General features: G+C 38.5%; 2 long non-coding RNA genes across 2 annotated transcripts; both read right to left on the reverse strand.

Moving 5' to 3' along the window:
- Positions 1–2,286: 2,286 nt before the first annotated feature.
- Positions 2,287–114,797, reverse strand: LOC129525837 (uncharacterized). The gene is made up of 6 exons (XR_010129380.1): positions 114,666–114,797; positions 86,906–86,960; positions 42,464–42,624; positions 14,337–14,382; positions 6,178–6,353; positions 2,287–4,837 (listed from the first exon to the last, which is right to left on the reverse strand). It is a non-coding gene; the product is annotated as an uncharacterized lncRNA (long non-coding RNA).
- Positions 114,798–117,660: 2,863 nt separating this feature from the next.
- LOC134756523 (uncharacterized) lies at positions 117,661–120,656 on the reverse strand. The gene is made up of 3 exons (XR_010129260.1): positions 120,581–120,656; positions 120,362–120,439; positions 117,661–117,789 (listed from the first exon to the last, which is right to left on the reverse strand). It is a non-coding gene; the product is annotated as an uncharacterized lncRNA (long non-coding RNA).
- Positions 120,657–144,179: the final 23,523 nt, after the last annotated feature.

Raw genomic sequence — 144,179 nt, forward strand, 5'->3', positions numbered from 1 at the left:
TAGAACCCAGGCACTGCTCATATGTACAATAGCTTCATTCCTTTTTCATTCTTTTTCTCTCCTTCCTTTACTTACCCCAGCATCTATTGATGTTCTGGAAATACCTTTATTTTTAAGAGAGAAACGATGAGTTTTGGTATTGGGAGACAGTGCTCCACAAATATTTTCATGTTTCCTCATGGTCAGAGCTTTATGAACAAACAACACTGAACAAAGAACATTTGATTGAATATCAAACGTGTTAGTCCATTTGGGCTGCTATAAGAAAGTACCATAGACTGGGTAGCTTACAAACAATAGAAATTTATTTCTCACAGTTCTGTGGGCTGAGTCCAAGATCAAGGCGCCAGCATATTCAGTGTCTGGTTAGGGCATCTGCTTTCTGGTTCATAGATGGTGCCTTCTCACTGTGTCCTCACATGGTGGCAGGGTAAAAAAGCTCCTTCAGGTCCTTTTATAAAGACTCTAACCCCATTCATGAGGCTTCCACCTTCATCCTCTAATCACCTCCCAAAGGCCCCACTTTCTAATACTGTCACTTTAGGATTAGGATTTCAGCGCATGAATTTTGAGGATACACACATATTTGGACCATAGTATGAAACCTAAAGATAGACACCTCAGGATTTCTCTGTCCCTGAAACCGTTTGTTTACAGTCTAGGGTGGCAAAATAAAAACCCTCCCCTCTTCTCCACAAAAATAATTTTTTTTCCATTCAAGAGTAAAGTATTTCTTTCTTCCTCTTTCCAGAAGAAAACATGGATGGATGTCCCATAAACTTCCAAACTTTATAACTTCAGGGTTCCTCTTCTCCTGTAGAGCCAACGCCACTGCACATGCAGTGACATCAAGCCCTCATTGTGTTGCTTTGTGAGAACGTGGCATGCAAAACTTGGTCAGATATAAAGTTATATATATAACACACCTCACATATGTGTGCATGCACACACACACATAAATATATATACACAAACATATATACATATTGTGGCAGGCTAACTTTTTAGCTTGCAAATTCGGTAATATCTCTGATCTTTCGCAGTTTGGACTTAGCATTTTCAGTGTACTTGCTTGGAGGAAAGAGGAATAGGTAGCGTGAACTAGTGTGGTTATGTTTTCTATTCAGATACTTTGAGGTCAGAGGTCACACACCAAACTAAACCGCCCAAAGGAAGCATTGTGAGACATTGGGCACATGTAGGGCAGTGTCTTCCAGGCTCAGGTTCAGGCAATACATTTATCATTGAGCAGCAAAGGATGATATTCTCCTGATTTCTGCACAAAAGCCAGACCATTCTGGTTTCTCAAAACAGAATAATTGTGGCACATTTGAATATAGCATGTTTGAAAAAGCTGTTTTTTTCCAGCCTTTTACAGAAAGACCAGGGTTGTATAAAGACTAGGGGTCCTGCCTGCTGCTTGCAAATTTCTGGCAGCCCTGACTTCCCTGGCTTCTGACCTGCCATTTGTCCATGAATTTTCTCTCACTCCTGAGTCCCTCTCGGTGATTACTGCCTTTGGATTTTGGTTCCCTTTGACTTTACTTCTCCTGGGGCTATGGATTCTTTAGTGTTCTCTCCTTGGCTTTAAGTACTGCATTCTACCACTACCTCCATTCCAATGCTACACCCTACTTCCACCCCATGCAGAGTGCAGTGCCCTGGGCCTTGGCCTGTCTAGTAGGAGGCACCAGACAGAAATTACTAAGTGAGATTGTGTGTCTGGCTAGCAGTGCCTTGCTAGGTGACCAAGGCCAAGTCACTTACCTATCTGAGGTTCAATTGTCTCATTTATTTAGTCCAGCCTCAGGAACTGGATTAAACAATCAATAAAGAGGCCATTGTTATGTCTCAGACAAATGATGATGGGTTTGCCAAAACAAATGCAGCTACGGTCACTTCAATACACAACAAACCAAGCTGCATCATGAGCTATTAGACTCTCACTTACACTGGGAAAGAGGGAGATTCCAGGAGAGTGAAGAAGAAAAATAAGAGCAGAGAGAGGAGTTAAGTGCACCAAGAAAGAACATCAATGTTTCAAACCACATCTTGAGCTGTCCATTTTTTCTCAATAGTTTCCCTTAGGCCAATCACCAACTTGCCTTGGGAAGTGAATTGGCTCCATGGCAACAAGAAAAATGATACCTGAGGAAAATTTTGCAAAGCTAAACCCAAGAGAAACAATGCCAAGCAAACACTAAATATTTTCAAAAGCATTTTATTCTGCCCATGGTAATTTCCTGAGTATATATTGCAAGATCAATGCCCTCTATGACTCCTCTGAATACCCTCCTCACTGTGTTCCATTGTAGAAGGATCTTAAGTCATACAGACCCCAAAACTCTGTTCTACAGAACATCAACATCTACAAAAACAGGTTAGTATATAATTCCATGGGTGGGGAAAGGATTATGTGATAATAGATGCTGAAAAACGCTAAAGTTTTTGGGATTCACAATGCACCTTAGCCCGCTAAAGAATCTGAAAAGACATTCAGGGAAAAACTTGTATAACTTATCTGGGTTCCGTATATGCTACTAGATCCCTAGAACTCTTCCATTTCACAGGAACATATATTTTGAGAAATTTTATTGTGGATGCTATATTAATTTTCTAGGGTTGCTTTAACAAATTAGCAACAATTGGGTCGCTCAAAACAACAGATATTTATTCTGTCACAGTTCCAGAGGCCAGAAGTCTCAAACCAAGGTGTTGGCAAGTGCACACTCCTTCCAAACACTAGGAAGGAATCCATTCCTTGCTTCTTCCAGCTTCTGATGGCCCCAGGGACTCCTTGGCTTGTGGCTGCACCATTCAAACTTCTGCCTACATGGTCACATTGCATCCTCCTCTTCTGTTTCTCTCCACTTATCAGAATACATGCGATTGCATCTAGGTCCCTCTCAGACAATCCAGGATAAGCTCGTTGTCTCCATATCCATTTAAGGTCATATTTCTTCTTAACACATAAGGTTATATTCACAGGTTCCAGGAATTAGGGTGCAGACATATGTTTTCAGTGACCACCATTTAACACACTACACATGTTAATTGATAAACATCAAAGTGATAACTTCAACTTGATTCAATTTAATTCTACTCAGCCATCATCTGATGAGCCTATAGTATGTGCCAAGCACTGTCTTAGGCCAGATCATAAAATGATTCAAAGCCTAATTATCACCCATAAGCAATTTACATCCCAATAGAGGAAATGGACATGACAGTGAACTAATACCATGCAGAGTGATAGGTGCTTATAAAGTTATAATCAAAGCAGAACTGAGGAAGGGATTACTTCTTCCTAGGGAAGTAGGGAGAGCTTTCCAGAGGAGGAGATCATTCCGTTGAGATTTAAAGAATGAGTGACAGTTCCCCAGGCAGAGCACCAAGGGAATTTCAGGTGGAGGAAACACCATGGTCAAACATACAGATCATGGTGATAGAAGAAACTTGTGAAGATAAAATGAAAAAATGCATGCAAAGCTACTAGCACAATACTTGGCACTCAGCAACGTTACCTGTTTTTCCTAAACTAAAGAGGGTAGAAGCAGGAGATGAGGCCGAAGCAGGCATCAGACTGCTCTAAATTTAGTTTGGTGTATTTGTGTCTTTATGTGTATCCATATGAACATGGATAGGGCCATAGAGAGGAACTTAGAGAAGGTTCCATGAGAATGGGGTGTAGAAAATTATGCATGCAAATAGAAATAAAAACCAGTAAACTTCAGCCAATAGACATTTTGGAAGAAAAAGAATGGATTTAGTCAATAGCTAGATGGTTGGTTGACTGAATTTATTCATTAAAGCAAACAAACACACACGCACAATAGTTAGTCTGCAGATACTTCCACAGTCATTGGGGAGCAGTTGCATCACTTACATGGGACTTAATTTTTTTGGTCATGCCTCAGTACATGCTCTCAAAAGCCTCATGGAGCAGCGCTATGCCCAGTGTTGAGAGCCTGGCACTCAAATGGCACTTTAGAATGTTGTTTCTAGTAATAGTCTCCACCTTGATGAATGGCCTTATTTTAATGCCATTGGTATGTTGGCTGGGATGGAACTGGAGCTGGGTCTGCCAACTTCTGTTGCCAGTGAGACGTTTCTCACCTGGTAACCATCATTTGCAAGGGCCTGGAGTTCATGAAGCTAAATTTTGATAGAAACAACTGAGTTTTCCCATGAGTCCTTGGGTGACCTTTTAGGTCTCAGCTCAAATTTCATTTCCTCAGAGGTCTCCATTCCATCTAAAATAGCCCCACTCTGAGTCCAGTTTATCTTTACTACTGCACTCTGTGCTTTACCCAAACTACACCTATCACAGTCTATAATATCCGGTTCATTCATGTTTTCATGTGTTTATTTTTACTTTCTCATCTACTAGAATGTAAATTCTGAGGCCAGTACCTCCTCTGTCTTGTTCAACTTTATAGTCCCTACACATAGAATAGGACCTGGCATAGTTGTTGGTCAATAAATATTTCTCAAATAAATGCGTGAATGAAGACTGGAATCAGGGAATAATTAAACCGAAAAGGGGTCAGAATGGATGCTATAGGAAATAAAAGGTAATGAAATATTCCCTTTTAGGAATTGGATCAACCACTTCAGAATAAGTAACATAACACAGAAAAAAATTAGATGTAAATGGTCACTCATAGAATGGTCTCTCACTTGAACTTTTTGAAGGAGTTCCCACAATAACTTTACCTTTGACATTTAACAATTGTCCATATTCTGTTTGTGAGGAATGTTTTGTACAGGGAAGAGCCAGACTGGATCTCTCAAAATCTGATCTTCATGATGCAAACAAACTTCTGGGGGCATTTTTCTAAAAAATAAAAGAAAGAGTTCATCTTACTTGCAAAAAAATGATAGAGATTAAACAGTATTGCTTGACTCCCATAAATAAATGCAAATCATACTTACTGAAACTGAAAAAGAGTAAGTTCTAAATTGATTATTTAGCTAAGATATTAGGAAGCAGTGAGTATTTCAAAACATGTCCCAAGTTTCTGACGTAGAGGAATTAGCCTCTAGGAGCCTGACATTTTATGAGTGACTGCGTTAACCTAAGTGATAATTGAAGATCATGGAGCTGCATAGAAGGAGAAGAAAAATAAATGGCACAACTTGCCCTAAGGAAAGTAATTTATTCCAAGAACAATTCTAGAAGATTATACTCAAAATATGCTGTGGCTATCCCAAACATGAGATGGTAGATAATTATAGGCAGTAAAGATTAACCAAAAATAAAGTCATACAAGATGGACGTCATTTCTACTTTTATGACAGTTGCTTGTATCTCTCCTCATATTGTGACTTTAAGCCTCTGAACTTGACCCTGTCTTCTGGGATTATGCCTAAAGATTGGGTCCTTGGCCAAGCAAGGCAGGCTTGAGACAATTACACCAGGAGGTCAAGCTTCTTTCATAGGAATTTAGCAAGGCTTTTAACCACTTCTCATGAATAGTTTTAGGCAAAATTAAGGCATGTAGGCTGTTGGATTCATTTCTTTGAATAAATCCACTCAGCAAAATATTAAGTAATATATTAGGTGTCAAAACATTGGAGAGATCTGTACTACAGAACCTCAGCTTTCTGAACTTGACCCCCTTCTATCCAGTATGTTTAATGAACATATAAATGAAGACACAGACAGCATGTGTACCAATCTTGCAGACACCAGAAAACTAGAGTACCTTCTCAGGTATTAATCAGCATTCAAAAAACTGGCAGAAGGGTCAAAACTGAACAATTCAATGCTTCAGTTTAAGGGAAACGTTTAACTGCAGGTTAAATAGAACAGATCTGACTAAGCAACAGTTCTTGGGGAAAAAAGACAAAGAGTTTAGTTACCTGCAAATTCCATATGAACTAGAAGCAACGGGGTTTGTAGAATAAAGCATGCATTCACAACCATCCAGCCCTGTAATTTCAAAGCTAAATAAGACCAAGCCTGGCTTAATTAATATTTTTGAGTGAACGAACAAAGGAACAATTTAATAAATGAGATAACTAAAAAGTAATTTTAAGGTTTTACTAGGCAAAACTGGTCAAAGAGTTTTATCAAGTATTTCTTCACAATTGTAGCTGTAAATATTCGATAGGTTGCTTTATAAAGTAGTAAACTCCACAAAGTTGGCCTTATAAAAGTAAATGGTGCCCTACCTTACAAAGAAGCTTTGAATTGCACGAGGGAATTGGGCCGGATGACTTCCAATGCTCTCTCCATCTTAGGATTCTCTTGAAATACTTTTCACCGAGAGATGGTAGAGATGACATCCACAAAAGAAGGGATTTCTTTTTCCAGACCAGAACGGAATCTGGTGAGCACTCTTCTTCACCTTAGGACAAAAAGAAAGGGAGAGAGAGAGAGAAAAATAAAATAGGGGTTAAGTTACAATGACCTAGATAAAATCCTAGCTCTTCCACCATAGAATTGTAAACTTTGAACCTGTTAGTTATCTCTCTAAGTAAGTCCAGGTCTTCTCGTCTATAAATTGGGAATAATATTATTCCCTAGACAAGATGGTGTCCTGGCAGAAGAGGATAAAGAATATAGCATCTAGCATTAACTAAATGTGCAACGGCTAGTGTTCAAGGTGAAATCTATGTGTTCAAGCATAGGTCATGGCTGAGTGAGTCCCTGGGGGCAGTTATTTGTCTCTTGTCCTGCCCTTCTGGAAAAAAATGCATCAAATTGCATTTATTTTGTATGTTGTACATCCTATTACAGATATTTCTTTCTAAGATTGGCTTAGCTTTTCTCATTTGCCACCTATAAAGGCCTTGATCTTTAAAACATAAACACACACAAAGAGACCGAGAGAAAGAGACAGGTAGAGAGAGAGAGAGAGAGAGAGAGAGATTTTTTGAAACCCTGAAGTTAATTTTATTTTGGAAATAGATGTGCTCACCAAGTCAAGCCAGTCACAGATAAGCATTTCCCTCAATCATTTACAATTAAAATTTCCTCAAAACTAAGATTCAGACTATATTTGCAAGGTTGCAAAGATACGGTTTCTCTTGGGCACACAGATTTTGCAACTCAGCAAGCTTTAGAGGAATACCTGAAAGTTAATCACACCTTGGATATACTTTTGCATTTCCTTTGCATGAGCATTACATTTTGAAAAACAAGAATCAGCATGTTTGCTAGGTAAAATACAAAATGTTTTTAAAATATAGTTTCTGTTAAACATCTCACAAGTCCTTCTGAGATCATTTTCAGAGTGATGAACTCCTCTTAAGACAGAAATATAGTAAGTTGTCTCCAGAAGAAAATAACTAAATTTCATGTACATTGACACAGAGAGCCACAGAGGGGAAGATAAACAATATCGCTATCATGCTAAGCAACTGCGTGGATCAACACTCCCTTCAACTCTCCTCTCATTACTGAGAGACTGTTTTTGCTGTGAAAGTGCACACCGTTCTGAAATTCCAGGTAAATGGAATCAGCTGTCATGGCAGAAACAAAGGACAAGGAAATTGACGTTTGTTGGCACTGTGCAAAGCACTGTGTTTTCTAATTTAATCCTCAGGACAAATCTATGAGGTAAGTTGCATTGGCCTCATTGTAAAGATAAGTTATTTGAGGGCTGCTGAGGTTAAGTGACTTTTTCAAACCAGGCTGACTTTTCAACTCACTGTGACTTTTCTTACTCACTGTGGTGAATAAGCATAAGAAAATATTCATCCTTAGATTCATTACTGATTTTTTTTCCTGCTGTTGAAATAATTATTTTACTTTGCATCGAACATCTTTGAGTCTATTGTCAGGTATTTCTCATCCACATTTTTATTTTAAAATCAGGGCTAATGCAATTCCATTCCTAGATATTTACTCAAAGAATTGAAAACAGATACTCAAATAACTAAATGTAACTCATGCTCACAGCAGCACAATTCACGATTGCCAAAAGGTAGAAACAGCCTTAATGTTCATCAACAGATGAATAGATAAACCGACTGTGGGACATATATATATTCTGTTGTGTATATATCTACAAAATAGAATAATATTCAGCCATGAAAAGAAATGAAGTACTGATAACATGCTACGATATGGCTATATCTACAAAACATGTTGAATGAAAGAAGCGAAACACAAAACATCACGTATTGTATGATTCCATGTATGTGAAATGCTGTATCCAGAATTGATAAATCTATAGAAACAGAATGCAGATTGACAGTGGTCAGGGCTGTGGAGGAAGGGGTAACAAGAAAAAATGCTTGATGGGTAATGGACTTTACTTTGGGGTGATGGAAATGTTTTGGAACTAGATAGAAGTAGGTGATGGTTACACTGAGTTGTCCACCTTAAAATGATTGATTTTATGTTTTATAAATTTCATCTCAGTGAAATTTAAATCAATTATAAATTGATCTTTTAAAGTCAGAACTAATGACCTTTCATCCAAGATTGCTGCTGAGGGCTCTTCTGTTTTTTCTTTTCCAGATGGAGTCTTGCTCTGTCGCCCACGCTGGAGTGCAGGAGCGATCTCGGCTCACTGCAAACTCCGCCTCCGGGGTTCAGGCGATTCTCCTGCCTCAGGCTCCCTAGCAGCTGGGATTCCAGGTGTGCGGCACAGCGCCCGGCTAATTTTTGTATTTTTAGTAGAGATAGAATTTCGCCACGTTGGCCAGCCTGGTATTGAACCCCTGACCACAGGTGATCCATCCGCTCAGCCTCCCAAAGTGCTGAGATTACAGGAGTGAACCACCGCGCCCAGCAGCTGAGGGCATTTTCTTTGCTGAGGAAAGTAATAGTGATGATCAGATCTGTAATTTTCCTGTATTAAATGCCTAGAACTCTACAGTCAACAGATGGCGCTCTAGTTCCAATTGTTACAGAAGTTCTCTGCCCATCCCCAAGCAAAGGGTTGTTTTCATCAATGAAAAGAGAATAAACATTGTGCTTTAACTTTTTTACGTAGCTAAAAAAAATAAATAAAGCGTCTTAATTCCTTTCAGAAATTACTTTCAACTCAATTATGAAGTTAATATTAGCGACTTTTAGAACAGAAGTCATACTTGAAAATATTACGCATATCAAAACAGCAGATAGAGTTTTAAAAAGCAAGAGTTTTACAAGCAGATAGACCTGGATTTTAATTTAAACCCTACCATTTGCTCACTGTGCGTCCTTGAGCAATTTGCTGAATCTCTCTGAATCTCAGTTTCCTCTTCTGCAAAATTTTGACAATAATACCTACTTCTGAAGGTAGTTTTGACAATTAGAAATAATGTCACATGCTTTGCAAAACATTTAGTATGTAGTAACTACTCAGAAAGATAGCTATTCTAATTAGTGACAGAGAACATACAAACATACAGGTAGGATTTCTCTGCCTTAGATCATATGTGTTTAAATGAGTTTGAAGCATCAGAGATCTAGTTGTAAATTCTGAGTAAGCTGAAAGTGTTATATGGTTATGCTTTCTCTAAACCAATCATTGAAGTGATGCCATATTAATATGGCTGAAAGTTTGTAATATATTTTTAGGTAGAGAGAAAAAAACAGATTATAAAATGGTAATATAGTGTCGTCCCAATTTTGTTTAAAAACAGTATACATCTAGTAAGATATAAACCAAAATGTTAACGTTAGTTATCACTGGTTTATGAGACTATAGTTTATTTCTATATTTTTAACACTTTTCTGCATTTTTAATATTTTCTATAATAAATATTCATTTTTCATGACAAAAAGAAATGTCATGTAATAATATGAAGTCAAACATATATCAAATATTGATACTGCAGAAGTTTTCTTTTGTGAACCAGTTGAATCCATAGAAGGACCGCTCTCAGAGCTCAAACACAGTGCTCCAGGGTGCTACCTGCTGCTTAGAATTCTCCATAGGAGAAACGAGAAAAAGAAAAACCAAGCCCAGTTATGCTTCTCTGTGCCAGTTTTTCAAGCCAGCATATATAGAAGTATCTAGAAGATATACAAATGATTAGGAAGCAGGAAGTTCAGCCAGCCACATTATTTAGGATCATGTCAAACACATCCCTAAAAATTAAAAAGTAATAATGATTTCAGTATTTCTTATTAATCTTAATTAGTGAGACAAGGCCTTTGTATCAATTCATAACAAATTTAGGAGTATTCGTGAAAAATTTTAAATACAATATATACTTTGACCAGCAACCCCACTTCTTGGACACTGACCTATAGAAAGACACATTTGTGTACCAAGTTTCATGGCCAAGAATTGTACAGGAAAACATTGTAAGAACAAAGATTTCCACTAAAGGGTAAATGATTTTAACATTATGAGACATTTATACTATGTAATGCTATGCATCTGCCAAACAGAATGCTATAGACTTCTACATATGGACATGGAATGATCTCCTACACGTATTAACTCTAAGAAAAATAAGCAAATTCAAGAACTATTTCCCAAAGAAACCCCTTTTATGTTTTAATAAATCTATATGTGTGTATAGATTTGTATATTTATATATGTAAATACATAGAAATATTGAAAAGGTCTAGAAAGATAAATATCCAATTATTAACAATGACTATGTCTAGGAAAGGTAGTTTTTAAAACTTTATATTTTCTGAATTGTTTTAATTCCTTCATACACACACATTTCCATTTATAAACTTGAATTCAGTTGAACTCTTGGCAGGGATGGAAGACATGGTGTCCATCTAGCCACAGAGACATAACTGATAGCTCAGACTGGTAGGAGAATCAATTAGCTCACTCATTCAACAAATATTTATTGAATATTTACAAGATGCCAAGCCTATGCTAGAAACTGTAGGTGCAAAAATGAAAATAGTAAAACATTGTCTCTGTCTTCAAATTTTCCACGAAGGTATACATACCTCATTAAAAAAATCTGGATTTTCACTTGTTCTTTATCTTATAAGTTTTTTATAAAGTTAGTAGAAACAATGGTTTCTTAGTGTTGCAGAAAACGCAGTAATGAATCATTAACAGTGAATCAACAGTGGCTCGAGGAAACATCTTTATGACTTACATCATTAAGATTTGAAGAATTGATTCCGCTCCCACCTCCTAACATATACCCTTCCTCTACCCCTAAGCTCACAGTTGATGCCAAAATCTCTTTATTGTGAGTTACACGGAGACAGGAGCAGTGACGCAAGCTACCTGAAGTCTACTAAATCCACTGTTGCCCTCTCGGTAAACCAGTATGACTGCAGCAACAGGAAGGACCACAAGATGGCAGACTGGAAACGAGTCATGGAGCCTACAGCAGGCGATGAGGTGCTACAGCCAGTGGAATCCCGTAGCCCCGGCGTCTGAAGAGAGACTGGGAAGGGCTTTATAGATCTGTTGAACGGAGGGATCAGAGCGAAGAACAATTTTGGCACCACTCTAGTGCTTGCTCACATCTCTTAGTGTTCTATTTAGTTGTTTTTACCATCTAAAAAACAAACCATGTTCATCTCTTCTTCCCACCCCAAATAGATAGTCATACTCATCAAAATCAATCATAGCTTTCTATTTTAGTATGATTGAGTAGCAGAATTTTTAAATTGGACAGGATCTCCCCAAATTTGAGGATGAGGTGCTTCATGCATAGGGAGGAGGCAGAAAGATAGATAGGGACCTGGTGGGACAAAGAAGCACAAGTCCACATTGTCATTAGGAAAGGCTCTTTTCATGGTGTATGGGGACTAGGGTTGAGAAATTATTTTCAGGAAGTTGTGTGAGTAAGGCCAAAACTGTAATTTTCCAGACTTTATACCTGTGCATGCAGAGAAACATAGGTAAAGATGTTGAGTAATGTGAAAGTGTACATTGGTGCTGCTGTTCTTATTTAAGCAGATAAAGTATCTACATAACCTATGACCCAGCCATTTCATTCCTGGGCATATATCTCAAATAAATCCTCACAGGCTTGTAAGCATATATGCACAAAGATGACAGTGTGGTTTGTAGTGTCCAGCAACTGGAGGTAACCTGGGTGCTCATAATTGGGAGAGTAGATAAGTAAGTGGTGGCTTACAGATATTTACAGGATCATGCATAAAAGGGCAAATGGCCAAGCAGCACATATTTTGACCTGCCAACACGGTGTTGACCAGGATGGCTCTTGGAGACAGAAGGAGCAGACATCTGGGACCTCCAATATGGTCCTATCATACTCTGAGACAGTGCACAGCAATCTGGCAGGGCCAACTGTCTGACTCTAGGAAAAGGACATTGAACCTTGAGCTAGGAGGTTTGAAAGCTGTGATTGAGGTGGCATTGGCCTCTTTTGAAAAGCAAAATCCCAACGTGTATTTTGAGAACATTGATAATTTGTTGTCAAGACAACTTGCATAAAAAGTCAGCCAGGCACGGTGGCTAATGCCTGTAATCCTAGCACTTTGGGAGGCTGAGTGGGTGGATTGCCTGAGCTCAGGAGTTCAAGACCAGCGTAGACAACATGGTGTAACCCTATCTCTACTAAAATGCTAAAAAATTGGCCTGGCATGGTGGTGCGGGCCTGCAGTCCCAGCTACTTGGGAGACTGAGGCATGAGAATCACTTGAACCCGGGAGGCGGAGGTTGCAGTGAGCCGAGATCACACCACTGCACTCTAGACTGGGCCACAGAGCAAGACTCTGTCAAAAAGAAAAAAAAGGCAAAAGTAGAATAGTTAATACTGTGTGGTATAGACACAGAGTCAAATTTATTGACCAGAACAGAATAGACATCAGGAAGAGAGTGCACCTGTGAAAGACTAAATGTACAAAAATACAGAAGTCTGACATTGCCAGACATTGATAAAGATTTGAATCAATGGATATTAATACACTTCTGATGGGAACACAAATCAATTTAATCACTTTGGAAAACAGTTTGACACCTTCATATCAAGTTAAATAGTTTACGTGCAAAGACCAAGCAATTCCACTCTTAGGTACCCTAGAAACTAGAAGAATTGTTGGGCATGTATACCAAGAGAAATGAATAAAACATGTATCACAGTATCCTTCGTATCAGTAAAAATTGAAAAGAAAAAAAAAAAACCTTCCAATTTCCAACAACAGGAGAGTGACTAAATGAATTATATTATAGAGTAATTATACAGTGGAATATTACACAACCTAAAAATGAATGAACTAAAGCTACTCACAAGCATAGAAAGACATTTTAGAAACATAATGTGAAATGAAATAAGTCACAGAAGATGACATACAGCATGATACAAATAGAATGTTCAAAATCAAGCAAAAGTATACAATGTTATTGTTGGGGAAACATTAACTAAAAAGAACTAAACTACTTCTAAAAATGTAAGAGAATGACAAGCATAAAATTTAGGAGAGGAGTTAGTTACCTCTTAAAACGGAGGCACAGGCTGGGCTTGGGGACAATCACATTCCTGCAAGGGCTGACTGAGGTAAGATCAGTGATGGAGTCACAGATATGCCTTATATAACTTATGTAAATGTTATTGTGATTTTTATACATTAGTTATTACATTAAGAATGTTAACATATGTATTAAAAGTAAAAAATAAAATCCAGACATTAATGACAGGATGTATTCAGGCATGTTTAGCAGTTCACTTTTCTCCTGTATTTATTTCCTTTAATACTTCCTTAAATGTACAAGGGTTAAACATCATGCTCTTCTGATTCTTTCTCACAGGTATTCTGTCAAAGACGAACAGGGGTAGATTCGGAGAAAAAAAAGGAAAATCAAAGAACTCTTCCAGGTACAATAGGGCCCTGAAGAAACAAGCTTTAATCTGTCACTATGGTAAAGGTGAACTTCAGATAGTAAAGAGAACTTCATTTTCTCTTTACATCACTTTGTCTGATTGAAAAATTCCACATACATATGTTTTAGTCATTCAAACTAGCCCATCAATTTAAGGGTAGGTTATGAGGTCCTGCTATTTGTAAAATTTTAGCTTGCAACAGGATATCTCTGCTAGCCTACAGAGTAGAGCATGGGCAGATTTGTGCATTATTGGTTTGTGTCTGCGGCCCATAATTTAACAAAACTTACTTAAAATTCTGAAGGACTACTGAACAAAATGTGCTTGTCTTTGGATAACAGAAAATTTAAATTCTCATTTTAAGTACTTAGCCTATTGTTTTTTAATGTTTGACACCTTAGACCCTTGTAATTTTGCAAAGACTTGCATACATTTGGATCAAAAGCAATTCGGCTAACTTTTCATTTTGTATAATATCATTCTCAGCCATATTTATTTCTTAAGTCACGTTTTTCCTGAATACCAGACTTCTTTAGTAGACACTGAGGAATGAAAGCATGATATAAAGAACACAGGATTTAGAGTGTAAGGACATGAGTTTAAGTCTGACTTACTAAATGGTTCAAGTTTCTTGGCCTTTCTGGGCTTCAATTTACTCATCTGGAAAATGAAGAAAATAATTGCATTAGTCAAGATTTTTTTCTGTGTGTAATTCAATTCAATTTGTTTGTCAATTCCATTCAAGATCACTTAAAAAACAAATTCAGGAACTTCACATTGCTGGAAGTTCAGTAGTCAATGCAATTAGATCTAGAACGTCATAAGTCTCTTTCCCCATCTCTATTTTCTGCCTCTCTCCAAATACTCACATCTTTATTCAAACAAACTCTCATCATTTGGTGGGAAAAACTACTTCTAATTGACCTAGAGTCACATTCTTCCAGTTCAGCCAATTCAGGAGGATTTTTTTTAAAAAAGGATAATTCTCTCACCCAACATCAGATTGATCTTTTTAATGCTCATTTCTAAGTCAATTACTGCTCCAAGAATGATAGGCTGTTGTAATTGGTCCACCTGAGCTCACATGCTTACCCCTGAGAACAAAGCAGTAGATATACTAATTGACAGACTCACCAGGGCCACTCATTTTGGACGAGAACAGATCCCCACAGCAGGCAGAAGTGATGTAGAGCTGAAACTCAATTTTCCACTACAGTAGTAATTTCTCTAGCTAGAGTGTTACAATGACTGAAAATTTGGGACACAGCACTTTTTATATTGTAGAATACATTACATCTTTGGTTAAGGTGATTTTTTAATTTAAAAAAGTATGAAAATATTCAAAGACAGAACATAAGATCCTATTAAAGTAAGGCATCTGTTCAAAACAAGTCATTTATTGTGTAAGATTAGACAAAAGGCTATATATTTACAAAGCAAATTATATAAAAATGAAGGAAATAAATATTAGTTTTATGTTTAATATAGATTTTTTTGAGAAATGAAAGTCATCATAAAATCTCCAGTGACTTTAAGTGCCCACAATAAACTAAATGTCTCATTTTCTATCAAGAACTAAATGTGCTCAGGGGTGTGAACATGTCATGATTGCTTAGCTTAATGGGTGGGAGGTAAATGCACTCTTAACTAGAGGGAAAATTTTTTCTAAAGATCATTGCAACATTTATAGAACTACACACAATTTTATAAAATTGAATGGTTGGAAGTAACCTGCAAAGTTCATCATCTTTGCTATGGCTTTAGAATGACAATCAAGGAAATATTAATAACTATCTTGAAATAGATTTTTTAAATGTCTTCCAGGGAGACCCTCTCTGGGGAACCTATGTTTCATACAATAAATCAAACTCCATCTTCACCTCTTCCCTTCCAGTTGCCAGGAAATAATTGGATTACACTACAGCTCCCAGGGCAGTGGTTCTCAAACTGGATTATTCATCAGAATCACTTGGGAAACTTCATAAAATATAGACTTCCAGTCCTACTCTAGACATACCGAACCAGGGTCCAGGAATCGGTCTTTTTTAAAAGCCTCCCTAAAGTGTCAGTCTAGAGCTACTTTGATCTATGTGCTGGCTTTGGGGAATCACAGAGTTTAGGACTCTAAATAATAATTATATATATATATATATATATATACACACACACACATATTATTCAAGGGATATATATGCAGGTTTGTTACATGGGTATACTGCATGATGCTGAGGTTTGCGACATGAATTGTCCCATCATCTTGGTAATGAGCCTAGTACCCAATAAGTAGTTTTTCAGTCCATGCCCTGCTCTACCCCTCCCCCTTCTAGTAGTCCCTAGTGTGTATTGTCCTTATCTTTATGTCCACGTGTATTCAGTGTTTAGCTCCACTTATCAAAGAGAACATGTGGTATTTGGTTTTCTGTTCCTCCATTAGTTCACTTAGGATACTGGCCTCCAGCTGCATCCGTGTTGCTGCCAATGACCTGACTTCATTCTTTCTTATGGCTGCATAGTATTCCATGGTGTACACATCCACTTTTTCTTTATCCAGTCCACCATTGATAGGCACGTATATGGATTCTATGTCTTTGCTATTGTGAATAGCATTGTGATAAACACACAAATGCAGGCGTCGTTTTGATAGAATAATTTATTTTCCTTTGGATTTATTCCCTGTAATTGCTTTGAGCACTATGGCCATTTTGAGGATATTGATTCTTCCAATTCATGAGCATGGAATATTTTTCCATTTCTTTGTGTTGTAGGACTAAGGAGGTATTTGATGATGACTCTAAGATGTCATCGTCAAGAGAAATGTATCTCCTATTTTATCAGGTACTGGGAGAGAAACAAGCAAGCTGTTTTTACTTTTCTTGTTTTTTCTTTGAGACAGGATCTCACTGTGTCATCCAGATTGGAGTGCAGTGGTGTGATCACAGCTCACTGCAGCCTCGATCTCCCAAGCTCAAGTGATCCTCCCACCTCAGCCTCATAAGTAGCTGGGACTAAAGGCATGTGCCACCACACCCAGCTATTTTTTTTTAAATTTCTTCAGAAAAACGAAGTCTCACTATATTGCTTAGGCTGGTCTCAAACTCCTGACTTCAAGAAATCCTCCTGCCTCACGCTCCCAAAGTGCTAGGATTACAGGCATGAACCACCACTCCCAGCTATGTTTTAATTTTTGAAGTTCTAACTATATGAAGGAAGTCTGTGACTCTCTCCATTTTCTAATTTTACCTTCAGAATATTGATGTTAATATTATGAATATTGACTATTAAAATATTGATATTGGTATCCAATTCTAAAACCTCTACAGGCAATAAATTTTCTGTTACATGCTCTGGATGTTTGAAAGTGCTACAAAAAGAGATGGAATTATCAAGAAGAGACGAAACAGTAAGTAGACAAGTTCCCCTCATTTCATAATAGAGAGAATTTCCTGAATTTATTAAGAGTGGTTCCATCCTTTCTGAAAAGGTTATCAGTTCACATCCAAATGGGAAACTATCATGAAGTTATTAAGTACATGATGCTGAAGAATTTTAAAGAGATCAAGCCATGTAAAAGGTTTTTTATCCTGCTTTTCTCTGTTTGCAATACATTATAAACATTTTCCATGCAGTTATAATTCTTCATGTATATGTTGGAATGTACATGGTATATATGCATATGCATATACATAATCTATATATAAATGCATCAAAATACTAGCATGTTAGCAATAGTGGGATTAACAATAATTTTAACTTTATTCATTTTTGTGTTTTTCAACCTTTCTACAAAAATATATTAAAGAATTAAAGAAAAATACATGCTTTATAGCTTTTTAAAATAAAGAATAAAAAAAGCCTTTTTTCTCAAGGCTGGTAAAACAAAGCACAGAGTACCTTATACATAGAAAAATAAAGTATGAATCTTTACCTAATAGGGAAAGTTTCCAGGAGAAATTAGGAAGGACCACTTGCTATCTGTTTCTAATTGGAATTTATATGCAGAATCAGCCCCTATATTAATTCTCTTTTAGTAACTTTCTAATATTTCTAATGGGATGTATTACTTTATAAACAAGAAAAACACGATTTTTAAGAACTTGAAATCACAACTTTTGCATTAAAAGGAACTGTTTCACACTGGATTATTCTGTTACTGGAGATGCAACACCGTTACCTCTTGCTCTTACTCTGTTATTGTATCTCTTGGTATGGTTCTTATATTTTGCTTTTTCTTTATTATGGAGTTCCTCATTTTAGAATTTTGGCACAGTTTTACTGTGGTCTGCTCCAGAATGCAAATCTGTGCCCTACATTCAATAGTATCCATTCTCAGCAAAAGCCTAACCAGACAATCTCATAAGAGGATGAATTCCTACCAATCACTTGCGTAGGAGATTAAGAGATAGCACTTACTTCTTTTTCTTTTTCTTTCTTTCTTTCTTTCTTTCTTTCTTTCTTTTTTTTGGGGGGGGGTTGGGGGCGGGGGGACGGAGTCTCGAGTCTTGCTCTGTCGCCCAAGCTGGAGTGCAGTGGCCCGATCTCCACTCACTGCAACCTCCGTCTCCTGGGTTCAAGCAATTTTCCTGCCTCAGCCTCTCGAGTAGCTGGGATTATAGGCACGTGCCACCATGCCCAGCTGATTTTTGTATTTTTAGTAGAGACGGGGTTTCACTATCTTGGCCAGGCTGGTCTTGAACTCCTGACTTCAGGTGATCTGCCTGCCTCAGCCTCCCAAAGTGCTGGGATTACAGGTGTAAGCCACCACACCCGGCCCTAGAGATAGCACTTATTTCTGATAGCCAAGCAACAGCCTTAATATATCTAATCATGGCACTCAATGAGCTAATTGCTTTGAGTTCTACTACTGGAAACACTTCAATATGCAGAGATTCGCTGAGTGCCTCAGGTAAGACATGACTGATGAGAAGTACTTATTACCACATCCAAATGGACGAGATATGGTTTCATCATCATCATCACCACCACCACCACCATCTGTTTTGCACATTGCTACATCTCAAGTGCAAAGAAGAGATACTCAATGATTTCCTGCAAAGACTCACCTGGCAAGTAATATACATTAATATGAACCATCTCCCACCCATCTTCATGAAAGCAATTGATATAATGTTTGACTAACTCTCTTTCTCATATAATTCAAGTACTTGTTCTAACACTTTTAAAGTATCTACTCTGGCACTTATCAGCTAACTGCGGAGGGAAAGGGAGAACAAGAAAAAGATAACCGTGATAGGCAGATTGGGATGCAAGAATAGACCAGGTAGTACATAGTTCAGCTGTTTAGCAAAGGAATTGACTGTCCCAAGTATTAGCAAAAGAATTGATTGGCCCAAGTAAGACTCACCACTGTTGACCCCTTGAGCAGCTGGGAGCATTCACTCCCCTGTTCCTCAGCTCAGTCTCCCGTGCCATGGCAGGGGAGAAGCCCTTCAAGCAGCTTCATAACAAAGAGTCAGTGTTTGCTTTATCTGAGGGCAACATCCTACCACAATTCCCATAATAAATAGACTGCACAAGAGTGAGAAGCAGCTTCCTGTGCTAGATAAAACCAAGTTCCTGATACCTGATCACATCTGCATGAGTAAACTGACAAAGGTTCTTTGCTTGGCCAAACTTTAATCAGGCCTTTGAATCTTCTCCTAGGCCCATCTGTGCACTTCCTTGTAAAATACAGTGTTAGCAAACAGCCCTCTTAAGTCAGCTTAGCAAGACTCTCCCCACCCTCAGTATCTGATCACCTTTGATATCCGATCAGGTTCCTTATCCTCCACCATCCCTCAGGTGATGTTTGATCACCCTGGCCTGTCTTCAGGAAGAATCCTGTAAGGTCGGTTTAGTCAGAATCCCCCTTACCCTGATGTTTCCCCTAGTAACTGTCCATCTGTTACCCCACACCCTGCTCTATGGCTATAAGTTCCCACTTGCCCATGCTGTATTCAGAATTGAACCCAATCTTTCTCTTCGTGTGCAAGATATCTTTGCAGTGGTCCCTGTACCTATTTCAATGGTCCTGATACAGGTTTCCTTCCCATAATTTAACAAGTATTATTGATTTTTTTTTCTTTAACAGAACTCATTAAGACAATTAGAAGGCACTTACAACTCAATGCTAATCCAATCTTCTTCCTGTTGATGAACAAAGTATGGTGGGCATTTTCTCACTGATTTTTGAAGCATATGAATCTAAGAAGGATGGAGATGGATTCCTGTATGTGCTATATGCCTCTCAGGAGATACTTGGAATAAAATAGTCTGTGTAAGGTTAGAAAAATGCATCTATTCTAGAATTTCTGAAACACTTACTAAGGAAAAAAGGAATGTTATCAACAGTTCATCTAATCACAGATCATCCAAACAGAGGTATTCTCACCTAGGAGTTTTAGGAAGTTGTTTTTGTATTTTCAAACAGAGAAAAAGCTCTAAATGAGCACATTCAGCTTTGGATACTATATTATTTAACCTAGGCTATCTTGTTTTCAAATTTTATAAGCTTAAAAATAAAATACTTGACATTCTAAGTCACAAAAAGTATAAAAAAGAAGAATAGAAAGTGATTAATGAGGATTAAGGACATCTGGCATGGCTTTCTGTTGGAGATGAAATTTAAATTGAGTCTCACAAAAAGGGTGAGACTCAGACAAGCAGAAAAAAGAAAGATAAAATTCCATGCCAGGGAATGCAATAAGTAAAACTTTCATATCATAAATTTGCACACTCTATTCAAGAAACTGTAAGAGAAGTATAAGGAGATAAGTTTGGATTCATAGTACTTTGGGAGAATTTTGCTTTAATTTTTTTATTCATGTTTTATGAATATGAAATATTTTAAGCTTATAAAGAAATCCAGGAAGTATAGTATTGATAGTATAACAGGATAACTATAGTCAATAATAACTTAATAGTACATTTTAAATTACAAGGGTATAATTGGATTGTTTGTAACTCAAAGGATAAATGCTTGAGGTGATGAACACCCCATTTCCATGATGCGATTATTACGCATTGCATGCCTGTATCAAAACATCTCATGTACCCCATAAATACATACACCTACTATGTACTCATAATTTTTTTATTATTTAGAATAAAGTTACACAACAGAAAGCTATGTGTCTATCACAGACTTTAAATAGATGTTAAAATTTGTCATCTGTGCCTGGGCTGCACATTTTAGGCTGGAGGCAGGCAGTAGGTTGAAGGGATAACACAACATCACGGGGCCAGCACGAAGTGTTTTCTTAGACTCTGAACTACACTCAGAGATTGGGAGGGAGGGAAAAGAAATGTATAATAATTTCCCCAGTTAATCGTTTTTAACATTGTATCATTCTTAAATACTGATACATAATGGAGATAAGTAAAAGACTGATACAAACTTTTAAGTTAAAATATAAACTATCAAAGAAAACTTTTACATGCTGCATCTACACAAGGACTACATTCCCAGAACCCACACTAGACCCTCCCCGTAGGAATACACCTATTTCTCTCTTTTGCTGTTAAATAGACGTCTGTGAAGAAAATATGAGATGTTCTCTTTCGGGTCATAAGGACTCACTGAAGTAGTACCTGTTATATGGAGCTTGGCATTCTAAATACTAAAATTACACTGTTTGCAACTTAAATTGAGTGTTATCCCATTAGTCCATTAAATAAGAATGGGCAGAAACCATGGAACATTCTGGAGTCTTTCTCTGGAGGCAAGAGAAGATTGCCCCCACTGAGTAATATATAAAAGAATGGCATAAGATAAAAATGTTGCATTTTGATTTTGTCATGACTCATATGTGTTCAATTTAGCAGTTACTTACATGAAGTTTCAAGTGAGCAGTGCTAACCCTAACCTTTGTTGTTCTCCCTCCCGGAGGAGGGCTTAAGTCTCCAGGATGACATGAAGGGCAAGGAGGGAAATCCAGGCAGTGGGCTGCTCAGATTGCTCCATTCCTGGGCTGGCTTACGCATGGCACCAGGCAATCAAGCCTGAGTCTCTTGTCTGCTCTTCTACAGTGTCCTCCAGGCCCTGTTGTCAACCATGCAAAACAGATAATACCACGAGAAAACACAGTCACTGTTATGGACGGAGTGTTTGTGTCTCCACCTCCGCTTCCCCAGACCATATGTTGAAGTCCTCACCTCCAGTGCGATGGTAGCAAAAAAAATGGGGTCTTTGGGAGGTAATTAGGTTTAGTTGAGGTCATGAGGAATTAATGCCCCTATAAAAATAAGAGACATCAGAGCTTCCTCTCTCACCATGTGAGGACACATCAAGAGAACAGCTGTCTGTAAGCCAGGAAGAGGCTTCCTCAGAAATTGAATCAGCCAGTATCTTGATTTGGACCTTCCAGCCTCCAGAATGTGAGAAATCAATGTCTGTTGTTTAAGCCATCCAGTCTAGGGTATTTTGTTATAGCAGCCCAAGCTAAGACAGTCACATCATTTATTAATGATGAAAGAACCCCAGAAGTTATCCAACTCTCACTCTTTGATTTACAGGGATCATAGTGTAACAATTAAGATTATGAGATCTAGTTCAAAGACCCAGCTCTGCTACTTACTCTGTGTCTCAATATCTCCTTTGTAAAATGTATATACTTTGTCACCTAGAGAACTGCTGTGAGAATTGGGTAATACATAGAGTATATTCAGAAGAGTGCTTGACATTATGTTTTCAGTGCTGGTTTTATTATATATTTGTATAAAACCCAAGAACATTCTAGTCTGTATTTCTTGTTTTGTATCCTCACAAATTCCTACCCAGTCTCATCCCCTTGGCAAGCTTATCAATTTACCTACATTCCCTCCCAAATTAGGCATATACTTCCACCTCCCCACATTTCCAAGACCTTGTCATTTGTTGTTGGGGTAGTCTGATGGTCTAAACTACCTTATTTGGTGCCCTTGCTGCCCTTCCCTGGTGATAACTCTAATAGTAATTGATTTTCTACCAAGCATGCATAAAACATATCTAGAAGGTTTACAGCTAAAAATATTAACCTTGTTCTGTGTATTTTCTCTTGCACTAATACCCCCTAGCCAACACTGAAACTGCCAAAAGTTTATTAATGTGAACTGCCAACCTCAGTGCCAGCTGCAGTTTCTCTTCTAAGAGGCATTTTTTCCAGGGCTTTTACCTCTAGGATGATCCAAGCGGGAGAAGAGAGAGAAAGCAGAGGAGCAATTTTAAAAGAACTATACAGAGAGGAGGGCTTAGATGGGTGAGAAACAAGAACCTGCTGCTGTATTATACAAAGAATGAAGAGAATGACTGTCTCGGAGACGGGCTCACACTCATTTCTTGTGGACCTCCTGCCACATAACAATCCTGGATATATAGAAGGGCCCTCACCCCTTAATAGACAAGATCAAAGCAGGGGAAGCCTAATGGGAAAATCTTGCATCCTGATAAAGGTGATACTAAACTGAACTTGTGGGGAACTTCCTTGTGTGAAGGAGATATATATTCAGTTTCTGTGGTCAAGTTTATTGAAAAATGAAAAAAATAACCATCCACTCTATCTTAAAGAAACCTATTTGTGTTGAATTAATTTCTTTGTAAATTTCACTGTTTTTGCCTATTTGGGGGTACAGCAGCACAGCTTCTCTCAGATATTGGATCTTCTTAATTTAAATTCAAACATACTAATTTCATTATATATTGTATATATCATTATTTTGCTCCCAAACAAAGCTACTACATGGGACTGAAAAGAACAGAGAAAAGTCAAGCCTGGTGGTACACACTTTGCAATCATCCATGCAGAACAAATAATTGAAGCCATGAGAATAACTGAAATCTTGGAAAAGAGAGTAAAAGCAGAGAAGAGCAAGTCTTCAAGGGCAAAGTCACAAGAACCCCCAAATGTTCTTGCAGGAGAATGAGAAAGAGGTGCTCTCCTACATGAGAGAGTAATTAACCAAAGATGTAGAGAACAAGAAAGAATTGGAGCTGGGCACAGTGGCTCACGCCTATAATTCCATCCCCTTGGGAGACTGAGGTGGGTGGATCACTTGAGCTCAGGGGTTCAAGGCCAGTCTGGGCAACATGGTGAAACCTCATCTCTGCCAGAAATACAAAAAAAAAAAAAATAGCTGGGCATGGCAGCATGCATCTGTGATCCCAGCTACTTAGGAGGCAGAGGAGGGAGGATAACTTGAGTTTGGGGGAAAGGGGTTGCAGTGAGCCAAGATTGTGCCACTGCACTCCAGCCTGGGCAACAGAGTGAGACCCCATCTCAAAGAAAAAAAAAGAATTGGGAGAAAAATGTCAAGAAATGAGGGCTTGGCCAATCAAGTTGATTGAGGCAAAAAGAAAATGGGAGTTGAGAAAAATCTTCTGGATTTACCTATTGGGAAGCTCTTGTGATCCTCAAAGAAGGAGTTTCAGTGAAGTGCTGGAAGGAGATACTCCATTACAAGAAGCTGAAGAGGGTGAGACTACTCTGGTTCCATGGAATAAAAAGACAGCTGTAGACATAGATCTATGGGCTCTGCTCATAGATCCTGCCTTCCTCATTCATGGGGCTGCAAGTACTATGGTCCTTCACCCAGACTCATTCAGTCCAGCTCCTCTGGTGAGCCATCTCTCACCCAGGAAACAAGCACATTGGGATATTCTGGAAAGGGTTTTGGCATTGGTTGTGGGATTCATCCAAGTATCCAGGATTCCAGCAGCACGTTTGCACTGAGTTGTGGCCTTCTCTCCACCTCCCATCCTTTTGGCTCCCACATTGTTACTAGGCTTCAGCTTTGGATTTTGGATTGGCATTGCTATTTACCCACGGGTAGAAGAACATGCCCTGAATCCTATCACCTCCTGTCTTGGAAACTGGCTCGCTGACTAGCCTTTACATAACCCTCTCCAAGGGTCTGAATTCTGTTTATAAGCCCTAGCGGGGAGTCATGGTCCTAAAGGACTAACTGCACAGAAGGAAGATACTGTGACCCACATGACTTCAGCTTTTATCACCATTTCCTAGAATTTTTTGCCACCTGCCCAAACCACAGGATTGGTCTTAAATGGAGATTAGCTATCATTTCTGTTGCATACAGTGTGTTAATGTAAAAGAGTCCTCTGCCTTCTCCTGACTAACATGATCTATCACCTGTAGCTATACCACTCTGGATGGCCTTCAGTTCCTTGGCTTGTGTTCTAGCTTATGAAATGTCCCTCCCAAGCTTTTCCCTTTATGGAGATAGTTTGAACACTATTCTCTGGCCTTAAACCCCACCCTACTTCCAAGACACATAAAAACATGCACGCGCAAAGGTAAAGACATGTACACACACATACAACCTTCGATTTTAGATTATGCTTTCATTCCTATGGGTCCCATAGCTTGGTAGAGTCATGGATCTCCTAAAACTCCATCATCTAGGTGAAACCCCAACTATAGTCTCCCTAATCCCCCAGGCTGAGTAGACAGAATCAGATATAGCATTAGTTTATATCAACAGGAACCTACTGTCTAGATAAAGGGAAGCAAGAATCTTACTGTAACTGGTACTGGGAAAAGACACAACCAAGCACTGAATTAAATTTGGATAAGTTCATTTTAACTTTGGTGTCAATTCTTACAAAGTTCTAGCAATGAAAAACAAGAAGTCTGACAAACCTAATGTCTTAATTAGAAATAAAGCCAACAAACATAAGAGAAAAGCTCAACATCACTGATCATTAGAGAAATGCAAATCAAAACCACAGTGAGATAACATCACACGCCAGTCAGAATGGCAATTGTTAAAAAGTCAAGAAACAACAGATGCTGGCAAGGCTGTGAAGAAAAAGGAATGCTTTTACATTGTTGGTGGGAATATAAATTAGTTCAACCATTGTGGGAGACAGTGTAGTGATTCCTCAACGATCTAGAAAAAGAAATACCATTTGACCCAGCAATCCCATTACATATATCCCGTTATATATATTATTATATACATTTAAATAATTCTGTTATAAAGAAACATGCATGTATATGTTCATTGCAGCACTATGCACAATAGCAAAGACATGGAATCAACCAAAAGGCCCATGAATGATAGACTGAATAAAGAAAATGTGGTACATATACACTATGGACTACGATGAAGCCATAAAAAAGAACGAGATCATGTCCTTTTCAGGAACATGGATGGAGCTGGAAGCCATTATCCTCAGGAAACTAACACAGGAACAGAAAACTAAACACTGCATGTTCTCACCTGTAAGTGCGATCTGAACAATGAGAACACATGGACACAAGGAGGGGAACAACATACACAGGGGCCTGTAGTGGGGTGGGAGGAGAGAGAGCTTTGGGATAAATAGCTAATGCATGCGGAGCTTAATACCTAGGTGATGGGTTGATAGGTGCAGCAAACCACCATGGCACACGTTTACTTATGTAACAAACCTGCATGTCCCCCAGATGTATCCCAGAACTTAAAACAAAATAAAAAGTTTTTAAAAATAAATAAATATGATGTACATCTATTTTAAAACTAGACCTTTTTTTTAAAAACTGTGGAGTATGGTTGACAAGGAGTGTGGCAGATATACTTCAAAAGCAATCAGAAATACAGTTTCTTAGGATCCGCTGATCTCTAACATTCGTTTTAGGTCTTATAGCCTGAGACCCTGAAAAAATAAGGTTATTCTAATATTATTCAGAAGTTTCCAATTCAAATTTTCCTGTATTGTTTCCTCTTTCCAATAGTTGATGCCTCTGGCAGCACTTCCAAGAATCTCTTTCCTGCATCAGAGAATATCTTTTGAAAGACAGTAAATGACTGAATTAGTGAGATGATGGGTTAATAAGCTGATAGTCTCATATAATTTCTGTGGCAGGTTAAATGTGATGAGGGCTCAATGTTGGATCAAATTTCAATCAGGAATCAAATGAGGGGTAATTTAGCAAAAAAGAAAAAATCACCCTTTTTAGTAACTCTGTAACTAGCACTTTCATTATATTACACATTGTGGTAGGCACAATAATGATCCCGCCCACCCCAAGTGTCCACATCTAATTCCCAGAAGTTGTGAATATGCTATCTCAGATGGCAAAGGGGACTTGCAGATGTGATTAAGTTTATAGACCTTGATATGGGGAAAGTACCCCAGATTATGTATACAGTCCCAATCTAATCATAAAAATCATTTAAGTTGAAGAGTCTTTCCCAGCTGTGTTCAGACAGAGATTGAATAACTGAAGAAAGGTCAGAGAGATGCAACAGTGCTAGCTTTGAAGATGAAGGAAAGGGGCATGAGTCAAGAAATATGGGTACTTTCTAGCAGTTGGAAAAGACAAAGAAACAGCTTTCCCCCTAGACATCATTGAGCAACACAGTCCCACTGATGCTCACTGCTGCCTTGATTTTAGCCCAGTGAGACCTGTGTTGGACTCCTGACCTACTGACACTGTAAGATGATAAATTTCTATTGCTTAATCACTAATTTGTGGTAATGAGTTGTGTGCACAGTAGAAAACTAACACATATATTGAACATATATATTTTTTTTACTTATGGTCCGCTCTCCAATACAAATTCTGCCCAGAGGACTAATACCTTGCAAACTCTGTGTATAAATACCTTTTAAAATTTTACTAACAATTACATGTTTCATTTACATAGTGTTTATCATGTAAGATAGGCAGGCTATGGGTGAATATTCCCATTTAATAGATGAGGAAACTGAGCTTTAGACTGTAAAGTGTCTTGCTCAAAGTTGCAGAATTGATAAGAGAGTGGTTGGGATAGAATGTTGATTCTTGTCTTTTGACTCTTTCAATCTTTTTTCCATAGCACCAACTCTGTCTCTAGCATTATTTCATGTGATCCTCATACCAACAGCAGAAGAAACAGATACAGATGCCATTGTTTTTATTTTATGGATGCAAAATTGTAGAGGAATTAAGTGATCAGTACTGAAACCAGGACAAGAACTCCTTACATTTAACTTGTAATCTAGGGCTCTTTCTGATTTGCACGGCTGCCTATAAACTATGGTGTGTATGCCTAGGTTTAACATATGCAGGATATTTAAAGGAGAGAACATATTGTTTAAATAAAAATAAACTTGACTTAGTATTGACTTAAGTTAGTTAATGTCCTTGAATCTTAGTTTTCTCATTTGTAAAATACAAATAGTATATCAGCTTGACATAATTGTTGAAAGGATTTGTTCAGTTTTCAACAATAATGAGAAAGTTGCATTTAAACACAGCTCCTGGCATATATGAATATGTAAGCACATTGTGTCAGGGTATCACGTCAATTTCATGACAGCTTTATGTTCCTCCTCATAGACAAACAGAATCCACATTTTCAATCTGTCAAAAGTCACTAAATACTGGCTCCAATCAAGCTAATAAATCCAACCACAGAAAGAGATATGGGGAAAACAAGATGTTCCCTTCATTATCATGGATGAATCTGTAGTGGTCCCTTTCCCTTCTTGAGTCCAAAAGGAAAACTTACATGAATGTGAAGGATTTAGTCTTCTGGGCTTCTGATAATTAGAGACACAAGAAAAAGTGAGTTTTAACTTCAGTGAACCTTTCCAAGAGAAATTGCAATCATGTTCAAGTCTGTTCCATTTGTATGGTCTCTATCAAATCAAAGTTAACGGGAACAGAGAGACCCCAACTTGAACAGGGAGCTCCTAAAATGCTAGGAAAATACATTTTCCACAATCATTTAAAAATACAGTACTACTTGACATAACTCTAGAAGAAACTTCTGTGGCTCAGCACAAACCTGCTCTCTTGAGATAAATACAACATTCTATAAGTAAAAGACTCTTTTTAAAAAAAGAAAATGACTAATTAGCAATGGGACTGTAGATTGTGTTTTACTATGATGTAAGTTCTGATTATTTGGGGTCTTTTTGTATTCTCATAATGAAGATTGCTAATACTATCTTATCTAAAGCAATTTTGAAGAAATACATATTTCTTTACCCAAAATAATTCTTCATAGACACTGTCATTTTGGATAATAAAAAGCAGATAAAACATTTTATAAATAACTATTTAAACATTTATTATTTATTACTCTATGATTTTCCTTTGTGATATAAATTAAAGGGAGATTAGGAATCTTTGGAATATTTTAGTTCTTTGAGTATATGGATCATGAAATCCATCTCATGCTTTTTCTTCCCATTAAACATTGAAAACAGGTTATTAAAATAGACACACCGATGATATCTACCAACGACTTCTAAAGTCCTTGTATCCTCATGATATATATTAAATATGTATTCTTATATCCTATTGAGTAATCAGAAAATGTCATCAGTAAACCTGCATAACTGAAATGAATTCAACATAAAAGTAAGGAGTCTCAGAATTAGATAGAAGTGTCAGCTCTCATGGGCTTCTTCGCTTGGGCATCCTAAAAGCTATTTTAATTCAACATTCCCCAAACTGAACTCAACATCCCCTTCTACCCTTCTCCAACCTACTCTTCCTCTAGGTTTTCCATTCTGAATGGCAGCAGCCCCGCCTCCCACCTCTTCACCCTGGTTGTGAGCCTGGTTACTTTTCCCCCTCCCTCCTCACAATCAGAAAATTTCTACATCTTGACAGTCACTCTTTAAATATCCCTTGACTTCAGTCAGAATACCACCACCTAAGTCTATACATCCAACCTCTGTCACGTGGATACCGGAAATGATTTCTTAGCTAATCTCCTGCTCTGCTCTCATTTCTCTCCTCACCATTGACACCTAGTTTCTTAAATATCACTTATGAGACTCCTGTGCTCAAAATTGTTCTTTTGCATCTCACTCCCTATAGGATGAAGACCATACACCTTAGCATGGAGTAAAATATTAGGTTGGTGTAAAAGTAATTGCAGTTTTTGCCATTACTTTCAAGAAAACTTTCATTGCTTAGATCCTCAAAAAAAAAAAAAAACTTACATTTTGCTGGTTGTGCATAAGTGCCCTGAACTTGGCCATTCTGAACTCTTGGAAGTTTGCTTCAAATATGGCATGCCCCTTCACAGCTCGGCACCGGCTCATCTACTGTCCTTACCAACTAAATTAGCTCCCCGCGACTTATCTGCCAATAAACTCCTGCTTGTTCTTTAAAAGGCTCTCTTCAGCTGCCCTTTCCTAATAACCCTGCTTTGCTCCAAGAGGCACTCCTTTCTCTCCCTGTACAGCATCCATTATGCTGACTTTACTTGTTTGTCTCCCTCGTTAAATGATAAGCTCTTTACGGGCTTCTTGTTCATAGTTGCTTTCTGACAAATGAATGGTTCTAGGCTAACATTTTCCCCTGTCAAAGGAGGTAATTTAGCTCCAGAGAGGTTGAGCAAGTTGCCCAAGGCCACATAGCTGAATAACAGACAAGCCATCCAGGCAGACACCACAGGCCTCCAGATGCCAGCCTAGTAATTACTGTCTGCATCCAGATGCTTTCATATTTAGCACAATCATGTCTTACAGCAACAGCTTTCCCTGAGTTTCCTATGTTTACTAGTGAACTATTACTGTTGAATCAACTTTTTTTTTTCACCAATGCCTTGATTTTCTCTTGAGAAACCACCTCTTACATATTCTCAGTGCTGTAATTAAAACAGGGCCGGCTCCATACCCTGACTTCAGAAAAAGGTAAGTGACACAGGGCTGCCCAATGGGAGTGCTATGTCCCCTGAGCGAATCAGAGACAATGAGTGTCAGCCCAGGACTTGAGAAAGAAAAGCTCTGTTTCCACTGGGCTATGAAGCTGAACTGAGAGAATAGACTCAGAAAGAAATCAAAAGAGAGAAACACAGAGTTGAGAGATTTCTGAGGAAATGGTTTGAACACCTCCAGCCAGTCATTTCATATGCCAATATGGGGAAGTTTTGTCATGTGTTGACTTGGCTAAGCTACACTCTATCACTCAGAATCCCCTTTGCTATAAATGTCTGATTAGAGTGGAACACAAAAGACATTTTGCATGGGATTCAGAAGGTGGAAGTGAAGGCAACCACATTGTTTTTATGCCTGAAAGGGCTGGGCAGGGGCACCAGGTTCTGCTGCAGTGCATGTGCTTTGTCAGTTATCTACTGACTTTCCTTTGTTGTTGTGAGTCAACAGCCAGATTTACATCTACTCCACCTTCCCTCAGATTCTCTTACACTTTCACCGGTTCCTGGGCCAAGTGCATGTTTAGCTTGCACTTGGAAAGCATGACACTTGGAAAGATGCACTTGGAAAGATGACAAAGGGTGCCATCTTTCCTTCTGCAGGAAGGAGTTGACGTGGTCTGCAGATGGTAAGACACAAACCAGGTTCCAGTCCATCCTCAGAGGTCAGATAGATAGATAGATAGATAGATAGATAGATAGAGATAGAGATAGAGATATAGATATCCCACTTTCCTGCTAGACAGCTAGCTCTGAAGTCTTCATGCTCCAGCATCAGAAATGAAGACAACAGCTATATGAAAACTCATGAACTAACCAGCTTTCAAAATTGCATAGATCTAATTCTTGTAATAAATCTCTTTGTGTGTGTGTGTGTGTGTGTGTGTGTGTGTGTGTGTGTGTGTGTGTGCATGCGCGCGCGCACAGACGCCTTTGATCGATTGAGCCGTTCTCTGATTGGACCCCAGCTGATACATAATATTATCAAGTGTCTTTTTCATTACATAGTTAATGTTTAAGTCAGTATGGTTTAAGTTTAAATTTAAGCCAGGTGGAATTTGGTTTCTGTCACTTGCCACTAAAAAATGATTAATATGCAGGATTATCCTATTTTGACTAAGCAACTTGATATCCTGAGGGCAAGATCTGCCCTTCGCTTCTCCTTAAATCCCCAGCGTGCAGCAAAATGTCAGATACATAGTAGGCACTCGACAGGCACATGTTCAATGAACTAACTAAAGGCCACAGAATAAAAATATTCTCTAGGGGACCCAGAGTTGAAGCCTCACACAATGTGAATCATGTGGAAGATGAAATGCGAGATGAGAGGAACCCCATGCCTCTGCAGAAAGCCATAAAGATCCTGGGTCTGAGGAGCAGCTGGGCCTCCCACCTGGCCACCTGGAGGAAGGGGCAGCACAGGCCTGACATCTCATGTTCACCACAAGCACAACAGGTGTCCCGGGGCCAGCCAGCCCTCGCACGGAAGCAAACTTCCTGTCACTGCCGACAGGGATTCACTAGATGTACATAACAGAAGTGGCGCAGGAAGGCGTTTTTTCAATAGAAAATTTGAAAGCATATCAGATTCCTAGAAAAGGAAGCTTCTGAGAAGGTGATTTCACAGTAAGAAACCCCATGAATCATTAAAAGGATTTATATCTGAGATAAAACATAAATGTGAATCATTCTTTGTGCTTGTCTAGAACATTTTAAGAGAGCCTAAGGAAGTAAGTGGTTCATGGGAACCACAAAGACAAAAATTTCTCAGCAGAAACCTTCCAAATGGTTTGACTGATATTCAGCATAAGTGAATCAGGCAATGAGCCAATTTATTTCCAAGAAGAAGCCTTCACAGAGAAAAAGATGTGACAAACACCTTGAATATTGAATCAAAATGGCAGAGGGCAGGCTAATCATGACCCCCAAAGATATCCAAGATCTAATCCTGGAACCTGTGAATATTACCTTATATAGAGAAAGCACATTTGAAGATGTGATTAAATTAAGGCTGTTGAGATGGGAATAGTGTCCTGGATTATCCAAGTGGACCCTAAATGCAACCACAAGTGTACTCGTAAGAAGGAAAAAGAGGTAGATTTAACCGTGGAGGAGATAGTGATGTGAAGAAGAAGTCAAGAGAGATTTGAAGATTCTGGCCTTGACAATGAAGTAAGGGGCCATGAGCCAAGAAATGCTATTCTAGAAGGTAGAAAAAATGTAAGAAAAGGGATTCTTCCTAGAGCCTCTGCTGGTGGTGGGATGGATGGGGGTGCATGGTCCTGCCAACACCTTCGTTTTACCCTCTTAAAACCTATGTTGTACTTATACCCTCCCACCCCCGAGAACTGTAAGAGAACAAAGTGTGCTGTTCTAAGTCATCATGTTTGTGATGATTGGCAAAAGCAACCATGGGAACCTCATATTACGGACCAGGCCCCAGAGCCACAGCTTGCTGGATGTAGAAAAGAGGAAACAGTGCTGAACATGGGCCTACTGGAAAGCAGGATGCTGCAAAGACCAAAGACTTACAGAGAAGAGTCCAAACTGGCTCCCCACCCCAAAGGGTACTCTTCTGAGATACAGAATAATCTGCAGCCCTCTATCCCTGCCCCAAAAGAAACCTCTCTTCTCTACATCAAGCATAAGAAAACTGCTTGATGGATTTCCTGGATCCACAACCATCTACTCTCCTAAATTTTTTTCTGGTGACCTTGGTATCTGTCCCATTAACTCGCCCCTTCCTTTCATCTCTATGCTTGGCTCCTTCTAATCGACATTTCACTTAGCTTGAAGGTTTCTTTCCCTGGCTTGACTTTGGCATATTGTCTTTAGGGTTCTAGTGGTTCCATGTCTCATATCCCATTGGCCTGAGCAGCTCTTCTTCCATATTCAACCATGGTTCATGGAATCCCATCTGGAATTATCAGCCCAGCTCACCTTAGTTTTCTATGAAGAAGGTGTAGTGGAACAGAGAAAAGCACTGGCTCTGGAGACAGAGAGAGACAAGATTTTGGAACCTGGCTCCACCTCTTGCTGATATGGATCCTTAGCTTCTTCAAAGGTTATTTTTCTAACCTATAAACTGGAGATAATACTTTCTTCATTGGGTTGCTGGGAAGATTAGAGATAATGTATAGAAATTGAGTATCCTTCTCAACACATATTAAATGCTCAATAAAAACCTGTTATTATAATCATAAATCAAGTGAATGGTTACTATTATACTTTCAGTTGAGAGTGTCTTTGCTGTGACTGTGGTCTCTGCAACACAGCCCCTCCCCTGAATCTACCTCCCCTAAGTGGTAGTCTCCTCTTAGGCAACTTGAGTACAACTCTTTTTTTCCCCCTACTAGGAGAAGACCAAGCTCTGTATCAGTGAATCATAATAGAAGTAAAAATCCAATTTGGTTTCTTGTCTGACCATCTGGGTTTCTAAGAGAACAGAATGTGAAGTCAGACATTCTGGATTCAAATCCTAGTTCTATTTCTACTTTCTAGTTATGGCACCTTGGACACATTATTTATCTTCTCTGTGCTTCAGATATCCCATTGTAAAGTGGAGATAATAATAGTGACCAGCAACATAATAGAAAATTGTGGGAAGCAGTTGAACAGACACTTCAAAAGAGAATACATTCAAATGGCACAAAAAGTAAAGAAAAATACTCACACAATCGATCATCAGTTCAAAACACAATGAAATGCCACTACATACTCAGCAGAATAGCTAAATGAATATGACTAAGTCTTGGTGGAAAAGGGGAACAATTGAGATTCCTCTACACTGCAAATGAGTACACTACCATCCTGAGACCTGGCAGGAGGGTTCATTCTAGACCTGGTCCTACCTCACCTCATAAAGTAAGGAGCCCATGGAGCCAAACGAACATGGCAACTAAGAACCTTCTGTGGACTATAGTCCAAAACCAGGACTCCAGAATGTCCTGTCTGATTGGGTCTCTTCCCTAGGCCGATTTTTTAAAGGCAGACCACGTTGCTGGAATGTGTAAATCTTAGTCCAAGGGGTGGCCAAAGAAGGGTGGCATGGACAGAGCTTTCATATGCATATTGGGCTGGTTGCAATGTAAGACATAAAAAAGAGTGGAAAAGAAGAAAAGCAAGGCTTGCACTGGGGGAGAAGGGATGGCTGTCCCCATGCTATATTGCCACTGAGGATAACTAGCACAATCACCATGAACAATGGTTTGATAGGATCTACTAAAGCTGAACATAAATATACCACATAACCCAACAATCTCACTAGATACATAACCAACAAAAGTAAATATCGCACTTTGGGAGGCCAAGGCAGGCAGATCACTTGAGGTCAGGAGTTCAAGACCAGCCTGGCCAACATGGTAAAACCTTGCCTCTACTAAAAATACAAAAATTAGCTGGGCGTGGTGGTGGGTGCCTGTAATCCCAGCTACTTGGGAGGCTGAGGCAGGAGAATCACTGGAACCCAGAAGGCGGAAGTTGCGGTGAGCCAAGATCATGCCAAGATCTGGGCAACAGAGCAAAGCTCCATCTCAAAAAACTAACTAACTAACTAAATAAATAAATAAATAAATAAATACATTGGTTTTATTCATGTGTAATACACATACACATATATTGTTAAAGAGAGTAGTACCACTATTTATTATAGCCCAAAACTAGAAACAAGCCAAATTTTCTTCAACATTGAAGTGCACAAATAAATTGCAGTATAATTATACAATGGAATACTAACAGCAATGAAAATGACTGAACTGCTACACACAGCAATGTAGATAAGGCTCACAAATATACTATTGAACCTAAGAAGTCAGATATAAATGAAAACATCCCATGTGATTACATTTATATAAAGTCTAAAAACAGGCAAAACTAATCTATGTTGACAGGAGTCAGGATAGTGATTAACTTTAGGGTGGTAGGGGGTGCCTCTAGGGTGCTGACAGTGCTCTATTTCTTGATGTGGGGTACAGTTGCATAAGCATATTCAATTCATAAAAACTCATTGAAATGTACATTTATAATTTATGCTTGGTGTCATGAGACAGAGTAATCATATACTCTAGGAAGAATATATTCAATGGGAAGGGAGCTCAGGGACTCCCACTTCAACTCAGCCTGTGAACCAGCTGCCCTTGGATGTCTACCCAGAATCTACAGGAGAAGGATTTGCACCTTTTCTATGTGCTTCTGTTGTTACGTGTATTCTTTCATAGTGATTGTCAGCTTCCATAGGTGTCTCCCTCAATGTACCACAGGCCACTTGAGGGCAGAGACTGCTTCTTTTATTTCTAACTTCCCCAAGATTAGCATTGTATATGACAAGTGAAAGGTTTTCAATAACTCTGAATCAAAGAATAAATCCCTGACCTGTAAGAAGTACCCATCTCTTTCTCTCCTCATATTTTTTTTTCTTTCTCTCTTCCTCAGCTTTTCCTTCCAGCCAGGGGAACCTCTATTAGACAGCAGCTTTCATGTCTCTTTTGATAAGAACCATTATTAACAGTCTAAACTGAAACAGTGGCCAAGTCCACTTCAAAGTGTACCCAAAGTACATACCATGATTTACTCTCTAATTAGACAAAAGTTTCCATTGAAGAAATTCACTGATTTGTTGCTTAAGCAGCAAGCACCTGCAGTTAATGGGGTCTTTCAGGACGGTGGGTATAGCTTCTAGAGAATCATCCATGTTATGTGAAGTGGAAGATCAACAAATTCAACAGCTGATAACAACACAATGCACTTCACCTGAGGACAAACAACTACAACTAAGGCACTTTACAGGCTGTCATGAATGATCTGCAAAATGCCCCCAACAGGGGAAGGAGGGTCCTGAAATAGGAGCTCAGTATCGGATGAGCACTTGCTTATGGTGCACAAGTACTAGTCTGCAATTCTTTGCACACGGTATATTAAACATTAAGGTATAACTGGCTGAAAATGGCATTAAGCTCTAGAATTTTTTTCTATAGAAATACCCATATGTGCAAAATGATATATGAAAAAAAGTTCATAGAATCATTTGGAATAAGGGAAATTAGAATCAATTGCAATCCTTATTATTAATAGAATGTTCAAATTATGGTACTGCCATTTTATGAAGTAATAAGTAGCTGTTAAAAGAGCATAGGATGCCTCTATATGTATCGGCATGGAATTATATGAAATATCCAGAGAAAATACTGCAGAACTATATGTAATTTCCAATTATATGAAATTTTTAAATACAGAAATATGTTTATAAAATGCATAGAAAAACATCTGGAAAGATATATACCAAAAAGTTGATGGCGGTTATATCAGAGAGAAAGAGTTAGAGAAATGAGAAAGAGAGCCAGGAATGGAAGGAATGACATTTTGCTTTTTCTTATTTATATTTCTGATTTGCTTAAATCTTTTATAATGAGCTTGTACTGCATGATAATGCTTAAAATCTTTAAGGTATTAGATTACTTTAGAAATGAGTTTGAAATAATCTTCATTGCTTACCTTGGATATTTATTCCATCTTCCTATGTACCAACCATTTGACTAACTGTAAAATAGTGATAATAATTACTACTTCACAGTGTGGTAGCAGGAAATGATCTATGTAAAGCTTTCAGCCCAATTTCTGCTACTGATAAAATTTATTTGTACAAGTTGATTATTGCTGTTTGTAATAAAGCATGCCAAAAATCAGTAGTTTAAAACAATGACCATTTATTATTGCTCATGTAACTATAACTTTGCTGGAGGTTGGCTGGTACAAACGGGGTTTATCTGGGCTGCTGTCTTGAGTTTGGCTGTGCTCTACACACCAACATCCTCCTTGGATCAACATGATAATCAGAGCACGTCCTTATGGTGACAGCAGAAGCACAGATAGGGCAAACATGCAAAGTCTATTAAGGAATAGGTTTAGAACTGACACACTGTAATTTCTACTTCATACTATTGGCCAAATATAACACAAGACCTATCTCACAGCAAAAGGATATAGAAATACGCTTCACTAAGAGTGACCAACCATCTCAGATTGCCCAGGACTTGGGGACTTCCAGAATGCAGAAATTTCCATAGTAAAACCAGGAAAGTCCTTGGGTAAATCTGGACTGGTTGGCCACTCAACATGTCTCTCTATTTAGTGAGATGAATTTCAAAGTTACCCAGCAACAAGTATGGAAAGGGATGGGATCAAGACTCAAGGCCAGCGATACAATCCACTACACCTTTAATACTGTCATAATCTCAGCAACTAGAAAAACAGGCAAATAGTAGGTGGTCCAAATTAATTTTGGTAGATTGATTTTAAGTTGGCTGAACAATATCAGATCCCCCTGAACTCTCCATCAACAGAATATTTCCCAGAATAGACTCCTCAAATAAAAGGGTATTAAAGATGTTTCTGTAGTAACAGAGTGTAGCATTAGACAGGTGATTAGGATAGATTATTAAAGAAGCTTAAGACTCTTTCAAACCTAATTCTAACTTCATTTGACAGACAATAAGATCAGTCTCTCCAAGACCAATGAAAATTGTTAATATCAATCTCCTTTCCTTCTAGGGAGAACATTTTGCTTATGACAGACTCTTACCAGGGGCAGGTTGTCTGACTTCTAATCATTTGCTTGTATGTGATCATGAATATTTATTTAGCCCCCTCAGCTTTACTAATCCTTTTCAAACGCAGGGACCCGTCGTGGGTGTTTGTTCCCAGAGGTTAAATCCACAGAGCCAGGGGGAGCTCCACTCTGCCTGTTGTTTCCCTATACCCACTATTCCTCTTCCTATCTAGACTATACATTTCTCCTCTGAAGACAGATCCTTATGGATAAGATCAATGCATAGGCACGAATCAGAAAGATTTCTCTCAATTTACAACCATTTTCTTTATCTGAAATGCATCAAAGAAGAAAGACTATTAAAGCCTGCAAGTGTTAGGGTTTTTAAATTTAAAAAATAATAATAAGGAAAAGCAGGACCTAGACATCCCATAATGGGAATGGACAGCTAAAATATAATACTTTGGGTTCATTTTCATATGAACTTGGATAATAAAACAAAGAAATATTAACATGCAATGAAAACACTCAAATGAGAGAGCCAACCGGGAGATGACTGTCAAAAAAAGTTTGAGGGTTAAAATGGCAGATAGTTTCAAAACTTTCAGGAAAATCAATTAGAGCCTAAGTGACCTCTCGGACAAGTATCTGGACACTAACCACTTTACAAATTCCAATCTAGGTGCGAGTAACAAGTGAATTAAACTGCTTAGAGTTCTATCAATAATCAGGAATGTATAGTTTAGATAGATTACCTTAAATTTTAATCAATAATTTTAAAGGGACCCAGTAATCAGCTTCATTACACTCTACCCAGATGAAGTAAGTGGGGTCAACTAACTAAAATATAAAGGATTTTTCAACTGCTCACCTCTCCTCACAAATGGGTACTCTCCCGACTGACTCTGTGACATTTATACAGCCTGCAATTCTGAACACATCACCTGCTTTAGGAGACCTAGCAGCAACTCCATATGTAGACTTAAGATCTTGTTAAGCACTTGGGCCTGATAGAAACTGACAAAGTCTTTGCCTTGCCTGAGATTCCAGCACAGCTGAGCACCCAGGAGATTCCCAGTTGACAAATAGTGAGGGCAAAGAGCAAGCCGGTCCCCAAGCTGAGCTTCCCCCAGGTCCTTCTTTTGATCCACTGGCTTCCCAGCCCATCTGTTTTCATTCTTAGATTAATTTGATGAGGGAGGTGGTAAAGAAGCACATCATTGCAGATGTCAAACGCATAAGGTAAATAAGAATCCACAGAGTTGCTACCCTCAGCTTTTCTCTAAGTGATCTCAGAGGGCATTAAGATTATAACATTAAACCAGGATACCGAGTTTGGGGGCAGCTTATCAGTTAACCATGACATTCCATGAAAAGCGTGGACCAACCAACATTTTGTTAGAACAGACTGACTAATAAAAAGGGAAGGGATAAGACAAAGTGACACTGTTCCCCTGGCTTTTCAAATTATCCAGGGAATAAAAGAAATTGCAGGGCAAATATCCATCCTGAATTAAAAGCTACTCAGGGGATGAGAAACAAACAAAAATCGATTATGCCATAGAAAGGGTCTCCAGAGGCCTAGAGCAATTTTTTTAAATATGAGCCACTGATTAATGACTTGGGCTACAAGGGAATGCCTAGGGAATTAGAGACTTGTAATTTAATTTCCTTCTGGGAGTAGCAAGTCCAGAAGGAGAGGAAGCCACCTTACTAATTGGTATTAGAAGATTGGGGTTAAAGGAAAAAAGAGGAAATAAAGTTGAGTTCGGGAATCTTATGGAGATGATGGCATGTCAAATACAGTCTTCATAGAGATGAGAGCGATAACTGACAGTTACTGAGTGCTTACTATATGCCAAGAACTTCCAAGTGAATTCTGTTCTGTAGCGCAGGTACTACCACATATTTTATCAATTCTGAAACAAAAACACACATACACACAGATTTTAGACATACATATCATTTTCTATACATCATGTCTTTATCTATATATATTTTTATATAAGATTGATGTCACCTTACAATCACTATGGGCCAAAAGGCAGACATGATGTAATTCTCTTATTGTCTATGAATGTGCAAACTCATATTCCTGTCACTTCAGTTGACTTATGCACATCATTGGCACTGTATATGCCGAGTTTAATTGCTGCTGTTTAAAAATATTTCACACTAAACCAAAGGTTTTTTGACAAGCATAAGATGTGACTTTAAATTTGGTATTAGTAAACTAAATACTTGTTATAAGAAAGAAATTTCATCTTTTTTTCCAAAGCAACAGCCAAATGCTTTATGGGGCACTAAGAAATGAAAGCATCAATAAATAAATGAAGGTGTGCTTCATTTTGTTTCTAGACATATGTAAAATAATTGTCTATTACATGACAAGCAATTCAAGCAAAGGCAGGGATATATGCAAAATAATTGTCTATTTCATGCCAAGCAATGCAAGTGAAGGCAGGAAAAATTGCCAAGTCCCCAGCAATAGATTAATGACATTTCCAAACTCAGAGAGACTGATTTGACTAACTTGTACATGAGCCTGATTTGACTGATTTGTACATCATTAGCAGTGTTATGTTTTGTTTTCTTATTGATACGTAAAATAATGGTGCATCTCCTGTCTGATGGCACTTAGATTCAATAAACTAGGGTATTGCCACATCTTTTTCTTTTCAGATGAGAAAATCAAGACAAAGGTAAGTTACTTGTCCCAAAACCCACAGAAAGTGAACTTTTTAGAGATATTTAGAATTAGTTCAGTCTGATTGCAGAACTTATTATTTTAATCAGTATGAAAAACTACTTTCCAAACATGGAAAGAAGGTTGGCATAATCTTTTGAAAAATTAAGTCAGAGCATGGCATTTCTCTTTCCAATACATTTTCATCTCATGCCGAGTAAAAGTTGAAGTTCTTACAAGGGCTTACTTACTAAGCCTTGCAAGATCTGCAGTTCCCTTCCTGCCTGTTTGCCACTGCCTCTCAACCTCATCTTCTTCTATTCCCCTTCACTCAACTCTACTCCAGTCCTATTGACTACTTGCCTTCCCCACGCCGCGCTAGCAAATTTGCTCCTACTTCAAATATACTCCTACCTCAGGGCCTTTGCATTTGTTATTCTCACCACTGGGAATACTTCCCCATCACGTCTTCACTTGGTCACTTTCTCATTCCTTCATTGTCCGTTCAAATGTCAGAGAGGACCTCCCTGACCTATATAAAAATAGCAGAACTCTTGCTCCATCTCATGCCCTGTCTATTCCCTTTAACATGTTCTATCTTCTCCATAGCATATTACTGTATGAAATATCATATATATGACTTTGTTCATTTTCTTGTTGATTGCAACAATGTAAGTAAGCTTCAGAAGGCAGGACCTTTGTTTTATACATTTCTGTATCTGTGTAGACAGTAGGCATTCGATAAGTAAATGAAGAAAATGAATGGATCTTCCTCTGACAAGGTCATTCCACTGTCTTTCCCTTCTGTTTTATTGTCAGTCCAGAAAATTATGCAAATTGGAATCTATGGATTATTATTGCTTGTAAATCAGTAATGCTCTTTTTCATCCCATTTGAGAGATTTAAAAGGATTGACACTCTTATGATAGAGTGTTTCGAAATGCAGATTTCAGAGCTAGACTACCTGGATTTTAATGCTGGCTCTACCATTTGCCTATGCAATGTCACAAAAGTTACTCAACTCCTCTGAGTCCTCGTTTCCTCATCTGTAAGACTGGGATAATGCTAGTGTAGGACTTACATCTGAGGATTCTTATAAGGATTAAATTAAATAATACAGGGATTATTAGCAAGTGCTAAGTATTAAAATATATATATATTTTTGAGATGGAGTCTCACTCTGTCTCTCAGGATGGAGTGTAGTGGCACCATCTCGGCTCACTGCAACCTCTGCCTCCTGGGTTCAAGCGATTCTCCTGCCTCAACCTCCTGAGTAGCTGGGATTATAGGTGCATGCCACCAAGCCCTGCTAATTTTTTTGTATTTTTAGTAGAGACGGGGTTTCACCGTGCTAGCCCCAGGATGGTCTCGAGTTCCTGACCTCGTGATCTGCCTGCCTTGGCCTCCCAAAGTGCTGGGATTACAGGCATGAGCCACCGCGCCCTGCCAATAAAATAATTATTTTTATTGGCAAATTATTTCCAACTTACCTAATAGGAACCATTAAGAGCAAGATGGTTCTCAATGGGGGAAATTCTTCCTCCAAAGAAGATATTTTCAATGCTAGAGACATTTTGATTATCACAGTTAGGGATGGGGTGCAGGATGTTCCTGTTATCTAGTGGGTAAGAGGACAGGGATGCTGCTAAATATTCTATAATGCACAAGGCGGTCCTCCACAACAAAGCATTGTCAAGCCCAATGTCAATAATGTCATTGATGAGAAATCCAGGGAGAGATTATTTGTTTCAACATACTTCACCCTTCAGTATTCCAGAATACGTAAGACATGTAAAGGGGAAACATTTTTGTAAACCACCTCCACTCCATCTGTCATGTTTTGAAATCAGCTTAAAGATGAAAACCCATGCTTATATTACCCTTCTCCGGAGGCCTGGCCTTAAATCTCTTCATACTATTTTCTTTTATGATTCAACCCAAAAGAGATTCAGATTCAGGTGTTGCTGTCCAGACCTCAGGATTCCCAGGCAATGGTACTTGAAGATTCTCGTGTTGGCCTTTTCAGTTCTGCATCAGACCACTAGAGGGTAGAGAAACACTATCAATCATTCAGCATTTGGGTACCTGACAGTTTTCAGTAATACAAATCTAATAAAATGCTAAATTATTTCTGGCTTATGAAATAAAAACTGCCCAGAACAGCTTTATTAAACACCTCTATATGTACACAGTTTTAGAGGCTGATTCAAGTATTTTACTCTGTCATCACCCTCAAACTCTAAAGTATAGTAGTAATTTAAGTCAATATTATATGTTAAATGGAGGCCTAATAAATGGCCATTGATGATCTTATGACTATTATGATAATATTATGATAATATGTTATGACTATGTTGGTAAAGCTCTTTTTTGATGAAGATTTAATCATGCTGTGAATTAAATCGTATCAAATTGATTTAAATGATTCTCCCCACCAGGAATTAAGCAAAAATTGAGAGTGAATTGAAATCTAAAAATGAACTCCAATATGGAATAAGTAGCATTATTTTGTTGAACCCTGACCCAAATGCAGCCCAAAGTATAAACGCTTATTGTCTTATCAATACTTCATTAGGATGAACCTGAATGACTAAACAAATTACAGCATTATCACCAACTATCTAGATATATCTCAATCCCACACACTCAAGTTTGAAATAGAGGCACTGTATTAGTGTGTTTTCATGCTGCTGATAAAAACATACCTGAGACTGGGCAATTTACAAAAGAAAGAGATTTAATTGACTTACAGTTCCACAGGGCTAGGGAGGCCTCACAATCATGGTGGAAGGCAAAGAGGAGTAAGTCATGTCTTACATGAATGGCAGGAGGCAAAGAGAGAGAGAGAGCTTGTGCAGGGAAACTCCCACCTTTAAAACCATCAGATCTCTTGAGCCTTATTCACTATCAAGAGAAAAGCATGTGAAAGACCTGCTTTTCTCATGATAATGATGATTCAGTGATTCAATTACCTCCCACCAGGTCCTTCCCAAAACATGTGGGAATTTGAGATGAGATTTGGGTGAGGACATAGCCAAACCATATCATTCTGCCCCTGGACCCTCCAAAATCTCATGTCCTCACATCTCTAAACTAATCATGTCTTCCCAACAGTCTCCCTAAGTTTTAATTCATTTCAGCATTAACTAAAAAGTCCACAGTCCAGAGTCTCATCCAAGTCAAGGCAAGTTCCTTCTGCCTATGAGCTTGCAAAATCAAAAGCAAGTTAGTTACTTCCTAGATACAATGGGGATACAGGCATTGGGTAAATACAGCCATTCCAAATGGGAAAAATTGGGCAAAACAAAGGGGCTACAGGCCCCATGCAAGTCTGAAATCCAACATGGCAGTCAAATCTTCTCCAAAATGATCTCCTTTGATTCCATGTCTCACATCCAGGTCGTGCTGATGCAAGAGGTGGGTTCCCATGGTCTTGGGCAGCTCTGCACCTATGGTTTTAAAGGGTAAAGCCTCCCTCCTGGCTGCTTTCATGGGCTGCCATTGAGTGTCTACAGCTTTTCCAGGCACATGATGCAAACTATCAGCAGATCTACCATTCTGGGGTATGGAGGAAAGTGGCCCTCTTCTCACAGCTCTACTAGGCAGTGCCCCAGTGGGGACTCTGGGTGGGGGTGCCCACCCCACATTTCCCTTCTGCATTGTGCTAGCAGAGTTTCTCCATGAGTGCCCTGCCCCTGCAGCAAACTTCTGCCTGGACATCCAGGTGTTTCTGTACATCCTCTGAAACCTAGGTGGAGGTTTCCAAACCTCAATATTTGACTTCTGTGCACCCACAGGCTCAACACCACATGGAAGCTGCCAAGACTTGGGGCTTGCACCCTCTGAAGCCACAGCCTGAGCTGTACCTTGGCCCTATTTAGTCACAGCTGGAGTGGCTGGGACACAGGGCACTGAGTCCCTAGGCTGCACACAGCACAGAAACCCTGGGCCTAGCCCAGAAGACTATTTTTTCTTCCTACACCATTGGGCCTGTGATGGGAGGGGCTGCCATGAAGACATCTGACATGCCTGGAGACATTTTCCTCATTGTTTTGGGGATTAACATTCAGCTCCTTGTTACTTACACAAATTTCTGAAGCTGGCTTGAATTTCTCCTTAGAAAATGGGATTTTCTTTTCTGTCACATTGTCAGGCTGCAAATTTTTGAAACTTTCATGCTCTGTTTACCTTTTAAAACTGAATGCCTTTAGCAGCACCCAAGTCACCTCTTGAATGCTTTGATGCTTAGAAATTTCTTCCATCAAATACCCTAAATCATCTTTCAAATTCAAAGTTCCACAAATCTCTAGGGTAGGGGCAAAATGCCACCAGTCTCTTTGCTAAAATATAACAAGAGTCACTTTTGCTCCAGTTCCCAATGAGTTCATCTCCTTCTGAGACCACCTCAGCCTGGATTTCTTTGTTCATATAATTATCAGCATTTTGGCCAAAGCCACTCAACAAGTCTCTAGGGAGTTCCAAATTTTTCCGCATTTTCCTATCTACTTCTGAGCCCTCCAAACTGTTCCAACCTCTGCATGTTACCCAGTTTCAAAGTCACTTCCACATTTTGGGGTATCTTTTCATCAATGTCCCACTCTACTGGTACCAATTTACTGTATTAATCCACACTCACACTGCTAATAAAGACATACCTGAGACTGGGCAATTTACAAAAGAAAGAGGTTTAATTGACTTACAGTTCCACATGGCTGGGGAGGCCTCACAATCATGGTGACCCACAAGGAGGTGCAAATCATGTCTTACATGGATGGCAGCAGGCAATGAGAGAGAGAGAGCTTGAGCAGGAAAACTCTCATTTTTAAAACCATCAGATCTCATGAACTTACTCACTATCACAAGAACAGCGTGGGAAAGACTCACCCCCATGATTCAATTACCTCCCACCAGGTCTCTCCTGCAACTCATGGGAATTTGAGATGGGATTCTAGTGGGGACACAGCCAAACCATATCAGGCATTAATAAAAAGTTGAAGGAAACTTTGGAGGAAGAAGAGTAAAGAATTAAAGAACAAAGTGGCCAGCTGTTTTCACTTTCAACTAAAAGTTAATAAAATGCAGATACAAATACTACAGAAGAGATTCCTAAGCTTATTCTTGACATACTCCAAGTTATCCATAATTATCTCTAAAGATATTGAAAAATTATATTCAAAAATTATTTTAATTTTCTTTGACTTACACACACATGCACACATAACCACAAATAAACAAAAAGGCTGTGTGAATATTTTGACACAGAGCTGTCAAACTGAATGATGCTGTCAATTAGTAAATGAGAGTAGGAATCAATGACTAAGAAATGTTTAAGCATCACACCAGAAAACATCAGATTTTAGGAGACTGCAAAGAATCGTGATTAACTGTTAAAGTCTGGTATTAGACTATCTGTGTTTGAAAATTGCCTCTACAAGTTAATAATTTTGAAGCTCTGGGAAAATAATTTTACATCTCTTTGTTGTAACTTAAAATAGCATAAATGTCTTAGTATACATAAGTGCATATAGGTATAGCACTTAGCACGGTGCTTGGCACATGTTAACTCTCTATATAAGTGTTTTCTATGAGAATTATAATTTCCTCTAATAGATAAACCAAGAGATAACACATAAATCTTGTCTCTTTTATTGGGCATGCCCTTTCTTTCTAAAGTATCATTAAATCATTTTATTTTTCAAGAAAAGCAACAGACTGAACACGTTGGACTTCATGGAACTTGAGAAATATGAAAAACTTGGCTCAGTTTTTGAGCCATCCCATCACAATGATCACAATAGAGGCAGTTCTCATGCTTTTCTTTTCCTTTTCTTTCCATTCTCCCATATGCCCACTCCATGTTTCTTTAAATGTAAGCAACAGGTGCAACGCGGGAGGGAGTAGAAGTAATCATTCTTTATTCTTTTTCCATTTAACCACCAACACTCAGGCCAGGCATGAGGATAATCATAAGGACAACAGGGAAAAAAGCCTCTTAAAACCATTCTGAGCACCCTTTGGAAAGGTCAAGTGAATTAATGGGAACAAAAGTTTTTCCATTTATCAGGTTCTAGAAAGTTTCACCAGATGATTATGTTTTTGATTTTCTTCTTGTAATGACTGGTTATCATTAACTTGTGATGAGACCAGATGCAAGAGGAAGTGGGGAATCCAAAGACAGAAATAATGAGGGCAAATTCAGAATCAAAATCTTGTCATCATATCAGCCCCGAAACAAACAGTTAATGCTTTGATCTGCTACCATGGAAACAGACCTTTATGTCAGGGTGACATGGGTTCCAGGGGCGTAGAGCACACCTCATTTTGCACTTCATTCAACTTCAATTGATTGCATTTTATTCAGAAAAAAATTCTTATTTTGACAAGTCAGTCTCAAATACTAAAAGGTCCAAAATATCAGATGCTCAATGTATTAAGTCAAAATCCTATTTGTGAAAATCACTAACCCATGTCACAATCAGCGTTATGTCACATCACTGCATTATTTCATGAAAACAGGACTGAGTTGCTCAGAAATGAAAAATTAAAATATGCATGAAACTAAAACTAGGCACTACAAAGTTTGTATTAATATCATTCTCTTTTATCTCCTTGTCTTAAAATCCAGCACGACAGGGTCTCACTAGTTAAAAAATGCCTGTAAATGTTTCTTTACTTCACAGAGCATAATTGTGAAATGAACCCTTGCTTTGCCACTTGTTGTATAACTTTAGCCTAAATCTCAAATTCATTATTCCTCTGTTTTCTCATTTATAAAGTAAGGACAATAATAGTTCCTACCTCATAGGATAATTGTGTTCCTACCTCATAGGATCCTCATGGAATTAAATAAAATAATATACACAAAACTCTTAGTGCCTGGCACATTGCAAGCACTATCTATAAAGATGTTTGCTATAATAAAACCAATTATTTCATTATGATTATTTGATGACAGAAAGTTTGATCTTGCCTTAAGATGCTTAGTTTTTATTTTAATTAATTTGAAAACACCTGCTGGTAGTGTTCTAAGCACTAAAAAAATGGCACTTATTATATGTAGTGGCTAAACAAGGGAACAGAATGCCAAAAGAAGGGAAAAGTTAACTCAAGAGAATTTTCTATTTTCCATCATTTTTGTCTCTTAGGCTGTGTGCAAAACCTTTTGCTACATCCATTCACAGTTCATGACAAGCCCTAATGAATGTATGAATTAATGAATGATGAACAGAACAGTTTTCTGACCAACCAGTAGCCAGAGCCATTCATTCTAATTGTGGGACTGGATTGGAAATTACTTAGCAACCAGTTGAGTAAATGATGGAGAAGACTCTGCAGAGCAGTTTTATGATCATAATCAAGCAAGCGTCATGACAGCCCTTCTCCTCACCATATTTCTTGAGCTCTGTTTATCTGCAAGTCATCAGAATAAATAAGTCCAATTAAGGAAAACAGTGGCACATATTCCCTAGATCGTGGATGCCCAGAAACGTGTGGCCTCAAAGCCCTTGAAAAAATGTCTGACAGAGTCTCTGGCTCATATGAAAACAAATACATCATTACATAATGAAATAAGTATCAGATTGTAAATCTTCACCAGGACATAGAGTTGGTGTCTTGGGCAAGCATATCTAATTTCTGGGTAGGAATGCCAATTGAATAATATTTATTCTTTATGCCACCCTGTTGTTCTGGGTTGGTTCTAACATCTCTATATAATCTTCTAAAAGCTTATAGTCAGAAGGATCTGAAAAGCTGAGTCCAGTCTCCCAGCAGTTTTCCTTATATGTGGTCACAGGCTACAGCATAAACATTTCCAGTGGTAAATTTCAACTCCACAAGAGGCAGTTTATTTACTCCATATACATTTATTAAGCACCTACTAAGTAATATATATTGGGTTTTGTGTTAGGAATACCAAATTAAATAAAATTAAGTCCTTTCAAGGGCATATTATCTACTGGAAGAGAAAAATGTGCATAAAAACAGAATCACATGAGATATTTCTATAGGAGTAAGCACAGAGTTCTATGTCAGTATATAATAATAGAATTGTTCACATTTCTTTCATGTCAGGTACTGTTCTAAAATTCCACATGTATTGACTCTTTCAACCTCATGGCAGTCTTGAAAGTAAATTGAGGTGCTGAAAGGTTAAATCACTTAGAGTCACACAGTAAGTGTTAAGTTTAAGAGAAACATATAACCCATCCTGGGACAATTAAGAAGACTTCCTGGAGGAAGGAAGCAGAATATGAGATGCCATTTCATAGATGAATATGATTCAACTAGATCATATTGGAGGAAGGACATCTTGGGCAGAGGTAAAAATGTGTGTCAGTATCACCCTTAGACCCAGAAGGAGGTCCTCTGCTCTAGGGCTCCTTCAGCCATGGTCTTTCTCATGGTCATGGAATCTATAGGGCCAAGAGGTCATGCCCACACAGCGCCCCAACCCCTTTCATTCTAGATTTTGCTGTGAAAATCAGGACCCCAGAAGTATCCACCGCCCCCCTACCCAAAGACCGCACTTGCCCCAGGCCCCCTTGCAGGATCTTTGAGGGCTTCTTCTCTACATTCATCCTCCAAAGGGTGGGCCCAGATGCTGTGTGCTTGCTGCTAGGGAATGGCTGTTTTTATGGGGTGTGGATGGCACCTGGATGTGCAAGCTGGGATATCTACACACCTATGTGCAAAGCCTTTTGTGGTGCAGGATAGAACAAGAGGTAGGAAGGTAGGAAGGGAAAGCTGTGGGCTGAGTGCTAGGAGCATGCCCCTGTGCTGTCACATTCTGATGTGGAATTCTGGAAAGTCTGAGAATTCAAAAACTAAACCTGGCTTTTCAGGTGGTTATAAAGGTATTTTAGTCAAAGGTGGAGGACACAACATGTTTTATATAACAATGTATCACCTTAATATGTACATTTTAAGAATTTAGAAATATGGCCTGTGGCCTTCATTTATACTCAAGCCTTTGGCCCTTCAGATGTTAGAGGTGGACCTGCTGTGTGTGAGGCATGAAGATCAAAAGCACTACTTGTTTGGAAAACTAAAAGTAGATCAGCAAAGCTTTGGCCTAGAATGTTAAGCAAAGGAAAGGCAGGCAGGGTTCAGAGAAGTGCTTGGCTACCTAATGGTTTGAACTTACCTCTGAGGGCAGAATTAAGCATCATTAAGGATTTTTTAGCTGAAAAGTAAGCCAGCATTGGGTTTAGTGCACTCACATTCCGTGTATCAATCTGCTCTGTTCCCAGAAGAAACACCTGATATTTTTATTCTCTCTTATTCCCTTTGGCTCTATCTAGATGCAGAAAAAAAGAAAGAATGGTGATGTCTGTTATGGCTGTAGGAGTCCAAAGAGCAAAGCATGGCACAGTTGGAAAAGCAAACATCTGGGAGGAAAAAAAAAAAAAAAAGAAAAAGGAAAGCAATTCTGGTGTTCTTATCAGGCCTACTCAGCTGGAAAGAGCCTGAAATCACAGACAGGGAGAAGTCAGGTAGCCAGTCTGGAGCCCAAGGGCCCACAGACATCAAGGACAGAACAAGGGAATGGATCAGAGCTAGATAAGTCATCAAAGGGCTAATAAGGTAGACTTCATGCACAAGAGGTAGGGAGTTTTTGGAACGAGGCTTGCTTTTCATCCAAGCCTTGTGACCCTCTCAGGTGCAGCAGAAAACTCTGTTATTGGTTGACTTCCTAGATCAAGGCCAGTCATGCTGGGCATTTGGGTCTGCAAGATAGGTCTCTCATAGAACAGGCCATGCAAGGCTGCATCTGACTATAATTGACAGACACTGGACAAACAGAATCCTCCTTCAGTAGGTCTCTGTAGTAGATGGTTATCAAATTTTCTTGCCAAAAATAAACTGACTTCTTCATGGGGAATTATCCTTTCACTACTGTATGTCATTCTGGGAAAAACAACATGAGCAAACTCCAACCTCACATCCCACCAACAGGACAGATCTTTGGATTACTGTTTCCATCCCACCTGCAGCCAGTGGGTAGTGATGTGACCTAATCCCAACCTATCAAACGCCTACACTAAGACTTTAAACTGTGAGTTGATGAGGCAAGAATATGAGAACAGTCGGGGTGCAGATTACTTCAGCAGCAGACTCTGGTGTGTCAAGGAACACTGCTGTGATGGTGGCAGAAATGCTGGGGTAGATCTTGACCAGACTGCCCCAGGAGCACGACCTCGGAGGCAGAAGATGCTGCCCACTCTTTTCCCAAGCACAGACCTCCAGCCTCCTGTGAATGCCCTTCATTCTGTCAAGGAATCCCCAAGTGCTCCCATAGAATCAACCGCCTTTCCTTCTATGTCATAAGCAGATCGTGCTTCCATGCCAGCAAGTTAGTTTGAAACCCTGGAGATGACTACTCATAATTATTTATGAAAACACAGATTTTCACATAATCACAGTTTAAACTTGAAAAACAGTGGCTTCTTCATTTTTAGCTAAGTGCATTTAACATAATGCTATATTATGCTTCTACACCCTCTTCTCACATTCCAGGTTGTGCTCAATGTTACAGACCCAGATTGGCTATTAGCTTACTCTGGGACAAGGGTCCCCACAAGAAGGGGAGTTATATTTTTTACTTCCCTGGAGCCCTGTGATTCCTGATACTATGCTGAAGAGCGAGGAGACGCTGACCAGGAAGTCAGATCGCTGAGGCAGAAAGGGAATGCCCTGCCGGCCCTTCTTTCTGTACACGGGAATACTGATCAGCTTGGGCAGAAAGTACCAATGAAGATTGAGAAGTCAATGTATGGGAAGCCTGGTTCTCCCTACTAGCTACTGATCACATTTGGGCAGATAGATTTTTTTTAATTTAAAATGTCATTTTGAAAATTAGAAAAGCATACACACACATATGCAACTAAACAGATGTTCATATTCCTCCTCCTCTTCCTTCTACGGTACTCACAGGAAACACATGTCTGTGTTGTCCTAAGTCCAGTTACTAATTAGCACGTTTCAGTAGCACATTTTACGGAGGATAGAGAGGATTTCAAAGGGATTCCTTCCTTTTAAGTTGAGACAGCTGGCGCTAATTACCAAGCAGGAAAAGAATGTGCAAACAGATCACTGAAAAGCCAGCAGTGAAGCAGAAAGCTGAAGGGGTCTTTCGGTCCTATTGTAGAAACCCCTGCCAGTGGTTGGAAGGGATTCCATATTATCTACATTTTCACCTTACCCCCAGGAAGCAGCTGTCCAGTTTCATCACCCTGCAAGTAGGTGGGAAACACAGTCCAAGAACATGAACTCAAAGGTCATTTCACAGCATGTGTGTAAATTTCACATACATATGGTCAGAGCTCTTGTAGTAAACTATTTCATTCTCAGTCAAAGATGTACAGCAAAATAGAAGCTGAGAATGATCTCCTTTTTAAACCTACCTAGGGTATTATAGATTCAAAGTTTATGTTTGTAATTAAGTGTTGCCATGAAATGAGGGCAATCTAGATACCCTAGATGATGCCTACTAAGGAAAAAAAAATCTTGACTCTCATTCAGTGACAATGCTAATGGAAAGAACACTAGATCAGCAATGAAGAGATTCCTGATACATAATAATTATGACACTTTATGGAAAAAATTGTGAGTTTTTCTGAGCCTGAGAATTTCATCTATAAAATTGGAATAATGGGGCCTACCACATAGAACTGTAGGTGAAAGTTTTAGAATATTATGGAAGTACAATATATATTTAATTTAAATATCCAGGTAAAGGTAAAATTTGTGGCATTCTGGAATGTGATTTCCAGCAAAAGCCAATCAAAATAATTCCAGCCCAGTGGAAGTATGTGAGCACTCTATAGAAGGAATTGATTGTCCTGGGCTCTAAGGCTATGTAGACAAGATAGAAAGCTTGCAAGATGACTAAGTGGATTTTAGGAACTGGCTCCACAATTAAGAAAAGTTATGCCGAAGGTGCAGTAGAGTGCCTAAAGGTAAAGGTTCTGAAATCACACTGCATAGTTTCAAATTCTCCTGTACCACTGCCCACATTTTTGTGACCCTAGGCAAGGCACTTGACCCCAGCTGTAAAATAAGTCTAACAATAATGATACCAACTCATGGATGGCTTCTTTGTGAGGATAAAATAAGATGGAATACATGCACAATGCTTGGCAAATTTTAACTTTCATCTCAAAAAGTATCAGCATTATTGTTACAAAGACAATGTTGGTATTATAATTACAGAGCTGAGTAACAAGTTCTTATACTTCATTATTTTTATTTTAATAATTACTATTAGCTAACATGTATATAGTGCTTACATTGTGCAGCTTTTTCGCATGTTGATTCAATTAATTCTCATAAAAATTCTATGGGGTATGCTAGTGAATGGCAGAAACCTTACTCTTAATAACTATACAAATTAATGTGGGCCGGTGATTGAGGTTTTGGGAAAGTTTAAAAGTGAACTGTTATACTTGCTACACTGGTAGTTTGTGTAGCTGGATTTGAACAGGCAAATATAATGCATGCTTGCTGAGCTGAATGTTCCCCCTACACACCACGAGGACAAATATATTTAGCTGCCTTGGCATTATGAAGTAGTCATGCCTTGACTTATCCAAAGCACTGTCATTTGTTCTTTTTTCTCCTTCATTATTTCTATCTTCAGGAAACCGAAAAAAAATCTGAAAAATAAAAGAAGTGCTCCCTCATTCCAAATATTCTACTTTTAAAGACAAAAATAATAACTCAGAATAATGGCAAGATAAATTTGATGAATCAAATACCAATTGAAAACCCACTTAACACCCACATTCACTGCCTGTGTGAAAAGTTCCAAGTTCTGTCATTTTTAACAAAGCCCAAAGATTTCACTCAGCTCTTTTTATATCAAAGAAAAAGAAATTTCTGAATCACTGTTGAGTGCTTTTTATGAGACACCTAATTTTTAGGAACAGTGCCTAGACCCATGCACACATCAAGGAACTCAACAAAGGCTTGTTGATTGCTTAAGTACTGATGAACAGTGTCTGGTTGATATCAGATACCTCCATAAATGGGAGATGTAGCAGTTTTTATGAGTAGGCTCTTTTGAACCGGGGGAGGCATACAGAGAAGATAATTTGTCAGTGGCTGACAATGATGGCTGCAGATTAAATATAAGCCAGTTGTATGAGATCTGTGAAGAAAACAACTTCATGCTTTAGAAGAGATATAGAAAGCCTCAGGAGTGCCACAAAGAGAAATTGTGACAAACAAGATTATCTAAACAATGTCCTGGGTCATTTAAAGAAGAGAAACCCTTTGCACACTGTAAGGTCTTGTCCCAAAACCTGCTCTTTTCCCCTCGCTGACTCTTTGTCACAGATTCCGGTTCTAGTCATGCCCAACACTAGCGAACCAAGTTACTGCATCCTGCATCTGTGCTCGTATTTATGTTTGGCTTCCTCTCCAACTTTTCTTCCATCGCTAATAATTTGTGTGTGACAATTTTCAGACACCTGAGCAAAAATCATGTGCCAGCTCTTGGCATATAGTTCTTCTGCACTCAATAGACCCTTACACACTGAATGAAATACTATATTCCTCTGAAATTAAAATCTTGCGATCTAATTATTCACCAGGTCTTCCACACTTAGAAATTTTTTCTCATGAAACTGCTTGAGAATAGGATCTATGATTCCCGCATCTTTTCTGTTTCCCAGTGAGCTGCTCTCTGTGCAATATATCACATTAGTAGTTACTCTAATACTGTGCTTAATTGTCTATAACCCTGCCTTCAGCTTGCCCATGCCATTAAGGTGGCTCTGTGAAAGAAGTGTAATTAGTTTTTGGTATCCCTACAAGAAGTTGCAGAACCATTAGTATTGACTCCATCAAAATCTACAGATAACATCTGTTCATATTCTACAGGCAGGTAGAAAGCTGCGTGATCATGGTTAATGCATGAAAGTCCAGTTAACACAGTGGTTACAAGCGTGCTTTAAAAGACCCAACAGCCCATCCTCTGCTACTTTATAATTGGTGAGCTATTAACCTCCATGAGCATGCTTTTAAAGGTCCAACAGCCCATCCTCTGCCACTCTATGGTTGGTGAGCTATTAACCTTGTTAACCTGTTTTCTCTTCTAAAGATGAAAATCATAATTGTATCTATCTCACAGAGTTTTTATGTAGATAAAAAGATAATATAGGTAGTGCAGCACCTGGGACAGGGAAAGCCCTCAATAAATACATACTATTAATATCATGATTAAAATAAGTAACCAATAACTCAAACACATTTTGAAGATGCAATGGACTAGCTAATGATATACAAGTTATCCAGACTTGAGGTTTCGCTTTTACAGATGCATACGTTTATTGAGTATTTAAATTACTTATAATTCATGGTCCTTAATCTTGAAAGCAGTCTGGCATGCAGGTATCATGATAGCTTTATAGTGATTCAGACATGAATTAGAATTGCAGCTTTTCACTTACTTGTTAAATGGCACTGGACAATTTGGCTAATTCCTGGAAGCTTCAATGTCCTTATTCGACACAAGAAAAGAAGGTAATTCCTACTTTGCAAAATGGTGATAATTACATGTATATTCCCTAGCAGTCAATGAATGACAGCTGTCATGATTTTTAGTCCTCTAATCTTCCTAATTATTCCAGGAGACAGACACTATGTAACTGAAAGATAAATCTGTAGCAGAAAGCTACACATAGGACACTATACAGAGCTCTGCCTCTTCACCTCCCTAGTGGCATTCCTTCAGAATTAAGAAAGGAGTGTATCTTTGGGGACAGACTCACGTGGGAGAATTTGAAGCAGGCAATTTGTGGACTCATTTTCTATAGAGTTGGCAGAATGTGGGTTATCATCACAGGATGGGTATTGCCGTGCTTCCTGCAATCTTTGAATTGCCGCACTGTGGGATGGTATTATTATCCTCTCTATGATGGGCTGATTACGAGGTAAAGCTGCATTGGCTGACCACTCTGTCAGGTGTCTGCTCTAATAACTCCAAGCATGATTACTTTTTTAAAAAACAAATAGAGACGTGGAGGAAAAACAAGGAGCCATCAACCAGTAAGCACTTCAAACCACACCACAAAAGACCAGATGTTGCTAGACTGTGTTTTATTTGGACAAGTTCTAATTAATCTTCCCTGAGATCAAGTGAAGGATTTAACCAATACCTAGTCACCCAGGGTAATAAAGTTCATGATTATTTAGCAACATGTGGAACTGCGGAGAGTTCTTTTTCATTTCTCGAGGGAAGGAGTGAGAAGGAAGAAAGAAGGAATATCAAGCTATACAAAGACGAAACTAAAAATTTAAGTAGTTCAATTTTCTTTTCTCCCTATATAACACAGAGAATTGGAGCCATCCCAGTTCCAGTAGTACAAATTGTGTCAAGAACCATGAAAATTTCAGTAGCTATAATTATAACTAGGAAAAACATATAAACATATTTTGAATAGGAGGCTCACATTCTGGTGGTTTAATGAGCAAAAGGCAAACAATAATAATAACAATAACATATTACAGATTGAAATAAGAGCTTTGAGATTTTTTAAACAAGAGAAAGAAAATCACAAAGGAAATGTACCCATTGCAGAAAGAGACACCAAGAAGAGCTGCCATTTAGACTAAGATATGAAGGCTGGAGAGAAGATAGATGTTTCAGGCTGAGGGAAGAGGGTATGAATAGACCTGGGGGAGCTTAGTGTAAGAAAGGGCCTGAGGGAAGAAATCAATAAAGAAGAATGAGTAATAAGGAGAGTGGCAAGATGGGGTGGAAAAATAGTCAAGGCCAACTCATGCAGTGCCTTTGGGTCATGACTCATACTGTTAGTAGAATAAGGAGCCATTGACTAGCTTTTAGAAGGAGAGAGGCAAGATGTGATTTAGACAATCTTGCATATCAGTCAGAGGACAGCTTCTTGAGACAGATTCCTGAGGCTCACATCTTCGCTTAACAGCTACATATTAGCTGGGTGACCCTTTGTTTCCTCATCTGCAAAGAACAATAATAGGACCTATTCCATTGTTTTGAGACTTAAGTGAATTATTTCATGGGAAGCCCATAGAACAGAGGCTAAGACATAGTAAATACTCAATAAAGGTTATTTATATAGATGTAAATATATATAAGCCATATATATTTATGTTCATGTAAATATATATATAATAATTTTAAATAATATATCTAATGATTTTATTTTTTTAAGTTACTGCACTTGCTGCTGTGTGGACAAAGAATTAGCACACAAGAAAAAAGAGGAATCAGGAAAACACATTATTTAGTAAGATAAAATAGAAATGCTAAACGTCTAAAATAGAAAGGTGACAGTGGAGATGGCAGGAAGGAGATGGATCAATATATATATTCTGGCCATGAATAAACTGGACCTTTTGATGCATAGGATATGAGATGAGGAGAAGGGAGATCAGGAATCTTACACCATTCACAATATCCCAAAAGTGGAAACAGCCCAAATGTCCATCAATGGATGAATGAATAAAGAAATGTTGACAGTATATATAAAATGAAATATTATTTGGCTATAAAAAAGAATGAAATACTAATGCATGTTACAACATGGATGAACCTGCAAACATGCTAAGTGAAAGAAGCCAGGGACAAAATATCACATTTTGCATGATTTCATTTATGTAAAATATCCAGAAAAAGTAAATCCATAGAGAAAGAAAATATACTGATGGTTGCCAGGGTCTGGAAGGAGGGGAGGATGAGAACTAACTGCTTAATAAGTATAGAGTTTCCTTTTGGAGTTATGAAAATGTTTTGGAACTAGATAGAGGAACAATACTGTGATTGGATTAATGCCATTGGATTGTTCACTTTAAAATGATTAATTTGGGGCTGGATGCAGGGGCTCATGCATATAATTCCAATGCTATGGGAGGTCAAGGTGGACAAATCACTTGAGGCCAGGAGTTCAAGACCAGCCTCGGCAACATAGTGAAGTCTTGTCTCTACTAAAATATTGAAAAATTAGCTGGGCATGGTGGTACATGGTTGTAGTCCTAGCTACTTGGGAGGCTGAGTCAAGAGGATTCTTTGAACTGAGGAGTTGGAAGTTACAATAAGCTATGATCAAGCCACTGCCTTTCAGCCTGGGAGAAGAGATACAGAAATACATACAAAATAAAATGATCAATTTTATGTAATGTGAATTTCATCTCTATAAAATTCCATAAAAAAGAATGGATCTTAGGTTTTGTCTTGATCAACTGGATGAAAATTTTCTCAAGTCAGATGAGGACAGAGAGTTCAGTGCTCTGTTTTGAGCATTTAAGTATGTGATGTTTATAATTTTTACGAGATGCAAGAAATAAGTTACATATACAAGTTTGGAGCTAAGAGGAGATATCAGAACTCGAAGCATAAATTTTAAAACTGTAAAAGTGGATGATATAAGTATCTAAAGGAGATATGTCTAAAGGAGAAAATGTAGGCAAAAGATTTTATTACTATTATTATACTTTAAGTTCTGGAGTACATGTGTAGAACGTGCAGGTTTGTTACATAGGTATAGAAGTGCCATGGTGGTTTGCTGCACCCATCAATCTGTCATCTACACTGGATATTTCTCCTAATGCTATTCCTCCCCTAGCCCCCACCCCCCAATTTTAAAAAGACCTAAGACAAGCTCTGAGAAATGGCAGCATTTAAGAAAAGAACCCCACAAAAAACATTGATAAGTAGAAGGAAATTAAGAAAATAACCCTGGAAGCCAAGAGGTAAGCATGTTTCAAGCAGGTAGGGTCCCAACTTTGACAAATATTGCTGAGAAGTCAGGTAAGATGAGCAGGGAAGAAGTCCATTGGGTTTGGCAACCTGCAGGTTATTGTAGATTTTAACAAAGAGAATTCCAGTTAGTGAAGATGCAGGAGCACATTGGACTGGGTTGAAAAGTGGAAAGAGGATGGGGAGGAGAGGCAGTTTGTTTGAAGAGCCAGGAATTTTGTGATAAAGGAAAACAAAAAAATATGGCAGGAAACTGTGTATGGTTATGTTAAAGAAAAGTCTTAAAAGATGGGAAATACTACAGCATGATTGTACAATAACAGTGAGATATTACCCCTAAGGGAAAGCAGAAATAATTTTAGGAGCAAAGCCTTTGATAAGCTAAGCAGTAATGGGACCCAGAGCAGAAGTGAAGAAGAAATATCCTTTCTGGGAGGAGGAGGAACACTTCCCACATTGTGGAAGAAGGAGAGTTTGGATGCAGATATACTAAAATGGCAGGTTTTGTGGTGGGAAGATGAGTGAGTTCATTTCCAATGACTTCTATTTTCTCAATGAAGTATGAGTCTGGGTCATCTGTAGGAGGAGGATGTGTGGGAGATCTGAGGAAAAAGGAGTTGATATGGTACAGTCATCTCATAGAAATGAAGAAACTTTATAGGATTCCTGAGCAGTGCTGAGTGCCCGCTTAAGGTTTCTGAATTCTGAATCAGTCATCTTGGCTTTGTAACTTTCCTCAACAAAGTTTCTGCTTGGGTTTGAGCAAAAAATAGGGAAGAGTTGAGCAACTTAGAACAGCCTTTATGATTCACCCCAGACCTATCATATTCCTCTTCCTGCTCACTGGCTACTGGGCATTGAATAAAGTTTAATGGGCCTGTCTGTTAAATATAGAAGGAGAGAAACATCAACATCAAGATATTTTATGCCTGGATAGCTGTCAGTGGCAACAAAGTCATACAAAAATCCCTGGGCCTCAACTCACTCAATGCATCCAGTAGGAAGCACAGTCTTGTAGTCACAGTCACACTTGCACTGCTGATTGGTTGCCATGGAAATTTCCATGCTAAAAAGGCCAAAGTCGTTTCAGGAACTGAAGTATAGCCTCACTAATTTAGTGTGATCTATATCCACATTAAAGGATAAACAATAGAATCAGTGAAAAGAAATGCAGCTGTGTTCCTTTCCAAGTATGCTGTGATCTAACCATGTAAGCCTAAATTGTGCCAAAATAAGTTCTAAATAAGAGGGACTGAAATTAATTACCTTGTAAAGAAAAGTGAGAAAAGACAAATAAAAATTCATAGAGCCTACTGAAATAACAAAAGGAAAATTAGGATAAGAAAAAAGGATGGATTTTCATGGTGCCAGAAAAAGCTTCATATGGATTAAGAAGGAAATTGTAGCAACCAACACTCTGGTTATGGGACTCGATGAATCCTCTGTGTTGTCATCTGAAAGTCCTCCTGTCTTTGTCTTTCCTCACATCATTTAGCCACATGTCCTCCTCTGCTCCTTGCCATCTGGAAACCACTCCGTCTTCTCATCGTGCTTCAGGTGTCAGTTTAAAAAATTCTCCAGGAACATCTTCCCTTACCTCACTCAGTTTTGTTTATGCCCTGCCTTTCATGGAGAGTAATTTCTGAAGACCATTTATTACTATTATCATTAGATTTTGAGAAGTTATTATCTAATATCTGCCTTTCTGCTCAACACCATATTCCCAGTTCTTGGTTTATACCTTGCTCTCAGAGACCAGTATATAACCATGAAAGGAAAAGAAGGGAGGGAAGAAGGGAGACAGAATATAAAAAAGGGAGGAAGAACAACAAGAAGGAAGGGGGGAAGGAAGGAAGCAAGGAAGGAAGGAAGGAAGAAAGGAAGGAAAGAAGGTTTCTTAATCTATAAAAGTTTTCTCTTTTCTTTGAATTCACAGAATATTATTTCTGTACCCGGCATGTAATACTTAAATACTGCTCTGATATCTCTCTTGGATTGTGTAATGTGCAAATATTATACACATAGTGACTACTGAGTAATCAGTTAAATGAAAAAGACTCATACCCTTACAAGTAAGAACCTAAGAGGTCCCATATGCTAGAGTGGCATCAAACATCCCCCTCACACATGATAATAATTTATCATCAATTTTTCAGAGTTTTATCTGAAATAGTCTTGAATGTGTGCCTTTCCGTAGAATAATGTCATCCTTAAATGTCCTCATTGGATGTAAAGGTACCAAGAGATTCCTATTTACTTCTTTATCCTTGTTATTCATCACTTATTGATCATTTTTTAAAATTTCTTTTATTTCAATAGTTTTGGGGGTATGGGTGGTTTTGGTTACATGGATTAGTTTTTAAGTGGTGGTTTCTGAGATTTTAGTGTACCCAGCCAAGCAGTGTACACTGTACCCAACATGTAGGCTTTTACCCCTCACTTCCCTCCCAAGCTTCTCCTCAAGTTCCCAAAGTCCATTCATCATCCTTACATTGCATCATATTTAAACTCTATCAATTTTGAACAACTCATGGCTTTTCAAAGGCCTTTCCTTTCTTTTAACTGCAATATTTTCTTCTCAGGTCAAAATTCTACTCATTACATTCTTCACATTATCCAGGAAGGCTTCTGGTATTTCCACCACTAGCTCTGTTCTACACAATTTATGATATGAGTCCCCAGCTCACTGCAGAACTATGTCTCTTTTGTCTTTGTATTTTCAAGGCTTAGTGCATATGTTGAAATCTAGTAGCTACCCCATGAATGTCTGAAACTCAACTCCTGTTTATTATGAAGCTATAACCATTATGGTTTCATAGATTTCACTCAGTCTTACCAAATATTCTCTCCAATAATTTTCCTGGAGAGAATTGTTGTAATTTATAAGATGGCCACATTGTGAGAGGCATAATACCTACCAGAAATAGACTTTTACATTAAATCATCCTTTCTTTTTGAACTTAGCTTGGTTAAACAAGCCTGTATCAGATATTTTACAAAATTATTCATTCCTGTAATAATGATATTGAAGCATATCATATCAATTTCATCCACAAAAAGGGTTATCAGCTTCTATCATATAATTAAAAATAGTATTAGGTGAACATTTTACAGATAAGAATGCATGCTTTTGGTACAAAGCAAGGTTGATATATTTTATTTCTCATCGTTCTTCTCTTTCTTCCTCACCCGTTCCTCTCACCCTACCATTTTTCTTTCCCTTATTCTTCTCCATTTCTCCTGCATTTCCAACTGCCAGTAACATACAAATCCACTTAAAGCAATCACGGGTATTAGTTTTGCTGACGCCTTTTCTAACATGAGGATTTAGGCAGCAGGAAGTATAGATATCAAATGTGGGCTTGTGTTTCCTGGTTCTAAATTACACCAAATCAGAAAAGAATTGCATTTATAAAACTGAGGGGAAACTTTATTGTTTTTTTAACTGGCAAATTAAAATTGTGTATATTTATGGCATACAACGTCATATTTTGATATATTGTATACACTGAGGAATGGCTAAATCAAGCAAACTTTAGGTTTTAATAACCCCTGTGTCATCTTTAGTGCCAAATGCAAAAGAAAGAGCCATGAAAAGGGGAAGGGAAAAGATAACACCAAGAGGATTTTCTGCTGGGACATTAAAGTAGCATGAAGAAAGAGTAAATTACATTTCACTTGACAGTGACAAACCCACTAAGAAGATGAGGTAAAGGCAAGAAAGAGCCATGGCAATGCCGAATGAAGATCTAGTAGAAGGGCAGGGTGCCCTTCATCTTTTTGGATGGTGCAGTCTGAGCCATTCCTGCAGAGAGCCATCCTCAAGAAAGCTGTCTGTGACTCAGTGACCCAGCCAGAAATGATGTGTGGGCAAAGCAAACAATTACAGTAAAGAAAATGACTACCCAGAATGTGGTAGTGACAGCAGCACTTACTGGCACCTGTAGTCAGAAAAACTTATTCATTCACCTTTTCAAGTGTTGTTTATGAGGCACCTACTCTACACAAATCATAGGCCCTAAATAGCCATTCTCTTCCAGATTCTCATAACCTCATATTTTGAGTGTTCCTAAATGGTCTCCTTGTCTCCAGGCTTGCTCTCTGTTCTAGTCTGTCCTACACACAAGGGCCAGGAAATTCTCCCTCCTACACAAGAGTGGTTATAAGCACAGACTCTGGAATTAGACTTCCTGGGTTCAAATCCTGGCTCCACAGTATATTAGCCCTATGATCTTAGGCAAGTTACCTAAGCTACCCAAGTTAACAAGTTACCATCTGAGCCCCAGTGTATCAGTCAGCTCAGTTTACGTGGCAGAAACAAAAGTCCCCCACATCTTCAAAGTTTAAAAATAAAGCTTTGTTTCTGGCTCATGTTTATGTCCTTCATGGGTCTGAGCCAATGCTTTGCAACCTCCTCATTCTACAACCAAAGTTAAAGTTGCAGCCCCTCTCTGGATCATGCAAGGCAGTGGCAGAGGGAAACAGTGCAGCTCCATTAAAGCTTTTGCTTGGAAATGTCACATCACACTTTCATTCACATTTCATTTGTGAAAACAAAGAGGCAGGACTGAGAGGGAGGGGCAGAAAGAATGCTGACAATATAATCAACTACATCCAGATTCCTCATCTGGAAAATAACTTCCTTACACTTTCCTCCCTGATGCCATACAAACACCCCTATCAAATACAAGTGTTCAGTCCAACAAACCAAAATATAATTTGCCTTATTCTGCTCAATAACTAAGTTAAACATTTCACATATAAATTGGCTCAATGAATATAGAGTTATAGACCTATGAAGGCAAAATAGAGCTTTCTACAAAAAAGTTCTACTTGTAAAATTGAACTAAGACATCCAGCCCTCATTGTTACCCTGACATTAAACAAGTTACCTACAACACAGGAATGATGTGGAGAAAACACGACTTAAGAGCATTCATACTCTCAATGGATATATCCACACATCTTCACAAATCCTCACATTTCCAAATACCTTTATAGCCTATTATCTATTCCATAAAATACAGCAAAGTAGGATGTCATCAAAGCAACTCCATTTGTAAAGATGATGAATAAAAAAGAGCAGTGCCACATAGAAGAATGACAGTCAGTCAGGACATGAATCTGGCTAGACTAACTATCATAACACACAACCCTAAATCTCAGTGATTTAATGCAATAAATTTTTATTTATTGATCTCATCCTAATTCAGTGTGCATTAGTAGTGGCAGGAGGGTGGGGCTAGAAGTTCTGCTCCACATACTCATTCAGGAGCTCAGCCTTCTTCTATCTTGCCATCCCACCATCCTCTATATTCTTGGAGTCCTCTCCTTACAGGTGTGAGATAGGGAAAGAAAGTAGAGGACAGCATTTAGGAGAGTTTTATCACCTAAGCCTGGAAAAGCTATATATCACTTTCTTCATATTTATTGACCACAACTCAGATACAAGCCTGTAACTGAGTACAAAGAAGGCTGGGAAATATAGTCTAGTTATGTGTCAAAAGGAAAGCAGTTTGGGAAACAACTAGTCAATCTGTACCACAGTGACATAGTCTCACTTTCTAGCTAGGTGACTTGATCCACTACACAGCCTTAAGGCCAGGGATTCAAATATGTGAATTTAGAACATCACAAATTACAACATATTCTGTACATTTGGCCTTATGTGCCATGTACCTTTGGGAATGACAAACATCTGTTTGTTTGTTTTGCTATTATAAAGTATTGGTTCTGATACGAATTGCTAAATCATTCTGTGAAAACCGGAGTCTGATCTCTGGAATGTGCTACTTAGTCTGATCACTGAATTAGGCTAATAGGTAAAAGAGAATAGCCATTCAAATGCTAAACACACATGGCATAACACACAGACACAAAGCGCCATTATTCTGTGTTTTGTGCAAACACACAAACTCCTCCCACCAAGGTTGACATAATGAAGAAAAAAAGAAGAGAAAGGATATGTACACAAGGAATTGAACCAAATCAAATGTTTTTGGATATGCTTGACTACCTGCCTTGATAAGGAATAAAATGAATTCACAAGATTTGCCTGCCCTCATAGTCAATAATTGTTAGAAAATTGCCAGGCCCAAGATGGATGACATCATGCAGGGCAAATGAAGATCATTTCTTTCTACATTGATTGGTGCTTGGGTTTTGTTTATACCTCAGCTGCCTGGGCCTTGTTGTAAGTAACCAGATATTGTAGGTTTAAAACAAGCTTTCCATTTGCATCACAGGGCAATGAGTGCAGCCAACAGGAAGCCCAGTGATTCAGATAACTAGTTTTAATTGAAATCAATACCAATGCAAGCAAAGCTGACTGGAATGGGAGCACTATGCTCTGATGCAATCATTTCATGGTCTCTGCCAATGACAACCATTATCAGGAATGAACTGTAACTTCTACAGTGACTCATAACACTTTCCAGGAGGAAAAATAAAAGAGTCTCTGGACCAGTAAAAGTTTTCAATTAGGAAAAAAAAAAAAATTACCTCTTTAGGTCTCTGTTACATTTCAGTTATAGACTCCTGTTCACCAGTTTGAGATTCCATTAAATGAAAAATGGCAATTAGCTATAGTACTTCCTCTTCTGCCAACCCTTCTCCAACCTTTCCCTTCCACTCTAATCACAGATTAGGTCTGGTGAAGAAAGAGAATAATTTTTATAATTAACATGTATCAGACATGTTCCAGGTGGAGAATTATGTTCTAGTCCAGCAGTCAGCAAAATCAGCAAACTCTGTCTACAAAAGGGCCAAATAGTAAATATTTTAGGCTTTGTGGGCCATACAGTCTTGACTGTGACTACTCAGTTCTGCTGATGTAACCAAATGCAGACATAGACAATACATTATGAATGGGTGTCTCTGTGTCCTAATAAAACTTTATTTACAAAACAAACAGCAGGCAGGATTTGGCTTGTAAAACCCTGTTCTTGGCTTTACAGGTGTTATCATTTAATCTTCACTGAGGAGTGTATTCTTATTCTGATTTTTCGTATGAGGAGAATTGATAACTCCAAGACTTCTCTTCTAGTAATGAGTGAAGCCATGTCTATCATCAAAGACATGTCTCACACCAAAGCAGACTATAGTTTACCCATTTTGCCACTCTACTGCCTGGCTGAAGAAGGAGCAAGGAAGCCTGGGAAACAGCAAAAGCTTCAGTGCTGAGCCTGATTATTTACAAATACAACTACTAGTTTAAAGAGTGTCTAACTCTTCCCTCTTGGTGATCCAGTGTTGACTTGACCAAATTTTTCATGATGCAAAGTATGTACAGAGTCAGCTGCCACCTAAAAAAGCATTGGGAGCATGTAAACTCCTAAAATACGTTGGCTTTCCATGACCCCTGGAGCTTCTAATCCACATAAGAGGTCAAAAATTGTGCCATGTTTGAAGAGTGCTTAAGAATTAATTTAGTGTTTCACAAATACTATGCTTATAATATCCCTGTGTTTAATGCCCACCACAAGGACAGGGAATGAATGTGTCTATATTCCTGAAGAGCCTTGCACTGCACCTAACACGTAAGAAATTCTCCAAAAATATTTGTGCCATGCCTTCATGGAATATCAGTGTAACCAAAGTGAGATACTATCTCTGTTCTTCACAAGCTGACACGCTACCGGAAAAGAAAATGTATATATACAAATATTGTAGTCTGCCCTTCATGATTGCTTATAATCATCAAAAGAGAACTAAAAGTGCTATAGTTGTTCAGACGAGAAAAGAGAGTTTAATTACAGGCATATCTTCATAGAAGATGCAGCATCAAAACTGGCTCTTAGAACATGAGTAGGATTAGGTAGATGGAGATGTTGGAGGAAGGGCATCTCAGGCGAAGGAGACATGATAAGCAAATACAGGGATATGGGAAAAGATGGGGCATCTTCATAGAATAGATACTGCTTGGTTTGATTGAGCATTGGGCAAGAGAGTAGGGGTAACGAAAGGCAAGGCTAGAAAAGGAGTTTGGAGAAAGCACATCTTAAATTATCGTAGAAAGATTGTGAGATAAAAACTAATGAAAGAAAATGTATTTTCAAACAAAATATTTCAAAGTTTTCCATTTTCTCCAAAATGCAGAATTATTTTTCTAATATATAAGAAAGTTGGCAGGAAAAAAAGATCCTGAATTTGTAATACAGCAGAAATATTATAGTCATAAGGTAGATGAGATTATATCATACACAATCATCTATAAAGTTATTAAATTTGTTATTTTTTAGTTGTGTGGATTTATATCTATTCTAACTTCATATCATGTCTCAGGAAGTATCATCACCTCATAAGGTAAAAACCAACCTAATTTTTCTCACCATTGTCTTCCTAGAGCCTAGCAAAGTGTCTGATATATGGAAGATACTCAGTAAATGTATAAAGAAGAAATGAGTGAAGTAGTACTGTTCTTCATGTTCATTAAAATGACCATCTTATCTGCTTATTTCTTGGTTTGGGTAAGTATATGTCAGCTATTTGAGAGCCAACTAGGAAAATGACAAGTTAATTTTTATTAAAAGACACAATGATATAATAAACATTAGTTAGATTAAGATTCTTACACTGATTTTCGAGTTGATTCATAAAAGAATCAGATAAACCTGGGTTTTTATTTTAAAATCAGAACCATTAGAATTTAGCCACATTTGAGAGGTCCGTATAGTTATTTCTGATGGTTACAAATAACTTAATACCAAAGGAATCATATACTTAAATCAAAATAATAATGATCTGCCTCCTAATTATTCTTCCCCTTCACCACCATCCCCTATTGTTGTCTGACCTACTCTGTTCCAGGGTTATCTCTCTGAAGTTCAAGTATGATCACGTTTTAGCATTTTGAAAGCCCAGATTAATGGTTCATTTAAAATTTAAATATTTGCAAAAGCTTATTAGTAATATCCTAGTAAGCATAATACAGCAATATATAAGGTAAATTTTGACCTGCAGTTGGGAGGTTTTCATGGGAATTCCTATGTTTGTCTGGATTAGTCTTTGGGGTCTGGCTGGAGGGAAAGCATTCCCTGCATTTCCTGATCACTGAAGCTAAAGCAGGATTTCCTTGCCAAGTAGGCAAAGTGCAATCTTTAGAGACACCCTTGCCTCAGAGTAAGATGATGAAACCCCCAGATGGTGGTTTGCTATTTTCGTATGGCATAGAGAAGTGTACAGTGTTAATAGATAATGAAATTGAAGCATGAGAATGGTCCAGAGTGGTGCAACTTCTGCAATAAATGCAGTGTTTCCATTTTTTTCTTTTTTCTTTTTGTCATTAGCTACTACTGTTTACTTAAGAAAACATTTATGGTTGATAGTGATTATGGTGGTGATGGAATTCATCCCATTGCAATGCAAACATTCAGCTAGCTCCTGAGGTTATTATACTGGCTCTGTTTGAGCAGCGTGGCTTCCAAAGTGGAGGTGGAAATTAAATGGCATTTACATAGCAGAGCTGTACGGATAATTAGTAATTCAACACACAGCCATTCAGGACAAGGCCAACATGAGGAGTCATATAAGCATCATATGATAACCATTTAATGGGCTGTGTGAAATGAGTGGGTGGTCTAGGCTCAGCTCCGACCAGGTACTGGTTCCCACACTTCCAGGCTTAGGAAAAGGTCTAGAGTTCAAATGCATGCAAAGAGTCATGCATACAACTCTTGCTGGCTAGAGTTAGCTATGAAAGCTCCCATTAGGCCTGAGGCCAGAGCTCCTTCTGGATAAATAAAGTCATTCAATGAAGCTGCAAATGTGTGACATTTTAAGTGCACTGACCTAATTAAATTATACCAGTTAGTAAAACTTTTCAACTTGAATAGATTTTCCATTCCTTTGCCATAATATTGTGAAAGGGACTGGGCAGAGACATGCTAATTCTGGGGAAAATTTGGTGTTTGGATACAGGAAGAGCAGAAAGGCCTCATGTTGAAGCCTTAATAATGGGAAAAATAAAAAGTGGCCTTCCATTCATGAGAAATGCTTCAAGTGGCCTCACACCATGGGAAAGCGCCAGTCTACTGGGTGGAGCTCAGACATCTCTAGTTATGAAATTTTCATCTCTCCCTCATCCCCACTGGATTTGTGAGAGTGTCCATCTTCAGTAGTACCAACCCTTTCTGTGAATACAGATCACTCTTCCAAGTTCAGGGCAAACAAGCAGAGAAGAGCAAAAAAAATATGTCATATTATGCTAAGATTTGCTAATAGCATATTTTAACACTAATGAATTGCAGATGTTCAATTCAACAGACAGTTGTCAAAGGCGTATTGTGTTCTATTCTGGAGACCACTAACCTTACATCCCAGGCCCCATCTAAAGAGAGTACAAGCATAGGTCAACACATAGATATACTTTAAAATCTTTAGGGCAGGGGTCAGCAAAGTTTTCTTATAAAAGGCCAAATAGTAAAAACTGCTGCCTTCGTAGGTCATGTTAGTTTCTACTCGCAACTACTCAATTCTGACACTGTCGTGCAAAAACAGCCGTGGATAATACATCAATGAAGGAGTGTGGCTATCTTCCCAGCAAACTTTATTTTAAAAGCAGGCAGCAGGCCTACAGGCTGTAATTTGCTGACTCCCGTCCTAGAACATATAAAGTCACCCAAAATGCAAAGTAAGAGAAAACAGAAGGAAAAGCCAGGGTTTACTGACTATTTTCTTCAAACTATGATCTGATTTCTCTCAGTCATGGCTATGGTGACATGAATTAATCCCCCTAGCCAGATGCAGAAGTAACTTCACTGTCCACGTATTTTATTAATTCATGATTTATGCTTCATCTACTCTCAGCGAAGTAGCTGTCACTGAGAATACACTTGTAAAGGCTTGCCTACTTGATGTGATGGAAGAGACTTCCCCAACCAAGGCAATTCTAAATAGAATTATATGTTACCAATTATAAATTATTTGAAAAGACAAGTTGTCTTCCTCTACTCTTAGTTAAGATGGGCTATACCAAGTTTGAGCAAACAAAACTAGCAAGGAAAGAGGGCTCCTTACGAAATGTCCAAAGCAGATCACAGACCAGCAGAAAAGAACTTTGGGGGATGGAGTATGAGCTAAATTTGGAGTTGGTGTCAAATCATAGCATTATTGATCATTAAAAGAGAGAGAATGGAAGAAAAAAATTGACATTTTCTGAGCAATTACTGTTGCCAAGCATGGTATTAAATACTTTAAAATGAGTTATCCTGGCTGGGTGCCATGGCTCACATCTATAATCCCAGCACTTTGGGAGGCCGAAGTGGGCAGATTGCTTGAGCTCTGGAGTTCACGAGCATCTTGGGCAACATGACAAAACCCTGTCTCTATAAAAAATACAAAAATTAGCCAGGCATGGCGGTGCACACCCGTAGTCACATCTACTGGGGAGGTTGAGGTGGGAGGATCACTTGAGCCCAGGAGGTGGAGGTTGCAGTGAGCCAAGCCAAGATCTTGCCACTGCATTCCAGCCTAAGCAACAGAGAGAGACCCTGTCTCAAAACAAAACACAACAAAACAACAACAACAACAAAAATATATACACACATATAATAAGTTATCAATTTAATCTTTCCCTTTTTATTTCCTGTACAGATATTTATTCTTTTTAAAATACATTTTTTGCATATATTTGAAGTTTACAACATAATATTATGAGATACACATAGATAATAAAATGGTTACTATAGTGAAACTGATTAACATAGCTATCATTGCACATAGTTACTTTATTTTTTGTAGCAAGAGGAGCTAAAATCCCCTTAAAACTCCCTAGTACAATACAATTCTATTAACTACAGTCATCATGTTGTACATTAGATCTCTAGACTTGTTCATCCCACATATCTGCTACTTTCTATCTTTTGACCTGCGTCTCCTCATTACCTCTCTCCCCTTCTGGTTCTTAGTATCTGCTGTATTGTTTTTTTATCTCTCTACTCTGTATATCTGACTTTTTTAATATTCCACATAAATATTGCATATTTTTTGCATATGCATAAATATTGCATGTTGCATAAGTAAGCTCATGCAATATTTTTTCTTTCCGTGTCTTGCTTCTTTCACTTGACATAATATTGTCCATGTTCATCCATGTTGTGGAAAATGGCAGGCTCTCCTTCTTTTATAAGGCTGAATAACATTCCATTGTATTTATACATTACCATATTTTCTTAATCCATTTGTCTGTCAAGGGACATATAGGTTGTTTCTATATTTTAGCTATTATGAATAACACTGCAAAAAACATAAGAGTACAGATGTCTTTACAAGGTGATGATTTTATATCCTTTGGGTAAACGCCCAGAAGATGGATTGCTGGGTCTTATGGTGGTTCAGGATTTCCTTTTCTCCACACCCTCACCAACATTTGTTATTTCTTGTCTTTTTGATAATAGCTATCCTAATGGATGTCAGGTGATATTTCATGGTGCTATTTGTGTGCGTTTCCTTGATGATTGGCGATGCTTAACACATTTTCATACATCTGTTGGCCATTTTTATGTCTTCTTCAAAAAAATGTCTGTTCAGGTATTTGTCCATTTTCAAACCTGGTTATTTGTTTTTCTGCTATTGACTTGTAAGAGTTCCTTATAAATTGTGGATATTAACCCCTTATCAGACATGTGGTTTGCAAATATTTTTTCTCAGTCCATAGGTTGCCTTTTCATTGTGTTGATTGTTTCCTGCACAGAAGCTTTCCAGTTTTATGTACTCCTAATTATTTATTCTTGCCTTTGTAGCCTGAGGTTTTGGTATTATGTCCCAAAAATCATTGCCAAGGTTAATATCAAGGAGGTTTTCCCCTATGTTCTATTCTAGGAGTTGTATTACTTCAGGTCTTATGCCATTTAGTATTTTCAATCTTCTGGGGAGGTATATTTAGCCATATATTACAGAAAAGAAAATGAAAACATCCTTAATTTGCACAACTAGTAACTCCAGGAATTGGGATTTGAACCCAGCTATGTCTATCTCCAAAGTGTATGGCTTTCTGGTAACACTCTTAAGCACAAAACATCAAGATTTTGCCCACCTCAAGTCAATAATTCTTGCTTCATCTTAATTCTGTTTACCTATGTGACATGCTTTTATTCTCTGCTTATTGTTAAATCAAATTATTATTAATACATTCTTTAAAAAAATGCCTAATTCTATTATTGGTATATAGTTATTTATGTTTGAGATTACTGGGCCAGCAGAAATCGAATAATAGGCCACTTGTCAAAACTATATCCCCTCTTCCTTCTCATTTAGTTCACTGGAGCTGGCTTCCTAATATTCCATAACTTTTTATGCATTTAGCTACAAATCAGGCTTGATAGTATAAATATAAGAACAGCTAACATTTATCGGATACCAAATATGTCACAGTCACATCATTTCATACCCCTTTGATCATCCTATGAGGTGGGTACTATCATATCTCCATTTTATGAAAAATGTCTCTTATTAAGAGAATAATTTGCTCTGGGTCACTCAACTAGTAAGTAGCTGAACTGGGATTCAAACTCAGATCTTTTCTTAAATTATTTATAAATTCAGGCCTTATAGAAAAATCACAGGGATACCTTTTCTGCTTATCCATGTATGATAAGACCCCGAAGAAGATAAGCACCTTCTTTCCTATAACCAGCTAAACATATTTTTGAGCCCCAGAAAAGTAGTCTAAGGAAGAATAAGCAGTTCTCTCACTCCAGCCTACTCACTCTTCCTCCTATCTCAATAGTCCCTACAGAAATTGGGAGTCAAAAGTAGAGGAAAAAAAAAAAAAGGTGAGGAGGCAGAGGACAGACATTTTTGAAGGAGAAACAGGAATAGCTTAATAAAGTCCATTCAAAAATTATCTTTGGAAAATATATATTTATATATATGCCTTGGTCCAAGAGCAATCACAACTAAAATTCAAATACTGTCCTTGCCAGAATCTTTTACTGACGTAAAGGTAGAATTTGTGCCAAATATGAAAGTCAACAAGTTCTTTCCTCCTTTTTTATTTCCCAGCAGCCAGCTACTTACAGCACCCCCTGATGAGTTTTTCAATCACAAACTTAGGAATCCATGACTTTTTACTGAATTTCAGAAAGCCCCACATGCTATGTGCATTCTCCTAAGGCTATAAGTCAAATAACAAACTATGCATTTTATTTCCAAGTAGGAACAATCTAGTTTCTCTGACAGTGTCACACATACATTGTTCTTTTAAATCTCTTCACCTATATGAAATCAAGATATGATTCTTAAACAACAAAGACTGTAATTGTATTAGCAACACAATGAGTCACACTATCACTTAGATCCTGAATAAATGTGAGGAGCATCTGTTGAAATGGAATCCGTGGGCTCCCTTTAATGGGCCAAATGTCTCCAAGGACAGAATAGTGACAGGAAGCAATCCAGCTGCTCAGACTGCAAATCTTTGGTCCTTGAAAGAAAAATCACGAAAGCATCATGAAAAAAGTAAATGTGCACACTTTACCTTAGGAAAAGATTAACAAAGCTTAGTTAGAACACTGATCATTTGACTGCCTGCGTTTCTATTTATTTCTCACAGGAGGTCTGGCAACAGTGAATTTTCCTCCCTGGTGTGCTCTTCAAATTATGATTTTCAAACTTTTTCAAGGCCACTTTAGGGAGGCAAAATATCATCTACCTGCCCTACCTACTTCCATTGCTACTGCAAAAAAGCAAACAAACAAAAATAGCAACAACAAAAAACACAACCTCATGAAATGAATGGAAAGAAGGGTGTTGTTGCTAATAAGGCACCAATGAAAGAGGTGAGCAAAATGGTTCTTCAGTGTCAAGAACAAAAATATAGCATGAAAATTATTGTATGGAGGAGGAGGTGGGGGCATCTCAGCAATCTAAAACTACTCAAAGCATATCTGAATGGCCTTGGGTGACTTGCAAATGCCCTTGGACCAGGGCAAGGCTACTTTGTAAGAGGAAATAAAACTTTTCTCATGAGAGAACGTCGCCCTTGTGGTTGGGGGAAAGGGTGCTGTGGAAAGGGAAAAAGTTCAAGTTCTAGAGTTGAAAGGGAGTTTATACAGTAGTTGTTCCAAGTCCCACAGGGTTGATCACTCCTTGTTGTCATTCTCACTGCTCCCCAGTCTCACTGATGTAGGGCAAGAGAAGCACAATGTAGAATCTTGAAAAGACTCTGACATTGCTTGCCTCAACTCTCTCACATGTGTCTTGGGGAGAAGGGAACCTCAAAGCTCAAAGGACGCATCAGAAAAGCTGTGCCTCATCTTCTTGCTCTAAGAGGATTTGGGTTTAATTTCCTTTTCCATTCTGCCAAAGGCAGTAAAGAAAAGAAAGATCTCAACCTTGCTGAGGGAAGGAAATGGCAGGGATGGCACTGAGAATGGCAGAATAGCTCTGGACAAGGTCATGGCAATTGATGAACATGCCCAGAGGTGCATACTTTGGGGCTGGCAACAGAAAAAAATGCCAGGCAAGCTGAGCAGCATGGAGCAATGACAGACAACGAGAGGAAGCAAGGGAGTAAGGCCAACTCTGAGGAGTATATGCAGCAGATGAAATCTGAGGCACCTCACTGCCTTTGCTGTGAGTAAAGATAGAATGAAAAAGTATGTAATGGATCCCTTAGGTATTGTGCTGTTAAAATTAGTCACTGACAGACTAAGAAGTTCTGGGAAGTTTTGTGAACAGGAAGAAGGTCATTATCATCAGCATCACAATATACATTCACTGGGCATTTCCTATGGCCCAGGAATTGTGCTAGCTCTTTGCATGCATTATCTCTTTCGTCCCCACAACACTTCTATATGGTAGGTATTGTACTTCCCTACATTGGTATGGCTTTTTTTACAAAAGATGAGGAAAGGGAACTCCTTGGAAGGTTGAGAATCTTGCCCAAAATCACACAGCTGACACTTGGCAGTGTGAGCACTGTTTCTCAGGTCTGTCTCACTCCAAAGGTGGACTCTTTATTTTTTATTTTTATTTTATTTATTTATTTATTTATTTTGAAACGGAGTCTTGCTCTGTGGCCAGGCTCGAGTGCAGTGGCACGATCTCAGCTCACTGCAACCTCCGCCTCCTGGGTTCAAGCAATTCCCCTGCTTCAGCCTCCCGAGTAGCTGGGACTACAGGTGCATGCCACCATGCCCAGCTAATTTTTTATATTTTAGTAGAGACAGGGTTTCACCATGTTGGCCAGGATGGTCCCGATCCCCTGACCTCATGATCCTCCCTCCTCAGCCTCCCAAAGCGCTGAGATTACAGGTGTGAATAAACGCACCTGGCCAGGTGGACTCTTTAAACAATGCTAAAGCACTCCCAGCAGTCCTGCCTTGGTTTTCTGCTTAAGGTTTTCATTTATAATAGTCATATTCACTTATCAACTCATTAATGCGGCGAAGACGAGGCGAAGACTTATAAGGAACTACTAAGTGTCAGTCCCAATGCTCAGCAATGGGGAAACATTTACAGACAAAAATTAGCAGGATCCCAGCCCTTTTAGAGCTTTCAGCGTAGTGAAGGTAATAGGCATAACCAAATGATTGTACAAATAAATGTGAAATGAAAAATCTGACAAATACTATGCAGGATTTGAAAGCAGAAAACAGTGGGAGGCATTTGCTAAGTCTGAAGGTTCCCTACAAAAGAGACCAGTGAGCTGACAATAGAGAATGAGTAGAAAATAACTAGGGAAAGGGTGGTGTTGAGAGCCGTATTTCATCGTGTAGTAAAGCCCTGTGGTGGGGAAGAGGGAACAGGACATATTGGAGGAAATAATAAAAAGATTAAGGGTTATTACTGAGGCTACAGAGAGAAAAAGATAAAAGGTCTCTGGAGGATTTTAAAAAATAGTAAAGTCCTAAAAAAGAAAAAAAGCAGAGTCTCACATATGTTTAAAGGTTGAGAGGAAGGACTCGGTAATAATAAGAGCCGACATATATCTTGTTGGTCATACATTCCTTATACAAATATATGTATATGTTTTACATATATTTATTCATTTAATCTTCCTTATAAACCTTTGAAAAATGGGTATTCTTACTATCATCATTTTATAGATAAGGAAATAGAAGCACAGAGTTTAAGTAACTTGCCCAGCTAGTAAGTGTCAGAGCTCCAGGATCATTTATGATCATTTATCTTAACCAATATGGAAGGGGATAAATATATTAGAGAAAGTATAATCGATAGGTGGAGGTAGTAGTTCTTCAATCTCAGTCTACATTAGAATCAGCAAGTGTGCTCATGAACATTCAGATTCCCATACATTACCTACCTTCTAGGTTTCTGAATTAATAGGTCTAGCCTTTTTCAACACCAAGTCCAGGTGATTCTGATGCAGGTGCTCCAGGGGCAAAGCATGAGTGCAGATGTAGAGAGATTGCTATTTTTCCTAGGGGAGGTTGGGAGATTTCCTTCTAATGGCTTCTATTTGTTCTCAGAAATACAATATAGCAAACATGAATACTACAAGACAAACTTGAGCGTCATCTCAAAGACTCTCATCAACTACGAAAGGATTGAGAACAACCCGTCCCTGACCTTGAGAATTACGGTCCTGGTGGACTGCTGCATTTCATGCCCACTCTTGCACCAAGAGGAGCTAAAGAAGGCTTTATGTCTGTTCCTCCAAAAATTGCAGGAAGGAGTATATATCCTACAAGAGTGATAGGAAGACCAGGTGATTGAGGAAAGACTAGATGAAGTGTTGAGGTAAACTAAGTCAGCCAAGGGCACAGTAGGCTAGAAGCCCTATAAGAAGAACCCAGTAAGATCCAGAAGAGGAAAAGATATATTTATGGCTGAAAGGGAAGTACATGGGAGACTTGGTTTATTTACAGTGTCCTTGTGTTTGCAATGGGCATTGTTTAAAACTTCTTTTATCCCAGAATTATTTCCCAGAACTTCCCACCGGGTCTCCCAGAACACCGAGATTTACATCTGAAAAACCAGTGCACAACGGGGAACATCTGTAGTCTTCAACTTACACAGCTAATGGCCTTTCCCCGACTCTTACATCACCAGGGACCACAAGCCAACACATGCTGTAAGGATGTAACCAGCTGTAGGGAAAACATTCATTATCAGAGAGAATTGCCCAAGTCCTAAATACTAGGCTATGCAGGAAAAATAAAATTCTACTTAATGGAACTAGCAAAAGTTGACTTTTTGAAAGGCTTTCATGGGTCATTCTCATTGCCTATTTCAGTCACCCTTAAGTCGCAAATCTACAACTGGAGTCTGTGATGTTCAGGCAACTCTCAATTATCTGTACATCCAGCAATTTATAATCCAAATATAACCCAAATGCTGCATTTAGCTAGTAATCTCCACTGCCTCCTCCTCATCATCCGTAAATAACTTCCCTGGCACCTTTTACTAGAGGAAGATGTTTTCTTGAGTTTAACTTTGTCTCCCTTCAGCTTTCTACTGTGAACTGAAACAGTCAATGTTCAAGTGTAAAGTAGTACCCCACGAAAGTGAACTAGGTACAAAATGTGGCATCCCTACCCCCACCTCCTCGTGAGTTTGTGGGAAGAGGGTGTAGTACACTTACTAAGTTGAACTATAAGCAGAACTTCCCTAGGTAGCCAGAGGAAAATGTCCATGAACTCAAGCCAAGCCAAAGCTGCCATTCCCAGCCTTGTGGGCAGCCAGCCCACCCTTTTGGAAGTGCCTCAGACAGTGCTTTGTTATGTTTCTCCAGTGAGGAAGCTTCCTGTAGGTCGTGGTGTCTCCTGCCTTGCAACCATGAGAATAGCTGGAGCTCAGTCATCTGTCCCCCTCATCCTGTCAGAAGGAAGGGTCAGAGAATTCCCATTTAAACAACCTTAGCAGAGTTGATGGAAAAAACATGAGAAGAAGGAAAACTACTGAGAGTCCAAATGGTTGTGGAAAATTATTTATACACACACACGCACACACATACACGCATCACAGTCTTTATGTGTATACACACTTATAATGTATATATATTTATAATACAGAAAAATAATAATATGCCTAATAGATTATAAGTATATACATATATAAACATACACATATATGTATATATACATGTAGATATGTGTACATATGTATGTATGTGTTTTATATATGTTTATTGTTTGTGTATTTATAAATATATAAAATATTGCCCTATCTTCCTCTCCACACATATTGGCTCGGATTTCACAGTGCTTCCAAGCATAACCAAAAGACTCAAAAGAATGAAAATTAAAAACACAATGCCAGTTTCCAGCAGGATGGGTGGTAGTTGTCAAAACTTGATGTTCAAAGCCAGGATTAAAGGCTGATCTAGCCCATGGTAGACAGGTGCCTAAGGAAAGGAAGGATTTGGCAACTGCTTCCAATATCCTTCCATCTCCAAACATACAAGTTCAACAACCCACATTGTTCCCTTATTCTTTGTCCAAATGAGAAGAAATGCTTCTGCGAAGACATTTGTTTTAGCTTCCAAATGGTCTCGGAACACCCTGAACATCCTAGAATCTGCCTGCTGGGTGGAAGCAGGGTGGGAAAAGACATGCTGAGGACCACTTGGGTGGCAGGCTGTTCCTTCCATGCCCAAGGCATCTGTACTTTGAAGTTCGGAAAACTTCCTCCATGGCACACTGATTTCCATACACTCTGATTCTTCAAGACTTTAAGTGATATGATAAGATAAACTTCCCCCGAAGGAACAAGGACAGCTGAGGAAGAAGTTATAAATGTTCCCAAAAAATCCCCTAATAATCAGAGCAGTCCATAGCAAAGTACTGTAGGCCTGTTGTTGAAAAGAGAAAACTCTGCCTTCTTTATGATAATCACTTTACTAATGGAAGTGTGTTTGTGAAGTGCAAATCTCCTTAGATGAGCGAAAAGTTTCTTTTTTCTAAACTGCAGAATGAGATTGCCTGTCCCAAAGCAAACACGACAGGTGCATGTGATCTTTCTTCCAGCTGTTTTGGTTATTTTCTTTCTTTTCTTTTTTTTTTTTACATTTTTTTGAGACAGAGTTTCACTCTTGTCACCCAGGCTGGAGTGCAATGGCGCGATCTTGGCTCACTGCAACCTCCACCTCCCAGGTTCAAGCAATTCTCCTGCCTCAGCCTCCTGAGTACCTGGGATTACAGGCACCCACCACCATGTCTCGCTAATTTTTTTGTATTTTTGGTAGAGAAGGGATTTCACCATGTTGGCCAGGCTGGTGTCAAACTCCTGACTTCAGGTGATCCACCCACCTTGGCCTCCCAAAGTGCTGGGGTTACAAGTGTAACCCCACCATGTCCTGTGAGGCCATGTGGGGTTACATGTGAGCCACCACGCCCTGCCTGTTTTCATTATTTTCCAACTCAGAGAAGGTCAGCCTGGCTTCATTCTTACTGGCTGGATTATTGTCTGACTGTTAGCACACACGTTTACCTAAGGATAAAAAGTCTCCAATGCAAATCACTGGTATTTAAACAGTTCTAAATCAACAGGTTCTCCCACGGGATTGTGTGTGAGCTGCTCGATAAGAAAAAAACAGAAGCCAGCTCTGAAACTAAAGGACATAAAGGTCCTTTGCTACTAGAATGCTCATAAATGCTTCTGACAAGCATTTGAGACTCTCTGCAATCTACTTCCACCTGCCTTTCTAGGCATCACACCCCTGTCTTCAAGTCAGGTCCTTGTCTCAAGCCCCGTCAAGCTGCTTCCTGCCTTCGTTTTCAGCATAAATCACCCCACTAGATTTTCTTGTCCTCTCTCCTTGCCCTTACCCTTGGGATTCTAACCAGCCTGAGGAATTCAGCTCCTTGTGTACTTTAGAATTCAGACCACTGCATTCTCTTTCCTCTAAATTTTGTTGTACTCTTAAAATTATCCCTTCAAACTCTTCTCCAGTTATCAGTACTAAACAAGTAACTGTTTCCCTAACTACATATAAACAAATTTTAAAATGCTATCTGTGGTATGAAAAATACTAAAACATGTTAATGGATAGAGGAAGAGCAGGGTGGAGGTAAAATTTTAGATAAGAGATAAGAAAAGATATTGTTGAAGAGGATACCTTTGAAATAAACAAAGTAAGCCTGCCATCAAATGGCTGAGAGAGGAGAATGTGAAGAATTTGAGACACTTGGCTTGAGAGGACCCCAGCTGGTGTTTCAGAAACAAAAAGGAAGCCGGCTCAGGATGAGGAAAGTGATAATGATGCATTCAGAAAGGAGGGCAGTGGGAGATTATGTGGGTCCTTGTTGGCTGGACAAGAAGTTGGATTTTCCTCTAGTGCAATGGAAAACCTTTGGAGGACTTTAATTGAGGAAGTGATATAAGCCAGTTTATGTTTTCAAAAGAGCTCTCTATTTGCAACATGAAGAAAAGACAGGAGGGAGGTAAGACCAAAGGCCTGGAGCTGACTTGCTGGGATTCCAGGTGAAAGGTAAGAGAGGCTTCCTTAGCGTGGAAGTGGTGAGATGAGACAAAGTGGAGGGATTGGGGACATATTCTGAAGATACAGTCAACAATTTTTGATGATTAATTGAATACAGTTTATAAGGGAAAGAAAATAATCCAGAATAACTGCTAGATTTTTGACCTAAGCAACCAATGTGACTTGGCCAATGTTATATTATATCCAGTAAATAAACACTATGATTATCTTCCAATTACTGAATATTTATCATGTGTTTTGTATGCTTTAGCCATTGTTTATAATCATTAGACAAGCCTGTGAGTAGCTATTGTGACCAGCATTAAACTGATGAGGAAAATGGGGCTCAAGAAGTGAATTTGCCCAAAATCGCACAGCTAAGCCAGGTTTCAAATCATGACCAGTGGGACTCCAAAATGTGTACTCTCTCCATTCAGTTACTACTCCCTTAGCTTGTCCTCTGATTGCTAGATGTACTTTACCACTGAAGTTTGTCCTTCAGTTGTGTAGGCATAGAAGAGATTGGACAGCAGGAAACCATAAGTGAACTCCAATCCTCTCCAGATGGTGGATCATATAGATTATTTTTTCTTTACACATTTTTGGTTCTTTTAGGTTATTGGGGTTCTTTGTTTTGTTTTCTATAAGGAAAATTGGGGAATCAAAGCCAACTCTGGAGACAAACTGTATTCCAATTCCAGCCCTACACATAATATTTGTATATGCTTCAGCAAGTTTCTTAGCTGTGAAGAGTGTTAATTTCCTTGTCTATAAAGTGTATGTAATAATATTTACCTGGGCAGGTGGTATGAAGATTAAATGAGAAATGTAGGAAGCATTTAATGCAAAGCCAAGTAAAACTGACAAGTAGAAAACTCTTAAATAAGTGGTATCTATTTTAGTGGGAGCTCCCAAGAGTAGACATCAGGACACAAACAATTATTCAAGTCAGTATTTTATTTTCTGTAATTTATTTCTGTCTTACTAGGTGAGGCAACTCAGACAAAAGAGAAAGTGACTTGCCTAATAGTCAAGATAAATTAGAGTCAGGACAAGAATTCCCATTTCCTAATTCCCTGAACACATCCACTAAATCACCCAGTCTCTTGGGTATTGTGTGTTTTTTAAACTGCTACCCAAATGATTGCTCCTGGATTCTGTAAGCACCCAAATCACAGCTGCTACAGACTAGCCATTCGAATAAATAAACTAGAAAGTCATGCAATCAGGCTCAGAAGACTCCTAAATCAAATTTCTGCTAAGGATACACACTACTGAAAAATCTATTGCTCGTAGGAAAATTGTCAGTATGGCTTTAAGAGTTATTTTCATTTGGGATATATACAATCCTTAATCAGTGTGTCTTAAAAGAAATACATTTTCTACTCTACCCTATCAAGTCACAGGACATAGGAATTCTGATCTTCAACACAGAGATCCCTTGTCCTTAGGCTAAAACAATTCCCTTGAGGTTATTGTTAGACTAAGAAGCCGTTCTGATGCCTCCTTGATGATCAAAATTACCTGAAGAATTTAGTAAAAATGATTTCTCCATCTCCAAACTCTCAGAGGTTCTGATCCAGTAGGTCTGTGGTGGGGTCTAGGAATAAATATTTGTTAAAATCTGTTTAACAACAGATTTGCCTTGATTAACCAACAAGGCAAATCAAAGTCACAATGTGATATATCACACCCGTTGAAATAGCTCTGATCAAAGAGACAAGTTTTGATGAAGATGTGAAGAAATTTGAATTCTCATAGACTGCCAATGGGAATGTAAAGTGGTATGGCAGCTTTGGAAAACAGTTGGGCAGTTGGGCTGTTAAACTTAGAGTTCCCACTTGTCCCAGTAATTCCTCTCTTAGGTATTGATATGGTTTGGTGTCCCTACCCAAATCTCGTCTTGGATTGTAGTTCCCATAATCCCCATGTGTCACGGGAGGTACCTGGTGGGAGGTAATTGAATTATAGGGTCAGTTGCCCCCATGCTGCTGGTCTTATGATAGTGAATTCTTGTGAGATCAGATGGTTTTAAAGGGGCTATTTCTCCTTTGTTTGGCAGTTCTCTTCCTGCCGCCATGTGAAGAAGGACATGTTTGCTTCCCTTTCTGCCATGAGTGCAAGTTTCCCAAGGCCTCCCCAGCCGTGCTGAACTATGATTCAATTAAACCTCTTTCTTTTATAAATTACCCAGTCTTGGGTATGTTTTTATTAGCAATGTGAGAACTGACTAATACTGTAAATTGGTACCAGAGAGTGGGGTGTTGCTGTAAAGATACCCAAAAATTGGAAGCAACTTTGGAACTGGGTAATAGGCAGAGGTTGAAACATTTTTGGAGGGCTCAGAAGAAGACAGGAAGATGTGGGAAAGTTTGGAACTTCCTAGAGACTTGTTGAATGGCTTTGACCAAAATGCTGATATGGACAATGAAGTCCAGGCTGAGGTGGTCTCAGATGGAGATGAGGAACTTGGAAACTGGAGTAAAGGCCACTCTTGCTATGCAAAGAGACTGGCAGCATTTTGCTCCTGCCCTAGAGATCTGTGGAACTTTGAACTTTATAGAGATGATTTAGGGTATCTGGCAGAAGAAATTTCTAAAGAGCAAAGTGTCCAAGAAGAAGCAGAGGCCAGGTGTGGTGGCTCATGCCTGTAATCCCAGCACTTTGGCAGGTTGAGGAAGGTGGATCACCTGAGGTCAGGAGTTTGAGACCAGCCTGGCCAACACGGTGAAACCCCTTCTCTACTAAAAATACAAAAATTAGTCAGGCATGGTGGCATGCAACTGTAACCCCAGCTACTAGGGAAGCTGAGGCAGAATTGCTTGAACCTGGAAAACAGAGGTTGCAGTGAGCTAAGATCACACCACTGCATTCCAGCCTGGGTGACAGAGTGAGACTCTATCTCAAAACAAAAAAAGAAGCAGAGCATAAAAGTTTGGAAAATTTGCAGCCTGAGGGTGCAACAAAAAAGAAAACCCCATCTTCTGGGGAGAAATTCAAGCCAACTGCAGAAATTTGCAGAAGTAACTAAGTTACAAGGAGCCAAATGTTAATCAACAAGAGAATAGGGAAAATGTTTCCAGGGCATGTCAGAGACCTTCACAGTAGCCCCTCCCATCATAGGCCTGGAGGCCTAGGAGGGAAAAATTGTTTCATGGGCTGGGCCCAGGGCCTCCCTGCTCTGTATAGCCTCAGAACATGGTCCCCTGCATTCCAGCTGCTTCAGCTCCAGTTATGGGTAAAAGGGGCCAATGTACAGCTCAGGCTTGGGCCTATGGGTGCACAGAAGTCAAGAATTGAGGTTTGGGAGCCTCTGCCTAGATTTTAGAGGATGTATGAAAACTCCTGGATATCCAAGCAGAAGTTTGCTGCAGGGGCAGAGCCCTCATGGAGAATCTCTGCTATGTCAATGCAGAAGGGAAATGTGGAGTCAGAGCCCCCACACAGCATCCCCAATGGGGCACTGCCTAGTGGAACTCGGAGAAGAGGGCCACTGTCCTCCAGACCCAAAATGGCAGATCCACCAACAGCTTACACTGTGTGCCTGGAAAGACAGCAGGCGCTCAATGCTAGCCCATGAAAGCCACCAGGAATGGGGGCTGTACCCTCCAAAGCCACAGGAGTGGAGCTGCCCCAGATCATGGAAGCCCACCTTTGGCATCACCATGCCTTGCATGTGAGACATGGAGTCAAAGGATATCATTTTGTAACTTTAAGGTTTAATGACTGCCTTATTGGATTTCAGACTTGCATGGGGCCTGTAGCTCCTTTGTTTTGGCCAATTTCTCCCATTTGCAAGAGGCATGTCTACCCAATGCCTGTACCCCCATTGTATCTAGGAAGTAACTAACTTGCTTTTGATTTTACAGGCTCATAGGCGGAAGGGACTTGCCTTGTCTCAGATAAGACTTTGGGCTTGGACTTTTGAGTTAATGCTGGAATGAGTTTAAGATTTTGGGGGACTGTTGGAAGGGCATGTTTGTGTTTTGAATTGTGAGGACATGAGATTTGGGAGGGTCCAGGGGTGGAATAATATGGTTTGGTTGTGTCCCCGTCCAAATCTCATTTTGAATTGTAGTTCTCATAATCCTCATGTGTCATGGGAGGGATTCAGTGGGAGGTAATTGAATCACGGAGACAGCCCCATGCTGCTGTTATGACAGCAAGTTCTCATAGTAGTGAGTTCTCATGAAATGTGATGGTTTTTAAGGGGCTTTCCCCCCTTTTCTTGACACCTCTTCTTGCTGTGCCATGTGAAGAAGGACATGTTTGCTTCCCCTTCTGCCGTGATTGCAAGTTTCTTGAGATTCCCCCAGCCATGCTGAACTGTAAGTCAATTAAGCCTCTTTCCTTTATAAATTACCCAGTCTCAGATATGTCTTTATTAGCAGCCTGAGAATGAACTAATGCAGGTACATACACAAGAAAATTGAAAACATATATCCAGGATAAAGCTGGTATACAAATATACATAGTGGCATTATTAATAATAGCCAAAAAGTGGAAATAGCCCAAGGGTCCATCAACCAATGAATGGATAAATAAAATATGGTCTGTATATACAATGAAATAGTATTTACCTATGAAGGGTAACAAAGTACTGATACATGTTTACAATATCTATAAACCCGGAAAACACTGTGCTAAGTGAAAAAAGCCAGTCATAACACATATTGTATGATTTCATTTACATGAAATGGCCAGACTATGCAAATCTGAAAGACAGAAAGTAGACTAGTGGTTGCCTAAGCCTGGGAGGTGTTAGCGGGTGGGAAAGGTCAGAAAGAAGGAGAAAGTGTACTTCTAATGAGTAAAAGGTTTTGGGGAAAGGGTGATTAAAATATTCTAAAATGCATCTTGATGATGGTTGCACAACTCAATAAATGTACTAAAACCATTGGTTGAATTGTACAATATAAATGAGTGAATTGTATGGCATATGAATTATATCACATTAAGCTGTTATTATTACCAAAAAAATCTACTCAGGTGATTGTGATGTGTATCAATTTAAAAACCACTGTTTTAAATTTTTTCTACTCAAAATGTAGCCCATACACCAGTAATAGTAGCATAATTTGGGATCTTGTTAGGAATGCACAATCTCAGTGTTGGGATGGAAGAGGTTCTGCATTTTAACAAGAACCCTGGGTGATCAGTGTGCACATTAAAATTTGAAAACCAATGCTGTGAGATATTATTTAGAACCCTCTCAGTATTTATCTGCCCAATCCCAAATAACCACACCAAAGACTCTGAACTCCTTAATTCCTATAAGCATGCCAACTAGCATCAACAGTTCATCCAACGGTAGGAAAATACACCAAAGCAATCTTGGAGAAAGCTTCAAAGAGAAGACTTTCATAAATAAATCTCTTTAGTGTGTCATAGGAGTTTTAAGTAGTGTTGCTAGAATCTCACTGGAGAACATAAAAGTGTTCCTGATTTTAGTGAAGGGGAGAATAGGGTCATGTTAACCCCATAGTCAATCAGCAGAGACAGAGAGGTATAGGTAGTTAGAATTGAGAGGAAGGTGGATGTTTGTGTAATCTGACATATAAGTTAAGTCTCTCATTTTTCACTTGCCTTTAGTTGTCTTAATGAACAATATGTGATTTTTTTTACAGTGTCACAAAACAACTGTGATTTTTCTTTCACAATCACTGTCACTAATTTCCCATGTTTTATCATCCCATTTAAAGTACAGTTAGGGTACTTTAAAAAAAATTTAATTCTTCATCACTGAGATGTGATATTGGTCCCTAGGGGCTATGTTTTCAAGTAGATAGGTACAATTCGTTCACTTAGCATTCCCACTAACAATACAGGGTCAGCTTACCTCAAATGCAAGCCATTGTACAGCCACATGAAATTTTTACAACCACAAAACATGGCAATAAGGGACCATTTTTACACTGTTACTTCTATGTACAGTGGCTGTGTTGTACAGAGGTTATTTAGACAAACAGTTGATCTCAGAAATGCCATTTATTTGTTGTATGAGTTTCTGCAAGCTATTTATGCAGTTTATGCCCCAGTGTACTCATCTCTAAATTGATATAATAGCTTCATAAATTTGTGGTCAGGAAGAAATGGCATAATGCACATAAAGTACTTAATATACTTCTTAAGCACTCAATAATGTTAGCTATTATTATCACTGTCATCAAGATCCTAAAACTGGGATATCAGCAATGTTTGGCAGCATATTTGCTTTTAAATTATTTTATAATCTGACTACAATTTAGTTTGGACAAGGGTAACATACTTACAGTAAAAATTAACAATCTATAAGGCTGAATGGATTCGGTTATAATGAGATAGGGCATCAGGTGAGATGTCTGAAAGCCTGAGTTAAAAACCTTTACCAGGAAAGAGAATAGCTGGTCCTGTCAGACAACATATTTATCAATACAAGTGATTGCTGTGGGTTTAACTCAGTGCCTTCAAAATTCATATGGTGAAGTCCTAACCTCATTCCAGTACCCAGTGACCTTGTTTGAAAATAGAATTTTTGCAGATTTAATTAGTCAGGTTAAGATGAGGTCATACTGAAGTCAGGTGGGTCCCTAATCCAATATGTGCTTAGGGGAAATTGGGATACAGACCCACATGCAAAGAGAATACCAAGTGACGATGAAGGTAGAAATCTGGGTGATGCTTCTACAAGCTAAGGAATGCCAAACATTGCTAGCAAACCACCAGAAGTTGGGTGAGATGCATAGAACAGATTCTGTCTCACAGCCCTCAGAGGGTACCAACCCTGCTAAACCTTGATCTTGGAGTTTGAGCCTCAAGAACTGTGAGACAGTTAAGATTCTGTTGTTTATGCTACCCAATTTATAGTATTATGGCAATGCTAGTAAATGAATACGGTACTATATGTGTGGCTTGGTAGTACATAAAGCAAGTCAATGGTTCTACATCTGTAGCATGGTTTCAAATCACCTGGAGGGTTTTTTAAAAACATAGATAGCTGGCCCCCATCCCAGAGTTCTAATTCAGTACATCTGGGGTAGGGTTGGAAAATTTGTGTTTCTCATAAGTTCCTAGGTGGTAATGCTCAGGTTGCTATTCTGATGACATTTTGAAAACCTCTGGTATAGGTTTTTCAGACAAAGGAGAGAGATCTCGGGGGTTGACGAGTGGGGATTAAGAACCTGTCAGCAGCAGGAAAACACATGTCTAAAATCCTACCTTCTCAGAAAATCTCCAAGTCTCCCCATCTGAACTTCCTCTCCCCATGCCAACCCTATAACAAATTGAAAAAATTAGTTTACTTTTAATCAATGAGCAATATTGTTTTCAATCATATTAAGGGATCCAGCCATATCAAATCAATCAGTATTGGGAACTGCTACTCCAGGTCCCTGAAAAAGAATTTCCTAACAAACTCTTAGGAACTGAAGTTTAAGACTTCAGGGTACATTAGAATTACCTAGGAGACCTAGGACTCACTCTAGACATATTAAAGCAGAATTTATAAGGGTGAAGTTAAGGCAACTAAATTTTAAACTGGCTCTTCAGATAATTTTGATGAACTTCAAAGCTTGAAAAGTATGTGTTTGCCTTAGACCTTCCTAAAATCCACTCAATCTTTTTCTCATATGTGTACAATAATCTTATCTTTGTACTGAGGTAGAGTTCTGAGGCAGTAAGGTATAATGATATGGATACAAATTTTGGACTTAGTGTGACATGGGTTCATGTCCTCCTCTGCCTATAAATAGCTGAATGGTTTTGGATAAGTTATGTAGGCTCTCTGAGTCTCAGTTTACTCACCTATCAAATGGGGAGAGCCATACTGTCTCTGAAACAAGTTGAAAGTTAGCACAAACATTCACACGTGCTTTTCACAAAACAATAGATATTTATTAGAAATAAATGATATTATCTGCAATGCTACTGGGAATTGTATCATGATCATTACCTCTTAACATAGTATCAGTCAATAAGTAACAATGGAATCCCTTATTATATTTACCAAGTTTTACATACACAGCATATAGTAGGCACTTAATAAATATTTACTTAGATGAAGTAATACCTTATAGCATAGGTATCAAGAATTCAGAACTTGGAGCCAGGTTCTCTGGGTTCAAATTATGGCTTTCCTATTTAATCTTTCTATGACTCAGTTTCCTCATTTATGGCATAATAATAACAAACACTACAATCACAGAGATGCTGTGTGTATTCAATGAATTAGCATGTGTAATGTAATTAAAATGGTACCAAGTGTTACATAAGGACTTGCTTTATCAATATTAATATTAAAATAGTAAGCATGTATGTGTTAAAGGTATGCCAATAAGAGACTGGCAGTGAGAAACAGGGAAAGCTTTTTAGGGAAGATTGAGTTTTGAGCTATTCTCACAAAGAGAAGTAAAATTCAACTATGTATTATCACATTCTGAAAATGTTCAAGGTCATTACAGTAACTACCCAGGGAAAGTAAGTAGGAAATTAAGCCCTCTAAAGAGTCTGATTACATACATAAACAACCACCACAACAACCCCACACCTGCGTGTTATAATAAATTAAAATAATGAGGATCAAGGGGCAAGAGAGGTGGAGACAAGGTTGCATTTTTTAGGCAGATAACCACCATGTTTTTACTATTCATTTGGGTATGAGCTGGGTCTAGGTGATACGATACATGAATAGTCCCAAATTTCCTTAATATCCAGATTTCTCCAACCACAGTAGAGTTGTGTTTAAGACTATATCCATTACACCATGGTTTGGGGAGTATTACAAGTTCCCCCAAATATTGGTGCCTATCTGGAATCTCTTGAATTAAAAAAGAAAATGTATGGGAAACACATACCCGGCACAAGAAGAATATCCAATGGAAGTTAACAGACTCTGAAGAAAACCAAACAACATGTAAAACTTGTATATTAAGAACAAGCAATATAACATAAATAAAAGAATGCAGGATGTTAAAGAAAGGAGTAGGGAAGGAAGTAGAAAGGTGGTTCTTGGCCTATGTCATGCATTTTCCAGCTTTGCTTAAAGCGCCCTCTACAGGGAACATAGGTTTTTGGAGGAATCCCAGATTTTGTTCAATTAGTGCCTTTTATCCAGGAGTTCCATGGTTCTGGTAGAGACTGCACAGAAATCATGGAAGACATGAATTATGAACCTCAGCTGAGTAAATGAACAATTTCATGGAAGAGATGTGTGGCCTTCACTTTTCTACCCAGCTGCAAACGGGAGTTCTATTGAACCCAACTTACAAAGATGTGTAAAAAAACTCTGTAGCCCAACTAACCTGGGTTTGGTTTCAGATTGTCATTTACTATGTGTGATCTCACGCAACTTAACCTTTCAAAATCTCCATCTCCCTGTCACTTAAATGGGAATAATAATATTAGCTACCTCAAGGGGTGTTCATTCATTCAACAAATACTTTTCTGAGTGTTCACTTTGTGCAGGGTAATATTCAAGATCCTAGGACTACAATTCTACACAAAATAGACAAAATCTCTGCCCTTGTGGAATTTATATTCCAGTTTCACACATGTGGCCAAGGCAGGGCAGCTTGCAAGGTGGCCTGGACCTGTTGCAATACCTTCTTTTGTTCTGGGCATCACTCAAAACTAGCCACTTTTTGGGTCGCCCTGATGGCGTAGCACCATCAAATGAGGTATATACCGTCTCCAAAATCCAAAGTGTTTAATATCTTTTTAGGATGTGGGAGTGACCAGATGCAACAACTTATCCTTTACCTTAGAAGAGATATCTTGGCGTGTCTCACACAATTAGAAGCACAGAAATTTCAATTCAATGGAAGACCCCCGGAATTTTGTGGGATTTATTTTCCACCTTCTGGCAGGCAAATGTCTTACCAATATGGCTAGAGTAATTGTTACTTCATGCTCACCAGGTCGAATCAGCATAATAGTGACGTCCCATGAAAGGGATTTAGATTGCATTTTTGGGTTAGGGTGGGTATTTAATGTTAGGTGTGCTTAATACAGTTCTACGTCAGAGGTGATCCTCAACAAATGTTACTTATTGTTCTGCTCAGAATCCCTCCTGTACGTCAGGATCTGACCTAAGCCCAGCAGAGGTGGAGGAAAGCTGCATGTGGAATCCTTTCTATACAAATTGCTCTGGGTTTTCCTTTCCCTATTTACCATCAGAATGTTGCTCACAAAGATGTGAATGAACATTTAACGCTAGACCCCAATAAATATTTCTCAAATTAAAGCACCATTTAATTGCATCTCAGCAATGCTCCCTTGTGAGCACCCATTAGGCATAATGAATAATTCATAGACTTCCTAGGGTGCATTCTGCTTGTCTGAAGTACAAGAAGAAATAACGAAATAATGAGGCGATTGCTTTTCAGCGCCCTCCAACTCCACTCCACCCCTGCCACTTTGCAATGTGTGGGACGTACCTGCCTGGCTGGGCAAGAAAGGCTGCAGGACAAGCAGGTTGGGGAAAGTGCATGTCATCCTGACCAGGTTAAGCTTGAGCCTGGGCCCATCCCCCAACCCCCACGTTTTCCTAGCATAGGAAGACTATCTGGAGGCCTCTGCCCTCCCCTGACACTTGGCAGCCGCTGCTTCCTGGGCTTCGCAGTGCAGCTGGCTCTCCAGGCACTGGGTAAAACAGAAGTCAGGCTGGGGGTGGCGGGGACTTTCCTAAAGGAATCGCTTGCAAAGGGCTGACAGCATGGCATCCACAGGCTGCAGCAAGTGCCCAAACCCAGAAATCCGACAGCCACAGTAGCAGCCAGAAGGCTCTTTTCTCACAGTGGAACCGCAGGGGGTGGGGGGAGGGGAAATGATAAAAGAATTTTCTTTTTTAATTTTTGCGATTTTTCATCCATCTCAATGCATCAGCTGTTTGGCAGCAGCACAAGTCAGAGACATATGTCCATCGGATTTATTCCTTTTTCACTGCTTCCATTGAAGGCCAAGAAATTCTTCCACTGTGACTTCCTCCCCCATTCCAGAAAGGAAGTCCTTAGAACTTTTGCCTGTAGGACCCCAAATGTCACAAGCCCTTAGAACAGTGGTCCCCAACCTTTTTAGCACCAGGGACAGGTTTCATGGAAGACAATTTTTCCACTACCGTGGGGAGGGGGGTATGCTCCACCTCAGATCATCAGGCATTAGTTAGACTCTCATAAGGAGGACAACCCAGATCCCTCACAAGCACAGTTCACAATAGGGTTCGCACTCCTATGAGAATCTAATGCCGCTACTGATCTGACAGGAGGCGGAGCTCAGGGGAGCAGCCTGGGATTTGGGGACCCTTGCCTTAGAACTTGCCTATAGGACCCCAGATGGAGAATAGGCCATGGATTGTACCTCTTCACCCCAGACCCTTCCTGCCCCTTCATATTTAATCCATTATAATAGCTATCATTTATACAAGGGCAACTATATGTCTGCAAGAATGATTTCACCTAATACCCATGAGATCCATACTGTTATTATTGCCATTTTACAGATCAGATTCAGCTACAGAATGCTGAAGCTTATGTAGGTGAGCTTGTCTAAGGCCGCATAGCTAGAAAGCAATGAGGCTGGGATCACAAACCGGGAAATCTGAATCCAGAACCAGAACTCTCAAATTCCCATGTTCTCCCCACCTCACCCCTGTTTTGACTGATATCATCTCTTTTCAATTTGTTTCTTTTTAAATTTCAACCCCAGTTTGTGATTTGACCTAGGTGAATGACAAGCTCTGTATCTTTGTTTGCTATTTAGTAATAAGAATAAAGAATGCATGGGAATCTGTAAGCTTAGTTCTTTCACCCTTTTAAGTTTTCCTTGTTTTTTGAAATTTTTCTTGGAGCTGTATGAAATACGATAGCACAAAAAAACAGTATGGTCTAGATTGTCAAGAAACTCAGCAATATCATATGCAAAAACCAGTGCATCCAGGTACTAGACTGGAAGCCTCTGGGCTTGAAGTCAGAATGCCCGGATTTTAGTAAGTACTGCCTCTGCTCTCTGCTGTGTGGACATACCCAGGTAAATCGTTTACCTTGCTGAGCTTATTTTCCTTATCAATAAAGTGAAGAAAGATGTAATATCTACCTAGCCAGTATCATTGTGAAGATTAAATAGAGTAAGTTGTGTGAGATGCTGTTTGCTATTTAGCCTTCTCTTCTGCCACCTTTATAGTCAGTGCTACGTAACCAAGGGAAGGCAAGGCAGTGGGCGAAGAGAACAAGAAAGATAAAGTTGCTGCTAAGAAAAGAAGCATAATAGCTCTCGGGAGAACCTACTATTTCTCCCTTCCTCTGGGAATCTCCTGGGAAGTCCCCACTATTCCCAGGACCAGCACCAGCCACTCCCAGCTGGCCCTTCCCCCATTCTCAGCTCTCCAGAAGGGCCCTGCTTCAGGATAAGGTCACATTCCAGTTACCCCCGTTTCAAAAGTCAGCTCTAAATCATAAACTATCTTCCTCATTTCCTTGACATAGGCAGCCTACCAAATGAGCAAGAGAAAATGCCCACCATCAGTTCATTGGTAACATAAAAAGAGTAAAAATATGTGCTCCCTGATTGGGCAGAAAAAGCTAGGTTGTGGGGTTCTCATGTGTTCCCCTTTCCACCCTAAATCATAATCAGAAATGGAGGCAAACAATGAAATTAAACCTTCATGGGTTGGTTTGTTGCAGGTAGGTTGAACAAAGAAAAGAAAAAAACGAAAGATACTTAAAACTTCTGGAAATGATTATAGCCAAAGAGGATAGATGGCTTTCTCTCAGTTTGTCTCTGGGGAACATCTTTGACCTTTGTTTCTTTTTTTTTTTTTATACTTTAAGTTTTAGGGTACATGTGCACATTGTGCAGGTTAGTTACATATGTATACATGTGCCATGCTGGTGCGCTGCACCCACTAACTCGTCATCCAGCATTATGTATATCTCCCAATGCTATCCCTCCCCCCTCCCCCCACCCCACCACAGTCCCCAGAGTGATGAAATTGGAAATCATCATTCTCAGTAAACTATCGCAAGAACAAAAAACCAAACACCGCATATTCTCACTCATAGGTGGGAACTGAACAATGAGATCACATGGACACAGGAAGCGGAATATGACCTTTGTTTCTTCATTGCCCTCCTTATTCCCCGCAGAAGAGTCATTACGTTGTCCTGAAAATCAATACCGGGTAGGCAGCAGTCTTTACCCTTTCATCCCGCGGCATTCACAACTTGCGTGGCAACCCCTCAGATGCATGTCTCCCCTCTCCCCGCCTCCATTGCTCTTATCCTTCTCTCTCTATTTCATTTTTCTTGCTATTGCTAATCTCTCCCATGTTATGATTACGCTGTTTCTGGCTTGTCTCAAATAAGAAGACATTTCAAGACTTTGTCACATCCTCCACGCCTATATAGGGCTTTCCCAGGTCCTTTTTTGTTGTTGGATATGGATATCTTTTTAAATGGAGGAAGGAAGGAAAAGAAGAAGACAGGCAAATTTGTGGCATTAAACACAAACTGAAGCAGGACAGGGCAGGGCAGGCATGTGGGAGAAAAAGCCTAAGGCCACCTGTTTGGAATAGATTAGTGAGGTTTAAACAAAAACATCCCCAAGCCTCCACTCAACCTCCAGGAAAATGGTGCATTTTCCGATTGCTTACTCCCACGCTTCATTCTGTGAAGGGGAAATAAAGAGAGGATGACTTGAGAGCAGATGGGGGCAAGGCTATCTCAGAGGAAGATCGGGGCTCACGGGGTGGTCCACAGTTTTTTACACAATTGGAGAGTAGGACAGGAAGCAGCAGCTGCAGCAGCCTGCCTCCGCTGAAAAACTGCCTGATGACCCAGAACTAAAGATTTCATTTTATGGGGCGGTGCCCGACCTTCCTGAGACAGGACATTCATCTACTTTTTCAGGATAGTACCCATGCCATACTGATGGTACTCCTGAGCTGAAAAGGCAACATAAAGAAGCTGACCAAAAGCGATTGTAAATTGGCAAATGCAGTTGTATAAAACACATCTTATATAAATATATTTACATGAAAAATAAATCACTTTATTACAAAATAATACAATTAAGGATGTCCTAGAAAAATCTGGAACATTTATATGTTGTATCCATACCTGTAATCACTTCTGCTCCCTTCAGGCATGTGCCTGTGCACACACACACACACACACACACACAAGCACATACTTACACTGTCTGGCTATGTGATTTTCTTAAAATTGCTTATCCTGATAATTGATATATTCCAATCATGTCCTTCTGGAGAAAACTATAATCCCTAAGAAGGTCCTTATTAATGAACTTGTAATGCCTGGCTGATGGGGAAGATGGCCACAGTAGGTTATGGTTATGCTGACATTTAGACAGATTGGCTTGGCCTTCAAATCTCATGGTATTGGAACAGATTGTTGACTGAAGTCTGAATTGATACAAACTACAGTTTTCTGGAGAAGTTTGGTGATATTAAATATCCATTCCCTTTGACCTGATGATTCCAATTTTAGAATCTTTGAGGGTTTTTGTAACAGGAGTGTTTTCAGAATGAAAACTGAAAACAACCTAAATGTGCATCAATAAGATATTGGTTAAATAATTATATAAAACATGATATAGATCCACACACATTAACATGGAAAGATGTTCCCAATATATAGCTTAAAGGGAAATGGAGATTACAGATAATATGTACAATATGACTGAAATATATATTATATATAATCTATGATATATATATCATATATTATATATCTTCACATCCTGCTTAGGCATAGGAAAAAGTCTACAACAAAATATTAACAGAGTTATATCTGGATGGTGTGATTATACCTAATACTCTTTTTTTTTTTTGAGATGGGATCTTGCTCCGCTGCCCAGGCTAGAGTGCAGTGATATGATCATAGCTCATTCTAACCTTGAACTCCTAGGCTCCAGGGATCCTCCTGCATCAGCCTTCTGAGTAACTAGGACGACAAATGCATACCTCCACACCTGGCCATCTCTTTTTGTAGAGATGGGGGTCTCCCTATGTTACGGAAGCTGGTCTTGAACTTCTGACCTCAAGCTATCTTCCTACCCTGGACCCCCAGAGTGCTGATATTATAGGTGTGAGCCATTACGCCTGCCCCTACCAGTACCTTTTTCCTTTTTTTTTTTTTTTTTTTTGAGATGGAGTTTTGCTCTTGTTGCCCAAGCTGTAGTGCAATGGCACGATCTCGGCTCACTGCAACCTCCGCCTCCCAGGTTCAAGTGATTCTCCTGCCTCAGCCTCCTGAGTAGCTGGGATTACAGGCATGCGCCATCACGCCCGGCTAATTTTTGCATTTTTAGTAGAGACAGGGTTTCACTGTGTTAGCCAGGATGGTCTCGATCTCCTGACCTCATGATCCACCCGCCTCGCCTCCCAAAGTTCTGGGATTACAGGCATGAGCCACCACGCCCGGCCTCTGGTACTCTTTTTTAATCCAGATGTTTATCTGCATTTTCTGATTACTTTTGCATTAAGAAAGTATTACTCTATATTCAGAAAACATAATAAAGCCATTCTAAACAAATTACACTAGGATGGGCTTCCTTATCTACTCTGCATTGCTGGTCTCACTTCTAAGTACACGAGATCAGTTCATCAAAGGCAGTCAGTCCTTCTGAGGCCAGCTGAGAATGATGTGGAGGGGTTGTTATTCTCCATAATGTGGATCTGCTATCAAGCAGATCATGCCATATCTGCAGTCAAAGAGACCTCTAAGATCTGTTTTAAATTCTGACTCTTTGGCATTTTGGCAGTACTGTATACTAAGCAGCAAGATGAGGACCAATTAATTCCACAAATTCAACTATGACTAATTTTTAATCAATGAATTGGCTCTTTAACTTCGGCTTTTGGGAAACACAAAGAGGGAGCAATTTATTGAGAGTTGCCCTGAGATCATTTACCGAGATTTTAAGTGTGTATGTCCTCACACATGCACACACATACACACACACATCTCTGTACTATGGTGACATTTAGTATATTCCTGGATGTGTTGTTCTTTTCCAGCAATTTCTGTTATTGCATATCAGGCAGCAATTGGGGCATTCTGAGCTTTTGCCTAGATAATGACTCAACAGAACAAAGCAGCCAATTCTTGACTTTTGAATTTCGAAAATTTTTTTGACACTCACAGCAGACACAATAGCATAACAGGGAAAAAAATCAATGAAAGAAAAATAGAATCGAAGAAAAACTAAGAAGTTCTTAGTCTGGTCAGTATTTCTGAGAAAACCCGATGTATCTGGCCCTTTCCCCCAGTCTAGGTCAGGACACTGAGAGGACAAAATAAAACCCGAAGGTCAGTTTGGGAGTCGGAGAACAAAAATAGCACATGCCTTGTTTCCCAGGTGAAGTTTGGGGTATGGGAGGGTCTACCCCAGCATAGGAAGACAACAGTGGAGTGTCATGGCTGTAATATATGTATAAGCAGATGGGCCTATGGCAGGTTCACAGAGGCACACCCTAGCATCACCCCAGCAACATGGGGTGCAACATGATGCGTACACCCCAGCAACACGGCAAGCAGCCAAGAGCAACACACACACATGACATTGGGTTGCAATGAGCTCCAAGAAACCTTGCCATTGGAATAAGGGGGTATCTGAGTCCATTTGCACTGCCGTAACAAAATATCACAAAATGGGTAATTTGTAAACAATAGGAATTTATTTCTCATGGTACTGGAGGCTGAGGAGTCCAAGATCAAGGTGCCAGCTGGTTTGGTATCCAGTGAGGGTTGCTGTCTGCTTCCAAGATGATGCCTTGCTGCTGCATCCCCCAGAGGGACAAACACAAACACTGCTTTCTCATGTGGTAGAAGGGACAGAAAGGCAAAAAGGGGCTGAGCTCACTCCCTCAATCTGTTTTACCTAAGGACACTAATCCCACCCTTGAGGGCAGAGCCCTCATAACCTAATCACATCCCAAAGGCCCCACCTCTTAATACTGTTGCAATGGGGATTAAGTTTCAACATAAATTTTGGAGAGGACATGAATATTCAAATCATAGCAGGGGGCATAGTAACCTTTCCCTGATGCTTTGATATTATTTTTGCCCCCCAAATGTAAATGCAAAATCAAGAAAAAAACAGGAAGAATAAAATAACATATTTACTGAAATTACCTTGAATTTACTAAGCTTAGGTTGCCACCGCTTGCTAAATGAAGAATTTAGTTAGAAATAAATTCAACTCTATTTAATTAGTTTTGAATGGCAAAAACTGCAATTTCTTTTGCACCAATCTAACAGAAAATTAGAAAAATCAATATAAAACTTGTGCTTTTTCTGAGTATTGTACCTGATTTAAATAAGCTAGGGATGCCAACTGAGGGATTCTTCGCCACCTAAGGACTTCTTGGCCATAGCCTGAGCTATATCATTGGCATAACTCTTTCTAATCTTAATGACCAACCCCACTATATTTGTAGAGTCCTTGGCTGGGTACATACTTATCAGCCTAGCTTCACAGTCAAAATAAGCCTCACACAGACCACTATATCTTTCTGGGCCCTCCCTAAGAACAAGTATCCTTGGATAGGCCCCTTTATCGTAATTGCAAGGGCCTGTACATCTGCCCATTATTTGGTATGAAAAAACATGATTTTGGAGTAAAATGCCACTATTCTGAAGGACTTTTTCTATTTTCTTTTTAAAAACTCTTTCCAATCCCCTGGCTCCACCCAGCATACACACAACACACACATACACACACACACTCACACACATTTCTCTCAACATATGTGTTCCCCCAACAAACAGACACAAACATCTTGACCTTTACATCCAAATGTGGTCCCCAGAAAACCAAAAGAAGTAAACACAAAGCAATTATCTCTGCATCATAACAAAAATTTTGCAATAGCATTAACACCTTCTAATCCTATCTTCATCACCACGTGCATACTATATACAAGAAAAAAGTATTCTCTAGCTCATTCCTGAGGAATACGAAAAACAAGATTGGTAAAGGCTGCGTTAGTGCTTAAGTTAAAAGAGAATGTATAGGGATGACCAGTGATTCTTTCATAAACCTTGAAGAATGTTTGGCTCAAAGAGATAAGCTCCTAACAACTCAGTGCATGGAGGGGGAAAGCATGAAACAGGGAGCAGAAAGGAATACTGCATTTAGTCAAAACTTCAGAAGAAATCATTGAGAACAGCCATAATAAAATTTAGACAGAAGTAGATTTAACTTGAACACTGTTGGGAATTGCAGTTCCCCTGATTGCCAGAGGCTTTGTATATCTTTTATATTTTATTAGCAATTTCTCCCTGAAAAAGGAAGCAGACACACAGTATTCACTTTATATTAACAATGCATCATTTTTATCCTCTTGCTTACTCTGGGTCATTTCTTTATAGTTTGCAGAAGATGTATACAAACTCCCCACTGACCTCCAGTCTAACAATAGAGTTCTAATCATTCTAGAATAGATGTAAAACTTTGACATCCATTCTATAAGAAATTTCCAAGCAATATGGGATTCTGGGATTGTAGATCTCATTAACAGAACACTAGTGTTTTATTAATTTGGCAGTTATGTGCTAGATGAAGTTGAGCCAGGACGGATGGCTTAGGACACGGCTACACTGATTGCTATGCAGCAGAATTGCTTGCTTACTTGGCTGTGTGCACAACTAAAATGCAATTTCCATGGAGCCGAGAACTATATTGTTTTTATATCTTCAGCCCCAATTGTCATTAAATATTTGAATAATAAGTGAATGGAGTTTCTTAAAGTTTTTAAGATCCAGAGTAAGGAGAAGCTGAACTCACTGGGTAGCAGTGGCAAAATACAAATATTTCCCATGAAGTTTCCTCTAAAAGGATCAGAACAGGATCATACACAGGCAGGACAACCTTCTAACAGGTCTCTGGGTCCAGTGAAACTGGCATGGATAAGGATCAGGATCTACCAACTTTTTAGCCAACAGGTATTGGCATAAAGCAACACGATTTTTCAAAGGAAACAAGATGGAAAAGATAAAGAAAAGAGGCAAAAACATACGAAGGAAGAAGAGAAAACATGGGAGGCCACATACAAATCAGAAGTCTGTCATTCTGCCTCAGCAGCCCTCCGATCACAGGCTGGTGCATCTGACCCACGCGATCTATGGACTTCGCAGTGTGTGTACAGGCCAATGTATTTACAATAGCATAACTGCTCATAGATCAAGAGTTTCTGGGCACTGACGCACATTTTCTTATGCATGGAGATGAGGCAATTTGGAAAAATCTAGCCAATGTAGTTTTTGGTTTTTCGTTTGTTTTTTTTTTTTTTTTTTTTTTTTTTTTTGAGACGGGGCCTTGCTTTGTCGCACAGGCTGGAGTGCAGTGGCGCGATCTTGGCTCCCTGTAACCTCTGCTGTTTGGGTTCAAGCGATTCTCCTGCCTCAGCCTCCCAAGTAGCTGGGATTACAGGCGCATGCCACCACACCTGGCTAATTTTTGTGTTTTTAGTAGAGACAGGGTTTCAGCATCTTGACCAGGCTGGTCTTGAACTCCTAACCTCGTAATCCACCCATTTCGGCCTTCCAAAGTGCTGGGATTACAGGCATGAGCCACCATGCCTGGCCTACCAATTTAGTTCTTACTGATGCCTATTATGATACGATTTTCTGACCCCAAACTCAGGATACGTTGTCTGATCAATGTCTTGTCTGATGGGGGGACACTGAATTCCAGGACTGCTCCAGAAGACTTAAAATACATGTTTTAAAATCCCTTTTATTGAAATTCCAGACCATGAAAAAAAACCACAAAAGGTACTCTAAAATTGATCCTAAACCCAACTCCCCAGTTCAAAACTCAAGATGCTTTATAGAACTTATAACCAACTCTGTTGAAAACATTGATTCTCTGCATACACAGCACTCCTTACACTAGATGTGCAAGGACTTTTCCAAAACTATTCAATTCTCTAGGGAACACCCACTGGTTGTCCTATAACTTAATTCAATTTTAACATTATCTACCTGTAGTTAGTGTCAGATCTCACAAGTTCATGGGCTCAGTCCCACAAGATTTCCCCCAGTTCAGATGCCAATCACAAGTCTGGGCCTCCCATACTTCTGACCCACTGTCTATATTGGGGAATCCTATGACCACTCCCCTTCAGGTTTAATAATTTGCAAGAATAGCTATTAGAACTCAGGGAAATATTTTACTTTTGTTTGCCAGGTTATTATAAAGGATATTATAAAAGATAGAGATGGATAGCCAGACGAAGAGGTACATAGGAAGTGGTCCAGTAGGGTTCCAAGCATGGCAGCCTCTGTCCCTGTGCAGTTAGGGTACGCCACACTGTAGGATTGTGGATGCATTCACCAACCCAGAAACTCATCAAATTTCATCGCTCAAGAGTTTTTGTAGAACTTAATCTTCAAGCCCTCCCCCTTCCTGGAGGTGAGGGGATAGGGCTGAAAATTCCAGACCTCCGATTGCTTGGTCTTTCTGGTGACCAGCCTATCTTGAGGCTATCTAGGGACTCCACTGTAAGTCCTATCATTAGCATAAATGCAAATGTGTGTAAAAGGGTCTCATTATGAAAAACAAAAGACACTGTTATCATTCAGGAAATTTCAAGGGTTTTAGGAGCTCTGTGCCAGGAACTAGAAACAAAGACCAAATTTTTTTTATTATACCTCACCAACCCTCCATATAAACCATAATTAAATTTCCTAAATGCAAAAACTGTAAATATATATTCTATTACTTTTATGTCCTTGTGATAGTTAATTTTATGTGTCAATATGGTCAGGCTAAAGGATGCCCAGATAGCTGGTAAAACATTATTTCTTAGTATTTCTGAATGTACCTCTAAAAATGTTTCTGGAAGGGATTAGCATTTGCATCTGCAGACTAATACAGTAGTTCACCCTCATCAATGTGGCTAAGCTTCCCTAATCTGTTAAGGGTCCAAATCGAACAAAAAAAAATAGAGAAAGGGTGAATTCATTCTCCGTTTGAGAAGGGATGTCCATTTTCTCCTGCCCTTAGACATTGGAGCTCTTTGTGGCCCTTCAGACTTGAACTGAATTAACACCACTAGTTCTCCTCGTTCTTCAGCTTGCAGACAGCAGATCATGGAAATTCTCGGCCTCCATAATTGCATAAGACAATTCTCATAATAAATTGACCGATTGATCGACTGATGATTGATAGATTAGATAGATAGATAAATAGATGATAGATAGATAGACAGATGATAGATAGATAGATAGATAGATAGATAGATAGATAGATAGACAGATAGATAGATCCTATTAGTTCTGCTTCAAAACCTGGACCAATACAGTCCACTTGGTATTTAAGTTACTTTAATAAGAAGTAGGCTTTCATGAAATTTACTATCCTGGTTTAATTTCTTTAAAATAATTTTCCTTGAATTTTAACTTTTAGAAAAAAAATGAGAGATGTTTTCATTCAATCAGTTCTTTGACGCTGAAAAACTATTGTATAAATGGAAGGATGAGAATGGATTTTTCCCCCTACCTATCTCCAAGGCTGAATGAGAGCTGCTTATGACAAATAATGGGGTGGGCTTTAATGCAGATGTGTCTGAATCTCGGAAACTATATCTGTATGAAGACCCAGACAAAGGTAGCATGCTGAGTAGAGTTAGCAGAAAATACCTAGGAAATATGTAACTCTGAGGAGTTAATGTGTTTACAATTACAAAATCTTGTGTCAGTGGTTGTTGGCAAGGTGACTAGCATCTAATAGTAGAAAGGACCCAGAAATCCTCAGTGCCTGTATGCAGTTCAGAAGCTGCCTGTTTGACATATGTTACACAGTATTCTTTCCTTTGGATTAAAAAAAAAAACCCAAAAGAGGAAAAGTAAGGTCCCCTCTAACCACTAATTAAGCCCTATCCCCTTATCCGTCTCTCTCTCTATCCCCTCCATAGGTAACTGTTAAGAGTTGATATTTACTACTCCAGGTCTTTATAATTTTTATTACTTGTATTATCTCATGACTATATATAATTTTATTATCACTTTTGGGGTTGGGGGTTTTGTTTTACAATTGAAGTATATTTTACAAATAATAAAGTATACAAACTCTTGAGAATTCAGCTCGGTGTATTTTTTACCTATATGTTTCCACTTGGACAATCAATACTTTGAAACTTTCTAAACCCAGAAGGCTTCCTCAGGTCCTTTTCAAGTGAGCATCCCCTGACCCCAAAGGTAACCACTATTCTCAGCCTTTTACCACAGATTAATTTTGCCTAAGGTCAGATGCAAATTTTGGGACTAAGAAATCCCTTATCACTGCTGTTTGTGATTATGGATTATTTAAAAATTAGAATATGAACAATAAAATAGACTGGGTGTAAAATGGCATAGATATTTTTAGATGGTTCAAAAATCCTTTCAGTAACTTCCTTTGCTTCAGGGTCAAAGTGGTGAGGAGCAGTGCATGTGTACAGACAACAGATATTTCCTGAATTGATGCCTTCATTCTCTGGCCCACGGAAGGGAAGTCAGGTTGCCTTTATCCAAAATTCAGAGGAAAAGCCTCTGTAGGTTTCCAGAAGGTTAGGAGACTAGGCCTCATAACAAGTCTGTTTGAGGCTGTGGGGAGGGGCCTCGCCTAGGAGCCCTCCATCACTTGTGTATGCTACGAAATTTAAAAGTGGCAGCCTCAGCCGGGCGTGGTGGCTCACACGTGTAATCCCAGCAGTTTGGGAGGCTGAGGCAGATGGATCGCTTGGCTCAGGAGTTCAAAACCAGCCTGGGCAACATGGTGAAACCCCATCTCTACCGAAAATACAGAAAATTAGCCAGGCGTAATGGCACGCGCCTGGGGGTCTGAGGTAGGAGGATTGCTTGAACCCAGAAAGTCGAGGCTGCAGTGAGCCAAGATCGCACCACTGCACTCCAGCCTGGGTGACAAAGCGAGACCCTGTCTCAAAAAAAAAAAAAAAAAGTGATAGGCGTTAGTTACGTGGGTTGCACTATTCGGTATGTCACATCAAAGCCCAGAGTAGATCTGAACAACAGAAGAGACACACACCAAATGACCCACCATGCTATGACTCTAGCCCAGACATTTGGGGATGTTCAAGCTGTGTCCACTTGGGACATTGCCGTTACAACAATAACTAGCATTTACTGAGCATCCACTCTGGGTCAGGCATAGGGAGCTACACTCATGGACTTTTTAACAATGATTGCATCAGTGATGGACGGCATATACAACAGTGGTCCCCTAAGACTATAATACTGTATTTTTACTGTACTTTTTCTATGTTTAGATATGTTTAGTTACACAAATACTCACCATTGTGTTACAATTGCCTCAGTATTCAGTGCAGTAGCATGCCATGCAGGTTTGTAGCCTAGGAGCAATAGGCTATACCACGTAGTCTAGGTGGCTCTACCATTTAGGTTTTTTGAAGTACACTCTATACTTCCAAAATGTATATAAAATGCAATCATGTATTGCTGAACTATGGGGATACATTTGGCTATTGGTTACATTCAATCTTCTGTTACCTGGGCTGCACTATTATGTGTGTTACATCAGAGCCTCAATTTCTTTTTCTTTTTTTGAGACAGAGTCTCACTGGGTCACCCAGGCTGGAGTGCAGTGGCGCAATCTCAGCTCACTGCAATCTCTACCTCCCAGGTTCAAGCGATTCTCCTGCCTCAGCCTCCCATGTAGCTAGGATTAGAGGCATCCACCACCATGCCTGGCTAATTTTTGTATTTTTAGTAGAGACAGGGTTTTGCCATGTTGGCCAGGCTAGTCTCGAACTCCTGACCTCAGGTGATCCTCCCACCTCAGCCTCCCAAAGTGCCATTTCCTTGCAACAAAACAGCCAAATGTATCTCCATTGTTAAACAATGCACGACTATATTTTATATACATTATCCCAACCTGACTTCAACAATTATCTCATGTTTTTGGTATTATTATTGTTACAACCCTCATTTTACAGATAAATCACAAATCAAAAAGTTAAGTGATTTTCACAAAGATCGCAGATTGTAAGTGTTAGCCGACACTGGACCCAGGTCCGCCAAATTCCTAGCTTGGGATTTATTTTTGCCTGTGGTAAATTGATTGTAGTAATAGCCCCCAATTCTTTACTCCTCCCTAGGTCTGTGACCTTGCCATGTAACTCTACAGTTCCTGCCTATTTTGACTGCACTCAGCCACGTGACTTGCACTGGCCAATGATATGACACATATAGACTTGCAAAGCACTTTCACAATTGAGCTTACCTACTCTTACTCCTCTACCATGGCCTGATACCATGTGTGGGCTAAATAGAAATAGTACCAAGTCACCCTGGTAGTCCCACTGAGGCTGTCAGAAATCAACCAACAGCCAAACAACTCCCAAACATGTTAGTGAGCCCACCCAGATCATCTGAGTCCTGTCAAATTTTGAGCTAACCAAATTCTTCTTGTTGTAAGCCACTGAGGTTGTGTGGTTGTTGATGCAGAATTGTTGTGGCAATAGATGATTAATACGCTACACTGCCCCTGCAGTTAGACTGCCTAGGTTTGAATCCCAGCTCCAATACTAGTTGAGTGACCTTGGGAAGTTACTCAACATCTCTGTGCTTCAGTTTCCTGGAAATGAGGAATGTAGACGTATAATGTGGATTATTGTAGTATCTATTTCATAGGGTATTTCTAAAAATGTAAAAGCTTTTTTATGACATATAAATTATATAAAATACATTGTACAAACCTTTAGTGTACATATTGATGGATTTTTACATACACTTATACACATGTATATACGCTCATATAACCACTAACAAGATCCAAATATTTCAGATCTTCAAAATGTCCCTTTGTCCCTGCCTGATCAGTAGCTCCTCAAAAGTAAGCACTATTCTGACTTCCATCATCATGTATTAGTTTGGTCTGTTTTTGAAATTCATATAAACAGAATACAATATGTACTCTGTTGGGCTTACCATATTTCACTTGTGTGACTCTGTGTGAGATCATCCATACACTTCAGTATAGCAGTGGTTTGTTCCTTTTCATTACTACGTAATATTGCATGGCATGAATACACCATAATTAGTATCTATTCTGTTCACATTGATGGACATTTGAGTTTATTCCACTTTGGAGCTTTTATAAATAAAACATTACAAACATTCTTGTACATGTCTTTTAGTGGATATAAGATCTCATTTATATTTTACTCATATACGCAGGAGCAGAACTGTTGGATCATAGGTTATACATATGTTTAGCTTTATGAATGCTGCCAAAACAGTTTTCTAAAATGTTGTGCCAATTTACAATCCCATTAGCAATGTATGAGTGTTACGATTAATTCATATTCTTGCCTGCATTAAGAGATAAAAAGTCAAGTCATAGACTGAGAGAAGATTTTATAACAATATATAATCGACAACTTTCTGAAGAAAGAACTACAAATCAACTGACCAATCAAAAACTTCTACAAAAGCAATATAGACAATTCAATTAAAAATGGGCAAATGACCTGATCAGCTCTTCAAAAAAGAAGATGTTCAAATGGCATATAACAGGTTCATCAACATTTGTTATCAGAGAGATGCAAATTAAACCATAATGAGACAACATTACTATCAAGAATGCTAAAATTAAAACTACTGACAATGCCAGGTGTTTTGTTTTTAATAGATGGCATCCAACACTACACATCATTCAGCAACCTGTTGTTCAGTTAACATACAGGCTTAGAGAGCTGAACATGTTGCTACAAATATAACTAACTCATTCCTTTTAAGTTCTCTTTAGAATTCCGTAGTATAAAAATACCACAGTTCATTTCAACATTTCCATTCCAATGGAAATATACTGTTCCAAATGAACAGTAACGAACAATCATATATGCCTCCTTGTGCACATGTGCAAATGTTTCTCCAGAGTAGACAACAGGGGATAAAGTTTGTGTGTCACAGAGAATGTGTATTTTTAGCTTTAATCTTTACTAGAAAAATCACCTTTTCATCAGCTGTATTAATTGGCTGTCCTGCCAATAGTGTATGAGACATCTAATTTAAAAAATTAGATGTCATCCAATTTTTAATTAATTTTTTAAATTGATGTTTAAAGTGGAATATTATCTTAGTTTTGCTTTCTGTGCTTACTAGTGAGGTTAAACATCTTTTCATGACTTTATTGGCCATTTGTGTATCCACTTCTATGAATTGTCTTTTCATAACTTTGTTCTTTTTCTGTTAATTATTTATTTTTCTTACTAGCATCTATTTCTAATGCAAATCTTCAATATTTGGTGTGTTTTGTGAATATTTTCTTTCAATCTACTAAGTGTTTTCTAACTTATACTGATCTTTATTGTGACAAGGGTTTATAACTGTGATTCAATAAAACTTAGTATTTTCCCTTATGGCTTTTGTTTTTATTTCCCGTTTATGAAGGTCTTTCCTATACTAAAGAATGCATACATTTTTATAATATAGTTTTAGTATTTATCTTTTTAATACACTTGGAGTTTCTAGTATAAGATATGTCTGACTTTTTCTCCAAGTAGAGGGCCAATTTATTGAAAAATAAATCCTTTCACCTCTTATCTGAACAACGGAGTCATAATATACCAAATTTTATGTAAGATAATATATACTTCTAATCTCTGTTCTGTTTCATTGACTCACTTATATATCCCTGCACCAACACATTGTTTTAATTAATATAACTTTATTTTCTAGCAAGTGCTATTACAAAGCCCCTGCTTTTTTATTCCTTTCCGAAATTGCCTTGCTCTTCTAGCACATTTACTTTCATAAAATTTTTAGAATTATTCTGTTAAATTTGGCTTAAAAATCATACTTATATTTTTATTGCAGTTGGGATTGCATTGAATTTGTAGATTATTTGCAGTAAAATTGACATTTTAAAATATTGAGTATTTCTATCCATGAACATGGTTAATCTTCCTATTTATTTCTGTCTTTTATATCCTTCAGTAAAGTTTTATACTTTTCTCCACAAAAGTCTTATGGAACCTCTTTACATTATTTAAATTTTTGAATGAATTTTTGAAAATTTCTCCTATTAAATTTTCTTTTCTATTCCTTTTTTTTTCTTTTTTTAATTTTTGGAGATGAAGGTCTCACTTCATCACCCAGGCTGGAGTACAGGCATGATCATAGTTTCACTGCAGCCTCAAACTCCTGGGCTCGAGAGATCACACCTCAGCCTCCCAGCTAGCTAGGACTACAGGCATACACCACCATACCTGGCTAATTTCTATTCTATTTTCTAATGGGATATTACTGGTGTATAGGTAAGGAATTTTTGTTTGTTTGTTTGTTTGTTTTTACATAGTTTTTTTTTCTTTTTTTGTACTTCCTATACGAAGGTTCAATACATAGTATTTTCTAATAAATATCGTAACGTGCTTTTGGTATTTTCCTGATATTACCCATAATGGTGGAAAAGATTGAAGATAATATGCCAGCTACCAGTATCCCACAAGATTACCTGTGAAGAATTCATGAAAATATACTAAAATAAGTTTTCATAACAATTTAGTACAGAATGAGTCTCTATTAAACCTGTTCAGGGAATATGTTTCCAAAAATATCTCATTATAATATAAGTATTATCATCCATAAAATGATCTGATACCACATTCCACCCACCACACCAGCCCAGTCCCTCTAAGCTTCTATAACAAGTCCTCACTATCACTGCTTCCCTACTCTTCTCCTCGGCAGACTTCCCCCAGCATCTGATCTTGCTGCCTATCCCTTATATTCATCAGTTCTTCTCTTCTTCTCTCATAGAGCAGTGGTCCCATTAACATGGCAAGAAACTGTTTATTTGCTTAAATAGGCAAAACAGGAGAGGAAGGCTGCACTGCCCTTTCCCTTCCTAACCATGTCTAAATACTGGCTGCACTTAGTACAATTCTAAAATGGGGAGGGGGAAACAACCAGAGATATAGGTAAATTTAAAGATTCTTTCCCCTTGACTTCCTCTAGTTTCATCTTCAGAGTAATAAAACCAACCATAAAAACTAGTATTTATTAGGCCAGGCGCAGTGGCTCACACCTGTAATCCCAGCACTTTGAGAGGCCGAGGCGGCGAATCACGAGGTCAGGACTTCGAGACCAGCCTGGCCAACATGGTGAAACCCTGTCTCTACTAAAAATACAGAAAATTAGCTGGACATAGTGGTGGGCGCCTGTAATCCCAGCTATTCGGGAGGCTGAGGCAGGAGAATCGCTTGAACCCAGGAGGCAGAGGTTGCAGTGAGCCAAGATTGCACTACTGCACTCCAGCCCCTGTGACAGAGTGAGACTCCATCTCAAAACAAAATAAAACAAAACAAAAACTAGTATTTATTGAGCACTTACTAAGTGTCAGGCTCTGTGTGAGGTACTTTGTATTTATCATATTTAAGAACCCTAACAACCTTGTAAAGTAGAGAGTATCATTATCTTCACTGGGTAGAAAGGATACAGAAGTCCGTAGAAGAAAAATAACTTTCCATGTTGCATAGCCAGTAAGTTTGGTTAAGTTAGCCACATCTGAACCAGCCCCTGTTCCTCAACTCTTCTCTAACTCGATAACGTTGTGGGAAGAAAATATGGAGCAAAATAAACACTCTTTTATCTGACACTTATATATTTGTGTTTATGACATTAAAACCTAAAAGATTTTACACATGTCACTGCTCAACACAGTAATCACTGTTTTAGCCATGAAGTACACCCATATTTTGAACCCACTTCAGGACAGAAAATATCATCTCTTAGTGACAGGGGAGCACATATCTGGAGTTGTGCCAAAATACTACTGGTTCCCAAAATGCTCTTGGCCACATAAATGCAGAGAAAGAAAAGCATAGATGGGACTATGATATTTTACCTCACCCACCTTTTGTGGGATTCTATGAACTTCAGGCTGTGTGATCTTGAGCATGTCACTTCATTTCTCTCCGTATGTCTCAGCTGCCTCAGTGGTTAAACAGTGGTAATAATAGCACTTACCTAGTATGTTCCTGAAACTATTAAATAAGTACCTATATAGTGATCAGAAGAGCTGCTGGCCATTTCAAGTGCCATATGAGAATTCTCACCGTACTTAGATCCTTCATCATTCCGGGTGACAAAGTTCAAATCTACTTTTATTCCAACATCTCAAACTGGATTCCAGTTTGGGGAGTGGTTTGGAGATCCAATTTTGGGGGGTCTTCAAAAACTTTTAGAAGTTTTATTTTCAAACCAACTCGCTTTTCAAAGACAGTGGGATATATGTTTCTGATCCACTGAAAAGAGTATTTGTTTGGCTTAATTTCTCTCTCCTCCTGCTAAAAGCCACTCACTACTCAAGGTCTACTATGAATCTTTTAGGAAAATAAATACTTCTTAAAGGCTTTTCCTTTGAAGCAGACCATGGTGTTTTGACCAAGTACAAATCTTCATCAGTATATCCATGTTTCTGAAGCTGGCCTCCTGTGGCTAAACGAGCTTTGCTCCCACATCTTAAGTTTCTCTACAATTGACTCACTGGGAGCTGGGCTAACCTGTCCTAGCCTCCCTCACTTCCGCCAAATAAACACATTCCTGGTTCTCACCTGTGCAGTCCAGACCAGCCCTGCTGCCCTGCTGCTCTGCTGTAGCGGACTCCTGCCAAACTTTTGCTGAAGAAAACCTCAGAAACAGGAACAGGAAGCCTATTCAGGGATCAAGTTTCCTTGATATAGATCTGTCCTCTGTACTGCCTGCCTGATCCCTCATCGACCTTTTATTCTCCCACTCCTTGTGGCTTTATCTTCACTCTAACTCATTGACTTTGGGTGTCCTTGAACCAACTTTCTCTAATGGCAGTAGATTTCTTGTCTTCCAGGGCTCAGCCAGCTTTGTGACTAACCCCAGCCTGCCTCAACTGCCTGCTACCTTAGCTTGCTTTTGGCTTTGCAGTTTTCCTTGGCTACAAGCCCAAAGTAGTGACGTCATTCACCTGTACCCCAGGGCTGACATATCCCAACCTTTTCCCTTTATGTCCCTGTGAAATGCCCTGGCATCCTAGTTGAAGGAATCTCACTAAATAAAAAGGGTCAGAAAGAATTTTTTTACACTACCAGGATGTGAACGATATGATACGGCATTGTAAAGCCACAGAAAACACATTCAGAGGGTCCTGTTTATTCTTCACAGGGGTAATCTTGCTGTATTGGAGTTTCTAAAACAAAAGCATGCAGTTTTCAAATATTATTTTGAAGAAAATAACTCAGATAATCTGTGTCCATTAGTAGATCTTTTCATCTAGTAATAGGACCTCTATATATAAGATGAAAGAACAACAAACCACTTGTAATCCAGAGATTTGCATTCATATCATTTTTATACTACTGGCTGTGTGACTTTGGGCAAATCCTAATTCTTCCAAACCTCAATTTTTCACATATATAACATTGGGTCCAAAAACACCACTAAACTATAGTTTTTTGAGATTATGGGATGTGTCTTATTTTTATGAGACTCTTCCCCAAAATGTGGCCTAGAGAAAATGCTCCAAATTATTGATTTCATCAGACTGATAAAAGAATCAAATAAGTTGAAGTATGCATAACGACTTTGAAAATTATAAAGCACCATATAAATATTTTTATTATTATGAATGCATTGTGTGCCGAAACATTTTATAGAATTCAGAACATATTTCCCCAAAAACCCACGGTGCAATTCCCTATCCTTCAGATCACAAATTAGATGTTACCTGAAACATTTGTTTCCCCTCCTGTGTGCCTTCATCAGGCTTGTCCTGTCCCGCTTCTTGTATCTTTTTGTCTGAGCTCCCCACTAGATTGTAAAATTCTTGAGAACAGAGCCATATGGCCTATGTCTGGGTCGTTGTACATATTAATACTATAGCAATTAGTATATGCCAGTCTTCATCTTAAGTGCTTTACCTATAAATATTAACTCATGTAATCCTCACAAAATTCTACAACATGGAAATTGCTCTTACACCCATTTTATAAATGTGGAAACGGAGGCATGGAGAAGTTAAGTGACCTTCTCAAGCACACATAGCCAGTGAGTGACAGAGCTGGGATTTGGACCCAGATAGACTAATTCCACGGTCCATGCTGTTAACCACCATATTAGAGTGCCTTGGTTGGATGGGTAGGTGGGTGGGGAAGATATTCCATGTACCATTTGTCCTTTGTTATCTCTACTTCCAGACAAGACAATAATGTGAAAAAGCAAAGCTGAGGTTTTATACCCCACCATAAATAAGCTACCCAAAGGATTCTGGTGAGCTTGGAAACTACAGCTTTTAAGCCAAAATGACTCCTATCAACAAAGACACATTCACTTCTCCAGCCTGCCCACTTACACAATTTCCACTCTCCTCCCTCTCCCTCCTTCCCCTGTCCCCCAACAAACACATTGACTATGCACTGGATACACTGTCAGTCTGGTCAATTAATTTTGCTATGTACTTCTCCCCCTACGTATCTCACTCCATCCTATGATTTCAAATGTCCTCCAAAAAAAATTATCTTTCATACTTTTGTCCAATTTAAATCTCTATATTGAACTGCACACTAGACATTTTTACTTGGATATTTTACAGGACAGGCCTCATATTCAATGGATATTCAATTCAACATATCCAAGTCAGGACAAATGAGATTCCCCTTCAAGCGGAAATAGCAGTGTTTTTTCTAAGGGTAAATAGCAGCAAGCACCATTACTAGGTACTCTAAATAAAAACCTGGAAATCAAGTTGGTCATCCCATCTTTGCATCTTATACCTACTCAGTAATTCATGAAACCCAACAATTCTCTTAACAGTATCTTAACTCCACTCCCACTCCCTCTCAGCATTGTAATCTAAGGCACCAAATCTCTCCTCTGGACAATTCTAAGAGCTTCCTAACAAAAATCCCATTTTCATTCTTGCTTTTCTCTAATCTACTCTAACACAGCAGACTCAAAAAGAAAATCATCCCTCAGCTTAAGTCCATTCAAAACCTTCCAGATGCTTTGTGGAGAAAAACAAAATCTTTACTGTGGCTTGCAAGACACTGGGTGGTTCTGCTCCCATCAACTTCTGCAACTTTAACTCATGTCTTTCATTCCCTGGCTTACTAACCTTCAGAACTTAGGGATCTTTCATGAATTCCTTGAATCTGCTAAGTTCTTTCCTGTTTCTTCTAGGCTTTTGCACATGCTTTTCCTTCTGTTTGGAACTCTCTCTTCCTTATTTACTATTTAGTCAATCCCACATTTATCTTTTAAGCCTCAGCTAAATGTCACTCCAATGAAGAAGTTACACATGTTCACCCACACATGCAGACTACATTAGGTTCCCACATTATACATTTTCATGGCATAATGAAATTTTTCTTCACTACACTTTGTTGCACGATGTATTTCCCTTTGATGGCCTCATCAAAGTTTATTATATGTATGATTATTTATTTTAGTCTATCTTTTCTGATAAACTATAAGTTCCATGAAGTCAAAGACCAGTCTTGTTCACTGTTCTGTTTACAGTGCCTAGCACACATCCTTAAATGAATGAATGAATGAACCAATGCTATCCTGGTAGTTTGGAGTGAAATAATAACAATAGACATTCAAGGTACACTTTTTTATTTTATCCTCATAACAACTTTGTGAGATGGTATTATCACCCTTTGACAGGTGAGGAAGCCAGTGTTCATAGAAATGGGGTTAGTTGCCCAGATTGCATGAGACACGGCTGGTATACAATCCAAATCTGTGTGTTCAATAGCTCAATTCCACTGAGCAATGAGCTACTTCCCAAGTTATTGTAAAATTTATTCTTCCAGGAACAGGGATAATTGCGATCACTTCACTTTTTAAAGAATAAGTTATTGCCTATGAAAAAAATTTCTCCAGATGCTTTGTCTTTTATAAATGCTGGATAATATTAGTATCTCTTTGGCATTTACAGGGAATTCTTCGGGATAAGCAAAACCAGTGTACCACCACTTTCCATTTAAAGTAAAGCCCACTAAAATCATTAGGTAAAGTCCTGATAAATTAAGAAGTATTTCACATTCATTGAAATGAAAACACATAGAGAAAGAAACTGAGTGTATTAAAGCAAATTACACAGAAAAAGGAAGTTGGTGAGACAAAGGCATGAACTAAGAAAATGGAAGAGATACTGGAAGAAAGAGAAGACAGATAAGTACAAGGACACATGGAAACAAAGAAAAACAGACTACTCAAGTCCCTGGGAGAGTCCAGAGGAGCACATGGCAAGAAAGATGCTGCTTCTGCTTCAAAGCAAAATAGTAATGTTTCTGACTATCAAAGAGTTTAGTAGCTAATAGCCAGAGCACCTGATGACTAGAAGGTTTGCTCATACCAAGGTTTTAGAATTGATTGGTCAGTCAAAATTTAAATATAACATTTCCTATTTGCGTCTAATGTCTTTGTTTGCAACATGGGTGAAAGTGAGAGGAAATTTGAGGATAGGAGTTTCTCCTCTGCTAGGCCAAAGTGTGTGTGGCCCCATCTCCAGTGCCCTATTCCCCACTTCTGAAACCAGACTGGGATTTGTCCTGATCCCCTGAGTTCTTACACAGACCTGCTACAGTCAGTCCATTTTCTTTTTTAATTCTGAATGTTTTCTTATCCATAGAATGGAGATAGACATTCTGGGCTGGTCTTTCTCAATGCTATTTGGCTCATAGAATCTGAGAAGTGGGAAGGAGTTGAAAGAAGAATGTTTAGTGTAACCTCAAACTGGACGTGTGACTCTCCACTGCATTATCCCACCCAGCCACCACCCCTAATTAGTTCTTTCACCCCTCCCTCAATTCCAACACTTTATTAAATGTTAGTTTTTTATAATTACTTACACTGTAAAATAGTTTTTCTAGGATTATGTTATATTCACATAAATGGAAAGATTTTGAGGTCTTTAAAAATTATGGTGATACAGTTCCTACTTTATGCATTATGCACAAGAAAATATAAATGAAGGATAAGTTAAAATAACAGCATGAGGTTTGCAAAATATTTTTAAGAAAATCTAAATTTCCAATGTTGTTTTGGTATTCAAAGGAAAAATTAAAAAGTAAGTTGCATCCTTGGAGACAACATCCCTGTATAGCAGTGGTTTCCAAGGTGTGGTCACTGGTTTAGCTGCAGTAGCAGCATCACCTGGATATGTATTAGAAATTCAAAATCTCTCCAGGCTCCAGGTAACTGAGAGGGAAAAAAAATAAATTCAAAATCTCTGTCCCACACCAGATGTACTGAATCAGAAACTCTGAGGTTGAAGGCCAGCAATCTGCTTTGTTATAAGCCCTGCCCCTTGAAGTTTGAGAACCACTGCTTTATGCCATGAAGTAGAAGGCTTGGATGTAGATGTGTTGAGGGAAGTAATAGGAATACAGCGAGTGTGTTGGTGTGTTTTCGTTATTAAAAATGAGAATAATATTAGATTGAACTATATGATGTTGCCAATAGTCAACCATTTCTGCCCTACATAAAATATAATATAGAATTCAACATAAAAATGTATATTTTAGGTTGATAATCAGTGTGATAAGAACTCATGAACTTATGAAATTTTCATAAATGTTCCCTAGTGGTCTAAAACCAACCTGATCATGGCTTCTAATCTCAGAAATGAGCTCTAAAGTAATTACAGGTATGCCTTCTCGTATCCAATAGAGATCATTGGCAGGCAGCCTCCAGCATACATTTCTTGTAAGAAAGTAAGTACTATAGTTGTCTTTCTCCAATAATTAAGACAATCAAGGAAATACAATACCTACATGTTTGCCTGCACATATCTCTGGGCCAAAATAGCAACTGACTGTATTCCCATGCCCTTCTTCTTTCAGGCATATGCCTCCCTCTTCCAAAATGTTCTTCCTTCCAAGCTGTTTTTATAAGCAATTACATGCTTATAAAATAACTGACTTCTAGGATGAGATGGAAATTAGCACAGGGCTCACCAATAATTCTGAAGCAAAGCACGAAAACTGAAGCTCTTAGCTGGAGTCAATGCAAACGAAGAGTGAGTCCCATGTTTCTCTTGTCATCCTGGGTTTATCAGTTAATATGATGCAGTAGACTCTGTTACTGGATATGGCCTAGAAAGAAAAACAACACACCTTCTGTTCAATCTATGTTAACTAGATGAGTAATGTTGAACCAGTTGAATATGTTAAATGCACCTTACAATATTTGAGATCTTCAAAAGAAAAAGATGGAGCTCACATTGGAGGGGAAGAAGGAAGAAAGAGGAGGAATGGAAAGGGGAGTAGAATGCTTTTCTTGGGTGTACATGCCTTCTTCTCAAATTACAGTGACAGTGTTTGAAAGATCAGAATTCTGTCATATATACCCTTAAACAACAATGTCCCTCACCAGTATATATGTGAGTAATATATATACTGGTACGTGATGGTATACCATCATGGTAAAGGTAATCAATAAGTAGTCAATACTCATAAATTAAAGCAGAGACAGAAAAAGTAAGGGATCTACAAATTTCCATTAAACAATTGTTTGACACCATATTAAAGATTAGTTAGTGAAGACTCTTTAGCCATTCAAATTTTAAAATAATTATGCCCATTCTTACCATCTGTTCCCTATCACAAATTGATGATATTATGATCAAAGTGCCTGCCCAGTTTGGAAATAATCCACATACTCAAGAGATCACATTTGTGTGTGTGTGTGTGTGTGTGTGTGTGTGTGTGTGCATGTGTGTGTGGAATATTAGTGCTCTGACTTTTGGTTGGCTGTCACTGACTTGTTTGGAGAAATGAATTCATGCTTCTCAGTTCATTTCCAGAGCAACAGACAGATGGATAGTAACCTGCCAGATCAAATTCAAGGTTACAGTATACTTGAAGAGTTTGTGGTTATGTATTTTCTTCTTAATGACAATCTCAATCTTACCTCCTTATCAATACCATGTGACCTCAATCAGCCACCTGAGAGTTGAGGGCATTGCCACTTTGCAACCAAACTAAGGTGTGATATGAGTTCTACAACTTATCAAGAGCCTGGAGATCTTGAGATAATTAGAACTAGGTAAAGGCAATAGATTATGTATCTGTTCTTTCTTAATTATTCTTGCATACCCTCAATAGAAAGGTGAAAATTTTGTTCTGAATGTGTATGTATATTTGATCATAAGAGTGGGGACAAAGCTAGCTGTTAGTCACTGTGAACCAAAGATACTTCCATCTGGTCAGTTTTGTCTGTCACCCAAGTGTTAAAATTGTATTCTACTCTAAATAAGACAGAAATACTTGTTTCTATTAATTATAAAAGCCTCACCATATTTAAAACTTTTAGCCTGGCCTTTCTGATCTAGTCAAATAAAATATTGGGTTAAAAGGTGCTTAACTTAAAGTAACATGAGGTCAGCATAATTCTTCACACAGAGATACACACACACACACACACACACACACACACACACAGTGTTCTTATTTCCCCCAGGAGGACCCAATGGCTCTTTTCCTTCATTTTACCTCGCTCTTCATTCCCACTTACAGGCCCCCGCATAGTTGCTAGCCCAATCCACAGCCTAAGGGGATCTTGTCAGCACATTCAAGACAGCACATTCTCTGCCAGCTCTCACCAATACACACTTCATTCTCCCTGCTTGTGCCAAAATAATTAATAAGTGCTTTGTACCTTATCTCTAGTGCTCTCTGATTTTCCTTGGCTAAGGGTTTCTTAACAGAATACCAGAGATTGGATGGCTTAAACAACAGAAATTAATTTCTTCATATTTCTGAAGGCTGGGAGTCCAAGATCAAGGTGTCACCAGAGTTAGTTTCTTCTGAGGTCTCTCGCCTTGGCTTGTAGATGACCATCTTCTCTTTCTTTCTTCACATGGTCTTTCTCTGTGTCTATGTCCAAATTTTTTCTTATAAGGACACCAGTCATATGGAATGTGAGCTCACCCTAATAACTTCATTTTACCTTAATTATCTCTTCAAAGAAGCTATCTCCAAATACAGTCACATTTTGAGGTGTTGGAGGTTAGGACTTCAACTTCTAAATTTTGAGGGGACACTATTTAGCCCATAACACCCATTTAAGAAAATGAAAAGGGAAAGTGGGAGTATGGAAAACACATGACTGATTACTTTCCGTACATCAGAGTCAGGAAAAAAAGAACTCTTGTCCCCAAGTAAAAGTGATGTTCTGGGACTGCAAACAGCGTGAAAAGAAAAGCAATGGAGTGCAGGGCCATTTACTCACTGGATACTAGAAGCACTGTGCCTTGGCCCTATGAACTTTTCCAAGGCCTATGAAAATGCCTGAGAGCTGAAATTTAATCATTTCCAAATACAAAAAGAAAATTATTACAATAATAATAACTAAAAATAACTTCATGTCCAATGAAGTGGACATTTGGCCTCTCCTCTTACCATTTCATCTTCTACACTATCAATTGTTATCTTTCTAAAACACGGATCTAATATGTACAATGTCTTATGTAAAATGTTCCAGTGGTTCCTCATTACTTACGGGATGAGGATTCCGGTTTTCAGGCGGGCATAAAAGGTCAGGTTTTATTTTTTAACTACACCCAGCACTCTAATTACTCCACCTTCTCACCCTTCTCCAAACACTCTATATTCCGTTCTCTCCTGCATCTGTGCCTTTGAACACGGTGCTTATTCCTGGATAGCCCCTGACCTCTTGGTTCCACCAGTGAAAATCCTTTATCTTTCAAATCCCAGCTTCAGTGTTACTTCTGCTGTAAAATCTTTACTCTGAGGCCATGTTAATTACTTTTCTGTGTTCCGTAGCACTGTGTACTCACTCCTAAAAGTAATTCTTAAATATGAATTCTTATATATGAATGAAACTTCATAAATAATGATGAAATATTATTTCATAACTAGCGATTTCCATACCACTACCCCATGAAACCTATGAGTTCCTTTACTGTACAAACCATTACTTTGTCCATTTCTTTTCCTTTCTCCTTTTCATCTCTTCATCCTTTTCTACTTCCTTTCTCTTTCCTCTTTTTTAAAAATCTTCACCAGCCATTTTCTATTACGCCTATGTTAACTTCTGCCTTTGGAAGAGCACTCCTATCTGCATGCAAAGTCACAGATTCATAAAATTATAAATGTGCCAAATAACGAAAGAAAAAAATGGATAAGTCCTAGTTCCACAAATGGCAAGAAGTGACTTTTTTTCTCTGGGAATAAAGGCACTCAAATCTTCCACAAATTACCACCACCTGTGACAACCTTCGATCAACGAAAACAATATCTTGTTACAGTGGTAGTTAGCTTCTCAAATAATTTCCAAGTGCATTATGAGGAGATATATTGGGTTAAGATTTTTCCTTTCAAAATAATTAGTAATTAGCAATTATTGTTTTCCATTAATTATTGGAGTAGAAATTTACATGCCTGAAGATGTTCAATCAAAAAAGTACAACCATGAATGAAAGATGTGTTAAAGGGGATATCATTGTTGAAATTGCAATAAAGTACCACTTAGGGGCCTTCCAAGTATGAGAATGTATCACTACATGAAGTAAACTACACAATAATGAAAGTAGCGAAGACAACGCAAATCCTGCATAAAATGAAACATAAAGTACATATCAGTCCATTGATACATGGAGCTACATTCCAGATCTCCAGATGTCCTGTTATAGTCTTTCTATTGCACCAAAATACCTGCATGCAATATTTTCCAATTACTTGAGAAAAAAATGAAAGACTGAAAGCAAAGAAAATGTGAACCAGAAGTGCGAACAGAAATCAAAGCTTTCCAGTTCAGCAGACCTAAAGAATTTGACTGCAGGACAAAGTGATCATTTACCCCAGTCAGGAGGAAAACTGTTGGGCTGAAACAAATGAAAGAGATTGTGAAATCCTCTGATGATATTGATGACATTTCACCCTATCCAAAGATTAACTCAGTGAATGGTGTAACTAAAAGAATGTGACTTAAAGATGTGCCTTACAAATACTGAAACTCCATGTTTTTCAAAGAGATTAATCATAATAGCATGAGGATAAGGCATGATTCTGACTAACAGAAAGAAGCTAATCTGGGAGATCCTCTTGAGTAGATTAGCCATTCCATGCAAAACGTCACAGTGGCAAACAGAAAAGGCATCTCTGAAATGTACAATGAAGAAGGATGTTAAAAGAAAATTTGTTTACCCAGAGTCAGTGAATAATACAGTTTAGTCTTTATGTAAAAGGCTCAGTCAGAGCAAATGATGGGGTGTCTTTGAGGGGTTCCAGAAATTTGAACCAAGGATGAGAATCTGAGAATTTGTTGCTGCTTCATTCAATTTCTGTCACCTCAATGGCTACTCATCCTCTTTTCTACCCCCTACAGTCATGAACAACCTGGATTTCATGTCACAAGAGGAAACAGAGTCATCACTTCAAGTACTGCACCAATCAAGTCTGTTCTGGTAATAATGTGAGGTAAATGAGACATGTAATGGGAAGAAGTGAGTAGATTCCCATGACACATAAAAATTAGTACGCATCACTTAAATAGAATTTATTCTATCAGCAAAGTTAAATGGTTCTTAATGTATGTCAATAAAGGTGGGAGTGAGGGCAGACAAAGGCCAAGGAAGAGGAAGATCACAACATGAAAAAGAAAAATGCTTAATAATAATGAAAATATTAATAGCATATTATATTAAAATTCAAAGGAACAAATATTTTAGTTGTATTATGTATGTGAAGAATATGAAGGATATTTGAGCAAACAGAAAGATATGAAGGATGTTAAAAATGTATATTTTTCTGCATTGGACTGCAAGCAGTTTCCAAACTGAAACTGGATAATGTTCCCAAAGTAATGTGAAAGACACTTATTTGGAATTCAGAATATATGTTCCCATAGAAACATTGTTGAAAATGTCAACTAGGTTCCTAGGTTACCTGTGAATTCTATTTAAACCACATATGTAGCTAAAATACTATTAATTTGTATTTCAAATCAGTAGAAAATAAAACTATTGCATTGGAAGAAGAATAGCTATTGGAAGATGAGATAATTGAAGAAATAATTGTATGGAATGCCTGATAAAGGGCATCTAGGAAATATCAAGAGGGTTAGATGTGGATGGTACAGATCTTTAGGTGCATTTGCAGTTCTTTCTTCTCTAGCTGTGTGCTCTCCCTTACTGATTCAATTGAGTGCATAGCTTTAAATATCACTGGTTTGCTGAAATTTCCCAAATTTATAACTCCAGCTCAGACTTCTTTACTGAAAGCCAGTGGAGTTATATGCTTTCTCCAAGTCTTTTGTTCTGCTGTTCCCATTGCCTACAATGCTTGTCTCTGCGTCCCCACACAGTAAACTTCACTGGGTTCATTGGAGTCTCACTCCATTGGGTCTTTACTGAAATGTCCCCTCCCTAGGCCTTCAGTGGCCATCATACCTTTCTTAAGAATCCCAACTTCCACTGCAACCCTTTGCATGCCCAATCCCTCTTTATTTTTCTTCTGTCATTATCACCATCTAACAGACTAAACATTACTTGTTTTCTGTCTTCCCCATTCTAGAATGTGAGCTCCCTAAGGGCAGTGGCATTTGTCCCCAGCACCTAGAACAAGGCCAGGCATACAGTAGGCACTCAAATATTTGTTAAATAAATTGAATGAATACATGAATTAAATACCTGAATGAGTAAATAGATGACCTTCTTTTTTAATTTCATGAGTGTTCTGTTGGCATGGCTTTTGCTTAGCCTTATCATCTATTACAGAGATACATTTTTTCAGATGGCAAATAGAAAATAAAAGGGCAGTAACATCATATATCAACTCTCTATCTCCAGTCTTGCCACTCTCCAATTAATTTTCCACCCAGCAATCACAATAATTTCTAAAACTCAGACCTGCTGAAACCGTATCTATAAAATTTCATGGCTTTGAAGACAAAGTTTATCCTTTTTAACCTGGCTTTCAAAACCACTCATGGTCTACCTCCTTCATATCTTTCCAGCTCCATTGTGAGTTAATTATGTCTCTAATAGGGTAGAAAATGAGGCAATAAAGAGGTTTAGAATCAAAGATGACTCCTATAGTGTCAAAGGCAGTGGATGCTGGATCAGGGTATTTTGGTGGCTGTTGTGAATATTTAGTGAGCTGGCCACCTGCCATTCATACATAGGAGGCAATCCCTAAATCCTTGTTCATTACTCAGAGTCCCTATACTTTTTAAGCTTAAAGTCAGTGAGTTAATCTATTCTTTCTTTTCTTGAATTAAATATTATACAAAATCCTAGTATTAAAAATATATATTTTAAGTGAAGCTGTTCTATTTAAGGTAATGGGTGTTAGGGAGGGTAGGAATCAAGCCCTGATCATTCATTTTCCATATGCTGTAGCCTGGTCCCTGAGGCCCCTTTGAGTGACCCCTGCTAGTGAGGCTCCAAGCCCTAAGAATATCAAGCAGAATATCAAGTATGCACTGACACATAAGAAGAAAGCCTTTCAAAACAACCGTATCTACTGGTTATTTATAAAAATTGCCCAGGTAACTGAAGTGCATTTGCTTCTCTCTTCCCTGCTGCTTAGTGTGTAACAAATAGCAACATCTTTAAATGGCAGGAAACAACAAGACAAGAAATATGTCAGCATCTGTATTGCTCAGGAGATGGAACATTATGCAGGTTTGTGCAGAATGATTGGCTCTCAAGGGAGTAATTAGTATTTGGCGCACTTCTTACTGGCGCTACCTCAGCTTCCCTGCCAGAGGATTCTGAGAAAAGGTTCGTTGTTTCAGTTTCAAAATTGCATTTTAGATCGACTCTTTGAATAGAGTGCATGTAGGGACAAATGGCACGAATGTTTAGCAAGCGGTGTTTGTATTCACATTCTGTCTCTGAGCCTCAGGTCCATGACAAGCTTATTTTTTAGAAGTCTAATAAAAAATTGATATTAAGAAATTTAAAGAAGAATTTTCAGCAGCCAGAAAACATAGTTTTTATTTTCAGATATGAAGATGACAGAGCTTCAAAGGAGGTTGTGGGGGGTTTCTTTGTCAAGCCATTTGCGGATGGCCAAGTTTATTTTTAAACTGAGAAATAAGACCCTATCCAATTTTGAAGACCAAATTTGTGCCAAACAAAATCAACCTGAAGTATTGGTCCACTTTGAAGAAGAGCTATGGCCAATGAAAACGTAATGATGTCTCTGATTTGCAATGAAGTGCATATACAAATTGATGAATTTCTCTCTCTCTCTCTCTCTCTCTCTCTCTCTATATATATATATATATATATACACACACATAGTTTTTGTTTGTGAGATGGAATCTCGCTCTGTCATCCAGGCTGGAGTGCAGTGGCGCGATCTTGGCTCACTGCAAGCCCCGCTTCCCGGGTTCACGCCATTCTCCTGCCTCAGCCACCCAAGTAGCTGGGACTACGGGCGCCCACCACCACGCCCAGCTAATTTTTTGTATTTTTAGTAGAGACGGGGTTTCACCTTGTTAGCCAGGATGATCTCGATCTCCTGACGTGATCTGCCTCCCTCGGCCTCCCAAAGTGCTGGGATTAGAGGCGTGAGCCACCGCGCCCGGCCTACTCTATTTTTTAACACTCTCACAGTGCCCTCGAGGCCTTTCCTTCACTTCCTTGCAACATCAGCCAGCTCCCCAGAGGACATGGGGAGCCAAGGAAGCCTATTAGAACCAACTGGTTAGGCATTCCTGTCCACAGCCTATCATGACTTTGGAAGAGCCAAGAGAAAGAAACAGAATTATTTTGGGGATACTACTGTGTTTAGCTTATTTCAAGACTGAACTAATTGCAATAATAGCTTTGAATAGCCTTTCAATGAATCTGAAACTACTAATGGATAAACGACTATTTGTAACTATACCACATACACCCTTTCTCTCCCTCCACCCCACACATATATGTACCCAGCTATAATGTGTACATGCCAGCACACACACACACACACACACACATCACGTGCATGACATATGCACACCAAATACAATATATCACACATATTCACACTAACACGCCAATAAAAGACCCCCAAACACACACATGCTTTATGAAAACACACATACACATACACAAAGCACACAATACATAGCCCATACACATACACAAAGCACACAATACATAGCCCACACACATGCACATTCCACAGGCATACACACACTACTACATACCAATACATACACTGCATGCCATACAAATATATACATATACACATCATGCATACACCATATACACCACGCACGTGCATATACAACATAAACACATAATGCAAACACATACCACAGACTATACACACCACATAAATTTATCACAAACTCATATACACATCACCCCAAATGCAAATATACACACATATATCACAAATACACAGACATATGCATATGCAACACATAGACATATCCCTACACTACATACAAATACACCACATACGCACATGTACACATAACACATACAAATTCACTACATACACATATGAATCACATACAAACACACCCCCATGCCCAAATGCACAACACAGAACACACAAACTCCAAATCCAAATGCATATACATACATATCACAAACATGCACACACTGTGTGCAAATACACACCACACATACACAGCCACCGTATATCTATATGTCCCCTATACAAATACACAAGTGCCACACACATATACACACACTCCAAAACACATATGCACAAACACAATACACATATACACACCCCCAAACCACTTACAAATACACACATACACATGTCACGTCACACATAACACATATATACACATCACAAGCAAATTCATCTTCATTTTCTAACAGAGATTCTGAAAGAACCTAGGAGAGGAAACCTACTGAAGAGAATTGAGACTTTGGGGTACAGTGTGTAAGCTGGATTCAGCTTGAATTTCAGCAATCCAAGTTCAGGAACCATGTTAATCGACTGCCTACAGATCATCTCTGGTTTTTTTACCCATGTATGTTGTGGTTCAGAAATTGGATTTTTGGCATTTCTGGACTCACACTTTTTGATTCATCAGTTCATATGTTGACATAATGTAACAGAAGAGAAAGTTTGGAAAAGGGGTTTACTCTTTGGAAGACATTTTTATTGTTTCTATAAAAACTAGACCTTAAATTTTTTTAAATACTCTTAACCTCCAAAACATTGTTCAATTTTCAATAAATTAATTCATTCTTAAAAAATCCACATTATTCCTCTAACTTTCACAGGCATGCCTCAAGACCTCGATACATGAAAGCAATTACTGCAGATGCCTGGCTGTTGGCACTGTTCAGCTTTAATGTAGCAGTACAGAAAATTATGCCTTCCACCTGTGATGACTGATCCTAGAACCTGCAGACAATGAGTCTAAGCTGAATACAAACAATAATTATCCAAGTAAAGAGCCCTTGTTCAATTCAATGGCGGTTCAATTCAACAGCGGCTCTTAATGAAACACTAATCTCTTCCCATTGATCACAGAAGAGTTATTTTAATTTCTGTATCTTTGACATTCTGCTTTTGGGTGCAGGAAAATCCTTGCCCAAAATATATGCTATAGGGAGGTAGTGTGGAGTGGGGTTCAGGGAGAGGGTTCTGGAGTCAGCTTGCCAGGGAGAAGCCAAGTCCAACTCTCGCATTGAGTTGCTTACTAGCTGGACATCCTCAAGCAAGTCACTTAAACCCATGACAGCCACTGTTGTTCACTAGTCGGCTTGAAGTATAGCTAGTACCTAGATCATAGGATTGTAGTGAAAATTAAGTTAGACAAAATGCTGAGAACAGTGGCTAGCAAAAAGTAAGCCCTCAATAAGTTGTAGGTGCAATTAATAGGAAAGAAGATTATAAGATTTGGTGCTTTTCTTGTCAGCATGAAAATTGAGGTGTTCACATTTATTAGGCATCTTCTCAAGGCTGGGCTTTGACTTCAACAATCCTGTGATATTAGATATGATTACCTCTATTTTTCAAATAAGGAAATGGATGATTAAAGAAGTTACAGTAACCTTCCCAATATCACACAGTGAGTGGCAAACTTGAAATTTGAAACAAAGGTGGAGTAATCCCAAAGTCTTCTTTCTTTCTACCCCACAACTTCATTATGCATGTTTCAAAGACCTTTCCTAGCTACCCTATAAAACTGTAATCCTGCCTCCTAAAGGTCAAGCTAATAGTATCTGTCCATTTCTAGCCAAATGGATTCAGTCTAGTGTGGAAACATACTATATCAGAATAATATGGGAAAGGGATCCAAAGCCATCTTGATTATGGAATGTAACTTTCACCATGGAGGAGGGAGGAACTTACAGATAGTTTAGGTTTTATAGTTACCCCATAGAAATACATCTTCCCAAGATTATTCTGAAATGTGGAAGTGACTCAACGAAAAATGAAGACTTTTTTTGGTGGCATGTACAGGGAGAAAGACAAAAAAAAATGCACACTAAGAGAGAAATGAAAGAAGGAAGAGCAGAGAGAGAGAAAGAGAGAAAGAAAGAATTCATTTCATCCCAAAAGAATTGCAGAGGAACCACAAGACACTATACATCAATATGGTGTATCCAAGGACGTTGAGAAGGAAAGTGATGGGTTCAGGATGCCAGGGTGTGGAAAAGGCCAGCTAGCCTGATAGCACAGTACCAAAAGTCCTTTCTTCATCCTATATTCTTTATCCAGCCCAGCGTTTAAAAGCCTCAAAAAATCAGCCCTCTTAGAAGAAAAACTGAGAAGCCACTCTAGATGTCCTAGAAGAAAGATAAATAAAAGTGCTGTCAGAGGTCATGATGGGACCTCATCTCCTTCTCCTCTGTCTAGTATAAAGGGTCCCACTTCTTCCATGGCTGCAGAATTGCAAGTCTGGTAAAAGCCTCCAGGATGGAGTGAAAGGAAAGGTGAGAAGAAGATGGTTAGAAAGTCCAGGTGAGCTGGGATAACTGGGCCACATTTCCTAGGATTCGCTACCTTAATCAGTGAAATTCTGGGATTAGAGTGCCTTCCCTCACTCTGCAGATTATCTGAACTTTAATGTTTTCACATCTTAGAAGATGACTTGGTTTCCGTTACAAAGTATCCAGTGTTTTTTATATATCCATCTCCCACATTCTCAAGTACATAAGGTGAGATTGTGGTGATAGTTCCATGTTTATGCATTTGGAAGAGAACCACAGCTTTTTCAGGAGCCAAGAAACAATACCATAGAAGAAGCGCTATTTACAAATAATTAAAATGCACACATGCATGTGCACACACACACACACACACACACACAGAGAACAGATGCAGAGAACAGACTCAGCCCTCTTAGAAGCATGTCAATGGAGGCATGTCAACACTCAATGAACAGGACGGCCAAAAGCCAGGAAGGTGAACTCACCTTTGGAACTGGTAAGAGTCATTGTTTAGCTTTCCATTGTTCTTTGTTTTGATCTAAGGCTGCCTCTCCTATCACTTTCCCCTTGTCACAGTCTCTCATTGTCAGCACTGAGACTGAAGAAAATTGTTCCTTCCATGTAAGAGCAATACACTCCCCTCCTTTTGTCTTTTTCAGGAAATTAGTAGCTCATGTTCCACTAACTGGAGTGTTTTGCCTTATCTCATTCCTATAAGTGAAGTGGGAATTTCAATGCCATAACTTAGAATTATTCTGTCCAATTCACCCTAAATGGATCCTGTTCTCGTTGCAACATTTATCTCTAGGCCTCATTAAAGATAATATTCAGGCTTACGTACAGGCACACAATTGTCCTCTCTTCGGCAATGAGGTCTTTAGAAATGTAATGAAATGCAACAGCCTTTTGAATTAGGCTCTAGAAACTGTTTATTTTATGACTAAATGGATTTCTTGCCATTTTAGAAGCCAGTCTCTACACTGTTTTAAAATTTACTTTAAAGAAGGACCTGGAAAACTCTGGGATTTCTAAATAGACAATACTTGCTCATTGTTCCAGAACCATCTTACAGGCATTTATTACTTTTTCTGATATTTATTTGAAACTTGAGGCTTAAAAATAACATCTAGTCGTCAGATGGAAGCTTCAATGTACTCTTTCATTATGTAAGTACTAAGGATGATACAAGCCAAAAAAAAAATGCAGGCTAAGGTCATGGCTTTTTACAGTGTACAACTGAGGTTCAAGAGAAAATTTATAGCACTAAACCTGGGTGACATTCTTCCATGATGCACTAGTCCACCCAATTGAATTTTTCATGACTGGCATCCGTTTTCATTGGTTGGAATATGTGCTACGTTAATGGTTAAGTATTTTACCATCTAGCTCAATTCCTTATTTCAAAAATAGGTCAAGCCTCAAAGAAGTTCAATGATTTTTCCCAGAGTCATACAGATATTAGATAGCCAAGACTGCGTCTGGTCATTTGAATTCTACTTCAATATCCTTTTCACTAACATATAATCATCCAATTATGTGCAACCATGACCTATGTTCTATTAAGACCCCACTGTTACGATAACAAAAGAAGGGCCTTATAAATCAATATCATAGCTCAATTATTCTATAGCATTTAACATAGTGTAAAAACACATAGACTGTTATAGCTTATAATAAACAAAAATATCTTTTCTCTGACCATAGCATAATAGAAACTAAGCTCAGAAGGATTTATCTAGGAACAAAAGAAGGAAATTGAAATGTACTAGTTTCTCTGGATTTAGTCCTGATTGTCACTGATAATTCTGTGACTTTGTGCATGTCCTTAGTTTTCACATAGGAAACTGGGCAAGTCTAAAAGATAGGTGCTTCAGTGAGATTCTCAGGTGAGTGGTTGAATTAGGTGACAATTAAGATCCATTTCAACACTGAGATTATATTATTCCCTGATCTGTATACCAGGAAATTAATTTAAAAGACGCTCCTCACTGACACTATCAAGGAACCCTACTTCCAGCACAGATGATCACAGTGAATTCCACCCACAAAGCAGCTCTGATACGGAGAAAACCAACTCACAATTTCTAACAAGCCATTGTAGCAAAGACTGTTTGCCTTCCACCAATATTTATGTGCTCCTTCTTTTTACTATTAATAATAGAATTCCCCACCCAAATTGTCACTAGGTTCAAAGCTTTCCAACTTTAGATGGCAATTCCTAGCCTCTCTTGCAACTGGGTGTGGTTTTGTGACTAAGTTCTGACTAACCACCTGTGAGCCAGAAATGATGTGTTAAGGGTTCTTGTAGATTTTGCCCTTAACTAGAAGAGATGTGCCCTTCACTTCCTCTTTTCCCCTTCTCACCAGCTAGAGAAGAGTTGCTATAGCCAATTTGGACACAGAGATGGAAGCTGTGTGTTAAATATAACAGAGTTAATATACCAGCCCTGCATTGCCTATTCTGGAGAGACACATGAGAGAGAAACTTATTTTGTTTAAGCCACTGCATCGTGAGTCTCTATTTTAACAGCTTAGATGTTTTGCCCAGTGGCACAGTTATAGTGAGTTCTGCCATGGAATACAAATGAGGACTCCAAGAAGAATGCATCAGTCTTAGATTCTATTCAGTATTACCTGCCTACAGCATTCCAGTTCCATTTACACAGAAATACTTTTAATCATAAACTAAGACATCTCAAGCTTCAGAATTTATAGGAAGATTTCCTGATTCCTAGGGCCAATGACACTTTTAACCCAATATATGCTTTAAAATAATTAATGGTAGAATGAGTCTTTACAGTTAACATATTGTAGTCAAATATTACTTTTCAAAAATTCCAATGTCAATAAATAGTCCTTCACTACAGAAACACAGTGCTTTAAATAAAAACGGTAGGGTCACCAGAAACAAAGTTGTCAGTGTTGGGTTGCTATAGCTACCAGGTTATCTTTATAAAAGTGTGTCTTCAAATGGAAGAGATTTGTGAATCCTGAAATCCCAGGAATGTGAGGACCAGAATCTGCTAAGTTTTCTGCCAGCATACTACCAGAATTATCCACAAAAGTTTCACTTACTGGTCAGTTCACTGCCACATCTCTCCTTCAATGCTGGGCCAATTTAGAAATCATTATGTCAGTATTGTTAAATCAAGTTTTGTCTAAAGCTGCCTCCTTACATATTTTAAGTTCGCCCTAAAGTTTTTTCTGTATATCATAAACTATAACCTATGGAGTTCTATACAGACTGTAGTATACTCTTGTACCAATAACCGAGTTTTGGCCAATCAAAAGTGGCCAGCTGTCCAAACTGTGTTCAAATGAGACAAACATCGAGCTGTAACCAATCTGGATGTTTCTGTATCTCACTTCCATTTTCTGTATGTCACTTTCCTTTTTCTGTCCATAAATCTTCTTCCACCACGTGGCTGCACCGGAGTCTCTGAGCCCACTCTGGCTCGGGAGGCTGCCTGATTTGCAAATCATTCTTTGCCCAATTAAACTATTTTAAATTTAATTTGGCTAAAGTTTTTTTTAACAGTATGTAAGCCAAGACCTGATATTCTAAAACACCTGCTTAACAATAAAGAACGAGCTGAATTTGTGTGGTATATTTCTATACCTTGGAACACAACTCAACAATAAAAAGGAATGAAATAATGGCATCTGCAGCAACCTGGTTGGAACTGGAGACTATTATTCTTAGTGAAGTAACTCAGAAATGGAAAACCAAACATCAGATGTTCTCACTCATAAGTGGGAGCTAAGCTACCAGGATGCAAAGGCATAAGAATGATACAATGGACTTTGGGGACTGAGAAGAAAGGGTGGGAGGGGGGTGAGGGATAAAAGGCTACAAACTGAGTACAGTGTATACTGCTCAGGTGATGGGTGCACCAAAATCTCAGAAATCACCACTAAATAACTCATTTGTAAGAAACCAAACACCACTTGTTCCCCCAAAAACCTATTGACATTTTTTTTAAACTTTTTTTAAAAAGAATGAGCCACAATTTGGTAACGATAATTGTGGCAGATGCTGAAGACTGGTTCATTTAACAACCATTTCAATCTCCTAGCATGCCCTCCTGCTGTGAGATACAGGCTGGAAAGTTAAATCTCACATTCTCCAGAACGTTCTGCAGGAAACCTAGGTTCTTCTAAGCCCACTCACATTCTGCAAGCTACCTGATACCTTATATTCAATCTCTTTCTGTTTACATTGGCTGACCTAGATTCTATCCCTGCATCTAGGAATCCTGACTGACAGAGTCATATTTTAATTCTCTGCTTCTTTAAGGATTGAAGGCATGAGGAGGCTCATAAAACATATTTTTATGGCTGTCTTCTTATCATTGGCACTTTTAACATTATTTTGTTTAGAGAAAGAGAAGGAAGCACCACACAGAAGACTAGGTCTTGGGAGCTGTGAGTGCTAATCAGAAGTGCTAAATAGCTACCTTCTTATTCCAGACTGACTCACTAGCCATCTGCACAGACACAGTCATTTTTACACTGGTCTCCATGTGGCAGCCAATACTGGGTGACTACACAGGGCAATGGAGTTCTTGGATGGGGATACATTTGATAATTTACTATACTTTTTTAGAAGGTAAAAGAGTCAGCAACAGGAGACACAGCCATTAGAAACCCTGTCAATAGACAGATTGTTAGGCCTGCTTCATGTAGGTTTTTCATTCTCAAAGTGTTATCCCCAACCAGAGCATCAGCATCACCAAGAAATTTCTTAGAAAGACAAATTGTCACAGACTTACACACTCCCCAGGCTTACTGAATCTGAAACTCTGAGGGTTGAGCCAAAGAATCTGTGTTTTAGCAAAGCACCCAGGTGACTCTGACGCAGGCTCAAGTGTGAGGACCACTGGTGTATGTCATCCAGTCCTATTTGAGGTTAAATGAAATTTAAGAAAGGTAGTAGCAGGGCAGGAAAGTGAAAAGGCAGTTGAATAAACAAGACTTTGATTTAAAAGGAAGCCCACTTTAGAAACAGACTATAATTTAATCCTTTTCACATATAAAATGGAAAACGCTTTAGTAGAAAGAGCATTGTGCTGGGAATCTAAATGATTGGATTTGAATTTTGGAATTGTACTAATAAGCAACTTTGAATGAATCACTTAAATTTTCTGGGCTTCTGTTTTCTCCTTTGTAAAATAAAGGAGATGAAATGTTCTCCAACACTCACAAATGCTATTTTCTATAATTGCTTCCTAGGTACCATGCCCTTTTTGGTAAAAACCCGATGATAGAATTTTTCCAGCATTCTATTTCTCTACTTAGGAGCCATTCCTGAAGGAAAATTACTAAAAGATATTATAGTTCTTCATCCCAAGTTAGTAGTCCAGTAGAATATTCCAGTTTAATTCAGATCTGGTGAAATGCACTGGATATCTGAGAGGTCCAATATAACATTTAAAACATAATGGGGATTACCAATATCCTGGAAATACATCCAAATTACATATGAGTCCCTTGTGTTATTGATTATTTTGATTGCACATGAGACTTGAATGTTAAGGACTAAATTTGAACACATCAAGATTCCGTGTGTGTGTGTGTGTGTGTGTGTGTGTGTGTGTGTGTGTATTAAACACTTTAATCTCCTTCCAATATTTAAGAATTGAGATTCACTGGGATTTAGCCAGGACTGAGGCAAGTAGTCATTATCCTTGGGAAAGCCATAAATTATGCTCCTAAACAATGTGGAAACATTCTAACACTGACAGGAGATTGTGTCCCTTCCGTGAATTTGGGAATTTTAGAGGAAAAGAAAAAAGAAAAAAAAAGTCATCATTTGTATAATTGGAGTTTGTGAAAAATGGAGGAGAGGAGAGCTTGGCCTACCTAGATAGCAGCGGAGGCCAAAAGCGAATCAGTTAGTTTGCTGAAGATGGAATTCACAATTTGCAATTAAACACATTGCAGAGCTCTATAATAATAAATTAATAAGATAGCTAAAGAAAGGTACAGCAAAAATAAGTGTCCCTTAAGGCTAAGACCATATCTTTCTTCCTACTCATTTTTTGGCAGATAGTAACTACTTAGTAAATATCTGGGAATAAAGGTTGAACATGAGAATATTTTAACTCTTTGAATATAATCACAAAGAAATACAATATTTTAGCTGTGTGTTTCAAGCAGGTGTCAGTTGCTTTACTTTTAATGAGCCTAAAATATAGTATTTCTTTCAAATGTTTGTAATGGCAGTGGAGCGGGCATGAAAATTTCATGCAAGTTTTATTATGTTGAACCTTATAAAATTATAAATATTCACTGCTTTGAGTCGATAACAATGGCAAATTCGAATGGTCCAATCAGATATCTTCTTTGGTCTAGGAGACATCATCTACATTTAAGAACTGATTAGCACTTTCTGTAAACAGTGAGTCACAAAAAGATAATCCTGGTACTAAAAGGGATGGAACCACTAGATGCTATCGAGACCCTTTCTAAAACATGTTTTAAGCCAGTTTTCTACAGAGGTCATTTCAGGGCATAAAAAATAAATAAATGAAACATAGCACTGTTATGGAGCTATTAGAAGCAACAATTAGCCAACAGTTTTACAAGTAGGTTTTAAAATTAAATAGTGCTTATAGTTGCACAATTCTATGTATGTACTAAAAACCACTAATTATACACTTCAAAAAGTGAATTTTATAATATATCTATTATATCTCCATAAAGACTAAAAAATAGAAGGGGCTAGAGGTACAGAAAATGGAAATACAAATGCACTCTCTGGACCATTCTGCAGCTCCAAGGAGGAGGAAGAGCACATTACTGCCAAACCCCAGACATCTGCCTGGTTGCCAGCCAACCTTCACAGCATCATCTCTGCGAAGATTGCATGTCACAGCTCACACCCTTGCCAAGTCATAAGCGTAAAAATACATGCAGTATTAATAGCCTCTGGTATTTCCAGCACGATGCTTGAATTCTGGAAAGGGATCCCCTGAACATTCCTAAATTGAACCATGGTGAGAACTGTCATCTTGCAAAATGCCATTTGAGTCTTTGCGGGATCTTTTCTCAAATCTCACTTGTCCAGTCAAGCTCATATGGCTGGTTCTAGGACAAAATAGATGTAACTATAAGCAGTACACTTAACTGGAGCTGTGGGAGAGGGAAGTTATGAATTTCAGATGAAGGCCAGAAAGCTCAGCAAAATGTGCATATGCACAGATCCAGTGTTATATACAACATCAAGAGCCTAAAGGCCTTTGAATTCCTTCCATGGACACCATATTAAGAATCCTTGATCTGTATTCTACACAACATGTCCCCACTGCACTCTATTAGAGTATTTTAGTGAAAGTTAACATCGAAAACTAGATACTAGGATTTTAGAGAAGCCCTAAAAGAGGCATCTTTTTCCTTTACTTTCACAAATAGTGGCCTTTACTTTCTTGATTAGAACCTACAGCTTCTAACGGAATGCAAATGGCACTGGGCAATGGGGGAAAGAATCCGATAGACTGAAACTATAATTACTTTGCTTTCATTGCCATGGGCTCTCTGTCTTTCTTTAAATTTTTCTGCTTGTCATTATGTATAATATTATTCTATTCCCAGCATTTCTTTGCCATTGCATTTTAAAATTGCATAGAAGCCCTATTTTTAATAGTAAGCCATTTCCATCAGTTATCAGTAGCAATTGCAATTTGTTGCAAAAAAGAGTTCCGAAGAAACCAAAAATTCAGTCATTTCCCACAATTTATGACTTGATGCTGTCCATACTGAGGAGTCTCAAGACATGGTTTTGAGTATATTTCAAAAGTGCCTCTTTGGCCAGGCATGGTGGCTCATGCCTGTAATCCCAGTGCTTTGGGAGGCCAAGATGGGGGGATCGCTTGAGGCCAAGAGTTCAAGACCAGCCTGGTATCCTCAGGATTGTGTTTAAATGCCATGGAGAACACAAAGGAAAAATAGCTTCTTCCTTTAGAGAACTCTGCTACCAATTAAGAAAGTAAGACTGATTATAAGGCAATGAGAGAATAGAACAATTCACTAAGTACTTACATTCATGGACCATAAATTGAAAAAAGTGCTCCAGATAAAGAAAAAAATATTCTGGGTTCTACCATCTTACTTGTCTATACTAAAAACAGGACTTTATGAATGCTGCACTGAAACAGCATAATTAGGGAGGGAAAAAAGACATGTCAATAATCACCAATAAGCTTTTATTTTCTGGCATTCTGCACAGCTTCATGCTATACAATAGGCACATAAAAACATTAAGAAGTCATAGCCCCTGTACATAAGTTGCTTACGACTCAAGTTTATAGTTCCCAAATGATAAGAAAGAAAAGGTTGCTTTCTTTTTTTCCTACTTGAAGAGGAAGTGTTGAAGGAGAAATCTGTTCTGGCAAGATTCTCAACCAGAAACAGAAACATTTCCATTAGAAATATAGCAAATAGGACTGTTCTCCTGAGATTTCTAACCTAATTAGTCAGATGAAAACATTTTTCAGATATTCCTCTGCTCATGTGTTTAGAGATGATAAAAAAATCATTGGACATATTTTCTCCTCTACTATCTCTGGAACACAGGCTGTATCACTTGAGGTAAAAGGAGACTGACAAAAACAAATCTGAAGGTCATTTAGAAAGAGGGCAGGCCTGGAATGAAAATAAAAGAGCCCTGAACAATTCTCAGAGAGTCCCAACCAATTCTCATTTAAGATATTAATGCTTAATGGTTTTTAATCCCTAAACCACGTTGCAATAAGACTAAGCGGGTAGTGATGAGAATGAATGAAGTTAGTTGAATCAAACAGGATTTTATTAGAGGGAACTTTGCTGTGATTACAATCCAATCCAGGATCACAGTTAAGCAATGAAGTTTCATGAAGCAAAGACATGTTGAATCCAGTGCACATTTTGTTTATAGTTGCCAGCACTGAACTGCCTTTCAAACTGCCAGGCACACTTTACCATATTAAGCACTTTATAGTCACATGCCCTGAACAGTGGTCTTAGAGAGAGAGAGAGAGAGAGAGAGAGAGAGAGAGTTATTCCTTACTGCACCATATAACATGCACATAGAAAATTACATAAAATATACATGAACTTTTTGGCAATTATTCAAATAGTCCAATCCAGTCAAGAAATAGAATATTGTCAGTACTCCATAAGCACGCTCTGTGTTCCTCTCTCCTGGAGATAACCACTATCTTTACTTGTGTTCATCATTTTCTTGCTTTTCTTTGCAGTGCTACTACTTATGTATGCATTCCTAAACAATAGTCTGGTTTCACCTGTTTTTGAATTTCATAGGAACAGAATCATAATGTAGGCATTCTTTCGTGGCACAATTCCTTTGGTTAACTTTACATTTGTGACAATTTCCAATGATGTTGCCTGTAAGTGATTGTTCATTTATATTACTGTTTAGTATTTCAATTTATTTATTTGTTATACATATATCCAGGGCCCATATATGAGAGTTCTCTAGGATATATTGCTGGAATTGCTGGGTCATATGGTAGGTATATCTTCAGCTTTCCTCAATAATGCTGAGCTTCCTTTCAATTTCACATCCTAATTTTAGCCAATTTGGTCAGTATGTCATTGTCATTTCCACTTAATTTTTCTAATTGCTAGTAAGATTGAGTACCTTTTCCTACGTGTACTGGCCTCTCCCACTTCTTAATTGAACAATCAACATCACCCTAACTCGGCTTCTTTGTATAGCACACACATATGCAGCAAGTAGCCTGACCATTTTCCAGTTGATTTGGAATGCTTTCACCATTGTGATTATAAAACTGTTATATCAACTGTGCTTCAATTCATATCAGTCATTGAAACAGTCTGCGAAGGATGGAATGCTTTTTTGTTAAATCTACCGTTTGATGTTATAAACATGTTTAAATCCCAGCCTATACCTAGTCCTTAAGCTAATCATGGTGAAGTTGTACCAGGATAAAAGATGAAACATGAACTCTTTCCAGCACAAAAAGAAGTCTGTTTAGTACAGAAATTGAGGACCTAAGATCCATCAATGCAGGGCATTATGATAGTAGCTTATTGAATTGGTTTCTATTTTCTGAGTGGAATTACAGACTTTGAAATTTCGGGTAACACTAGGATTCTCTCTTCCTCTGACTGAAAGAGCCCTAGAATTTCAGAGTAAGAAAGATGTAATATGTTATTATGTTTCTTATAGAGGCATTCATTAACTATTTACCTCACGTGCCCCAAATGGTCAAGGGCAAGCTACACTCTCACTGATAAAGAACATTTTCTGAAAGAGCCTCTATTTTGCAGAAATGTGGCCTGCTCTGCACATCCTTGGGGTTACAGAGCAGAGAGCCTCCCTATTTTTGGCATTAATCTTTTAATCCTCTTAGATCATTTGGTTTATTGTCCCAATCTACCTGTTTTCATTGTTTTTCTGTTACAAATCAAAAAGAAAATCTTCTCAGCAATGCTCAGAAGTATTTTTATAAAACACAAAACACTAATTTTGGTTGGCATAAATTAAAATAAAACTTTGTCTTTATTTCTCAAATTCAATGAATATATATCCACCTTCCAGTTTTTTTATCTTTTATAAGGAAAAAAATTCCAACACCTATCGACAAATAAGTATACCTCTTTAAGTGCATAACTACAGAAGATACAGAGGACAAGAAACTTCTAAATGCATAATTGCGCAAACAGCCAAGAAACTATTCAAAGGCCTACATCTTCCTGGGCTTTTTGTTTATTTTGCTTTTTGTTGTTGTGTTCTTTTCAGAATGAAGGCCAAATTTACAGAGCACTAAATTCAGAATATGAAGGAAAAATAACTTACATGAAATGTGATATAAAAATAGCCAACCAACTGCCACTCAAAGGAAAATAAAACCAATTATTTAGCTAAATTGAATATTTGGTCGGAACAGTTGCTTTATCTGGATGTTGCCTTAATCTCTTCAAGAAGGATATTAGGAAGGTACAACTGTCTCAATTATTAAGACATTTGCATTTTATCAGAGGTATCTGCATGGGGAAAATTTCCAAAATGGGTAACTACTTACAGATTTCTGGCACACATTTTTGACAAGGAAAATGTTTTTCAACTTTATATCATGATATATTACAATAGTCTTTTTCTATTGAAATCCACTTCACATTTATATGAGATGTTACATTCAATATAATAACCTGAGTGCACAGCAGTGTTAAGTCCTTAGTAAACACTCAAATTCTTGTTGAATGAATAAATGAAACATTTATGTGGCCTACCATTGACTTCATTTTAAAGGTTTAATTCATATAAGTAGGGTGTACCCATAGTTTTTAAATAAAGGCACATAAAATCTCCAGTTTAGTCAGTTTAAAGTTTTAAGCCAAAATTAGTCTAAAAGTAGAGTAAGAGAACTCCTGTCTCTCTAAAAACCAGCATTAACTTCAACAATCCAATCAATAAATTATAAATTGTCAAAATCAAATCAAAGCCTGACTTTCTCATTTGTTTGAGGGAAGAAAGAAAGAAAAAGACAAATGAAAGGAGGGGAGGAAGGAAGGAAGGAAGGAAGGAATGAAGGAAGGAAGGAAGGAAGGAAGGAAGGAAGGAAGGAAGGCAGGCAGGCAGGCATTTTTATAATAACATTAAGGAAAAGACAAGTTTAGCACCCCTTCTCCAAATACAGCATGGTATACCAGAAAAAAAGTAGATGTTAGCTCCACTCGTATTCAGGCAACAAATACTATTGAGAACCTATGTCAGGTACTGTCTCGAAAATAAACAAAAAAAATGTTTAATGAATAAAACACAGCCCTTATCAGATGATCTTACTGTTGCTTGGTGGTGCGCTATTCAACCCTGTATTCAAATCTCATTTTTACCCTTTATATGACTTTGTACAAATTACTTAATATCCCAAAGCCTTGATTCTCTCACCTGTAAAAATTAGGAAAGTTTTAATTTATTTCTCAGTAGGTTGCTAGAAAGATGAAATGTGGCAGTGTACTCTATGTACACGTATATGGTATATCAATAGCAGGCCCTAACATAGATGAAGTCCTCTCATCTGCTGCTCTTTCGCCTGCAAACAACCAGTTATCCCCAGTAAGACATGAAAACGGAAAAGATATTTACATATTTACGATATAATGTATTATTTCGAGATCCTTTTAAATCGAAGAGCAAGTATCATAATACACATTTTTTGGTTAGTGGAATTTGTAATACCAACTATATTACCTATATGTTCATGTTTTTCTTTCTATTTTTCATTTACTAAACTACTCATAATGACTTCTCTATCATTAAATGTGACCACGGGAGTGAAACAAACATGTCCACAGAGTCTTCTGGGTATAAAAGACAAAGATTAACAGAAAGAGGATTGAGAACTGAAATAAAAATGAGAGGGAGAGACCAAAAACAAGCAAACAAAAATACCTATTAATACCTCATATCAACCTTGTATTATGTATTTAAATAACAGTACAAAATAATTTAGTTAATCTAAAAAACAGTGGAATCAATATGAAAGTCAATTTTTTTTTTTTTTTTTTTTTTGCAATGGAGTCTTGCTCTGTCACCCAGGCTGGAGTGCAGTGGCATGATCTTGGCTCACTGCAACCTCTGCCTCCTGGGTTCAAGCGATTCTCCTGCCTCAGCCTCCCAAGTAGCTGGGATTACAGGTGCCCACTACCATGCCTAGCTAATTTTTGTATTTTTCAGTAGAGACAGGGTTTCACCATGTTGGCCAGGCTGGTCTCGAACTCCTGACCTCAAGTGATCTGCCCATCTCAGCCTCCTAAACTGTTGGGATTACAGGCATGAGCCACCATGCCTGGCGGAAAGTCAATATTTTCTAATCTATTTCTTGCTTTAGTTGGCCTGCCTCATTTCATATTACTTTTATTGTTTTTACTCTTAATTTGATGCAAAGGTTTGAGAAAATAAGTTCATCTCTTCAGCTTGATATGCTCAAAGAAAAAAATCCAGAAGAGGAGGGAATGGCAAAGTGTATTGACAAGTGACACAATAACAAATTGGAGAACATATTTGCCAAATGTAGAAAATATTAACATTCAAAATATATGAAGAATTAAAGAAGTAAAAGGAAAACAACCCTAAGAAAACAAAAAAGACAGAAGACTTAGGCAATTCACAGCAGAATTCTATATGATCAAAATATTAAAATCTCTCACTAATAATTAAAGAAATAAAATTCAAAACATTAAGAGAAATTTATTTCTATCAGATTAATTATATTCACTTTTGCTAAGGGTGTTCATAAATAGAAATTTTCTTACAATGTATTTGGAAATATAAATTTATGTATAATGTATGGAGGCCAAGTTGACAATGCCTATAAATAATTAAAATGTATATGCTCTTTGTCCAAGAAATTCCACTTCTGGGAATTTATCCTATGGTTATAAATATGAAAATCTATGAACAACAGTTTCTTATATCATTTTTATATTAGTAAAAGTTGGAAACAATCTAAATGTCCTTAGATAGGGAAATAGTTGAAAAAATTGCAATTAAGCTATAAAATGGAGTATACTGTGATATGGCTTGGCTCTGTGTCCCCAACCAAATCTCGTCTTGTAGCTCCTATAAGTCCCATGTGTTCTGGGAGGGACCCACTGTGAGATGATTGAATCATGGGGGCGAGTCTTTCCCGTGCTGTTCTTATGATAGTGAATGGTTCTCACGAGATCCGATTCTTTTAAAAACAAGAGTTTCCCTGCACAAGCTCTCTCTTTGCCTGCTGCCATCCACATAAGATGTGACTTGCTCCTCCTTGCCTTCCACCATGATTGTGAGACCTCCCCAGTCATGTGGAACTGGAAGTCCAATTAAACCTCTTTATTTTGTAAATTGTCCAGTCTTGGGTATCTCTTTATCAGCAGCATGATGGATGAATTAATACACACTGCAACAAGACTATTTCTCAAAATTATATGCATACATGTGTAGGACATGAAAACATGTCCCAAAATATATTGTGAACAAAAATTAAACTGTAGAACAAAATGTACGATTTATTCCAATTAGTGCAAAAACATTAGTTATATATGTGTGTTTATGTCTTTGTCATGTATCTAGAAAGAAGGCCTAGAAGATATCAACCCATCTACTAATAGTGATCTATTAAAAGGAGAAATTAATTAAAAGCATTGAGGGAGAGGAGGGCATATTCTAGGTAACATTGCTTGAGAAGACAGAATTATCTTGAGACACCTGTTTGCAGATGACATGATTGTATATTTAGAACACCCCATCATCTCAGCCCAAAATCTCCTTAAGCTGATAAGCAACTTCAGCAAAGTTTCAGGATAAAAAAATCAATGTGCAAAAATCACAAGCATTCCTATACGCCAATAACAGACAAACAGAGAGCCAAATCATGAGTGAACTCCCATTCACAATTGCTACAAAGAGAATAAAATACCTGGGAATACAACTTACAAGGGATGTGAAGGACCTCTTCAAGGAGAACTACAAACCACTGCTGAATGAAATAAAAGAGGACACAAACAAATGGAAGAACATTCTGTGCTCATGGATAGGAAGAATCAATATCATGAAAATGGCCATACTGCCCAAGGTAAAACATAGATTCAGTGCCAACCCCATCAAGCTACCAATGACTTTCTTCACAGAATTGAAAAAAAAAAAAAAAACACTTAAAAGTTCATATGGAACCAAAAAGGAGCCTGCATTGCCAAGACAATCCTAAGCAAAAAGAACAAAGCTGGAGGCATCACGCTACCTGACTTCAAACTACACTACAAGGCTACAGTAACCAAAGCAGCATGGTACTGGTACCAAAACAGAGATGTAGACCAATGGAACAGAACAGAGCCCTCAGAAATAACACCACACATCTACAACCATCTGATCTTTGACAAACCTGACAAAAACAAGAAGTGAGGAAAGGATTCCCTATTTAATAAATGGCACTGGGAAAACTGGCTAGCCATATGTAGAAAGCTGAAACTGGATCCCTTCCTTACACCTTATACAAAAATTAATTCAAGATGGGTTAAAGACTTAAATGTTAGACCTAAAACCATAAAAACCCTAGAAGAAAACCTAGGCAATACCATTCAGGACATAGGTATGGACAAGGACTTCGTGACTAAAACACCAAAAGCAATAGCAACAAAAGCCAAAATTGACAAATGGGATCTAATTAAACTAAAGAGCTTCTGCAGAGCAAAAGAAACTACCATCAGAGTGAACAGGCAACCCACAGAATAAGAGAAAATTTTTGCAATCTACCCATGTGACAAAGGGCTCATATCCAGAATCTACAAATAACTTAAACAAATTTACAAGAAAAAAATGAACAACCCCATCAAAAAGTGGGCAAAGGATATGAAGAGACACTTTTCAAAATAAGACTTTTATGCAGCCAAAAGATACATGAAAAAATGCTCATCATCACTGCTCATCAGAAAAACGCAAATCAAAACCACAATGAGATACCATCTCACACCATTTAGAATGGCGATCATTAAAAAGTCAGGAAACAACAGATGCTGGAGAGGATGTGGAGAAATAGGAACACTTTTACACTGTTGGTGGGACTGTAAACTAGTTTAACCATTGCGGAAGACAGTGTGGTGATTCCTCAAGGATCTAGAACTAGAAATACCATTTGACCTAGCCATCCCTTTACTGGGTATATACCCAAAGGACTATAAATCATGCTACTATAAAGACACACGCACACGTATGTTTATTGCGGCACTATTCACAACAGCAAAAACTTGGAACCAACCCAAACGTCCATCAATGATAGACTGGATTAAGAAAATGTGGCACATATACACCATGGAATATTATGTGGCCATAAAAAATGATGAGTTCATGTCCTTTGCAGGGACATGGATGAATCTGGAAACCATTATTCTGAGCAAACTATCACAAGGACAGAAAACCAAACTCCACATATTCTCACTCATAGGTGGGAACTGAACAATGAGAACACTTGGACACAGGGCGGGGAACATCACACACGGGGGCCTGTCGTTGGGTAGGCGGCAGGGGTAGGGATAGCATTAGGAGAAATATCTAATGTAAATGATGAGTTAATGGGTGCAGCAAAGCAACACAGCACATGTATACTTATGTAACAAACCTGCACATTGTGCACATGTACCCTAGAACTTAAAGTATAATTTTAAAAAAAAAGAAGGAAGAAAAAGATACAGATTTTTATAATGTTTCACTTTCACCCTAACTTTACCATAGGAAACAAGAGTTCAACCTTGATCATAGATGGCAACTCACTCCCCATGTCAAAGAGAAATTAGAGAACTGTGTGAAAGAGTATATAGGTGTTTTATCACACTTAGCAGATAATGTGTTTTTTACAAATTGAAAGTTTGTGGCAAGCAAGTCTATTGGTGCCATTTCTCCAACACAGTGTGCTTACTTTGTGTCTCTGTGTCACATTTTGATAATTCTTGCAATATTTCAAACTTTTTCATTACTACTACATCTTCTGTTGTCATCTGTAATCACTGATCTCTGATGTTACTACAGTAATTGTTTTGGGTACCACAAACCATGCCCACGTAAGATGGCAAACTTATTCAATAAATTTTGTGTGACATCACTAATCATCAGGGAAATACAAATTAAAACTACAATAAGATTCCACCTTACTCCCACAAGAATGGTCATTATTCAAAAGTCAAAAAACAATAGATGTTGGCATGGGTGTGGTAAAAAGGGAGTGCTTATATACTGCTAGTGGGAATGTAAATTAGTAAAATCTTTATGGAAAACAGTATGGAGATTTCTTAAACAACTAAAAGTAGATCTACCAATTGATCCAGCAACCCCCCTACTGGATATCTACCCAAAGGAAAATAACTCATTGTATCAAAAAGACATCTGCATGCATATGTTTATTGAAGCAGGATATGGTTTGGCTCTGTGTCCCCACCCAAATCTCATCTTACAGCTCCCATAATTCCCACGTGTTGTGGGAGGGACCTGGTGGAAGATGATTGAATTGTGGGGGCAGGTCTTTCCCATGCTATTCCTGTGATAGTGAATGGGTCTCAAGAGATCTGACAATTTTAAAAAATGGGAGTTGTCCTGCACAAGCTCTCTCTTTGCCTGCTGCCATCCATGTAAAACATGACTTGCTCCTCTTTGCCTTGCTTGTGAGGCCTCCCAGACATGTGGAACTATAAGTCCAATTAAACCTCTTTCTTTTGTAAATTGCCCTGTCTCAGGTATGTCTTTATCAGCAGCATAAAAACAGACTAATACATAGCACAATTAATAATTGCAAAGATATGAAGTCAACCTAAGTGCCTATTAACAATAAATGGGTGAAGAAAATGTGGTATATATACACCATGGAATACTACTCAGCCATAAAAAATAATGAAATAATGTCTTTTGCAGCAACTTGTATGGATGGAGCTGGAGGCCATTATTCTAAGTGAAGTAACTCAGGAATGGAAAACCAAATACCATATACTCTCAAGTGGGAGCTAAGCTAAACGTATACAAAGGCATACAAAGTGACTTAATGGACTATGAAGACTCAGAATGGAGAGGGTGGAAGGCCAGTGAGCAATAAAAAACTACATATTGAATACAACATACACTACCCACATGATGGGTGCACTAAAATCTCAGACTTCACCACTATACAATTCATCCATGTAACCAAAAACCACTTACACTCCAAAAGCTATTGAAATAAAAGAAAAAGAAAAATATATAAATAAAAATAAAACAAAATAAAATCAATGTTTTGTGTGTTCTGACTGCTCCACTAACTGGCTATTCCCACATCACTGGCCCTCTTCTCAGGCCTCCCTGTTTCCTGATGCACAGCAACATGGAAATTAGGCCAATTAGCAACTCAACAATAGCTTCTAAGAGTTCAAGTGAAAAGAAAATTTGCACATCTCCACTTTAGATCAAAAGCTAAAGATGACTAAGCTTAGTTAGGAAGGCATGTCAAAAGCTGAGATAGGCCCAAAGCTAGGCCTCTTACACAAACAGTTAGCCAAGCTTTGAAAGTACAGAAAAAGTTTTTGAAGAAAATTAAAAGTGCTACTCCAGTGAATAGCCATAGATTAAAAAAAAAAAAAAAAAAAGACAGAGAACCAGTCTTATTGCTGATATGGAGAAAGTTTTAGTGTCCTGGATAGATCAAACCAGCTACAACATTCCCTTAAGCTAAATCTAATCCAGAGCAAGGCTCTAACACTCTTCAGGTTCTATGAAGGCTAAGAGAGGTGAGAAAGCTGCAGAAGAAAAGTTTGAAGCTAGCAGAGATTGGTTCATGAGGTTTAAGGAGAAAAAGCCATGTCCATAATATAAAAGTGCAAGGTGAAGGGGCAAGCACTGATGTAGAAGCTGCAGCAAGTTATCCAGAACTAGCTAAGATAATTGATGAAGGTAGCAACACTAAATAATAGATTTTTAATGTAGATAAAATAATCTTCTACTGGAAGAAAATGCCATCTATGACTTTCATAGCTAGAGAGAAGTTGATGCCTGGCTGCAAAGCATTAACGGTCAGGCTGACTCTCTTGTTAGGGGATAATGCAGCTGGTGACTTCAAGTTGAAGCCAATCCTCATTACCG

Source organism: Gorilla gorilla, chromosome 10, assembly GCF_029281585.2.
Source record: "Gorilla gorilla gorilla isolate KB3781 chromosome 10, NHGRI_mGorGor1-v2.1_pri, whole genome shotgun sequence".
In the NCBI taxonomy this organism is placed as follows: Eukaryota; Metazoa; Chordata; class Mammalia; order Primates; family Hominidae; genus Gorilla; species Gorilla gorilla.